Source organism: Ranitomeya variabilis, chromosome 3 (genome assembly GCF_051348905.1).
Source record: "Ranitomeya variabilis isolate aRanVar5 chromosome 3, aRanVar5.hap1, whole genome shotgun sequence".
Lineage (NCBI taxonomy): Eukaryota > Metazoa > Chordata > Amphibia > Anura > Dendrobatidae > Ranitomeya > Ranitomeya variabilis.
In genome coordinates, this window is record NC_135234.1 from 688,704,373 (window position 1) to 688,848,551 (window position 144,179).

The following is a 144,179-nucleotide window of genomic DNA, read 5'->3' on the forward strand; positions in this document are numbered from 1 at the left end:
TGTTGTCCCCGGGGACTAAATACAAGAGATTTTGTGGTAAAACAGTCTGGAAAAGCATTTACGTCTGTGAATTGTAGATAAAATGATGGGACCAGATGTGTCTCTTGGGCCACTGACTGGTTGTGAACCTTATTTGGAAAAACATGAAAGGAGCTTAAGGGAAATACATAACAAAACAGTCCAGGGGCTTATGTGCTTTGAAGATTTCTGTATAAATAATCTTACTGTTATTTTATTTTTATTGTTTGGGGACATTTCTTTGGATTTTATCATTTTTTTTTTCACTTCATTTAAGTCAGTTATGAATTATTTTTAAAGTGTGTCATTCAATTTATTGACTTGTATACTGTCAGTCGTTAAATCCGGCAGGGAGCGAGCATTGGGTATTTAAAGCAACCGCGGGCTGAAAATGGTTTAGTTTATAAGATTGTTGTGTTTTATATGCTAGCTAGCTCTGTACAAGACATGTAATTGCTTGTTAGTTAAAAACCACAAAACAATAATATAGTCAGATGGGAACTATGAAGGTGGAGTTTGGAGAAATCTATAAAAATTAGTGCACATGAAGTATTGGAATGTAATGCTCCACTCCAGAAAAAACGGGAAATATAGCCAACTTAATAGTATACACTTATTAGACGTTTTACAGTTTTATTACTCTGGAAAGCCATGGCTCTTTTTAGCACAGTCTTTTTTTGATTGACAGCGTGGCACTCCTGCCCAGAAAATACCCAGGGATGGAGGCTCTTACGATGCGACACATCCATCAACAACCTCCATTAAAATGCACTAAAAATGAGCTGCTTCAGTTACGTCCAGGACTTGTCTAAGCCGAGATTCATTTGTTTGGTCATCTTACCGTCATGTTTTCATCTGCGCTTTCTTAAGTGTCTTAACCGTGGACTTGGCACCACTCTTGGCGCCAAATATCAATGAAGGCCATTATAGTCTATAATGCCGAATTAGCAAAGATCTCCTTTATATCTTTATCAAAATAGAATTAATTTTTATACTAAAATGAGTTTTCATTTTTATATGTTTTTAGTCATTTTCTCTAAGGAACACCCCACTATTCATCCCTACCATATCAGAGGCAAACGGAGGTAAAATAGAGCCACAGAAACCTCTATAGTGTCTACAATCTGATCAGTACAATACCAAGCCCTTATTCTATAAATCTATAGATTATATAACTTGGTCATGGATGTAAAATCTTTGGTTCAATAAATTTGCCCCAAAACCTAAACAGTGACAATGGCACTTTGGCTGTACTCTGCGTTTTTTAGGTGGAGGCATGATCATCCTCTCAATGCAAATTGTCGCCTGTTTTTTTCGACCTAATCTGAGAGCAGCATGATGGGCAGAGACCCTGTTTCCAGCTATGTGTAATTTATTGGGCTGCTTACTGTAGATTTGATAAAATCAGTGTTTTATAAGCCGGCGATTATCACTAGAGCACTAGTAAACCAGCTGCCAAGTAGTCCTCAATATTTACGAGCTCAATATAACCCTAACTCCACCATTGTTTAGCTGCTTTCTGCCTATGCACAGTGTACATATTTTTCAGCATTCAAAGAACTGCTAGATCTGCAGCAGGGAAACGAGCAATTTTTTCAAAACTGCAGCAAGCAGCCCAAAAAGTGATCCATCACTGGATTCAGGGTTTCTGCCAAAAACATCAAAATATCTCAAATGGGGTAGCAAAAACCTGGAGAAAATTTCTGGCTAATTTTAATAGGTCTACCTTGTCTAATTTGGAGAAAGATAAGCTGAGCCAACAAGAATCACAGAGGAAGAGACCACTCAAAAATAGTGATGAGTGAATGTGTCCTATGTGCTAACCGGGTGTCTTCGACATGCTTGAAAAATATGTTCCAGTCCCTGCAGTTGCATGTCTTGTGGCTGTTCGACAGCTGCATCACATGTAGGGATTGCCTAACAAACAGGAAATCCTTGAATGTGTTGTGCCTGTCGAGCAGCAGCCACGGGGACTCGAACATATTATTCGATCACGCCGAAGACACTCGGTTAGCACACGAGCATGCTGAGATAACACCTTACCCGAGCACGCTCGCGCATCACTACTCATAAACTATTAACGGTTTCTTCATAACTTATAACAGAAGTAGTTTCTGGAATTTCTCTAGATAACGCCAAACTTGAAGTTTGTGAGTCCCAAAACAAAATCTCCAACTATGCCCTCAACTATAACAGGTTTTTAATAGTATTGGTCTGGGTGAAAGAAAACCTTTGGGACCCTAGGCCTCAGGGATAGGTTGGGACTATACCCCCTACACCCACTATGGTTATGCCACTCCATTTTGTCTTTTACTATCTAGGTATTTTTTTGTATAATATCAATATAAATATTAGGATAATTAATTATGATTTTATTTAATTTGATTTTATCTTTAAATAGTCACTGATGTATCAACAAACTTCTTAAAAAATATAACAAAGTGGCGGTGAGTCCAGCATTGAAGCTGCAGTTTGAGGAGTGCTCCTCTCTCCTCCTCGCTCTCAGCCCATTTTCATTTTGCATTTTTCGCTCCCCTTCTTCCCAGAGCCATCATTTTTGTTATTTTTCCGTCAATATGGCCATGTGAGGGCATGTTTTTTGTGGGATGAGTTGTACTTTTGAATGACACCATTGGTTTTACCATGTCGTGTACTAGAAAACAGGAAAAAAATTATTCCAAGTGCAGTGAAATTGCACAAAAAGTGCAATCCCACACTTGTTTTTTATTTGGCTTTTTTACTATGTTCACTAAATTTTAAAATTGACCTGCTATTATGATTCTCCAGGTCATTACGAGTTCATAGACACCAAACATGTCTAGTTAATTTTTTACCTAAGTGGTGAAAAAAATTCCAAACTTTGTTAAAAAAAAATATTGCGCCATTTTCCGATACCTGTAGCGTCTCCATTTTTCGTGATCATTTTTTGGGTGAGGGCTTATTTTTTGCGTGCCGATCTGATGTTTTTAATTACAACATTTTGGTGCAGATACGATCTTTTGATCACCCATTATGGCATTTTAATGCAATGTTGCAGTGACCCAAAAAACGTAATTCTGGCATTTTGACTTTTTTTCTCGCTACGCCATTTAAATTTAGCAATTGAGTTAATCCTTTTTTCATTGACAGATCGAACAATTATTACAAATATGTGTATGTTTGATTTTTTTTTATTGTTTTGTTTTTAATGGGGCGAAAGGGGGGTGATTTGAACCTTTGTATTTATTTCAATATTTTTAAAAACTTTTTTTAAACTTTTGGCATGCTTCAATAGTCTCCGTGGGAGACTAGAAGCTGCCATAGCTCGATCGGCTCTGCTATATAGAGGCGATGATCAGATCGCCTCTATGTAGCTAAATTACTGACTTGCTATGAGCGCCGACCACGAGGTGGTGCTCACAGCAAGCAGGCAGTGACAATGATAGATGTCTTCAAGAAACCTCTGATTGTTTATGCCAACCCACCAGTGACCCGTGATCATGTGACAGGGGTCAATGGTGGGTGGGTTTCCGACCCGATGACCGGGCGCGCGTTAAATCCTGCTGTCAGAGTTTGACAGCGACATTTAATGGGTTAATATCCGCGGGTGGATCGCGATTCCACCAGCGGCTATTGCGGGCACATGTCAGCTGTTCAAAACAGCTGACATCCCGGGAAACATGGGCTCAGAACCAGAGCCGACATCAAAGGGGGAGATGCGACATGCACCGTACTAGTACGGCGCATGTCACAAAGGGGTTAATAGGATATGTAACCAGATACCTCACTGTTGTGGCAGTCTGTCAGTCAAGTCAGATTTGAGAAGTTGTTTTTTTTTCAGAACTCACAGCTTGTTCTTATCCACCCCCCCAAACAAAACAAAACAAAACAAAACAAAACAAAAAAACAACAACCGTAAAATATGCTCAAATCCCACTTGGTCAAAGCAAGACAGACTGCCACACCGTGAGGTGTCAGGTTATAAATCCTATTAAACTCTAAAGAAAAGGAAGGAGGAATAAGGAGCATTCAGCACAGTGAGAGACCTGACAGGAGCAGCTGCAATGCTGGATTCACAGCCACACTGCTCAGAAATGCTGTATGATGTCCTCCATTCGGCTGCTGCATCTGTTTGTGACATGCTGATGAGAAAGAAGATCAGTAGTCTATCTCTTCATGTGTATTGTGTATAAAAGATAACCACAGCAGCTAGTCTCCATCTGTTAGCTTATAGAGAACTAAAAAGTCATATAATGGCCAGAAAAAGTGTTATTCCTTACTTACACACATCACAGCTTATTCTGTAAAATTACTGTACACTTTTAAATCAGTTATATTTTTTTCTAAACAAATCAGCTTTTATTACGTATTTTCCTTTTCAGTCAAAATAGTCCTAAAAGTTACAATATCTTAAAGTGAACTGCAACATATACTAAAAAGACTTCACAAGTAAGACTCAATCAGCTGAGCACATATCATAAGAAATTTAATGAAAGAGATACACACATTTTGCCTCTCACATAATCATGGGACATGTCTCAAGGGGACATTCTAACATGAGAAGGAAAATTCATCGCTCTGAGCCCGTGGTTTCAATTTGCTGCCACATGGTTTAAATTAGACATATATTTATTAAGGCTGTTAAATGTTCAGATTAACTAAGGGAAGAAGGTCATTCAAGTTAAGAGAAATTATGTTCAGGACTTTACAGAGCTACAAGTTAATTAGCCTATAACATGCAGAGTAAATAATCCGAACAAACAGCACTCTACAGGATGAAATCACATTCTAAAAATATTAGAGTGTACCATGAAAAACCCATCATACTCAGCATCTCGGTGAATTTAGCGAACCTAAGCGGTTTTCGGTTCAATTCAATTAATAAGACTTCTATATTAAAGACATTCCAACTTCAAAGTGAGAATTCAAGCTTGAAACAAATATGACTAATAACTGTTCCTCTTCAAAAGATAATGGAGGTCTTGGCTGATGCTTTGATAGTCCAGCATGCTTCTGTGGTCTGGTGCGTGGTCCATCATGACAGTTATCATGCATTCAGAATTTTTGATGTATTTGTGAAAAAAAGATTATATAGAAACAAAATGAATGAACCGGGACAGCCTCTTGGTCAGTATAATCTAACTTGTTTTTCTTATCTTTCAGGTTACATCGGGGGGGGGGGGGGGGGGGGGGGGGCACTTATCAAGAGCATTACAGAATGCTGTAGATAAGCCCCTAATGACGGTGACCGCAGCTTATATGCGAAAAATAAGGTGACAGATTCCCTTTAAGCACAGGCTTTATATACAGTACAGCTGTTTCTTAGAGGCACATTGACAGTCTCTTTTGATTGCACAGTTCAGCACAGATCAAGACTCTTTATAAAGGCACAGTAGTACACAGCATTCCTTCTAGCACAGTGTAATGGAGGAGGGGAGGAGGGTTTGTTGCGGGAGATTATCCCTGTGACACAATTTCTTAAGAGTACTTATCTTCCTTCTCCTGATAGACTTTCTTAACTAGCCATCCAGGAGTTAGCCCAACTCCACTCTGTAATGGAATCCTGTGTCCCTATGGTTCACTTGCCTGAACTTTTGTGAGAGAGAGATCACACACCACTTATCCCTTTGGCTGCTGCCAGAACAGTAAACAAGTTTCCCACAATCCCCATGGGGCTCTGCTAACCACTCCCTGTCTCTTGTGACTGTGTTAACAACTCTCGTTGCTGGATGCTTTTGAAGCACAGCATTTAGCATTACTTCTGCATGTCACACTACCTTGGATGATGGTATGCAATCCTGTAGTGGCCTGGCAGTCATGTAAGGTAGTGAGGTGGAGCAATTACTGTAAAAATAACTGCATGTGGACTCGTTTAGCCATGGTAACTACCAGGTCTCTACCGGAGTATTTGTCTGATTACGAGGATGCGAGGATGTGTTTTCAGAACAAAGGTGTCAAGAACCTCATCGCCTTATGATTGCTCAGTAAATTTGATTCCTGGGGCTAAGTTGCCTAAGCACAAGTTGTGTAATCTATCAGGTCCTGAGAGGCAGACCATGAAAGATTATATTACAGAAAGCCTCTCTAAGGGACATATCATACCCTCCTCATCTTCGGTGGTGGGCGGATTTTTCTTTGTTAAGAAAAAAAGATTGGGGCTGCTTGGTTATTTGAGAACCAAATTGAATCACAGTTTGGAATCCATCTCTATCTCATTCTGGATCTCTTTAATTAGATCGTCGGGGCTCAGTCGTTTTCCAAACTGGACCTTAGGGTTGTTTATAATCTCATCCGTGTTAAGGCAGGGGATGAGTGGAAGACTGCTTTTAATACACCATAGATACACTAAACAAACCTCGTCATGCCCTTTGGGTTGACCAATGCTCCCGCCGTGTTTCAGCACTTTGTAAACAACAATTTCCATCATCTGGCAGGTAGATTCATGGAAGTCTATCTGGATGACATATTGATTTATTTGCTGGACTGTAAGTCACATCAGGCACATGTCAGTCAGGTCCTACAAATAATCAGGGAAAATAAACTTTACGTCAAGTCAGAAAAATGTATGTTTACTGTTCTGGAGTATATATTTTCTTCCACCTACTTTTGTATGGATCTTGCAAAAGTCTTGGCGGTACTGGATTGGGATCGTCCTGAAAATGTAAAAGCTTTACAGAGGTTTCTGGGTTTTGCCAACTAATACCACAAGTTATACCTATACGAATACCTATCACTAACAACTGGTGTTTTCCCCTCAAGCTTTAAATATGCCTCAATTGAACTAATCCTCAAAAAGCCCTCTCTTGACTCATCCTCTGCATCTAGCTATCGCCCCATTTCACTTCTCCCCTATGCCAATCTACATCTCTGGACCAGATATCACCACCCTACTAATCAGAATCCCACAATATCTGTCTGCTATTTCATTCTTCTTCTCCGCTAGATTTCTAAAACTTAATATGGACAAAACAGAATTCATCATCTTTCCCCCATCTCACTCAACTCCCCCAACAGATCTATCCATTAAAGTAAATGGCTGCTCACTCTCCCCAGTCCCACAAGATCGCTGTCTTGGGGTAATCCTTGACACACATCTCTCCTTCAAACCACATATCCAAGCCCTTTCCATTTCCTGCCGACTTCAACTCAAAAATATTTCCCGGTTCCGTACATTCCTAAACCGAGAATCTGCAAAAACCAAGAATCTGCAAAAACCCTAGTGGAGCGGCCCCCAAGCGCAGGGCAGCGGGGTACTCGGTACCGGGTCTCCCTCGATTCTGGGGATGTCACGGTGGCCCGACCCCGTCCGTGGCCCTGCTAAGGGGCGTCCAATTAAAGGTGTAGGTGACGGTGTAGGTCGCAGTAAATAACGAGGACACAGGGTTGCAGTCTCTTTACCTCTTTACTGACGGCTTCGGCATCCGCAATCCAGAGCACTGTTAACAGGGCTGGCTGAGACCGGCCGGTCCGAAGGCACATCCAGAGTTCCTTTTTCAGGTGGAAATCAGTGGCCTTCCTACCAGCGCCTGTGTGTTGTAGTACTTCCCTGCTGAGCACCACGGGATAGTCCTCACAACTGTCATGTATGTTTCTGTTCTTTCTTTTTCCGTCCCCCAGATGATATGGATAGGACGCACCTATATGACGGGGTAGGCCTGGAGTTATTTCATAGGGACCCTAGAGATGCCCCTCTCCCACAATTGCCTCCGTTGTCTTCATTAGGTGAAAAAGGTGAGACAGCCAACCTAAAGTTAACTGCCCTGCCGTTTGTTCAAAGTAATGCGTAGAGTCTTTTACTTCCTCGGCTTTCCGGCCGCCGGCTACGCGCCTCAGAAGGATGTTGCTGATCTTGAGGCACGACTCCTTCTGGTTCTATCTCCTTTGTGCTGTGATCCCGTTTCTCACTTCTCCACAATATACTTCGCGTCCTTTCTTAGGAGTCTGCCACTATAAGGCACAGGCACGGCTCCGTAACGATCTGTGCTAGGCCGCTGTCAGGATCCCACCCCTGACAGGTCCTCTCTCGAACTCTCCCCAGCTACTTTCTTCCTAACTTCCTATCCAACCCCCCAGTTTTACCCATGTGTGAAGAGTGGCCTAATAGATAGGACCTTTTGCTCCCCCTGGCGGCCGGAGTGTGAAGTGTAATGTGTGTCTGTGATACCTGCAAGATGAACACTTTTAGTGCAATCAGATGTACCATCACTCCCCCTGGTGGAAGAGCGACGTTACTGCAACGACCAGACTCTGGGGCGCTGCACTCCCCCCCCGTTAAATCCAGTACTCCCGGACTGGGGAAAGAAGAACAACAATACATGTTAACAAAAGACATACAAAATTTTGAAATGCTATGAACAAGTAAATGCTATGAACAATTAAATATAACAGTGCTTCCCTCTATGGGAGGTGAGGACACTTGAACGTTGCGAAAGTTTGGTCATGCACAGTTCATGACTCCCAGTTCAGTGGGTGCAACCTTGAAACAGCAGGGACCCTGGGTAAACAAAGGGGTCCCTGTGAAAGTTTTGGAGCAATTCACTGTCCATTACTCCATTGTCCATTTTGTAAACCTGTAACAAAGATATTTACACAAACATTTTCAACTAAATAGCAACTATCGTTAATATCTCCAAGTTTTGTAGCGAAGTGGAGTTTGGTTCTTGGTGTTACGTGTAGACCTCCGCAGTGCAGGGGTTGCTATTGGCCTAACAGGGCCCGCTATGCTTGCTATCGCTGGTGTAGTGCACTGTCTTCTAGCTACTCTTCTAGTGAGTCTGGGTAGCACTGGCATGCTGGAGCTCTCAGGGCTGCTGCTACTAATGGTGGGTATGGCAGATTCGCCGATAGCAGAGGGAGGACTTGCCGATTCAACGGTTGGCATGGCACCCCATGGCGGGGTCCGCTGTGATTGCGGGTCCGGATGATCTGGCACCACATTTAGTTCTGGCGGTTTCAGTTGACGAAATGTTAAGACAGGTACCACGATGGCCTGATTTATTTGAGTCCAAGACTGGGGAAAATCGCCAAGAACAGTGTGTATCATATTCTCCTCTTCTACAGGTGGAGAGGTTCCGTGATCTGTTTCCCTCTCTCTCAACTTATCAGGGCATATTTTAAGGTGGTCTCTTGATATTGCCGTTGAGGTTTCCCATCCATCTTTGCTGATGAGACAGACCTTCGTATTGTCAAAATTGGATGGCAGGATGGTATACGGTTCCGCTTCCCATTGGTCGTCAAGCTTGTGTAATCACCTTTTCCGTTTGAGTACTTGCTCACCGGGTGACAAGGGAATTGCATGCTGGTTGTAGTCTCTTTCTTGTTTTTGTCTGGCTTGGGCGAGACTTCTTTCCATGCATTCCTGTATTTTGCGGTACCTTTGCTGCCTTTCTGCATCCCAATCTGCATCTGGCGAGGTATCTTTTGGGGTTAGGACCCCCATGTCTAGATCAACAGGTAACTTGCTAGATCTTCCTCGCATCAGGTACGCTGGATTGCAGTTAGTGGAATTTACTGGGATGTGGTTGTACATGTCTACCAAGTCAGGCAACTTTGTTGGCCACAAGTTCCGTTCCTCCACAGGCAAGATCTTCAGTAAGTCGATTACCACTTGGTTCATCTTCTCACACATCCCGTTGGTTTGTGGATGGTATGGGGTGGTTCTGATCTTCTTACATCCGTACAGATTGCAGAACTCCTGGAACACCTCCGCTTCAAATGCTGGTCCCTGGTCGGTCAGTACCTTCTCTGGGTACCCATGTGGTCTACAGAAGTACTGCTGGAAGGTTTTGGCGGCCGTCCTGGCCGTTAGATCTTTGACAGGCACAACTACCAGGAATCTGGAGTAGTGATCCACGATGGTAAGAGCGTAGACATAGCCTGACCGGCTAGGTGTTAGCTTCACATGATCTAGCGCGACCAGTTCGAGCGGCCGTTTGGTGATGATGGGCTGCAAGGGAGCCCATTGGCTGTCACAGTCCTTCCTGCATAGGCTACATGGGCCACATTCTCGACCCCACTTCTCGATGACTTTCTTCATGCCAATCCAGTAGAACCTCCCTCGGAGTAGCCTCTCCAACTTCCTCCATCCGAAGTGTCCGGCCCCATTGTGGTACGCTCCCAGAACCATTGGCGCATCTTGCCTTGGAACCACTATCTGCCATACCAATTCATGAGTGCATGGGTCGATGCTTCTCCGGCACAGCTTACCATCGTGAATAAACAGTTTGCCTCTCCCCTTCCACAGCTGTTGTGTCTCTTGTGGATCATCCGGGCCGGGATGCAAACCTGCCTGCGTCAGGAGCTCTTTCACCCGACAGACCATGAGGTCACCATCCTGGGTCTCTGCCCATCCGTGGTGGGGCAGGGGATTCAGCGTGGCGTCCTGCTTGTTCTTGTGCCTGTTCTTCACATGATGGGAACACTGAGTGGCTTTGGGGCGATGGAAAGCGGGCAGCTCTGCCTCTTCAAGTGCCTCCGGGTCTTCCCCAGTTTCTGGCAAGTTGGGCATCTGGGACAAGGCATCGGCGTTCGCATTCTTGTGCCCTGCCCGGTACTTGATGGTGAAGTCATAATTGGACAGCCGGGCCATCCACCGCTGTTCCAAGGCACCGAGTTTTGCTGTGTCCAAATGCGTTAGTGGATTATTTTCCGTGAAGACGGTGAATTTTGCTGAGGCCAGGTAGTGCTTGAACCTCTCTGTCACTGCCCAAACGATGGCGAGGAATTCCAGCTTAAAGGAACTGTAGTTGTCAGGGTTCCTTTCAGTGGGACGAAGTTTCCTGCTGGCGTAAGCGATTACCCTCTCCTTGCCTTTCTGGACCTGGGACAACATGGCTCCCAGTCCCACGTTGCTGGCATCCGTATACAGCACAAACGGTTGGTCATATTCAGGGTAGGCCAGTACCTCTTCTCCCGTCAGTGCCAACTTTAAACAAGTGAACGATCCTTCCAGTCCCTCGTTCCAATCAAATGGGGTATTCTTACCCTTGGTTTTCTTGGATTGTCCCACCAACAGGTCTTGCAATGGCGTGGCCTTCTTGGTGAAGTCCTTGATAAACCTCCTGTAATAGCCTACCAACCCAAGGAACTGCCGGACTTCATGGAGGTTGCCGGGCTTCGGCCAGTCTTTGATCACAGTGACTTTGTCAGGGTCTGGGGCCACCCCGTCAGCACTCACTACATGGCCCAGGTACAGCACCTTGGGTTTTAGCAGATGGCATTTGGACGGTTTTACCTTTAGGCCAAAGTTGGACAGGGCTTTGAACACCTCGGCCAGGTGCTTCAGATGGTCCTCATAAGTCTTGGAGAAGACGATGACGTCGTCCAGGTATAGTAACATGGTTTCGAAGTTCTTGTGCCCTAGACAGCACTCCATGATCCTCTGGAACGTTCCCGGGGCATTGCACAATCCAAAGGGCATGTAGTTGAATTCGCAGAGACCCATCGGCGTCATGAAGGCCGTCTTCTCCTTGTCCGCCTCTGCCACGGGAACCTGCCAGTACCCACTTGTGAGATCCAAGGTAGAGAAGTAGTTAGCAGATTTTAAAGCAGCCAGGGACTCCTCTATCCTGGGCAGTGGGTATGCATCCTTATGTGTAATGCGATTTAGCTGCCTATAATCAACACACATCCTCATTGTGCCATCTTTCTTCCTAACGAGGACTAATGGAGCTGCCCAGGGGCTACAACTGTCTCTCACTACCCCAGCCTCCTTCATCTCTCGCAACATGTCTTTAGCACACTGATAATGAGCTGGGGGTACAGGATGGTATCTCACCCTGTAGGCCCCCTGTTTCTGGTGAGATGGGGTAGAGTCAGTGCCCACGTGCAATTCCCGACACCAATCTTTCAGTTGCCCTGCAGAACCATTGTGTCACGATCCCTGATACCTACCTGTCCAGCCGGCGCGCTCCCGGCGTCCCCTCTTCCTCCTCTGGATCCGGCTTCTCGGCCTCCCGGCGCGTCACCGGTCAGCGCATGCGCCCTAGGGTCTTCCCCGCCGCTCTGCCTTCTGGGAGGTCGTGACCGGGTGGCCCCGCCTCCAATATGGCGGCGCCCACCGGGTATTTCTGTTCGGCGCTTCCTCAGGTAAGCGCCTGCGTATCTTCGTTACTTCTCCGTTTGTTCCAGCGTTATATTCAGGCCCGTCCTAGGGATAGCTTCTGTGTTCCGTGCTTGCTGTGCTCTCGGTTCCTCCGGCTCTCTCTTGCTTCCATCGTTCTCTTATTACCCCTGCTTCAGCCTTCTGTTTATATTTTCGTATTTTTCTTTTTCAGTACTCCGCCTGGTCATCCTCGTCATCCTCAGCGGTCCTGTTCCTCTGCTTCACCCAGTCGTCCCTTTTGCTCCTGCAGTTGCGGTTCCATCCTCCCTGGGCCTGCTCCTAACACTCCCTGTATAGGGGGTGTGTTGTGAATTCCGTTCTCGGGCTCCCTCCTGTGGTCATGAGTGGTACTTTGTGAGTTCTGTTCATGGCTCCCTCTGGTGGCTTTGAGTGTTACGGCTGGTCTGTAGCTGGACCCCAGCTGCCTCGTTTCCTGCTAGGCTTGCTGCCTATTTAACTCCATCTGGACCTTTACTTGTTGCCTGCTGTCGTTGTATTCAGTACTGGTTCAGATCTCTCTGGGACTTCCCTTGTGACCTGTCTCCTCGTGGAGAAGCTAAGTTCATGCTAGTCCATTTTTGTTCATTGCTTTCTGAAAATGTTTCTCAGTATATGATGAGTTCAGTCCAGCTTGCTTATATGCTATTTGATTGCTAGCTGGAAGCTCTGGGGTGCGGAGTTGCGCCCCTCACATCGTGAGTCGGTGTGGGGGTCTTTTTGTATTCTCTGCGTGGATAATTTTGGTAGTATTTTATACTGACCGCACAGATTCCTTGCTATCTTCTGACTATTTAGTTATTAGAGGGCCTCATTTGCTAAAACCTGTTTTCATTTCTATGTTTGTGTTTTCCCCTTATCTCACCGTTATTATTTGTGGGGGGCTGCTCTCACTTTGGGGAAAATTTCTCTGAGGCAAGTGAGGCTTTGTTTCTCTCTAGGGGTAGCTAGTTTCTCAGGCTGTGAAGAGGCGTCTAGGCCTAGTTAGGTACGCTCCACGGCTGCCTATAGTGTGTGTTGATAGGATTAGGATTGCGGTCAGTAAAGTTCCCACATTCCCAGAGCTTGTCCTTATTTTTGGTTTACTTATTTGGTCAGTTCATGTGTTCCTAACCACCAGAACCATAACAGGGGTGCACCCATGAGGTTTGCTCGCCCTAGGGGGCTCTGGGACCGTGACCCAGAGGGTCCACTTCCGGGTTCACCTCGTCTCTCTGCCTCACCCCCGTGTAGCGTGATAGTATACGCAGGCCGTGGATCCCGCTGGAGCCACTGCTGCTCAGAAAGAATTGCTCTTTCTTCGCGAAAATCAGTCCGGTATGATGGCCTTTATGAAGTCGATGGACTCTTGTTTGTCCTCACTTCAATCTTCCGATCCCGGGAATGCTTCTTTGTTGCTAAATTTGCAGCAGGAGTTGGCGCAGCAGCGTGACACCCAAACGCAAATTTTGGCTTATCTGGCCGCTATAGATTCTCGCCTTCTCTCTCTGCAGTCTCCTTCGCCTACTGTCGCTCAGGTTCCCGCTTCTCACGCACCTCCCCGTCTGGCCAAACCCCCACGTTAATGGAGATCCCAAAGTATGTCGGGGATTCCTAAATCAGTGTCATCTCCATTTTGAGCTCTTGCCCTTGCAGTACCCCACCGATCGAGATAAAATAGCCTTCATAATTTCTCATCTCGAGGGGAGTGCATTGGCATGGGTAAATCCTCTCTGGGAACATGACAATCCTCTAATGTCACACTTAGCTGATTTCCTTGAAACGTTCCGTCGAGTGTTCGACGAACCAGGTCATCTGGCCTCAACTACTGAGTCCCTGTTCAGTTTACAGCAGGGGGTCCTATCTGTCGGTCAGTACGCCATTCAGTTCCGCACTTTATCTTCTGATCTTGGGTGGAATAATGAGGCTTTGGTAGGGGCATTCTGGCGTGGACTATCCGGGTGCATAAAAGATGAGTTGGCAGGTCGGGATACTCCTACCAATTTGGAGGATCTGATATCCTTGGCTACCCGTATTGACCTCCGATTTCAAGAATGAGCACGTGAGAAAAGGACTCCTCGTCTCTCCCTGCCTATACGAACACCACCCAGTCCTAGACCCAGAGTATCTACCTCCGAACCGGCGCCTGAGCCGATGCAAGTAGATCGGCTCAAGATGTCTGAGCAACGGCACCAGGAAAGACTCACTCAGGGGCTATGTTTCTACTGTGGTAGTTCTTCCCATCTCCTCCGTGCTTGTCCTGTTCGTCCGGAAAACTCCTCCGCCTAGGTCAGGTAAGAGAGGCCTCCCTAGGTGCATGTGGTACCTCTCTACCCCTTACGCTTTCTGTCCTACTTCTTGTCTCTGGTAAACGCTATTCCCTGCAAGCTTACATTGACTCGGGTGCAGCTGGGAATTTTATCAGACTAGAGGAGGTTGTAAGATTTTCTGTTCCAGTTAAGACTCTAGAAAGCCCTCTTTTTCTTGCATCAGTGGACGGCAAGCCCTTGCAAGAAACTATAACCCAGGTCACACAAGTAGTAGAACTTCAAGTAGGGGTTTTACACAAGGAGAAAATTGCGTTTTACGTTTTAGCCAATATTTCCCATCCTGTACTTTTAGGCTTACCGTGGTTGCGGACCCATGAGCCCGCGTTAGATTGGCATAATGGCAATATTCTCTCATGGGGGGATTCCTGTCAGGCTCGGTGTCTGTTGTCGGTACGTCCTGTGGGTGACTCTTGTTCTTCCCTTGCCCTTCCTGGTCTGCCTCCTGCTTACTCTTCCTTTTCTGATGTTTTCAATAAAAGGGAAGCGGAGAATCTTCCTCCACATCGGTCCTACGACTGTCCTAAAGACCTGGTTCCTGGTACCATGCCTCCGCGAGGAAGAATCTACCCCCTCTCACCTGCGGAGACTCAAGCCATGTCGGAGTACGTTTGGGAGAACCTTGCTAGAGGTTTCATAAGGAAGTCCACTTCTCCAGCAGGAGCCGGTTTCTTTTTTGTCAAGAAAAAAGACGGCTCACTTCGTCCATGCATAGACTATAGAGGTTTGAACAACATAACGGTGAAGAATAAATATCCTTTACCTTTAATCTCTGAACTCTTTGACCGCTTAAGAGGAGCACGAGTCTTCACTAAGTTGGATCTTCGAGGTGCTTACAACCTGGTTCGAATTCGTGCAGGGGATGAATGGAAGGCCGCATTTAACACCCGTGACGGCCATTATGAGTACTTGGTGATGCCTTTTGGTCTCTGTAACGCTCCCGCTGTGTTCCAAGAATTCGTAAATGACGTCTTCAGAGATTGCCTTTATATCAGTGTCGTAGTCTATCTTGACGACATACTAATCTTCTCTCCGAATCTCTCCTCCCATCGACATGATGTCCGTCTTGTTTTACAACGCCTCCGAGAGAACCACCTTTTTGCCAAGATCGAAAAATGTGTTTTCGAACAATCAAGTGTACCTTTCCTGGGATATATTGTTTCTGATGCCGGTCTGAAGATGGATCCAGCTAAGGTGTCTGCAGTTCTGGATTGGCCACAGCCTGTTGGAGTTAAAGCCATTCAATGTTTCCTCAGCTTCGCCAATTACTATAGACAATTCATTCCACATTTTTCTTCGTTAACCAAACCCATCTCAGCTCTTACTCGCAAAGGACTTGCTTCCAACAACTGGACCTCGGAGGCACAAAATGCATTTCTAACTTTAAAACAAAGATTTGCTGTAGCCCCGGTGCTTCATCGTCCTGATGTCAATAGACCCTTCGTTCTTGAAGTGGATGCATCTTCCGTGGGAGTCGGAGCAGTCCTCTTACAGAAGTCAGCTTCTGGACGTGTCATCACATGTGGTTTCTTCTCCAAATCATTTTCCTCTTCGAAACATAATTACTCAATCGGAGACAAGGAACTATTAGCCATTAAGTTGGCCTTAGAAGAGTGGCGATATCTCCTCGAGGGGGCCGTTCACCCCTTCACTATATTTACGGACCATAAGAACCTAGCCTATGTACAATCTGCACAAAGACTTAACCCTCGACAGGCCAGATGGTCCCTGTTTTTTGGACGTTTTGATTTTGAACTCCATTTCCGTCCTGGAGACAAAAATGTCAGAGCTGATGCTCTCTCACGGTCCTCTCAACCTTTGGATGAGGTGGAGAGTCCTGCACATATTATTGAACCGGCTAGGATCATTTCCGTTGCTCCTCTGGAAGTACTTTCCCCTCCTCCTGGGAAGACCTTCGTGGCAAGCAAGGACAGAAGACGAGTTCTGCTCTGGGGTCACTCCTCCAAATTTGCCGGGCACGCGGGAGTCAAGAAGACACTCCGTCACTACTGGTGGCCATCCTTTCGTCAAGACATCCTGGATTTCATTGCCTCGTGTCCCTCTTGTGCTAAAAATAAGGTTCCTTGGCAATTGCCTACCGGACTCTTACATCCGCTTCCTGTACCTTCTAGTCCTCGGAGTGATATTGCCATGGACTTTATTACGGATCTCCCTCGCTCCTCTAATTGCTCCGTTATCCTGGTGGTAGTGGATCGATTTTCAAAAATGGCCCTCTTCATACCCTTGTCTGGATTGCCATCTGCTCCCGAATTGGCGAAGATCTTCATCCTTCATATCTTCCGACTTCATGGCTTTCCTCGTCATATCGTTTCTGATCGTGGAGTCCAGTTCACTGCTCGCTTTTGGAGAGCTCTGTGTGGCTTAATGAAGGTGACTTTAGATTTCTCCTCCGCTTATCATCCTCAGTCCAATGGCCAAGTGGAGCGCATCAATCAAGTTCTCACGTCCTATTTACGACATTTCTCCAATGCCCATCAGGATGATTGGGTCTCCTTGCTTCCATGGGTTGAATTTGCCTACAACAATCACCCTTGTGAGTCTTCTTCTAAATCTCCATTCTTTGTGGTTTTTGGGCAGCACCCTAGCATTCCTTTTCCCATTTCCTGCACTTCAGGCATACCGGCAGCTGATTCTTTGTCCCAGGAGTTCTCCAAAATTTGGCAAGAGACCAAGGAGTCGCTTCTTAAGGCCAGTGATCGTATGAAAAGGTTTGCAGATAAGAGACGTCTTGATGCTCCTCCATATCAAGCGGGGGATAAGGTGTGGCTCTCCTCTCGGTACATTAGGTTGAAAATCCCTTATCATAAACTTGGTCCTCGCTACATTGGCCCCTTTGAAATTTCCAACCGAATTAATGATGTGGCATATAAGTTAAAATTACCCGCTTCTTTGCGTGTTCCTAATGCCTTTCATGTCTCGCTTCTTAAACCTGCTGTATTTAATCGTTTTCACTCTTCTTCTCCTTTTGTCCCATCTTTTTCTTCTCCCGACGAACAGTTCGAGGTGAGGGATATTCTAGCCCAGAAAACGGTTAAGGGTCGGACGTTGTTTCTGATTGACTGGAAGGGTTTTGGTCCTGAGGAGAGATCTTGGGAACCTCGAGAAAACATCTATGCACCCCATATTTTGAAGAGGTTTCTTTCCAGTTCTAGGAGGAGGGGGAGTAAGAGAGGGGGTACTGTCACGATCCCTGATACCTACCTGTCCGGCCGGCGCGCTCCCGGCGTCCCCTCTTCCTCCTCTGGATCCGGCTTCTCGGCCTCCCGGCGCGTCGCCGGTCAGCGCATGCATCCTAGGGTCTTCCCCGCCGCTCTGCCTTCTGGGAGGTCGTGACCCGGTGGCCCCGCCTCCAATATGGCGGCGCCCACCGGGTATTTCTGTTCGGCACTTCCTCAGGTAAGCGCCTGCGTATCTTCGTTGTTACTTCTCCGTTTGTTCCAGCGTTATATTCAGGCCCGTCCTAGGGATAGCTTCTGTGTTCCGTGCTTGCTGTGCTCTCGGTTCCTCCGGCTCTCTCTTGCTTCCACCGTTCTCTTATTACCCCTGCTTCAGCCTTCTGTTTATATTTTCGTATTTTTCCTTTTCAGTACTCCGCCTGGTCATCCTCGTCATCCTCAGCGGTCCTGTTCCTCTGCTTCACCCAGTCGTCCCTTTGGCTCCGGCAGTTGCGGTTCCATCCTCCCTGGGCCTGCTCCTAACACTCCCTGTATAGGGGGTGCACCCATCAGGTTTGCTCGCCCTAGGGGGCTCCGGGACCGTGACCCAGAGGGTCCACTTCGGGGTTCACCTCGTCTCTCTGCCTCACCCCCGTGTAGCGTGATACATTGTTCTCCACCGGATTGGATGGGACCAAGGGTCCGGGTGCCTGTATCACACTATTATTAACAGTAAACAGTTTGGCAAGTGTGGCATATTTGGTTAGGTGGACTTCTTCCTCCCCACAATTAAGAACACGTACTGGCACCCTCCCCTTGCGGACGACAACTACCCCTCTGGCTGTTAGGAGGGTAGGCCTATTATCTGAATATACAGGTTCTACCAGGGCCTGATAGTCCTTACCCCTGAGGCCTATGGCTGCTGGACACCATATTAACATTTCACTCCTGGGGGGTATCGCAATGGGGTTTGAATCACTCACTGTGACACGACCAATTTCACCACCAGTCAGCTCCACCTGCTGTCTCTGCATCAGAGCCCTGATTTCTTTCTGCAGGGCACGTTGTTCACTGTAACCAGCTGTTTCTGCTACCTGCTGTAACAGGACAATAACTTCTGCAAGACAATTTTCTATAACACTAGTACCAATGGTCATCATGGGATTACATTCACATCAGTCATTGTCAACAATTACAATCCCTTGGGCCTCCAATTCTACCCGCCCCACTTTAATGGTGACCTCTTTGTACCCCACTTGTGGCAATGGCTGACCATTATTGGCTATTATGGTGAAATCATCATCGGGGCCACGAGTAATGTCGGTGTCCTCCCAATAACGTTTATAAAGGATGTAAGGCATTGTCATCACCTGAGAACCGGTGTCCAGCAAAGCGTTCATGGGGATACCGTCGATCACGATGGGAAGAACTGGTCGCCCTCCAATGTATTTGGCTCTCCAATTTTGCGGGCCTGATCGTCCTACTCCTGGGGGTTGGCCCTCTGCCCCAGGGGTTGCTCGTTTAAATGACAGTACCTTGCAAGGTGGCCCACCTGGTGGCAGCGGCGGCAGATAGGTCGTCCGTCCCGATGAAAGCGATCGTCGTCCCTGCCTCTGGTCGGCGGAATCCTCCTCTGTCGCTGCCAGGGGACATCTCTGGAAGCCAGCTGGATCTTCTCCTTGGGGGCCTCCTGTAGCTCCTGCATCTGGAGGCGTAGTCCTGCAGGGGAATCGTCCTCCAGGATCTGGGCATCGGCCTCGGCGGCAATTGGGGCATCTGGCGCCACCTCCTGGTGGTACGTGAGAGCTTGACACCTGGGAAGTACTGCACGGCTGGGCTGTCGCTCCTGTAGCGCCTGGATGGCTTTATCTTTGAATTGCGCGAAAGTCAGGTCTGGATCCTGCATGGCCAGGAAGTGCAGTTGGGCCCTTTGGTGACTGCACAGGAGCCCCTCGATCAACCGCTCTTTCAGGAGTTTATCCTCATCTTGCATGCTGTTTGGGTCATTCTGTTTGATGGCCCGCAGTGCCTCCTGGAGATTAAGGGCATAGTCCCATAAGCTATCCTGCGGCCTCTGCTTGCACCCATAGAACGTCAATTTAATTTCTGTAGTGGTACGGGTGTCAAAGGTGGTTGTAAGCTTTGCAAAGACCTGCTGCGCAGCTCTCTTATCCGCGGCGGGCCAGGACTTCACTTCCCTCAGAGCCGCTCCAAAGAGTTGGCCTGTTATCATATGAACTTTCTGAGGCTCTGTCATGGGATAAAACTCAAGCAGGCTGCAGATCCCTTCTTTAAAGTAAGTTAATGTATGTGATTCTCCAGAGTATCGCGGGAGCCAGGCTGCTCCAGGTAGGTACGGCATGGAGAAGGGCATTATGGCCTCTGTAGCCGCGGTAGTAGTCGGCTGGCTGCTGGGGGCGGCAAGCTCTGCGGAACCCGGCGGTGGTACAAGGCCTGCGGCTGCGCCTACTGCGGGGCCCGGAGGTGCCCCCGAGTCTGCGGCTGCGACCGCCGCCTCCGCTCCTCCTGGATCAGACATGGCCGCTCCTCCCCTCTGCTAACCTGGTGGAAGTCGGGGTTCCTCTTCCGGGATCGGCGCCTCTCCGCGTCTTCTTGTTCCGCGCTCTTTTCGGCCGGCTCCACCCATGAAGCTATGGCTCCTCCCCTCGTGCCCCACACGGCGCAGCGATGGCGGATTTTGGCGGCAAATAGCAATACACTCATTTGTTCAGATTGGCCTACCGCCTCAACGCATTAACCTAATTATCCCTGTGTGGCCTATTAATAAAAAACAACAACATAATCACGTTCCTCCATCATGTTCTCATACACTTTATGCAGTTAATAGCCTCTGTGTCTGTACTGTTACATACTTAGGCAGTTAACTGGTTCATGCAGCTTTACATGAACACCCGAGCCTTACACTATGGCTGGTCCAAATAACTAAAGCAATTGTTACCATCCACCTCTCGTGTCTCCCCTTTTCCTCATAGTTTGTAAGCTTGCGAGCAGGGCCCTCATTCCTCCTGGTATCTGTTTTGAACTGTGATTTCTGTTATGCTGTAATGTCTGTTGTCTGTATAAGTCCCCTCTATAAGTTGTAAAGCGCTGCGGAATATGTTGGCGCTATATAAATAAAATTATTATTATTATTATTATTAATACACAGTCTTTGCAATAAATCACGGTTCAAGCACAATTCAATCACAGTTCCAAGGCACACATGACCTGATTCCTCAGGCTTAAGTAGATCCTGTTCGTGACGCCAAGTTTGGAGCTGCCCCCAAGCGCAGGGCAGCGGGGTACTCGGTACCGGGTCTCTCTCGATTCTGGGGATGTCACGGTGGCCCGACCCGGTCCGTGGCCCTGCTAAGGGGCGTCCAATTAAAGGTGTAGGTGACGGTGTAGGTCGCAGTAAATAACGAGGACACAGGGTTGCAGTCTCTTTACCTCTTTACTGACGGCTTCGGCATCCGCAATCCAGAGCACTGTTAACAGGGCTGAAGGCACATCCAGAGTTCCTTTTTCAGGTGGAAATCAGTGGCCTTCCTACCAGCGCCTGTGTGTTGTAGTACTTCCCTGCTGAGCACCACGGGATAGTCCTCACAACTGTCGTGTATGTTTCTGTTCTTTCTCTCTCCGTCCCCCAGATGATATGGATAGGACGCACCCGTATGATGGGGTAGGCCTGGAGTTATTTTATAGGGACCCTAGAGACGCCCCTCTCCCACAATTGCCTCCGTTGTCTTCATTAGGTGAAAAAGGTGAGACAGCCAACCTAAAGTTAACTGCCCTGCCGTTGGTTCAAAGTAATGCGTAGAGTCTATTACTTCCTCGGCGTTCCAGCCACCGGCTACGCGCCTCAGAAGGATGTTGCTGATCTTGAGGCACGACTCCTTCTGGTTCTATCTCCTTTGTGCTGTGATCCCGTTTCTCACTTCTCCTGTTATGATCCGGTGACCTTGGAGCCGCATGGACTTTCTCAGGAGGAGGTGGAACCTGTACTGACCGCAAACCCTAAACTGTCACCGCAACTAGAAGTAGCCGTGGGGTGTACCTAACACATCCTAGACACCTCGACACAGCCGGAGGACTAAATACCCCTATAGATGGAAATGGGAATTCTATCTTGCCTCAGAGCAGAACCCCAAAGGATTGGCAGCCCCCCACAAATATTGACTGTGAGTATTAGAGGAAAGACACACGCAGGCAGAAATCAGGATTTAGCAAAAGAGGCCACACTAGCTAAATAGGAAAGGATAGGACAGAATACTAAGCGGTCAGTATTAAAACCCTAAAAATATCCACAGCAGATAATACAAAAATTCCACCAACTAACTAAAGACATGGAATGTATATCTGCATCTCCTGAGAATCCAACTAGACTGAAATATCCAAACACAGTCTAAAGGCCCCGTCACACATAGCGATTTACCAACGATCACGACCAGCGATACGACCTGGCCGTGATCGTTGGTAAGTCGCTGTGTGGTCGCTGGGGAGCTGTCACACAGACAGCTCTCTCCAGTGACCAACGATCAGGGGAACGACTTCGGCATCGTTGAAACTGTCTTCAATGATGCCGAAGTCCCCCTGCAGCACCCGGGTAACCAGGGTAAACATCGGGTTACTAAGCGCAGGGCCGCGCTTAGTAACCCGATGTTTACCCTGGTTACCAAAAAAAACAAACCGTACATACTCACCATCTGATGTCCGTCAGGTCCCTTGCCGTCTGCTTCCTGCTCTGACTGAGTGCCGCCGTACAGTGAGAGCAGAGCGCAGCGGTGACGTCACCGCTGTGCTGTACTTTCACTTTCACTTTGCGGCGCTCAGTCAGTGTGGGAAGCAGACGGCAAGGGACCTGACGGACATCAGATAGTGAGTATGTACTGTTTTTTTTTTTTTTACATTTACGCTGGTAACCAGGGTAAACATCGGGTTACTAAGCGCGGCCCTGTGCTTAGTAACCCGATGTTTACCCTGGTTACCAGTGAAGATATCGCTGGATCGGTGTCACACACACCGATTCAGCGATGTCAGCGGGACCTCAACGACCAAAAAAAGGTCCAGGCCATTCCGACACGACCAGCGATCTCGCAGCAGGGGCCGGGTTGCTGGTACGTGTCACACATAGCGAGATCGCTACTGAGGTCGCTGTTGCGTCACAAAACTTGTGACTCAGCAGCGATCTCGCTAGCGATCTCGCTATGTGTGACGGGGCCTTTAGCTGGACAAGAAAAAACATTGAATAGTACTGAATTGTAAAGCACACAGCATGTGTGCTGTAGAAACAAAACCAGACACTTATCTTTGCTGATTTGGCAGCAGGGCAGGAGGAACCAGACAGAGATGCAAAACCTCCAAGAACAATGGACAACTGGCAAGGGCTAATGAATCCTGCACACCTAAATATCCCAGTCAGAGCTGCAATCAGCAGGGACACCTGCCCAGGATTGCAACCCAAGGACAACTGCATTACTACCAACAACCACCGGAGGGAACCCAAGAGCAGAATTCACAACATTCTCCACAATATACTTCGCTTCGTGTCCTTTCTTAGGAGTCTGCCGCTATAAGGCACAGGCACGGCTCCGTAACGATCTGTCTGTGCTACGCCGCTGTCAGGATCCCACCCCTGACAGGTCCTCTCTCGAACTCTCCCCAGCTACTTTCTTCCTAACTTCCTATCCAACCCCCCAGTTTTACCCATGTGTGAGGAGTGGCCTAGTAGATAGGACCCTTTGCTCCCCCTGGTGGCCGGAGTGTGAAGTGTAATGTGTGTCTGTGATACCTGCAAGGTGAACTCTTTTAGTGCAATCAGACGTACCATCACTCCCTTTGGTGGAAGTGCGACGTTACTGCAACTACCAGATTCTGGGGCGCTGCACTAGTCCATGCCCTCATCATCTACCTCCTTGACTACTGCAACCTCCTGCTCTGTGGCCTCCCCTCTAACACTCTCACACCCCTCCAATCTATTCTAAACTCTGCTGCCTGACTAATCCACCTGTCCCTCCTCTATTTCCTGGCCTCTCCTCTGCCAGTCCCTGGACTGGCTCCCCATTATCCAAAAACTCCAGTTCAAAACCCTAGCCATGACATACAAATCCATCCACAAACTGTGTCCTCCATAAATCTGTGACCTCGTCTCCCGGTACTTACCTGCACGCAACCTCCAATCCTCACAAGACCTTCTTCTATGCTCCCTTCTTACCTCCTCTTCCCACAATCACATACAAGATTTCTCCTGCGCATCCCCCATAGGGCTTGTTTTCACTTGCGAGAAACACGTCCGTGTCTCGCATGTGGAAACCAAGCTCTGGCGCTGGAACTCCAGAGCGGAGCGTGCAGCCGCATAGGAACACATGGAGCTGCACGCTCCGCTTCAATGTGCCGGCGCCAGAGCTCGGTTTCCACATGCGAGACACGGACGTGTTTCTCACAAATGGAAACAAGCCCATACTCTGGAACTCTTTACCTCAAGACATAAGACTTTCGCCTACCATGGAAACCTTCAAAAAGAAACTGAAGACCTACCACTTCCGACAAGCCTACAACCTGCATTAACCACCAATCGACCAAACCTCTGCACGACCAGCTCTATCCTCGCCTACTGTATTCTCACCCATCCCTTGTAGGTTGTGAGCCCTCGAGGGCAGGGTCCTCGCTCCTCATGTACCAGTCGTGACTTGTATTGATTAAGATTATTGTACTTGTTTTTTATTATGTATAGCCCTCCTCACATGTAAAGCACCATGGAATAAATGGCACCATGATAATAAATAATAATAATAATAATAATAATAATAATAATAAAGTTCATCAAGGACTTTTTTGCAGTGGCCAAACCGCTTATGGATATGACCAGGAAAGGAGCAAACTTATCCAAATGGTCTAAAAGTACATGACAGGCGGTTTGCGTTAGTATTTTGCACCTGTGCTGCCCCCGCCTTTATCATAGGGGTCTGCTGAATCCTTCTATTGCAATGGTAATCTGACCTAGTGTTGCTAAGGCTTTGTCTTTTCTGTGATGTTTTTTGACATTTTCTCCTTTTCTGTGAGTCGTTTTAAATTTTAGTGTTTTGAAGCATCCTTAGAACCAGCATGAGCTGAATTATTTTTATTTTCACAACACGTTTGAATCTTGGACTACTGTATTTTTCAAGTGAAAAAAAAACAATTGCATAGCAAGTGCTCAAGGGCATTCACCTTTGGTCATCGGCTATAGCCTGGTTGGCTCCAGATGCCTCCCATTGTCTATTTTATCAATTTCCTTGTTCTATGCACTGACTACTTGCATTCCATGCTATTCTTCTCTACAACAATTATCACTGGACAGCTCTTCCCTTACTCCTGCCTCTGCTGCATGTCTTTTCACCTCTCTTCCCTGCTTTTTGCTTGTCCCTTCTTCCTCTTCCTCCTCTTCTTTTTTTTCCCTCATTATTTCTTTTTTATTTCCTTTGCAATCCCATTATGAGTCCACTCCTCAATTTCCTCTCCTTACCCTCACCTTGCCCTCCGCTTCTTTTTTTTGTTGAAATTTTCTTGTGGGTGCTTTGTTCAATTTCAATTACACTTTCAGCCTTTTTGCTATCAAATGTTTTTAAAAAAAAATCACATAGAAAAAAGCAGTGATGATTACCCGCTGAAGCCTCCAAACAAATGCACTAGCAGGGTGTGGCGGACACGATTAATGATGGCAAAAACACAGGTGCAAAAAATACCGATGAAACAACCACTTTCAATCCAGTGTTGGCTGTTTGGCATTAGTGCACAAAAAGATAAGCGATAATAGTCTGTATGTGGCATTGTTCACACAGGCAATGCAGAGCATCTGGTTTACAGCCTATTACTAACGCACATACAGGCAGGCCGCCCAGTGATACAAAATGCATGCTGTGTGAATAGAGGCCTACAGTTTACAGAGCCATCTTGGTCCGTCTGCACCCTGCTAGATAAAGTGCAAAAATAAACCACATATCAATGTATGTAAGGTATTAGTTTATATTGGGGCCTCAATACGTAAGCTGGCATCCCGGGTCAAGGGTCCTTACATTTTGCCAGTCCTAACGCTAAACATTGAGTAAAAATCCTCCAAAAAATTGAAAAAAATCACAGAGAAAAAAGCAGAGATGATTACCCGCTGAAGCCTCCAAACAAATGCACAGGGTGCAGCGGACCCGATACATGATGGCAAAAACACAGGTGCAAAAAATAACGATGAAAGTCTTAGTTACTCACCGGTTAACGGTGTTTTTCGGAGTCCATGACAGCACCACAGAGAGAGGGGATCCGCCCTTCAGGAACAGGAAACCTACAGATACATAAGGGTGGCACCTCTCCCACGCATCAGTTGGTTTACAGAGCACAAGAGGACCACCAAGGTTAATAGCATAGTTAATGAACAACGATACTACTACTAACTATTCACTACCCGTGAATTATATAAACTAAGGAAGAGGTGTACACCCAGAACTTAAGAAAACGGGAGGGTATGTACGGGTGCTGTCATGGACTCCGAAAAACACCGTTAATCGGTGAGTAACTAAGACTTTATCGGTCGTCCATGACAGCACCACAGAGAGAATTTCAGAGAGTAACTGTTTTAGGGAGAGACTACGGCTTGCAGCACCCTTAAACTGAAAGAGAGGTCAGAAGAGGCACCCCCAGGTTTAATCTATAGTGGTTATAAAAAGTGTTTGGAGAAGACCAAGTAGCAGCCTTACAAATTTGGTCGATCGACACCTCCAACCTTTCCGCCCACGAGGCCGCCATAGCTCTAGTGGAATGCGCTTTTAGACCTCCAGGTTTGCCTTTTGAGATGTATGCCAGCGAAATAGCCTCCCTGATCCATCTAGCTAATGTAGATTTTGATGCTCTATGACCTTTCCTGCTACCCTGATAGGACACGAATAGGGCGTTATCTATTTTCCAAGGATCAGTCACTGCTAGATACTCCAGGATACATCTTTTTACATCTAAAGTGGGTAGTTTCCTTTCCTTATCATTAGTAGGATTAGGGAGGAAAGATGGAAGAACTATCTCCTGTGTTCTGTGGAATCTGGACACTACCTTAGGAAGATATGCTGGATCAGGGGACAGTATTACTCTATCATCCCTAAGTTGCATGTAAGGGGGAACCCTGGATAACGCCTGGATGTCGCCTATCCTACGCGCTGACATTAGGGCCACCAGGAAGGCTACTTTAAGAGACAGATTTTTAATAGAGGCTGAAGAAATTGGCTCAAATGGGGCTTCTGTCATGGCCGAGAGGACTAGGTTTAGGTCCCACGGCATGACCCTATTCTTCACCATTGGCCTAGACCGTTTTGTCACCCTGATGAATCTGCTGACCCAGTAATTTTCAGAAATGTTGCAGCCAAAGAGAGCCCCTAAGGCTGACACCTGTACTTTAAGAGTATTTGGGGATAACCCCATATCCAACCCCTTTTGCAAAAATTCCAAAATCTGGTCTATTGGTGTTGACTGACTAGCTACTACCTCTGAGTTTTGAAGAAATCTCTTCCAGATCCTGACATAAATTTTTGTGGTGATTATTTTTCTGCTCTTCAGCAAAGTGTTAATGAGGCCCGGAGAGAACCCCCTATCTATTAACAGTGCCCGCTCAAAATCCACGCCGTCAGATGAAGGCCAACTGCCCGAGGATGGTAGACTGGGCCCTGGGATAGGAGATCCGGGATGTCTGGTAAGACCCATGGGTCGGATATTGACATAGTCCTGAGGCATGGAAACCACGCCCTTCTGGGCCAGAAGGGGGCAATTACTATAACTATGGCCTTGTCCTTCCTGATTTTCCTCACCACCAGAGGAAGTAGAGATAGGGGAGGAAAGGCGTAAGCTAGCCTGAAGTTCCAAGGTATCTTGGGAATCCAAGGTCAGGCCTAAAAATCGCTGCACTGTCATGGGTTGTAACCGTGATTTTTTGACATTTAGCAACCACCCCAGACGCTCCAGGGCAGACATTACTTTATGTAATTGTTCTAGACAGTGATCTGCCGTTTTACCCACGATAAGGAGATCGTTGAGGTAGGGGATTACCAGAATGTCAGACTCCTGTAGGTGGGCCATAACTTCAGCCATTACCTTAGTAAATACCCGAGGGGCGACCGATATACCAAAAGGGAGGGCCCTATACTGGAAATGTCTGACCACCCCATCCAACCGGACAGCCACCCTCAGGAATCGTTGATGTCCTGCATAAATGGGGATATGGTAATAGGCGTCCTTTAAATCCAACACCACCATAAAGCAGTTTTTAAACAGTAGTTTTATTGCGGTGTTAAAAGTCTCCATTTTAAATGATTGTACGGTCAGAAAATTGTTAAGAGCCCTAAGGTTGATAATAGTTCTGAAGGAGCTGACTGGTTTATGTATCAGGAATAAAGGAGCATTTCCTTGTGTGAACACGCCACATACAGTTTTTATCTTAGTGCATTGGTGTACCACACGGCCAATCCCTGATTGAAGGCTGGCTGTTTCATTAGGTATTGCACCTGTGCATTTGCTATTTTATTTGGGTCCGCTGCACCCTGCTTGTGCATTTGTATTGAGGCCTATTCAGACAGGTAAGCATCTCTGCCTGTTTTTGGTGTGTTTTCTTGAATTGTTCCTTTTTTGGTGTTTTTCATGTTAGTGTAGGACTGGCAAAAAGTAAGGACCCTTGACGTGGGTTGCCAGCTTCCATATTATGGCCAGGATATCAACCAATACCTTACATATATTTATATGTTTTGTTTTGCACGTATATTTTTTTGCAGGGTGCAGTTGGGCCCAAATGGTTCTGTATATTGTGGCCTCTGTTCACACAGGATGCATTTTAGCACTGGGCAGCCCGCCATAGGGCGTCATTAATAGGCTGGAGCCAGATGCTTGCATTCCTTGTGTGAACACGCCACATACAGTTTTTATCTTAGTGCATTGGTGTACCACACGGCCAATCCCTGATTGAAGGCTGGCTGTTTCATTAGGTATTGCACCTGTGCATTTGCTATTTTATTTGGGTCCGCTGCACCCTGCTTGTGCATTTGTATTGAGGCCTATTCAGACAGGTAAGCATCTCTGCCTGTTTTTGGTGTGTTTTCTTGAATTGTTCCTTTTTTGGTGTTTTTTAGGAATAAAGGAGAGTAGAACCCTCTACCCCATTCTCCTTCCGGAACCTCTGATAGGACGTTCTTATTGAGCAGGTCGTGAACGTCCGTTTCCAGGGCCACCTGTTCTGCTGGAGAGGACCTGAGTGGGGTAACTCTGAAGAAATTATGAGGAATAGAGGAGAACTGTAGCCGCCGACCCGTTGCTATTATTCCCAAAATCCAATTGCTACTGGAAATTTTGGACCAGGCCGGGTAGAAGGCAGATAGTCTACCTCCTACCGGGGCGACTAGTCATTGGGGTGGTTTTTTGATCTCACGGGATGGTTCCTGACGTCCCCCACCTCCAAACATAAATCCAGTACCTTTTTTCTTTTTATCGTCCCATCTGCTCTGGTCCCTAGCCGGTCTTCTGCGAAAGAACCTTTTCCCTGTGAACGGACGCCTATAAGAAGTGGTTGGTAGACTGGGAAATTTCTTTTTCTCGTCTCTGGCTTTCTCCAGCAGTTCGTCTAGGACTGGACCGAACAGGTATTCTCCTTCGCACGGAATAGAGCACAGACGGGATCTGGATTGAAGGTCACCTGGCCAACATTTCAGCCATAGGACCCTGCGTGCCGCATTTGATAATCCTGCCACCCTAGCCACCATCCTTGCAGAATCTGCAGATGCGTCCGCGAGAAAAGCAGTGGCATTCTGAATTGTTGGCAGGAATTTTAATATGGATTCCCTGGAGGCTCCATCTTCCAATTTAGACCCTAGTTGATCCAGCCAGACCATCATTGATCTGGCTGCACATGTCGCAGCTACTGCAGGTCTTAGAGCACCCGCCGACATCTCCCAGGTCCCTTTAAGAAACGAGTCTGCTTTCTTATCAAGAGGATCTTTTAAGGAAGCCATGTCATCAAAGGGAATAGAGGATTTTTTAGATGCCTTAGCCACCGCTGCGTCCAATTTTGGTGCCTTATCCCACGTGTTCACCAAGGGGTCATCAAAGGGATATCTCCGGTGGAAGAGAGCCCTTTTTTCCGGCTTTTTCCATTCCCTTTTGATAAGGTTTTGAACCTTGTCATTAAGCGGAAATGATTTACGCTTTTTCGGGTCTAGACCGCCAAACATTAGGTCTTGCGCTGAAAGCTCTGGCCTTTCGTCAGCCACCCCCATGGTGGATCTGACTGATTTAATCAGCTTGTCCATCTGGTCCAGCGGGAAGCAGAATCGATTAGAATCCTCTTGTGAAGAGGACGCCGAGGAGACGGAGGCTTCCGAATCATTTTCCTTTCTAGGGGTAGTAGACGAATCTGAATCTGAGATGCTAGGCTCCCTTCTTCTCTTGGAAGGCTCCCCCCCGGGACAAGGATTTTAGGGAATTTTTTACTTCTTTCCTGCTAATCTCTCTAAGGTTTGAAGTAAAATCGGGAGACTCTTCCGCCACCTATGGGAGCGGAAAAAAAACAAAACAAACCCCTATGTAATTTAACTGGTGCTACCGCTACACAATGTCCCATCGTTTTATTCCCTACCGTCTGTCGCACACACGACTGACATAGTCTCTTAGGGTAGGTGTCTGGCAAAGGGCAACCGCATAGTGCGCACTCCTTATTCTTTACTTTACCAACACATTTTCTCCCCTAAGGAAATAAACATAGGAAAAAACTGCATCAGGGTAAGTTCACGAAGATCTCTTACCCAGTCAGTAGCAGTAGGTACCGGATTACTGGGGGAGCAAAGCGGATCCTTCAGTCTAGATTTGCGACTGGGCTGGTTACTGCATCCGTGGGTCTTCGGCTGGGGGTTTGCATGGGACCTTTCTGAGGCTCTGTCCTGCTCCTGCTCCAGCAGAGCGACGGCAGCTTCTGGCTCATCCATAGCTGCAGATGGGCTCACAAGCAGCCCTGCAGCTTTCTGTTCAGCTATATATAGCCCTTCCGGATTGTGTGCAGGTGTGTGACCAGGGATCCATCCCTCCCCGTGCCGGTCACTGCCCCACTCCCTATGGCCTCTGACTGCTCCCCACGCTGCCATCGCTGCATGAGGCCACAGCACAGCGGCGTTCCTAGCAGAAGCCGGCCGGCGTTTGACTTCTGTCCCGGCCCCGCCCCCTGCGCGTCACTTCTGGTACCGGACAGTGCATACAGGGATGCGTCGGGAAGCCGGGGACACAGCGCTGTCGGCCGACCCCATGCCGCCACGCCATCGCTGCACGTGGCCACAGCATAGTGGCGTACGAAGCAGAAGCTGGCCCGCATCCGACCCCCGGTCCCCCTTCCGCGTCACTTCCGTCGGAAAGAGTGCACAGGGATGTGCTGGGAAGCCTGGGCACGGCGCCGCCGACTAACTCCACCGCACATCGCCCTGCCCCTCCGGAGGACGATGACCAGACGCAGGGGTATAGAGGCACCAGGAGACTGAATGGACCCCCGGGGGGAGAAAATACTCACCTTCGCTGGCATCTGGAGACGGACCTCCTCTGGACTCCGCTCCTCCCTGCACCGCTCACTGTTGTGGTGCCCTACACGGACTCACCGTGGTGCTTCCAGGGACCTGCACTGCCCGAGGTAGGAGACCCCCTCGCTACCTGAGTCGGACAGCCAGCCTGGGTATTAATAGATGAAACTGCAGATATCTGTAGGGCATCCTGTCCTCCAGGAACAGGAAACCAGCTGATGCGTGGGAGAGGTGCCGCCCTTATGTATCTGTAGGTTTCCTGTTCCTGAAGGGCAGATCCCCTCTTTCTGTGGTGCTGTCATGGACAACCGATAAACAACCACTTTCAATCCAGTGTTGGCTGTTTGGCATTAGTGCACAAAAAGATAAGCGATAATAGTCTGTATGTGGCATTATTCACACAGACGTGAATAATGCCACATACAGACTACTATCGCTTATCTTTTTGTGCACTAATGCCAAACAGCCAACACTGGATTGAAAGTGGTTGTTTCATCGGTATTTTTTGCACCTGTGTTTTTGCCATCATTTATCGGGTCCGATGCGCCCTGCTGGTGCATTTGTTTGGAGGATTCAGCGGGTAATCATCTCTGCTTTTTTCTCTGTGATTTTTTTTTAAATTTTTTGGAGAATTTTTAATTCCTCTTTTTGTGTCTGTGAGCTTTTACTCAAATGTTTTTTTACTTGAAAAAGAAGCTAGTCCAGTGTTGAAAAGTGGAAATAAAAAACGTTCAACTCATCTTTGTCCTACGGATTATTCATTACAGCAGCTTAGCCTAATATCGTGTTACTGTCCAAATTGGTCAAAAATAGATTTGGGCAGATTTGCTGAAATTTGGTTGGAAGATTAATTTCAGTCCAAACTGTAAATGATCCGATTGCAATGAGAAAAGTGAAAAAGTAAAAAAATGAAAAATAACTTTATACTCCCCTAGGCCATGTGCACACGTTCAGTATTTTTCGCGTTTTTTTTGCGTTTTTCCGCTATACAAACGTGATAAAAACGCGAAAAAAACGCTTACATATGCCTCCCATTATTTTAAGTGTATTCCGCATTTCTTGTGCAAATGTTGCATTTTTTTCCGAAAAAAAAGCAACATGTTCATTAAATTTGCGGAATTGCGGGGATTCCGCACACCTAGGAATGCATTGATCTGCTTACTTTCCGCATGTGGCTGTGCCCACCATGCGGGAAGTAAGCAGATCATGTGCGGTTGGTATCCAGGGTGGAGGAGAGGAGACTCTCCTCCACGGACTGGGCACCGTATAATTGGTAAAAAAAAAAGAATTAAAATAAAAAATAGTCATATACTCACCCTCTGATGGCCCCGGAGTCTTCCCGCCTCTCATCGGTGCATGCTGCCGCTTCCGTTCCTATAGATGGTGTGTGTGAAGGACCTGCGATGACATCGCGGTCACATGACCGCGATGACGTCGCGGTCACGTGACCGCGACGTCATCAAAGGTCCTGCACCACACCATCTATAGGAACGGATGCCGCTGAGGAGATCGGCTGTCTGCAGAGGGTGAGTATAACCATTTTTTTTTTTATTATTATTTTTAACATGATATCTTTTTACTATTGATGCTGCATAAGCAGCATCTATAGTAAAAAGTTGGTCACACTTGTCAAACAGTATGTTTGACAAGTGTGACCAACCTGTCAGTCAGTTTTCCAAGCGATGCTACAGATCGCTTGGAAAACTTTAGCATTCTGCAAGCTAATTTCGCTTGCAAAATGCTAAAAAAAAAAACGCGAAAAAAACGCGAAAAAAAACGCCAAAAAAAAAAAATGCGGATTTCTTGCAGAAAATTTCCGGTTTTCTTCAGGAAATTTCTGCAAGAAATCCTGACATGTGCACATACCCCCCCTATACTCCTCCGCTACAGCTCCCTTCATGTCTTGATATGAGTTGCCCTCCATGTGAATCAGGGAAACCAATCACAGGCATCATATTGACTTCAGATTGAATGGAGAGAAGGAAGAACAGAACACTGGAATAGGTGGAATAAGAAGGGGTGAGGAAAGGTGAAGGATTTTTAATCTTAAACCCAATGGAATCCAAAAAAATGGTGGCCCGCTGGATTAATGTGAATCAATTCCTGAAAAATTTGAATTAGGGAAAATCTGAATTTTGGGGAAAGTTTGTAATGAATTTGATTAATTGCGAATAATTTTTCTTTGTCTCTACATACTACCCTTGTTTGTGTAAAGGTACCTTCACACGAAACGACTTTGTAACAATATCGCTAGCAATCCGTGACGTTGCAGCGTCCTCGCTAGCGATATCGTTTAGTTTGACACGCAGCAGCGATCAGGATCCTGCTGTGATGTCGCTGGTCGCTGAATAAAGTCCAGAACTTTATTTGGTCGTCCGATCGCTGTGTATCGTTGTGTTTGAAAGCAAAAGCAACGATACCAGCGATGTTTTACACTGGTAACCAGGGTAAACATCGGGTTACCAAGCGCAGGGCCGCGCTTAGTAACCCGATTTTTACCCTGGTTACCAGCGTAAAAGTAAAAAAAACAAACAGTACATGCTCACCTGCGCGTCCCCCAGCGTCTGCTTCCTGACACTGACTGAGCGCCGGCCCTAAAGTGAAAGTGAAAGCACAGCGGTGACGTCACCGCTGTGCTGTTAGGGCCGGAGCTCAGTCAGTGTCAGGAAGCAGACGCTGGGGGACGCGCAGGTGAGTATGTACTGTTTGTTTTTTTTACTTTTACGCTGGTAACCAGGGTAAACATCGGGTTACTAAGCGCGGCCCTGCGCTTAGCAACCCGATGTTTACCCTGGTTACCCGGGGACCTCGGCATCGTTGGTCGCTGGAGAGCGGTCTGTGTGACAGCTCCCCAGCGATCAAACAGCGACGCTGCAGTGATCGGCATCGTTGTCGCTATCGCTGCAGCGTCGCTTCGTGTGAAGGTACCTTTAGTCTTTGTGTCTGAAATCAGAGATTAGAAGGTAAGCGAGTGTGAATGTTGGCATTACATAAGTGATAAATACAGTTGGGCAATTCTAGACTTTGTTTTACCATTGTCTTTAACACTCCATCCCCCATTCAAACTTCTCCCCCTTTATCTCATTGTGTTGATGAACAAGTAAGCACTACATTTCCTTTCTGGCTACGGGAATATGAAACAATGATGGCAATTAATGTGGACTTGAACAATCCAGAGAACTGTGCAGGAGCCACATGGCCACGCTGGTCCCTTGGTCTATCAATGTTTCTTTATTTTTAATGTTTGGAAATCTTAGAATTACTTTCATGGCTATAATCATATGCTTTGCTCTATAAGCCCAACTTACAATAATAATTCATTGGCGCCCACTATATCTACGTATGTAAGCAGATATTCTGGCGCCTGTACGATGTACCCATGGAGCCACTTAATATTCCATTGCTGTGGTTTATAAAATTCTACTTAGTGTAAACAAACTAAGATGTATTTTACCATTTACAAATGTTGGTCTCTAAATTATATCTCTGAGAGTGCTGGGAACTACATAATGAGTGTATAAAGTTTTCAGAATTGTCAATACCTCATTAAATGTACATTAAGCATCACTATATGCAGGCACCAAGCACAGCTGAACGTTATTCAAGCTTTTTAATCAACAGGATTGCCCATAGGATATAACTTATCTACAGTTCAACTAAGTTTAATATGTATATGAGGAAACCTAATTAAAAACATTTCAGAAAAGTGCTTCACATGATATCTTAGACATGAAAATAAAACCAAAATAAAACAAGAAAACAAAAAGAAACAAAACTTCACATAATGATGGGATTAATTCTGTACTAGTTCAGGGATATGACCCACTGTGTTATGACCCCAATGGCAGAGGGTCTCAGGAATAATGCTAAGTCAGTAAATACAGAAAACCAGCTCATAGGGCAGTGGTAACTGGGCTGACCATATAACTAATCCTAGCACCACAAATACCAGCAGCCGGGGAACGTTCCTACGTTGATCCTAGATGTCTCGCGCCAGCCGGAGAGCTAACTACCCCTAGAAGGGAAAAGAAAGACCTTTCTTGCCTCCAGAGGAAATACCCCAAAAAGTTGGATAGAAGCCCCCCACAAATAATAACGGTGAGGTAAGAGGAAAAGACAAACATAAGAATGAGCTAGGAAATTAGCAAAGAGAGGCCCACTAGCTAATAGCAGAATATAGAAAGATAACTTATATGGTCAGCAAAAAATCCTATCAAAAATATCCACACTGGAAATTCAAGAACCCCCGAACCGTCTAACGGCCCGGGGGGAGAACACCAGCCCCCTAGAGCTTCCAGCAAGGTCAGGAATCACATTTAGTACAAGCTGGACAAAAAAGATAGCAAACAAATAACCCAAAAAACAAAGAAGCAAGACTTAGCTTAATTTAGCACGAACCAGGACCAGCAAACAGGAGCAAACAGAATGTGTCTGATAACACCGATGCCAGGCACTGGACTAAGGTTCCAGGAGGTTTATATAGCAACACCCCTGAAGTAACGACCCAGCTGGGTGCAAACAGAGGGAAGGAAATCCCAGAGTAATATCACTAGTAACCACTAGAGGGAGCCAAAAAAGTCTAATTCACAACAGTACCCCCCCTTAAGGAGGGGTCACCGAACCCTCACCAAGACCACCAGGGCGATCAGGATGAGCAGCGTGAAAGGCACGAACCAAATCGGCCGCATGCACATCAGAGGCAACCACCCAGGAATTATCCTCCTGACCATAACCCTTCCACTTGACCAAATACTGAAGCCTCCGCCTGGAGAGACGAGAATCCAAGATCTTCTCCACCACGTACTCCAACTCGCCCTCAACCAACACCAGAGCAGGAGGCTCAGCAGAAGGAACCACAGGCACAACGTAGCGTCGTAACAAAGACCTATGGAACACGTTGTGAATGGCAAATGAAACCGGAAGATCCAAGCGAAAGGACACAGGATTAAGGATTTCCAATATCTTGTAAGGACCGATGAAGCGAGGCTTAAATTTAGGAGAGGAGACCTTCATAGGAACAAATCGAGAAGACAGCCACACCAAATCCCCAACACGAAGTCGGGGACCCACACCGCGGCGGCGGTTGGCAAAACGCTGAGCCTTCTCCTGTGACAACTTCAAGTTGTCCACCACATGATTCCAGATCTGCTGCAACCTATCCACCACAGAATCTACTCCAGGACAGTAAGAAGGCTCCATATGTCCCGAGGAAAAACGAGGATGGAAACCAGAGTTGCAGAAAAATGGCGAAACCAAAGTAGCGGAACTAGCCCGATTATTTAGGGCAAACTCAGCCAACGGCAAGAAGGTCACCCAATCATCCTGATCTGCCGAAACAAAACACCTCAAGTAAGCTTCCAGAGTCTGATTAGTTCGCTCAGTTTGTCCATTAGTCTGAGGATGAAAGGCAGACGAGAACGATAAATCAATGCCCATCCTAGCACAAAAGGATCGCCAGAACCTGGAAACAAACTGGGATCCTCTGTCAGACACAATATTCTCAGGAATGCCGTGTAAACGAACCACATTCTGAAGGAACACAGGAACCAGATCGGAAGAGGAAGGCAGCTTAGGCAAAGGCACCAAATGGACCATTTTTGAAAAGCGATCACATACCACCCAGATGACAGACATACCCCGAGACACCGGGAGATCAGAAATGAAATCCATGGAAATATGTGTCCAAGGCCTCTTCGGGACAGGCAAGGGCAAGAGCAACCCGCTGGCACGGGAACAGCAATGCTTAGCTCGAGCACAAGTCCCACAGGACTGCACAAATGACCGTACATCCCGTGACAAGGAAGGCCACCAAAATGACCTAGCCACCAGATCTCTGGTGCCAAAAATTCCCGGATGACCTGCCAACACCGAGGAATGAACCTCGGAAATGACTCTGCTGGTCCACTCATCAGGAACAAACAGTCTGTCAGGTGGACAAGAGTCAGGTCTACCAGCTTGAAATCTCTGCAACACACGTCGCAAATCAGGAGAAATGGCTGACAAAATAACTCCTTCTTTAAGAATACCAACAGGTTCTGTGACTCCAGGAGAGTCAGGCACAAAGCTCCTTGAAAGAGCATCAGCTTTCACATTCTTTGAACCTGGTAAATACGAGACCACAAAGTCAAAACGGGAGAAAAACAATGACCAGCAGGCCTGTCTAGGATTCAAGCGTTTAGCAGACTCGAGATACATCAAATTTTTGTGATCAGTCAAGACCACCACACGATGCTTAGCACCCTCGAGCCAATGACGCCACTCCTCAAATGCCCACTTCATGGCCAGTAATTCCCGATTGCCCACATCATAATTCCGCTCAGCAGGCGAAAACTTCCTAGAGAAGAAAGCACATGGTCTCATTACCGAGCAACCAGGGCCTCTCTGTGACAAAACGGCCCCTGCCCCAATCTCAGAAGCATCCACCTCGACCTGAAAGGGAAGTGAGACATCAGGCTGGCACAAAACAGGCGCCGAAGTAAACCGGCGCTTCAACTCCTGGAACGCCTCCACGGCTGCAGGAGCCCAGTTAGCAACAACAGAACCTTTCTTGGTCATATCCGTCAAAGGTTTAACAACGCTAGAAAAATTAGCGATAAAACGACGGTAGAAGTTAGCAAAACCCAAGAACTTCTGAAGACTCTTAACTGACGTGGGTTGAGTCCACTCATGAATAGCTCGGACCTTGACTGGGTCCATCTCCACAGCAGAAGGGGAAAAAATAAACCCCAAAAAGGGAACTTTCTGTACTCCAAAGAGACACTTTGAGCCTTTAACAAACAAGGCATTCTCACGCAAAACCTGAAACACCATCCTGACCTGCTCCACATGTGAGTCCCAATCTTCAGAGAAAACCAGAATATCGTCCAGATAAACAATCATAAATTTATCCAGATACTTCCGGAAAATATCATGCATAAAGGACTGAAATACTGAGGGAGCATTAGAAAGCCCAAAAGGCATCACCAAGTACTCAAAATGACCTTCGGGCGTATTAAATGCAGTCTTCCATTCATCACCTTGCTTAATGCGCACAAGGTTGTATGCACCACGAAGATCTATCTTGGTGAACCACTTGGCACCCTTAATCCGGGCAAACAAGTCCGACAAGAGAGGCAAAGGATACTGAAATTTTACAGTGATTTTATTCAGTAGCCGATAGTCAATACAAGGTCTCAAAGATCCGTCCTTCTTAGCCACAAAAAAGAATCCCGCACCAAGAGGGGAAGAGGATGGACGGATATGCCCCTTCTCCAGAGACTCCTTGATATATGAACGCATTGCGGCATGCTCAGGTACTGACAGATTAAATAATCTTCCCTTAGGAAATTTACTACCTGGAATCAAATCTATGGCGCAGTCACAGTCCCTATGAGGAGGCAGAGCACTGGATCTGGACTCACTGAATACGTCCTGATAATCAGACAAATACTCAGGAACTTCCGAAGGAGTAGAGGAAGCAATCGACACCGGCAGGGAATCAGCATGAATTCCCCGACAGCCCCAACTTGACACAGACATTGCCTTCCAATCCAGGACTGGATTTTGGGTCTGTAACCATGGCAGACCCAAAACGACCAAATCATGCATTTTATGCAGAACAAGAAAACGAATCACCTCCCGATGTTCAGGAGTCATGCACATGGTCACCTGCGTCCAAAACTACGGTTTATTTTCCGCCAATGGCGTAGCATCAATACCTCTAAGAGGAATAGGATTTACTAACGGTTCAAGAACAAAACCACAGCGCTTGGCAAATGACAGATCCATAAGACTCAGGGTGGCACCTGAATCCACAAACGCCATAACAGGGTAAGAAGACAAAGAGCAAATTAAAGTCACAGACAAAATAAATTTAGGTTGCAAATTACCAATGGCGACAGGACTAACAACCCTTGTTAGGCGTTTAGAGCATGCTGATATAACATGTGTAGAATCACCACAGTAAAAACACAACCCATTCTGACGTCTATGATTTTTCCGTTCATTTCTAGTCTGAATTCTATCACATTGCATTAAATCAGGTGTTTGTTCAGACAACACCACCAGAGGATTAGCGGTTTTGCGCTCCCACAAACGCCAGTCAATTTGAATAGCAAGCGCCATAGAATCATTCAGACTTGTAGGAATGGGGAAACCCACCATCACATTCTTAATGGCTTCAGAAAGGCCATTTCTGAAATTCGCGGCCAGAGCACACTCATTCCACTGAGTAAGCACGGACCATTTCCGAAATTTTTGGCAATACACTTCAGCTTCATCCTGACCCTGAGAAATAGCCAGCAAGGCTTTTTCTGCCTGAATTTCAAGATTGGGTTCCTCGTAAAGCAATCCGAGCGCCAGAAAAAACGCATCAATATTCGCCAATGCCGGATCTCCTGGCGCTAGCGAGAAAGCCCAATCCTGAGGGTCGCCCTGCAAAAAAGAAATAACAATTTTAACTTGCTGAGCAGAATCTCCAGATGAACGGGGTCTCAGAGAAAGAAACAATTTACAATTATTCTTGAAATTCCTAAACCTAAATCGATCTCCAGAAAACAATTCCGGAATAGGTATTTTAGGTTCAGACAAAGGACTACTGGTAACAAAATCTTGTATACCCTGCACACGAGCTGCCAGCTGGTCAACACTTGTAATCAAGGTCTGCACATTCATGTCTGCAGCAAGCACACGCCACTCAAAGGTAAAGGGGAGGAAGAGAAGGAAGGAAAAAAAAAAAACAACTCAGAATTTCCTTTCTTATTATCCCACTTCTGCAATGCTTTAAACATTCAATATTGGCCTGGCATACTGTTATGACCCCAATGGCAGAGGTTCTCAGGAATAATGCTAAGTCAGTAAATACAGAAAACCAGCTCATAGGGCAGTGGTAACTGGGCTGACCATATAACTAATCCTAGCACCACAAATACCAGCAGCCGGGGAACGTTCCTACGTTGATCCTAGACGTCTCGCGCCAGCCGGAGAGCTAACTACCCCTAGAAGGGAAAAGAAAGACCTTTCTTGCCTCCAGAGGAAATACCCCAAAAAGTTGGATAGAAGCCCCCCACAAATAATAACGGTGAGGTAAGAGGAAAAGACAAACATAAGAATGAGCTAGGAATTTAGCAAAGAGAGGCCCACTAGCTAATAGCAGAATATAGAAAGATAACTTATATGGTCAGCAAAAAATCCTATCAAAAATATCCACACTGGAAATTCAAGAACCCCCGAACCGTCTAACGGCCCGGGGGGAGAACACCAGCCCCCTAGAGCTTCCAGCAAGGTCAGGAATCACATTTAGTACAAGCTGGACAAAAAAGATAGCAAACAAATAACCCAAAAAACAAAGAAGCAAGACTTAGCTTAATTTAGCACGAACCAGGACCAGCAAACAGGAGCAAACAGAATGTGTCTGATAACACCGATGCCAGGCACTGGACTAAGGTTCCAGGAGGTTTATATAGCAACACCCCTGAAGTAACGACCCAGCTGGGTGCAAACAGAGGGAAGGAAATCCCAGAGTATTATCACTAGTAACCACTAGAGGGAGCCAAAAAAGTCTAATTCACAACACCACTGTACTTAGCTTGGATAGAAACATGTCTCGTGGTGTCGTGTCTAATGGTTCATACCATGCTGAAAAGAACCCCTAGGTTTGAAATGCTTGTAATTGAATAGACAAGAATAAAGCTTGCTGATGTTGGTCAATTGTTTGTTTGCCAGACAGCTATCTATCCGGATCCAAACTATAAAGTATCAGTTGAAATTCCTGCTGCTGAATCCTTCACTCCCACAACTTCATCTGTTGGGAGGTGTTTGCCACGATTCCGCCACTCAGTCGCCTTATAGAATCACGGTTGTGCTGGGCTGTCAGTATTGTGAGTGACAACCCAGTCGCCCAATCTTGCTGGGTTTCCTTCAGGTGTCTCCTGCTCTGGGTGATTACCTGGCTATTTAGCTGGCTGACAATGGTCAGACCATTGTCAGTCATAGCCTTGCTTGGTGGTGTGTGTGTGTCTTGTACTCTGTGTTCAGCTAGTCAGATTTTTGTTGTTTGACTATGGACTTTGCTTTTCGACCATTCTTTTGTATTGCCCCTTTGCTTTTGACATGGTCTGACCTTTGCTGCCTGACCTCAGACTTTGCCTTTTGACCATTCTTGTGCCTTACGCTTTAGCATTTAAAGTGCTTTCCTGGCATCTGACCATGGACTCTCTGATTTCCATGTGCTTTGACTGTTTGGTCTCTTTCCCGACCTGAGCGTGAGAGCTTAAAGTATTTTTATTCAGCTCTTGCACTCGGGTTTGGAGCTTGCCCTCCAATCCATGCACTACCTTCCGGTCTCTGTCTGATTTATATGACTCTCTGACTGGGCCCTTAGGATAAGTAATTAATGCACCTTCACTGATCACCTCTTCTCAAAGTTGGCAGTGGGCAGATGTGCTTAGTTCTGGAGGAGAACTACATGGTTTTGTCAACTGTATAATAGCCGCAGTGGGGTTCTGCAGATCCAGCCATATTCCAATTTCATTTGCAGAGCTTTGTAGCTCCACTCTGAAAGTGATTATTTCCAGCTGTCACTGGCACATACACCGACCTTATATTGATGACGTATTAAAGGATAGTCATCAATATAAAATACTGGTCAACCCCTTGAAAGATAAAGACGTAAAGGATAAGGAGAATTGTATGTGACATATGCTGCTGCCATGATCAAATTCACTGTTCTGTGCTGCAATTCTCCTTCTCTGCGGGCATTGCAATTACAGAAAGCAATGGGAGTGAGAAATTTTCATCAGCAACAATCTCACCATATAACTCTGAAAATTTTAACCTTCCCTGTTGGTGTCAGCATTTTTCCTCTCTTAATGACACTACCTTCTTATGATTGGGCAGCGGCATACAGGGGAAAAACTAAACGCCCAATGAGAAGAATCCCTTGGCTGAAGGGGAAATTTGCATATAAACTCCAAAAGCCCATATCTTCACAATGAAGTGGAGAAAAAACTTAAAACAAAATTTAAAAAAATAGTTTTACTCAGCCCCTCTGCTTCTTTTTACTGATTTATACATTTTAAAATGAAAAAATGCATTATGGAAAGTCCTCTATATTTTTGGAATCCAGAAAGCTGATATTCAAAATGTTAGTGTGGCTGAAAATGGTCTGTGAAGTTATAAATCAATTACAAAGTGTCTTCTGGAACAAGCAGTCTATTCTACTGTATTCATGCAGAACAATGTTGCCTTAGTTCTATGTGCAATCCAGAAAGCAGGGTGCTGTGAATAGCCCTTAGTGATAGTGTGTGGATGCCAAGGGACAGCTGACAGTAGATGCAGTGTCCCGGAGAAATGCACGCAGACTCAATCAATAAGATGAACTAAGCTGTCATTAACATGCTACATGTAGATATTTGTCCCATAATGAAACAAATGGAAACTCAGAAAAGCTGTAGTAAATATGTTAATTAAACTACAGATGAATTGTCTGGGCGTGTGCCTAACTAAATGGAGTGTTCTATAAAACAAGGCAAATATTAGTCGGGGTGAAAACAAAATACCAGATGCTAATGTTTACGTTCTAAACTATTTTAATTTTTCTTTTCACATTGATATTATTCAATTTTCAACATATAAAAAGTTGCGAAGATTTATAAATTTGAAGCATGATAATAAAAAAGGATATCCAGCCAAAAAGAAAAATGAAATAAATAGAGTACTGGTATTGCAATTTCAGATGGCGTTTACTATTCAGAGCAGGTGCCGAATGCACTGACATGCAGATGTAGTCAGGGGCTTTATTATGGGCTTAGTTATTAAAGGGAACCTGTCTCCAGGTTGCCCAATATAAATTACCTTTAAGGCCTCCTTTACGGCATTCTAGTAAGCTGTATGTAAGTCCCCAATCCCCTCTGCAAGGCACAAAAAAGACCTTCTATTATACTCACAGACGGCAAGGCATAGAGAAGTGCGCCTGTGCAGGAGTGCTATTGGGGTTCACTATGTGGATAACATTGGACGTGTGCTGCACATGTAGCAAAAAGCAGACTGAAGGAAGAGAGGAGGCGCCCATCGGAGACCAGAGACCCCCATCGGACCGGACTGCGCTGTCTGTGCCTATAATAAAAGGTATTTTTGTGCATTGCAGAGGGAATTAGGGACATACTGTGCCCCAATAATTTGAGACAGATGGCACACACAGTACCGGCACTCAAGCTGAAATGCCAATCTTAATCTCCCACTATTTTGTTTTTCCAGGGAGAATTTAAAAAAAAAATAAAAAAATACCAGTATGACACACTAGGTTTTCTGTGGCCCAATAATTTGAGACAGATGGCACACACAGTACCGGCACTCAAGCTGAAATGCCAAACAAAATCTCCCACTATTTTTTTTTTTTTTTAGGGAGAATTAAAAAAAAAAAAAAAAAAAAAGGGACTGTCCTACAATACTATCTCCCTGCAGTAATCTCTGCAAGGTATGGCAGGCAGCAATAACAAGGAGTGGACAGCTGCACAAAAAAAAAACAAAAGTGTGGACAAACAAACAAGATAGCTGTGCAGAAAGGAAGGAACAACAGGATTTGTGCTTTGAAAAAAGCAGTTGGTTTACACAGCGGCGTACACACAGCAATACAGCTATCAGGGAGCCTTCTAGGGCAGCCCAATGAGCTACAGCGCTGAGGAAAAAAAATGTAGCTTCCACTGTCCCTGCAAACAAAAGGTGGTGTTGGACAGTGGGAATCGCTACAGCACAAGCGGTTTGGGGTTTATTTACCCTGCCTAACGCTGTCCCTGCTTCTGAAGAAGCGGCAGCAACCTCTCCCTATGCTCAGATCAGCAGCAGTAAGATGGCGATCGGCGGGAACGCCCCTTTATAGCCCCTGTGACGCCGCAGAAAGCAAGCCAATCACTGCAATGCCCTTCTCTAAGATGGTGGGGACTGATATCTATGTCATCACGCTGCCCACACTCTGCGTCCACCTTCATTGGCTGAGAAATAGCGCTTTTAGCGTCATTGAAACGCGACTTTGGCGCGAAAGTCGCGTACCGCATGGCCGACCCCACACAGGGATCGGGTCGGGTTTCATGAGACGTCGACTTTGCCAAAAGTCGGCGACTTATGAAAATGACCGATCCATTTCGCTCAACCCTAATGAAAATTCAGCTAACGGCAACAACTCCAACCAATCAACCTGGAGTGTTGTGAATTTGCTTTTTGCTCCCTCTAGTGGTTACTAGTTTTTTGACTCTGGTTTTTCTGTCATTCCTTTTATCCGCACCTGGGTCGTTAGTTAGGGGTGTTGCTATATAAGCTCCCTGGACCTTCAGTTCAATGCCTGGCAACGTAGTTATCAGAGCTAGTCTGCTGTGCTCTTGTCTACTGATCCTGGTTCCAGTTATATCAGCTAAGTCTGCCTTTTGCTTTTTGCTATTTGTTTTGGTTTTGTATTTTTGTCCAGCTTGTTCCTAATCTATATCCTGACCTTTGCTGGAAGCTCTAGGGGGCTGGTGTTCTCCCCCCGGACCGTTAGACGGTTCGGGGGTTCTTGAATTTCCAGTGTGGATTTTGATAGGGTTTTTGTTGACCATATAAGTTACCTTTCTTTATTCTGCTATCAGTAAGCGGGCCTCTCTGTGCTAAACCTGGTTCATTTCTGTGTTTGTCATTTCCTCTTACCTCACCGTCATTATTTGTGGGGGGCTTCTATCCAGCTTTGGGGTCCCCTTCTCTGGAGGCAAGAAAGGTCTTTGTTTTCCTCTACTAGGGGTAGCTAGATTCTCCGGCTGGCGCGTGTCATCTAGAATCAACGTAGGAATGATCCCCGGCTACTTCTAGTGTTTGCGTTAGGAGTAGATATATGGTCAACCCAGTTACCACTGCCCTATGAGCTGGATTTTTGTATTCTGCAGACTTCCACGTTCCTCTGAGACCCTCGCCATTGGGGTCATAACAGTTTGCCAGGCCAGTATTAAATGTTTAATGCATTGCAGAAGAGGGATTACAAGAAAGAAGATTCTGAGTTTTTTTTTTCTCCTTCCCCTTTACCTCAGAGTGGCTATGCTTGCTGCAGACATGAATGTCCAGACCTTGATTACAAGTGTGGACCAGCTGGCTACTCGTGTGCAGGGCATACAAGACTATGTTATCAGAAATCCTAGGTCAGAACCTAAAATACCGATTCCTGAACTGTTTTCCGGAGACAGGTTTAAGTTTAGGAATTTCGTGAATAATTGTAAATTGTTTTTGTCCCTGAGACCCTGTTCATCTGGAGATTCTGCTCAGCAAGTAAAAATTGTTATTTCGTTCTTACGGGGCGACCCTCAGGATTGGGCTTTTTCGCTGGCGCCAGGAGATCCGGCATTGGCTGATCTTGATGCGTTTTTTCTGGCGCTCGGTTTACTTTATGAGGAACCCAATCTTGAGATTCAGGCAGAAAAGGCCTTGCTGGCTATGTCTCAGGGGCAGGACGAGGCTGAAGTGTATTGCCAAAAATTTCGGAAATGGTCCGTGCTGACACATTGGAACGAGTGTGCACTGGCCGCTAATTTTAGAAATGGCCTTTCTGAAGCCATTAAGAATGTTATGGTGGGTTTTCCCATTCCCACAGGTCTGAATGATACTATGGCACTGGCTATTCAAATTGACCGGCGGTTGCGGGAGAGCAAAACCGCAAATTCCCTCATGGTGTTGTCTGAACAGACTCCTAATTCGGTGCAATGTGATAGAAAAACCGCAAATTCCCTCATGGTGTTGTCTGAACAGACACCTGATTTAATGCAATGTGATAGAATCCTGACTAGAAATGAGCGGAAAATTCATAGACGCCGGAATGGCTTGTGCTACTACTGTGGTGATTCTACACATGTTATCTCAGCATGCTCTAAACGTATAGCTAAGGTTGTTAGTCCTGTCACCGTTGGTAATTTGCAACCTAAATTTATTCTGTCTGTAACTTTGATTTGCTCACTGTCATCTTATCCTGTCATGGCGTTTGTAGATTCAGGTGCTGCCCTGAGTCTCATGGATCTCTCATTTGCTAAGCGCTGTGGTTTTACTCTTGAACCATTAGAAAATCCTATTCCTCTTAGGGGTATTGATGCTACACCATTGGCAGCAAATAAACCGCAGTATTGGACACAGGTTACCATGTGCATGACTCCTGAACACCGCGAGGTGATACGTTTCCTGGTTTTACATAAAATGCATGATTTGGTTGTTTTAGGGCTGCCATGGTTACAGACCCATAATCCAGTCCTGGACTGGAAGGCTATGTCAGTCTCAAGTTGGGGCTGTCGTGGTATTCATGGGGATTCCCTGCCTGTGTCTATTGCTTCTTCTACGCCTTCGGAAGTTCCGGAGTATTTGTCTGATTATCAGGACGTCTTCAGTGAGTCTGAGTCCAGTGCACTGCCTCCTCATAGGGACTGTGACTGTGCTATAGATTTGATCCCAGGCAGTAAATTTCCTAAGGGAAGACTGTTTAATCTGTCGGTACCTGAACATACCGCTATGCGTTCATATATCAAGGAGTCTCTGGAGAAAGGACATATTCGTCCGTCTTCTTCCCCTCTTGGTGCGGGATTCTTTTTTGTGGCAAAAAAGCAAATTCACAACAGTACCCCCCCCTTAGTGAGGGGTCACCGAACCCTCACCACGACCACCAGGGCGATCAGGATGAGCGGCATGAAAGGCACGAACTAAATCGGCCGCATGAACATCAGAGGCGACCACCCAGGAATTATCCTCCTGACCATAGCCCTTCCACTTGACCAGGTACTGAAGCCTCCGCCTGCAGAGGCGAGAATCCAAGATCTTCTCCACCACGTACTCCAACTCGCCCTCAACCAACACCGGAGCAGGAGGCTCAGCAGAAGGAACTACTCTTGCCGTTGGCTGAGTTTGCCCTTAATAATCGGGCTAGTTCCGCCACCTTGGTTTCGCCTTTTTTCTGCAACTCTGGTTTCCATCCTCGCTTTTCTTCAGGTCATGTGGAGCCTTCTGACTGTCCTGGGGTGGATTCTGTGGTGGATAGGTTGCAGCAGATCTGGAATCATGTGGTGGACAACTTGAAGTTGTCACAGGAGAAGGCTCAGCGCTTTGCCAACCGCCGCCGCGGTGTGGGTCCCCGACTACGCGTTGGGGATTTGGTATGGCTTTCTTCCCGCTTTGTTCCTATGAAGGTCTCCTCTCCTAAATTTAAACCTCGTTTTATTGGTCCTTACAAGATATTGGAAATCCTTAATCCTGTATCTTTTCGTCTGGATCTTCCTGTGTCGTTTGCTATTCACAATGTATTTCATAGGTCCTTGTTGCGGCGGTACATTGTGCCTGTAGTTCCTTCTGCTGAGCCTCCTGCTCCGGTGTTGGTTGAGGGCGAGTTGGAGTACGTGGTGGAGAAGATCTTGGATTCTCGCCTCTCCAGGCGGAGGCTTCAGTACCTGGTCAAGTGGAAGGGCTATGGTCAGGAGGATAATTCCTGGGTGGTCGCCTCTGATGTTCATGCGGCCGATTTAGTTCGTGCCTTTCATGCCGCTCATCCTGATCGCCCTGGTGGTCGTGGTGAGGGTTCGGTGACCCCTCACTAAGGGGGGGGTACTGTTGTGAATTTGCTTTTTGCTCCCTCTAGTGGTTACTAGTTTTTTGACTCTGGTTTTTCTGTCATTCCTTTTATCCGCACCTGGGTCGTTAGTTAGGGGTGTTGCTATATAAGCTCCCTGGACCTTCAGTTCAATGCCTGGCAACGTAGTTATCAGAGCTAGTCTGCTGTGCTCTTGTCTACTGATCCTGGTTCCAGTTATATCAGCTAAGTCTGCCTTTTGCTTTTTGCTATTTGTTTTGGTTTTGTATTTTTGTCCAGCTTGTTCCTAATCTATATCCTGACCTTTGCTGGAAGCTCTAGGGGGCTGGTGTTCTCCCCCCGGACCGTTAGACGGTTCGGGGGTTCTTGAATTTCCAGTGTGGATTTTGATAGGGTTTTTGTTGACCATATAAGTTACCTTTCTTTATTCTGCTATCAGTAAGCGGGCCTCTCTGTGCTAAACCTGGTTCATTTCTGTGTTTGTCATTTCCTCTTACCTCACCGTCATTATTTGTGGGGGGCTTCTATCCAGCTTTGGGGTCCCCTTCTCTGGAGGCAAGAAAGGTCTTTGTTTTCCTCTACTAGGGGTAGCTAGATTCTCCGGCTGGCGCGTGTCATCTAGAATCAACGTAGGAATGATCCCCAGCTACTTCTAGTGTTTGCGTTAGGAGTAGATATATGGTCAACCCAGTTACCACTGCCCTATGAGCTGGATTTTTGTATTCTGCAGACTTCCACGTTCCTCTGAGACCCTCGCCATTGGGGTCATAACACTGGAGATGGCTGACATAGCATCTTAGATATTGTTCCAGCGTCTGGTTGGTACGCTCAGTCTGACCATTTGTCTGGGGATGGTAAGCAGATGAGAGACAGACATTAATATTGAGTGCAGAGCAAAACCCCTTCCAGAATCTTGAAGTGAACTGTACTCCACGGTCAGAGATGATCTCATCCGGCACCCCATGCAACCGAAAGACATTCTATATAACCAAGTTCACTGTATCTTTAGCAGAGGGGAGGCCGGTGCACAGAACAAAATGAGCAACTTTAGTCAGGCGATCAACTACCACCATGATTGTATTCATGCCCCCGATGTAGGCAGCTCCACAATAAAGTCCATTGATATAGACCCCCAAGGGCGGGATGGAACAGGTAATGGTTGTAGAAGACCCGTAGGTGCCACATGAGGAGTCTTGTAACGGGCACATACCTCGCAAGAGAGAACATAGTCCTTGGTATCCTTCAGGCAAGTTGGCCACCAGAAGAATCGGCTCAGGAACTCTTGTGTCTTCTGTACCCCCTGTGACCAGCCAACTTGGAGTCATGTACCAAATTGAGGATCTGCAGACGGACGACCTCCGGGACGTAGATACGTCGATCTCTGAACCACATGCCACCCTTAAAGACAAGATTAATATCCACAAGTGGGCTGGCCAGAAATACATCACCTTCATAGGCCTCCCTGCACTCCTTCCACATGTCCTGATCGTGGATAACTCCGATGAAATTGGCATCAGATAGAATGGTCTTGGACGGGGCTCCAGGTACAGAATCCGCAGCATGGATTCGGGATAAAGCATCAGCCTTCCCATTATGAGAACCTGGACGGTACGAGATAAAGTTAAATTGATTTAAGAATAAGTTCCAACGAGCCTGATGAGGAGAAAGACATCTAGCGGATCTAAGGAACTCTAGATTGCGATGGTCAGTTAGCACTATGATCTGTTGTGCAGCTCCTTGCAGATGATGCCTCCATTCTTTGAAAGCCGCAATAATAGCCAGCAATTCCTTGTCTCCCACGTCGTAATTCTTCTCTGCTGAGGTTAGTCTATGGGAAAAGAAAGCACAAGGATGTAGCAGACCCTTCTCTCCAGTTCTTTGGGAGAGAATAGCCCCCAAAGCATTATCAGAAGCATCCACCTCCACAATGAAAGGATGTGTTGGATCTGGGTGTATCAACAGCGGTGCTGATGTGAAACAGATCTTCAGCCGATCAAAAGCTTCTTGAGCCTGTGATGACCACTTAAAGGGCTTTTCCTTCTTTGTCAAGGAAGTAATGGGACGGACAATATCAGAAAAATTTCGAATGAAGCGTCTGTAGAAATTTGCAAAACCAATAAAACGTTGGACCTCCTTAACGTTCTTGGGTGCTGGCCAGTCAAGGATTGCCTGAATCTTACCAGATTCCATGTTCAGTCCCTGGGGAGAGATGATATAACCCAAGAACTGTATCTCAGAACGATGGAACTCGCATTTCTCCGGCTTGATATACAGTTGCTTTTCTTTCAGACGTCTTAAAATAATTTTGACATGTTCTTCATGTTCCTGTAGAGAGTCAGAAAAGATTAGTATATCATCCAAATAAATAGATCACCACAAACTGGTCCAACAAATCTCTGAAGATGTCATTAACAAGGTGTTGAAATGCTACAGGGGCGTTACAAAGCCCGAAGGGCATCACAAGAGATTCAAAGTGTCCATACCGGGATCTGAATGCTGTCTTCCACTCATCCCGTGGACGAATACGCACCAAATTATAAGCCCCACGAAGATCCAGCTTAGAGAACACCTTAGCATGGCAGACTCTTTCCAGTAATTCGGGAATCAGAGGCAAAGGGTAACAGTTTTGTACTGTTACCTTATTGAGTTCCCGATAGTCAACACAGGGTCTCGGGGTGCCATCCTTCTTCTTTACAAAAAAAATGGGTGCCCCTGCTGGTGAGGAAGAAGGACATATGAAGCCTTTGGCCAGATTTTCATCAATATACTCCTTTAAGGCTTGAAGCTCAGGTGCCGCCAAAGGGTATACGTGACCAAAAGGAATATCTGCCCCAGGAAGCAACTCAATGGAACAGTCATAATGCCTGTGTGGAGGAAGTTGATCTGCATTCTTCTTGTCACAGAGGTCAGAGAACTCTTTATATGCTGGAGGTAAAGAAGATACCTGTACATGTGGTTCCGTAGCCGTGGACTCAGGGACAGCTTCTGTTAACGCTGAGTTGCTCCTTGTTGGAAATATTATCTCCTTTGTCTCCCAGTTGATAATTGGGTTCTGAGAACGCAACCAAGGAATGCCTAAAATCACAGGAAAATGAGGAGAAGAAATTGGCAAGAAAGAAAGTTGCTCCTGATGGTTAGGCTCCAACAGAATTTCAAGGGGTACGGTCTCCTGATCCACAGGCCCAGAGATTAAAGGTGACCTATCCACTGTTTCCATGGTAATTGAATAGGCTCTTTGCTGAATTTTAATACCATGTTCCTTGGCAAATGCTATATCCATGAAATTGCCACCTGCACCAGAGTCAATCATAGCTGAACTGGAAATCCACTTTCCTGAACACAGGATCATAATAGGGAGAGAACAGTGAGAGTTCTTTTCCTTCAGCTCCTTGGGGGGTGAAGTCATAGAAAGTGAATGGAATACAGCGTTTAAAGGCAGGCTACATTCAGAGATGTCAGATTCATTATCACAGTTGTCATACTCCCCTATTGTTGCTAGCACCTTGTTAGGCCGTCTAGGACACTTAGGACAATTGATCAAGAAGTGGTCAGACTGGCCGGAGTAGAAACATAGACTTTCACAAAGGCGATGCTCCCGGCGCTCATTGATCTCGCGTCTCTGAACGGAATCAATTTGCATGGGCACCTCCTCCACTTCCCGAGATGTTTTACCTGCAGGCTCTTTGGAAGGAAGAGAAAAGTTAGAAATACGGTTATATGCAGAAAATTTCTCCTGCCTACGCTCAGTAAGGCGAATGTCTATGCGCACACAATGCTGTATAAATGTCTCTAGTTCTTGTGGTGACTCTGAGCGAGCAGGGTCATCTTTTATAATACTAGACAGACCCCTTTTAAAAATAGGCAATTGTGCATAACTGTCCCAATTGGTATCTACCGCCTATCTCCTGAATTCAGTGGCATACTCAATAACAGAACGTTTAGCCTGGCATAAAGACAACAAAGCAGATTCAGCGGTTGCACGGCGATTAGGGTCATCAAACATTAATGTCATAGCGGCCAAGAAATCATCCAAGTCATTTAACCGTGGGTCACGAGACTCAATCATCGGATTCACCCAGGCGAGCGCTTGTGAGGTCAGTAGCATTATTACACACAATACTTTGGATCTATCAGTAGGAAAACGGTCAGCATGCACATCAAAATATAGCACACATTGATTCACAAAGCCACGAAATTTGTCGCGATCACCATTAAATCTGAATGGGGGCAACTTAGGTGGGCTAGCTGGTGGCGGTTGCCCAGAGGGTAAAGTCACTTGTGCAGCTATTTGCGTGCTTATGTCCTGAAAAGCCCATCCATACTGGGACTCTATGCCAGCAAGTTTGTTTTCAGGGCTGCCATGCGATTGCTTAAGTCCTGCAAAGTTTGTCCAAACACTTGTTGATTGTGTTCAAAGCTTCCAAACTTCTTTTGCAGACCTTCCACATCTTTCTGCAGTGATCTAATTATGGAAAACACCTGCTCTAATCTGCTCTCTGCAGTCATTGTTCCAGCAATCTCTTTTTTTTTATGGCTAGATTATCCTGTAATAATTATAGGGGATAATTCAGGAGACTCTTTGCGTGGAACAAGACAACAGGACACAGTTTTATAAGTGGTAAAGTTTATATTATCACACGGTGATTCAAGCAGGTGCAGAGAGAAACTCAAGTCCACAACACTTGGTGCAAATAATAAACGCAGCTTAGCAGTCAATAGGAAACTTCAGAGGTAGATGCAAACAAACAGAAAGTCTATGAAACACAGTTATTCTTGAGAAAACTTGACACGAATAGATCCTTGACTTAGTCCAGACACAGATAGATATGCTATTAGGCAGTTCAAATCATATCTTAGCTCAACCCGGGAGGCCTGGTTAATAGTTTCAGGTTTTGCAGAGCAGAAACAACTTACATGTCCAGCAAATGCAGATGGTAGTAACACGAGCAGCAGATGAAGGAGGATTACTGAATACTGGTGTATGCAGCAGGAACTCAGAGCAGAGTGGCAGGATCTCCAACACAGGTTCACAGGAGCAGGTGCAGGTGCAGGTGCAAGGCCAGGGAGTAATCAGGAGCTCAATGCAAAGCAGAATAATCTAGCACACACTGAAGGCTGGGGTGGAGTTTTATAGCAGGAAGACAAGTGCACATGAGACCAAAGACGCCATGTTGGAAAAGGGCAGTAATGCACAAAAGGTAAAAATGTTCAGAGTCCTGACACACTGTGTGCGGGAGGTCCAGGGTCAATGGAGGTCATCACTGAGCCTACTGTGGAACCCATGCAGGTGTGGGTTGCACCTCATTTGGGTAAACTACCTTTTGTTCGGCGCAAGGGGCGTGTGTGTTTCAATTGCGGTAAAAGGGGCTATTTTGTGGGCACATGTCCCTCCCAATCATAGGGTAAACTGCTAGAAAAACTAGGTGGCACGTGTTGTGGGGAGGTTAGCAACCTGGCTGTCCTCATCACCTACGTGGGTAGGACACAATTTTTCCTACCAGCTGTAGCCCACCTGGATGGGTTTAAGGTGGATGTGCCTGGAGTTTAATTTGATCGACGCTAGGTTCATCCAGGTCCATGGCCTCATCCCACATACTCTGTCCAGACCTATACCCATAATCGCATCAACTCTGCCCCCTTGAGACAGGGGCATTTTAGTAAAGTTGTCCGAGACTTACAGCTTCAGGTGGGGGACATGCACATTGAGGTGTTAGCATGTTATGTGCTAGAGGGTCTTCACTTGCCTGTGGTACTGGGACATCCTTGGCTCATTCTGCACAATCCTGTAGTAGATTGGCAGACTCAGGAAGTAGTAAAGTGGAGTGGGTATTCTCAAGAACACTGCTTGTGTACCCGGTTTGCTAGGGTGGATAGCCAGTCTGTGCCTAGTTACCTGTTGGATTTTGGGAATGTGTTCTCGGTGCAGGGGTACCAAGAACTCCCTCCCCATCATTATTATGATTGCGCCATTAATCTCGTTCCTGGTGCCAAGCTGCCCAAGAGCAGACTCTATAATATCTCTGGTCCAGAGAGACAGGCCATGAAGGACTACATCGTGGAAAGCCTGACTAAGGGTCATATCAGACCATTCTCATCCCCCATTGCTGCGGGTTCTTTTTTGTAAAGAAAAAAGATAGGGGGTCACGCCCTTGCCTGGATTTCCATGAACTCAACACGATCACTGTCCGTGATCCTTATCTGCTCCCTCTCATTCCAGTCATCTTTAACCAATTTGTAGGGGCAAAATGGTTCTCTAAGGCTAGGTTCACATTTGCGGTTGAGTCCACAGCGTATCATCCGCAACCGTGAACGCATGCAAAAATGCATGCAAACGCAGCATTTTTTATCTGCATCAGCTTACGCATGATGGGAAAAAAACGCAACATTTGCATGCGTTTTCCATTCGTTTTTGCATGCGCTCGTGTTTTTGCATGTGTTTGATAGGAAAAAAATTTTCAAGGAGAATTTCCTTGAAACAAGCCATGCCCATTGCTCATGGGATTTCAGTATATATACCCTTGTACAGATGAAATCCTCACATTTTGCTCCTGTATCCTGCGTCAAGATGGATCTTCGCAATCGGAATCTGGATTTGGATGTCAACTTGTTTCTTCCCTTTGCATTTGCTTGTGAGCATGAACGGAAAAGAGGAAAACAGAGAAGACAGCGTCAGCGCTTTTTGCAGCACCCGATTCTTGAACTCCGACAGAGCCGTGGAGCCTACCACTCCTTATTCAATGAGCTCCGTGAAAACTCGGATAAATATTTCGAGTACACGAGGATGTCTCCAGACAGCTTCATGGAATTGCTGGTCTGTGTACAAGGAGCCATCAGCAGGCAGGACACCCACCTCCATAGAGCGATTCCTGCTGAGGAACGTCTGCTCGTGACCCTAAGGTACGTAATAATTAAACATCAACGCCTGTCATAATTCTTATTGTTCTGCAATGTACTCAATATTTTTCCCTTTTTTTGTTTTGCTAAAATACTGTCCTAAATATTATTGTTATAAAAGCCATGTCCTTTCCTTTTTTTTTTCTTTCTCTGTTTTGCAAAACCCAGTCATAAATATTATTGTTCTGATTTATTTTTTTCTTTCTCTGTTCAGCAGATTCCTGGCTACTGGAGAGAGCCTATCATTGCTCCATTTCCATTTCCGGATAGGAATTTCCACACTATATGGGATGTGGGATGTTATCCGGGAGGAATTTATCCCCCTACCCACTGCGTAAATCTGGCAGGAAAATGCCAATAAATACTGGCACATTTGTAATTTCCCCAACTGTTTGGGAGCAATGGATGGAAAACATATTAGAATTACCAAACCAGATGGAACTGCATCCGAGTACTTTAATTATAAAAAATATTTTCCCATAGTGCTCATGGTGATAGCAGCTGCGGACTGTAGGTTTGTCGCCGTGGACATTGGATCTTTTGGCCGTGGTAATGACTCCCAGACATTTAAAAACTCGGACATGGGCCAACGGTTGTATGGCAATAATTTAAATTTCCCCCTGTCACAACCTCTTCCCAACACTGAAGGTCTGCCAATGCCATTTGTTGTGGTTGGGGATTAAGCCTTTCAGATGTGTGGAAACCTCCGGAAACCATACTCCAGTCGGGACTTAACACACAAAAAAAGGATTTTTAATTACACACTGACCAGGGCAGGGAAGAACAGTTGAGTGTGCCTTTGGTATCCTTATCTCAAAATGGCACATTTTAGGGACAGCCATTAATCTCAAAATTCAGACAGTCGATGAGGTTGTCAAGGCGTGTGTGGTTCTGCACAACTACATAATGGCTAAAGAATGACTCAACGTTGAACTTGATGAACCTGTTTCTAACCCATTGCCAGATTACCATCATCACCCTCTCAGGACATCAGTTGAAGTTGCCCAAATGAGGGATACATTTGTGTCCTACTTTGTTTCTGAGAGTGGACGTATGTCCTGGCAAGATGAAATGGTTTAGTGTTCTTGTAATGTTGTGTGATGTTATGTACCTGTAATTATTAAAATGTACCTTTAATGTTTACTGCAGTTAAACACCTGTTCCAAGTGCCCTCTATAATAGAATAGTTTTTTTTTAAAGTTTAATAAGGTGATCACCGGTTCACAACTACAGTTTTTATAAAATCCACTCTGTGACGGGGTGTATGGCAGAGCAAGAAGGGACAACAGGCCAAGGGATGATTCAACAGATTTATTATCAAGAACGCTGGAACAACACATGCAGGTAGATCTACAGAGTCCACAATTAGTCCAACGGAACAGGTTCGGGGCACCTCCCGATAATCCTTGTGCCAGCTAACAAAGCAATAGTCCACACGAGTCCAACGGAACAGATTCGGGGCACCTCCCGATTATCCTTGTGCCAGCTAACAAAGCAATAGTCCACACGAGTCCAAGGGATCCCAAAACAATCCCACGAATGACGAGATATGTCCTCAGCTCAAGTCTCGCCCCGTTCACTTCCGCAGTCACAGATGGACGTGGGGTCTTGCCTCGGCTAAGAATCCCCACTCCTTCTCCTTCAAGGGTCAACTCACATCTGATCTCAAAAATAAGAATGGATTGTCTGAGCTCCTGGGATCAGTCCATGAAGGGGGTAGGGGTCACACCTTCTATTCAATGGTTGGGGGTCCACCAGAAGACTCTAGACTGGTCGGCTCTGCTTAGTCTATCCAGTATGTGCATTTGACTAGCCACTTGCTGTGAGGAAGAATGGCTATTCCTTCACTAGTGTTGACAAAGCTTAATTACATTATAGCTTAGGGCTGCAAGTATTGGGGGAAGGAGACAGGATAAGTTACATACATCCCATGACATTGCAAAGTTTACAGTAAATACAACCAAAGAGAAGTCGCACCACATCATGACATATTATACAAAATACAGGACAGGGAAAAAAGTACATATCATGACAATCCCTTCCCCTCCCAAATTGTGTACGTACTAGGGACCTCTACAGGTCGCTGGTTAAGTACACACAGGCATGGCTGACTGGACTCAGGGCTCCTCTTGCCTGGACAGTCCATCTGCGTTTGTGTCGACTGTTATGATCCCAGTGGTAGAGGATCTCTGGTATTCCGACAAGGAAAACAAAAACATAGGATCAGCTCTAGGGAGGTGGAAACTGGGCTAACCGCATAACTGATCCTAGCACAACAACTAGAAGTAGCCGGTGAACGTGCCTACGTTGATTCTAGACGTCTCGAGCCAGCCGGAGAACTGACTACCCCTAGAGGGAAAATAAGACCTCACTTGCCTCCAGAGAAATTGAACCCCAAAGATATAGAAAGCCCCCAACAAATAATAACGGTGAGGCAAGAAGAAAACACAAACGTAGAGATGAACTAGATTCAGCAAAGTGAGGCCCACTAGTCTAGATAGGCAGAAAATAGAAAGTGAACTATGCGGTCAGCAGAAAACCCTGCAAAAACATCCACGCTGAATATTTCAAGAACCCCCACACCGACTGACGGTGCGGAGGGAGAATATCAGCACCCTAGAGCTTCCAGCGAGCAGAAAATCACATATTAAGCAAGCTGGACAAAAACACTGAAAATGCAAATGATCCAAAGTATTCAAAACGGACTTAGCTTTTCTTGCATGAGACAAATGGAAAGGAATCAGGAGGAGACCATATAGGACTGGATACAACGATGCCAGGCAAGAGACTGAGTCCAGAGGAGACCTAAATAGGGAACACCCGCTGCTTAATGACCCAGCTGGAGCCCAGGCCTGCAACAAGACATGCCTAACACAGTACCGTTAATGACCACCAGAGGGAGCCCAGAAACACAGTTCACAACAGTACCCCCCCCTTGAGGAGGGGTCACCGAACCCTCACCAAGACCCCCAGGGCGATCAGGATGAGCAGCGTGAAAGGCACAAACCAAATCAGCCGCATGAACATCAGAGGCGACAACCCAGGAATTATCCTCCTGACCATAGCCTTTCCACTTAACTAAATACTGAAGTCTCCGTCTAGAGAATTTGAGAATCCAAAATCTTCTCCACCACGTACTCCAACTCGCCCTCAACCAAAACCGGGGCAGGAGGCTCAACAGCAGGAACCATAGGCACCACGTACCGCCGCAACAAGGACCTATGGAACACATTATGAATAGCAAATGACGCTGGAAGGTCCAAGCGAAAAGACACCGGGTTAAGGACTTCCAAAATCTTATAAGGACCGATAAAGCGAGGCTTGAACTTAGGAGAGGAGACCTTAAAAGGAACATGTCGAGAAGACAACCAAACCAAATCCCCAACACGAAGTCGGGGACCCACACCGCGGCGGTTGGCAAAACGCTGGGCCTTCTCCTGTGACAATTTCAAATTGTCCACCACATGGTTCCAAATCTGCTGCAACCTATCCACCACAGAATCAACCCCAGGACAGTCAGAAGGTTCAACCTGGCCCGAGGAGAAACGAGGATGAAAACCAGAGTTGCAGAAAAATGGTGAAACCAAAGTGGCAGAACTAGCCCGATTATTAAGGGCAAACTCGGCCAGTGGCAAAAAGGTAACCCAGTCGTCCTGATCAGCAGAAACAAAACATCTTAAATAAGTCTCCAACGTCTGATTAGTTCGCTCGGTCTGGCCATTAGTCTGAGGATGAAAAGCCGACGAAAACGACAAATCAATACCCATCTTAGCACAAAAGGATCGCCAGAACCTGGACACAAACTGGGATCCTCTGTCAGACACAATATTCTCAGGGATGCCGTGCAAACGAACCACATTCTGAAAGAACAAAGGAACCAAATCAGAGGAGGAAGGCAACTTAGGCAAGGGCACCAAATGGACCATTTTAGAAAAACGATCGCACACCACCCAGATAACAGACATCTTCCGAGATACTGGAAGATCCGAAATGAAATCCATGGAAATGTGCGTCCAAGGCCTCTTCGGGATAGGCAAGGGCAAAAGCAACCCGCTGGTGTTGTGAATTTGCTTTTTGCTCCCTCTAGTGGTTGCTAGTTTTTTGACTCTGGTTTTTCTGTCATTCCTTTTATCCGCACCTGGGTCGTTAGTTAGGGGTGTTGCTATATAAGCTCCCTGGACCTTCAGTTCAATGCCTGGCAACGTAGTTATCAGAGCTAGTCTGCTGTGCTCTTGTCTACTGATCCTGGTTCCAGTTATATCAGCTAAGTCTGCCTTTTGCTTTTTGCTATTTGTTTTGGTTTTGTATTTTTGTCCAGCTTGTTCCAAATCTATATCCTGACCTTTGCTGGAAGCTCTAGGGAGGCAAGAAAGGTCTTTGTTTTCCTCTACTAGGGGTAGCTAGATTCTCCGGCTGGCGCGTGTCATCTAGAATCAACGTAGGAATGATCCCCGGCTACTTCTAGTGTTGGCATTAGGAGTAGATATATGGTCAACCCAGTTACCACTGCCCTATGAGCTGGATTTTTGTACTCTGCAGACTACCACGTTCCTCTGAGACCCTCGCCATTGGGGTCATAACAGTTTGCCAGGCCAGTATTAAATGTTTAATGCATTGCAGAAGAGGGATTATAAGAAAGAAGATTCTGAGTTTTTTTTTTTTTCTTCTTCCCCTTTACCTCAGAGTGGCTATGCTTGCTGCAGACATGAATGTCCAGACCTTGATTACAAGTGTGGACCAGCTGGCTACTCGTGTGCAGGGCATACAAGACTATGTTATCAGAAATCCTAGGTCAGAACCTAAAATACCGATTCCTGAACTGTTTTCCGGAGACAGGTTTAAGTTTAGGAATTTCGTGAATAATTGTAAATTGTTTTTGTCCCTGAGACCCTGTTCATCTGGAGATTCTGCTCAGCAAGTAAAAATTGTTATTTCGTTCTTACGGGGCGACCCTCAGGATTGGGCTTTTTCGCTGGCGCCAGGAGATCCGGCATTGGCTGATCTTGATGCGTTTTTTCTGGCGCTCGGTTTACTTTATGAGGAACCCAATCTTGAGATTCAGGCAGAAAAAGCCTTGCTGGCTATGTCTCAGGGGCAGGACGAGGCTGAAGTGTATTGCCAAAAATTTCGGAAATGGTCCGTTCTGACACATTGGAACGAGTGTGCACTGGCCGCTAATTTTAGAAATGGCCTTTCTGAAGCCATTAAGAATGTTATGGTGGGTTTTCCCATTCCCACAGGTCTGAATGATACTATGGCACTGGCTATTCAAATTGACCGGCGGTTGCGGGAGCGCAAAACCGCAAATTCCCTCATGGTGTTGTCTGAACAGACACCTAATTCGGTGCAATGTGATAGAAAAACCGCAAATTCCCTCATGGTGTTGTCTGAACAGACACCTGATTTAATGCAATGTGATAGAATCCTGACTAGAAATGAGCGGAAAATTCATAGACGCCGGAATGGCTTGTGCTACTACTGTGGTGATTCTACACATGTTATCTCAGCATGCTCTAAACGTATAGCTAAGGTTGTTAGTCCTGTCACCGTTGGTAATTTGCAACCTAAATTTATTCTGTCTGTAACTTTGATTTGCTCACTGTCATCTTATCCTGTCATGGCGTTTGTAGATTCAGGTGCTGCCCTGAGTCTCATGGATCTCTCATTTGCTAAGCGCTGTGGTTTTACTCTTGAACCATTAGAAAATCCTATTCCTCTTAGGGGTATTGATGCTACACCATTGGCAGCAAATAAACCGCAGTATTGGACACAGGTTACCATGTGCATGACTCCTGAACACCGCGAGGTGATACGTTTCCTGGTTTTACATAAAATGCATGATTTGGTTGTTTTAGGGCTGCCATGGTTACAGACCCATAATCCAGTCCTGGACTGGAAGGCTATGTCAGTCTCAAGTTGGGGCTGTCGTGGTATTCATGGGGATTTCCTGCCTGTGTCTATTGCTTCTTCTACGCCTTCGGAAGTTCCGGAGTATTTGTCTGATTATCAGGATGTCTTCAGTGAGTCTGAGTCCAGTGCACTGCCTCCTCATAGGGACTGTGACTGTGCTATAGATTTGATCCCAGGCAGTAAATTTCCTAAGGGAAGACTGTTTAATCTGTCGGTACCTGAACATACCGCTATGCGTTCATATATCAAGGAGTCTCTGGAGAAAGGACATATTCGTCCGTCTTCTTCCCCTCTTGGTGCGGGATTCTTTTTTGTGGCAAAAAAGGACGGATCTTTGAGACCTTGTATTGATTATCGGCTTTTAAATAAGATCACTGTCAAATTTCAGTATCCTTTACCGCTGTTGTCTGACTTGTTTGCCCGGATTAAGGGTGCCAAGTGGTTCACCAAGATAGACCTTCGTGGTGCGTACAACCTTGTGCGCATTAAGCAAGGTGATGAATGGAAAACCGCATTCAATACGCCCGAAGGTCATTTTGAGTACTTGGTGATGCCTTTTGGGCTCTCCAATGCGCCTTCAGTTTTTCAGTCCTTTATGCATGACATTTTCCGGAAGTATCTGGATAAATTTTTGATTGTTTATCTGGATGATATTTTGTTTTTTTCTGATAATTGGGATTCGCATGTGGAGCAGGTCAGGTTGGTCTTTAAAATTTTGCGTGAAAATTCTTTGTTTGTCAAGGGCTCAAAGTGTCTCTTTGGTGTACAGAAGGTTCCCTTTTTGGGGTTCATTTTTTCCCCTTCTGCTGTGGAGATGGACCCAGTCAAGGTCCGAGCTATTCTTGATTGGACTCAGCCCTCGTCAGTTAAGAGTCTTCAGAAGTTCTTGGGCTTCGCTAACTTCTACCGTCGTTTTATCGCTAATTTTTCTAGCATTGTGAAACCTTTGACGGATATGACCAAGAAGGGCTCCGATGTAGCTAACTGGGCTCCTGCTGCCGTGGAGGCTTTCCAGGAGTTGAAACGCCGGTTTACTTCGGCGCCTGTTTTGTGCCAGCCTGACGTCTCACTTCCCTTTCAGGTTGAGGTGGATGCTTCGGAGATTGGGGCAGGGGCCGTTTTGTCGCAGAGAGGCCCTGGTTGCTCTGTTATGAAACCTTGTGCCTTTTTCTCTAGGAAGTTTTCGCCTGCCGAGCGAAATTATGATGTGGGTAATCGGGAGTTGTTGGCCATGAAATGGGCATTTGAGGAGTGGCGTCATTGGCTCGAGGGTGCTAAGCATCGTGTGGTGGTCTTGACTGATCACAAAAATCTGATGTATCTCGAGTCTGCTAAACGCCTTAATCCGAGACAGGCCCGCTGGTCATTGTTTTTCTCCCGCTTTGATTTTGTTGTCTCGTATTTACCAGGTTCAAAGAATGTGAAGGCCGATGCTCTTTCTAGGAGCTTTGTGCCTGATGCTCCTGGAGTCGCTGATCCTGTTGGTATTCTTAAAGATGGAGTTATCTTGTCAGCTATTTCTCCGGATCTGCGACGTGTGTTGCAGAGATTTCAGGCTGATAGGCCTGAGTCTTGTCCACCTGACAGACTGTTTGTCCCGGATAAGTGGACCAGCAGAGTCATTTCCGAGGTTCATTCCTCGGTGTTGGCAGGTCACCCGGGAATTTTTGGCACCAGAGATCTGGTGGCCAGGTCCTTTTGGTGGCCTTCCTTGTCAAGGGATGTGCGGTCATTTGTGCAGTCCTGTTGGACTTGTGCTCGAGCTAAGCCTTGCTGTTCTCGTGCCAGCGGTTTGCTCTTGCCCTTGCCTGTCCCGAAGAGACCTTGGACACATATCTCCATGGATTTCATTTCTGATCTTCCGCTATCTCAGGGCATGTCCGTTATCTGGGTGATATGTGATCGCTTCTCCAAGATGGTCCATTTGGTTCCTTTGCCTAAGCTGCCTTCCTCTTCCGATCTGGTTCCTGTGTTTTTCCAGAACGTGGTTCGTTTGCACGGCATCCCTGAGAATATTGTGTCAGACAGAGGATCCCAGTTCGTTTCCAGGTTCTGGCGATCCTTTTGTAGTAGGATGGGCATTGATTTGTCGTTTTCGTCTGCTTTCCATCCTCAGACTAATGGACAGACGGAGCGAACCAATCAGACTTTGGAGGCTTATTTGAGGTGTTTTGTCTCTGCTGATCAGGACGATTGGGTGACATTCTTGCCGTTGGCTGAGTTTGCCCTTAATAATCGGGCTAGTTCCGCCACCTTGGTTTCGCCTTTTTTCTGCAACTCTGGTTTCCATCCTCGCTTTTCTTCGGGTCATGTGGAGCCTTCTGACTGTCCTGGGGTGGATTCTGTGGTGGATAGGTTGCAGCAGATCTGGAATCATGTGGTGGACAACTTGAAGTTGTCACAGGAGAAGGCTCAGCGCTTTGCCAACCGCCGCCGCGGTGTGGGTCCCCGACTACGCGTTGGGGATTTGGTATGGCTTTCTTCCCGCTTTGTTCCTATGAAGGTCTCCTCTCCCAAATTTAAACCTCGTTTTATTGGGCCTTACAAGATATTGGAAATCCTTAATCCTGTATCTTTTCGTCTGGATCTTCCTGTGTCGTTTGCTATTCACAATGTATTTCATAGGTCCTTGTTGCGGCGGTACATTGTGCCTGTAGTTCCTTCTGTTGAGCCTCCTGCTCCGGTGTTGGTTGAGGGCGAGTTGGAGTACGTGGTGGAGAAGATCTTGGATTCTCGCCTCTCCAGGCGGAGGCTTCAGTACCTGGTCAAGTGGAAGGGCTATGGTCAGGAGGATAATTCCTGGGTGGTCGCCTCTGATGTTCATGCGGCCGATTTAGTTCGTGCCTTTCATGCCGCTCATCCTGATCGCCCTGGTGGTCGTGGTGAGGGTTCGGTGACCCCTCACTAAGGAGGGGGTACTGTTGTGAATTTGCTTTTTGCTCCCTCTAGTGGTTGCTAGTTTTTTGACTCTGGTTTTTCTGTCATTCCTTTTATCCGCACCTGGGTCGTTAGTTAGGGGTGTTGCTATATAAGCTCCCTGGACCTTCAGTTCAATGCCTGGCAACGTAGTTATCAGAGCTAGTCTGCTGTGCTCTTGTCTACTGATCCTGGTTCCAGTTATATCAGCTAAGTCTGCCTTTTGCTTTTTGCTATTTGTTTTGGTTTTGTATTTTTGTCCAGCTTGTTCCAAATCTATATCCTGACCTTTGCTGGAAGCTCTAGGGAGGCAAGAAAGGTCTTTGTTTTCCTCTACTAGGGGTAGCTAGATTCTCCGGCTGGCGCGTGTCATCTAGAATCAACGTAGGAATGATCCCCGGCTACTTCTAGTGTTGGCATTAGGAGTAGATATATGGTCAACCCAGTTACCACTGCCCTATGAGCTGGATTTTTGTACTCTGCAGACTACCACGTTCCTCTGAGACCCTCGCCATTGGGGTCATAACACGCTGGCACGAGAACAGCAAGGCTTAGCCCGAGCACAAATCCCACAGGACTGCACAAAAGAACGCACATCCCGCGACAAGGAAGGCCACCAAAAGGACCTAGCCACCAAATCTCTGGTACCGAAAATCCCAGGATGCCCCGCCAACACCGAAGAATGAACCTCAGAAATAACTCTGCTGGTCCATCTGTCAGGGACAAACAGTCTCTCTGGTGGGCAACGATCAGGCCTATCAGCCTGAAATTTCTGCAGTACTCGTCACAAATCTGGGGAAATGGCAGACAAAATCACTCCCTCTCTGAGAATACCAACCGGCTCCGTGACTCCAGGAGAGTCAGGCACAAAACTCCTAGAAAGTGCATCAGCCTTCACGTTCTTCGAGCCAGGCAGGTACGAGACCACAAAGTCAAAACGGGAGAAAAACAACGACCAACGAGCCTGTCTAGGATTCAGGCGCTTGGCAGACTCGAGATAAATCAGATTTTTATGATCAGTCAAGACCACCACACGATGTTTAGCTCCCTCAAGCCAATGTCGCCACTCCTCAAATGCCCACTTCATAGCCAACAACTCCCGATTACCAACATCATAGTTCCGCTCAGCAGGTGAAAATTTTCTTGAAAAGAAGGTGCATGGCTTCATCACGGAGCCATCAGAACTTTTTGGCGACAAAACGGCCCCTGCACCAATCTCAGAAGCATCAACTTCAACCTGGAAGGGAAGAGAGACATCCGGCTGGCACAAGACTGGCGCTGAAGAAAACCGGTGCTTCAGCTCCCGAAAGGCCTCCACGGCCGCAGGAGACCAATTAGCAACATCAGAACCCTTCTTGGTCATATCCGTCAAAGGTTTAACCACGCTAGAAAAATTAGCGATAAAACGACGGTAAAAATTAGCAAAGCCTAAGAACTTCTGCTGTCATGATTCCCAATGGCAGGGACATAGTCAAAATCAGGACTAGCTCTAGGAAGATGGAATCTAAGCTGACCGCGATGCTGAACCTAACGCACAACTAACAATAGCCGGGGAACATACCTGCGTTTTATCCCTAGATGTCTCGCACCAGCCGGAGATCTAGCTACCCCTAATAGAGGAAAACACAGACCTGGCTTGCCTCCAGGGAAACCCCAAAAGGATGATAGTAGCCCCCAAGATATAATGACGGTTAGTGGAGAGGAAAACACATACGTAGTATGAATACAGGTTCAGCAAAGAGAGGCCCACTAACTAAATAGCTGAAAATACAAAAGAGGACTTCGCGGTCAACTCAAAACCCTACAAAACACCATCCTGAAATGACTTTAAACTCCGATGTCAACTCATGACACTGGAGTGGTCATTTCAGTTCACTAGAGCTTCCAGCAACAAGATTCACATAAATGAACGCTAGACAAAAACATACAAAAATACAAATGATCCAACTTAGCTGAATCCGCAGACTTAGGAGAAGGTAGCAAGCAACAGAGGGACTCTGGTAACATTGATAGCCGGCACTAGAATGACTGAGAAGCCAGACTATATAGGAAACTCCCATTTCCTGATGGGAACAGGTGCACTGGAAATAGGAGACAGAAGTCAGCCCGTACCACCAGTAGCCACCAGAGGGAGCCCACAAACAGAATTCACAACAGTACCCCCCCCTTGAGGAGGGGGCACCGAACCCTCATGAGAACCACCAGGGCGATCTGGATGAGCCCTATGAAAGGCGTGGACCAAATCAGAGGTATGAACGTCAGAGGCAGTCACCCAAGAATTATCTTCCTGACCGTATCCCTTTCATTTAACCAAATATTGAAGTCTCCGTCTGGAAACGCGAGAGTCCAAAATCTTCTCCACAACATACTCCAATTCACCCTCCACCAGCACAGGAGCAGGAGGTTCAACAGAAGGAACAACCGGTACCTCGTACCTCCGCAACAACGACCGATGGAAAACATTATGAATAGTGAAAGATGCTGGTAGGTCCAAACGAAAAGATACAGGATTAAGAATCTCCAAAATCTTATAAGGACCTATGAACCGAGGTTTAAACTTAGGAGAAGAGACCTTCATAGGGACAAAACGAGAAGATAGCCACACCAAGTCCCCAACCCGAAGACGATAACCCACACAACGACGACGATTAGCAAACTGCTGAGTCTTCTCCTGGGACAACTTCAAATTGTCCACCACATGACTCCAGATCCGGTGCAATCTATCCACCATCGTGTCCACTCCAGGACAATCCGAAGATTCCACCTGGCCAGATGAAAAACGAGGGTGAAACCCCGAATTGCAAAAGAAAGGAGAAACCAGAGTGGCAGAACTAGCCCGATTATTAAGGGCAAACTCTGCCAACGGCAAAAAGGCGACCCAATCATCCTGATCAGCAGACACAAAACACCTCAAATAAGTCTCCAAGGTCTGATTAGTTCGCTCCGTCTGGCCATTCGTCTGAGGATGGAACGCAGACGAAAAAGACAAATCAATGCCCATCCTGGCACAGAACGCCCGCCAGAATCTAGACACAAATTGGGATCCCCTGTTAGAAACGATGCTTTCCGGGATACCATGTAAACGAACCACATTCTGAAAAAATAAAGGAACCAACTCCGATGAAGAAGGCAATTTGGGCAAGGGTACCAAATGAACCATTTTAGAAAAACGGTCACACACCACCCAAATGACGGACATTCTCTGAGAAACCGGGAGATCCAAAATAAAGTCCATAGAGATGTGCGTCCAAGGCCTCTTCGGAATAGGCAAGGACAACAACAATCCACTAGCCCGAGAACAGCAAGGCTTGGCCCGAGCACAAACATCACAAGACTGTACAAAAGTACGCACATCCCGAGACAGGGAAGACCACCAGAAGGACCTGGCCACCAAATCTCTGGTACCGAAGATTCCAGGGTGGCCTGCCAACACAGAAGAATGAACCTCCGAAATAACTCTACTGGTCCACTCATCTGGAACAAACAGTCTCCCAGGCGGGCAACGATCAGGCCTATCCGCCTGAAACTCCTGCAAAGCACGTCGCAAGTCTGGGGAGACAGCAGACAATATCACCCCATCCTTAAGAATACCCGTAGGCTCAGAATCACCAGGGGATTCAGGCTCAAAACTCATAGAAAGGGCATCTGCCTTCACATTTTTTGAACCTGGCAGGTATGAGACCACAAAATTAAACCGAGAGAAAAACAACGACCAGCGCGCCTGTCTAGGATTCAGACGCCTGGCAGACTCAAGGTAAATCAGGTTCTTGTGATCAGTCAAGACCACCACCTGATGTCTAGCACCCTCAAGCCAATGACGCCACTCCTCAAATGCCCACTTCATAGCCAAGAGCTCCCGATTACCAACATCGTAATTTCGCTCGGCGGGCGAAAATTTTCGAGAGAAGAACGCACATGGTCTCATCACTGAGCAATCGGAACTTCTCTGCGACAAAACCGCCCCAGCTCCAATCTCGGAAGCATCAACCTCGACCTGAAAAGGGAGCGAAACATCAGGCTGGCGCAACACAGGGGCAGAAGAAAAGCGGCGCTTAAGCTCCCGAAAGGCCTCCACAGCCGCAGAGGACCAATTGGCAACATCAGCACCCTTCTTAGTCAAATCAGTCAGAGGCTTAACAACACTTGAAAAACCAGTTATGAATCGACGATAGAAATTAGCAAAGCCCAAGAATTTCTGAAGACTCTTCAGGGAAGTAGGCTGCGTCCAATCACAAATAGCCCGAACCTTGACAGGATCCATCTCAATAGAAGAAGGGGAAAAAATGTACCCCAAAAAAGAGATCTTCTGAACCCCAAAAATACACTTTGAACCCTTTACAAACAAAGAATTGGCCTGCAAAACCTGAAAAACCTTCCTGACCTGTTGAACATGCGACTCCCAGTCATCCGAAAAAATCAAAATATCATCCAAATACACAATCATAAATTTATCCAGATATTCACGGAAAATATTGTGCATAAAGGACTGAAAGACTGAAGGGGCATTAGAAAGACCAAAAGGCATTACCAAATACTCAAAATGGCCCTCGGGCGTATTAAATGCAGTTTTCCACTCATCTCCCTGCTTAATCCGCACCAAATTATACGCACCCCGAAGATCAATCTTAGAGAACCACTTTGCCCCTTTAATACGAGCAAATAAATCAGTCAATAGAGGCAAAGGATACTGGTATTTGACTGTAATCTTATTCAGCCGATAATCAATACAAGGCCTCAGGGAGCCATCCTTTTTACCCACGAAAAAAACACCTGCTCCTAAAGGGGATGAGGAAGGACGGATATGTCCCTTTTCCAAGGACTCTTTAATATACTCTCGCATAGCAGCATGTTCAGGCACTGACAGATTGAACAAGCGACCTTTAGGAAATTTGCTGCCGGGAATCAAATCTATAGCACAATCGCAATCCCTGTGAGGAGGGAGAGAACTAAGTTTAGGCTCCTCAAAAACATCACAGTAGTCAGACAAAAATGCCGGAACCTCAGAGGGAGTAGATGAAGCAATGGAAACCAAAGGTACTTCCCCATGAGCCCCCTGACAACCCCATCTTACCACAGACACTGTTTTCCAGTCTAGGACTGGGTTATGAGTTTGTAACCATGGCAATCCAAGCACTAAAACATCATGCAAGTTATGCAACACAAGGAAGCGAATCACCTCCCGATGGTCAGGAGTCATACACATAGTCACTTGTGTCCAGTATTGTGGTTTATTCCTAGACAATGGTGTGGAGTCGATACCCTTCAAAGGGATGGGGACTTCCAGAGACTCTAGACTAAACCCACAGCGCCTGGCAAAGGACCAATCCATAAGACTCAGGGCGGCGCCAGAGTCCACATAGGCATTCACGGTAATAGATGATAATGAACAAATCAAAGTCAGACAAAATAAACTTAGACTGCAAAGTGCCAACTGCAAAAGACTTATCAACCTTTTTTGTGCGTTTAGAGCATGCTGATATAACATGAGCAGAATCACCACAGTAGAAGCACAACCCATTTTTACGCCTGTAATTCCGCCGTTCGCTTCTGGACAGAATTCTATCACATTGCATATTCTCCGGTGCCTGCTCAGAGGACACCGCCAAATGGTGCACCGGTTTGCGCTCCCGTAAACGCCGATCAATCTGAATAGCCATTGTCATGGACTCATTCAGACCTGTGGGCGTAGGAAACCCCACCATGACATCTTTAATGGCGTCAGAGAGACCCTCTCTGAAATTCGCCGCCAGGGCGCACTCATTCCACTGAGTAAGCACAGACCATTTTCGAAATTTTTGACAATATATTTCAGCTTCATCATGCCCTTGAGAGAGGGCTATCAAGGCTTTTTCAGCCTGAATTTCCAAATTAGGTTCCTCATAGAGCAACCCCAGGGCCAGAAAGAACGCATCCACATTGAGCAGCGCAGGATCCCCTGGTGCCAATGCAAATGCCCAATTCTGGGGCCACCCCGCAACAAGGAAATAACAATCTTAACCTGCTGAGCGGGGTTTCCAGCGGAACGAGATCTCAGAGAAAGATACAATTTACAATTGTGCTTAAAATTCAAAAAACGAGATCTATCTCCAGAAAAAAATTCTGGTATAGGAATTTTAGGTTCAGACATAGAGGCATGTACGACAAAGTCTTGTATATTTTGCACCTTAGAAGCAAGATTATTCAGATTTGAAGCTAAACTCTGGATATCCATTTCTCAACAGCTGAGACCTGAGCCATTCAGGGATTAAGAGGAGAGAAAAGCAGCAGACTGCAATTATGGCTAGACAGAACTTCAGAGCAAAAAAAAAAAAAAAAAGGTGTCAGGAACTTCTTTTCTCTCTTTCTTCAGCCAATACTTTTAACACATTGCGGCCGGCTATACTGTCTTGATTCCCAATGGCAGGGACATAGTCAAAATCAGGACTAGCTCTAAGAAGATGGAATCTAAGCTGACCGCGATGCTGAACCTAACGCACAACTAACAATAGCCGGGGAACATACCTGCGTTTTATCCCTAGATGTCTCGCACCAGCCAGAGATCTAGCTACCCCTAATAGAGGAAAACACAGACCTGGCTTGCCTCCAGGGAAACCCCAAAAGGATGATAGTAGCCCACAACATATAATGACGGTTAGTGGAGAGGAAAACACATACGTAGTATGAATACAGGTTCAGCAAAGAGAGGCCCACTAACTAAATAGCTGAAAATACAAAAGAGGACTTCGCGGTCAACTCAAAACCCTACAAAACACCATCCTGAAATGACTTTAAACTCCGATGTCAACTCATGACACTGGAGTGGTCATTTCAGTTCACTAGAGCTTCCAGCAACAAGATTCACATAAATGAACGCTGGACAAAAACATACAAAAATACAAATGATCCAACTTAGCTGAATCCGCAGACTTAGGAGCAGGTAGCAAGCAACAGAGGGACTCTGGTAACATTGATAGCCGGCACTAGAATGACTGAGAAGCCAGACTATATAGGAAACTCCCATTTCCTGATGGGAACAGGTGCACTGGAAATAGGAGACAGAAGTCAGCCCGTACCACCAGTAGCCACCAGAGGGAGCCCACAAACAGAATTCACAACATTCTGCAGGCTCTTAACAGACGTGGGCTGAGTCCAGTCATGAATGGCACGGACCTTAACTGGGTCCATCTCCACAGTAGAAGGGGAAAAAATAAAACCCAAAAAAGAAACCTTCTGTACCCCAAAGATACATTTTGAACGCTTCACAAATAAAGCATTCTCACGCAGAACCTGAAACACCATCCTGACCTGGTTTACATGGGACTCCCAATCATCAGAAAAAACCAAAATATCATCCAGATAAATAATCATAAATTTATCCAGATATTTCCGGAAGATGTCATGCATGAAGGACTGAAACACAGAAGGAGCATTAGAGAGTCCAAAAGGCATCAACAGGTACTCAAAATGACCCTCGGGCGTATTAAATGCTGTTTTCCATTCATCTCCCTGCTTTATGCGCACAAGGTTATACGCACCGCGAAGATCTATCTTGGTGAACCAACTGGCACCCTTAATCCGAGCAAACAAATCAGACAACAATGGCAAAGGATACTGAAATTTCACCGTGATTTTATTCAGAAGACGATAATCTATACAAGGTCTCAAAGACCCGTCTTTCTTGCCCACAAAAAAGAATCCTGCACCAAGAGGAGAAGAGGATGGGTGAATATGTCCCTTCTCCAAAGACTCCTTTATATAACTCCACATCGCGGCATGCTCTGGCACAGATAAATTAAAGAGTCGTCCCTTAGGAAATTTACTACCAGGAATCAAATCTATAGCACAATCACAGTCCCTATGAGCCTGAAATTTCTTTTGGCATGGCATTCTGTTATGCGGTCAGCAGAAAACCCTGCAAAAACATCCACGCTGAATATTTCAAGAACCCCCACACCGACTGACGGTGCGGAGGGAGAATATCAGCACCCTAGAGCTTCCAGCGAGCAGAAAATCACATATTAAGCAAGCTGGACAAAAACACTGAAAATGCAAATGATCCAAAGTATCCAAATGGACTTAGCTTTTCTTGCATGAGATAAATGGAAAGGAATCAGGAGGAGACCATATAGGACTGGATACAACGATGCCAGGCAAGAGACTGAGTCCAGAAGAGACCTAAATAGGGAACACCCGCTGCTTAATGACCCAGCTGGAGCCCAGGCCTGCAACAAGACATGCCTAACACAGTACCGTTAATGACCACCAGAGGGAGCCCAGAAACACAGTTCACAACAGTCGACTGCCTCATCTGTATTGTATGGTGCAGCTGTAGGCTTAAAGGCGGGCACCATTTTACATCCTCTTAGACTTAAACTCTGCTCCCGGCACCCACAAATTGACATTGTAGCTCTCCCACATCATTTCATAAGACAATATCTGCAGGCAGGCCCCTCATCACCCCAACCACGCATTGCTTGACCCCAAAGCCAAAGTCCAGTTTTACGCTTGCTTTTGGGATATTCTTCCATTGGCCTCCAGCTAATTCAATGGTAATCCCGTGTCCATGCTGTTTTGCCTCTGGCCGAACCACTCTGGGATCAGCTATGGTGAGAAATGCCCCAGAGTCACAAAAGCCAATAACTCTCCGACCGTCCAGCATGACCTCCTGTACGTGCTTTCTTTGAGGATTAAAGGAACTCATGGCTGTGGCCCTCACCCGATAAACCCCTAATGGTCGAACGTGGGTTTCTGAGCTATTAGGCAAATCAATTTGTAACGGAGGCACCTCTTCCTACATTGTATTTGGCTGTAAATAATTGATAGGCCGATTTGGTGCAGGGTCAATCCTCAATTGACCCTGAGTGCAGGTGTCTTGCAGATTCCCAGCCTGCCCACATTGGTAACATCTGCGCTGTATCGCATTCCTTCCCATGTGCACTCTGGAGACGGAGGTAAGAGAGCCTGGAGGCTGATATCTATGTGACGGTGCATGTGGTGGTTGTTTTGATTGAGACCGATTTCTGCACTGTATAGCTGGGCAGGTGGCCTGCAGATGCCCAGGATGCCCACATCCATAACACCTGCGCTCTACTACTTTCTCTCCTTGTAGCATTTCAGAGGAAGGGGTAGGACTAGCTGGAAGGTGAGTCACATGGGTATCAACATGAGGCGGTGGTCTAGTGGGACAGCCAACTTTGGGGACTGAAGGACAAGAGACCACTGGTGGTGGGGTGTTGGTAGTATTTACTCCATCCACCAGTAAATTTTTCCAATGAGGCTTGATAGTGAGAACCTCATCAGCTAAAGCAGCAGTTTCCTCCACAGTGGCTGGTCTCCTCTCACGCACCCATTCCTGGATCTCAGCAGGGCACTTGAAGTAAAACTACTCTTTTAGGATAACCCGGAGGAAGTTCTCCCAGGTTAAGGCCTCCTCTGCCTCCAGCCAGCGATGACATATTTGTTTGAGTCTGTGGGCATACATCTTGAAAGACACTTCCTCATCACAGGCTAAAGTACGGAACTGAGTCCTCTAAGTGTCTGGGGTAACAGCATAATGTTCTAGAATAGTCTGTTTAATCTCCGCATACTCACAGTTCCCCCGAGGGTCCATAGCTCTATAGGCTGCGGCAGCTCCACCCTCTAAGAGCCCCACCAGATGTCGGACTCGCTCCCTTTCCGGGACTTCCATTAATTGACACTGATGCTCAAAGTCCTGGAAGAAGCCCTCAATGTCGCCTGCAGCCTCATTAAATGGCTTGAAGTCTTTGCGGGACACTCTGTGGAGTTCCCTCATGGTGGGTGCTGGGGTTACAGTCTGTCTGGAGCTTCTAGCTGCTTCCAAAGTGATCTGCCTCTCCAGCAATGCCATCTCCTGAGCTCTGTGAATGGCCTCCCTCTTATCGTCTATGGTGGCCTCTTCTCCCAGCAATGCCAACTCCTCCTCGTACCACACAACCCACTGACTATTTTGGGTATTTACCTCCGGCTGCCGTCTTTCCTCCGTTTGCTGTGGGGATCCTTCCTCAGCGTAATCTTGCAGGCGAACTCCTTCCAAAGCCTCAATTAGCTGCTCCTTGGAGAGTCCCTTGTAGCTGACTCCCAGTTCACGGGCCTTTGTTTGTAGGTTCATCGCAGTCCAGTTCTTGTACTCTGCGGTGCTGGTTCCTGATGTTGATGGGCCTTTGTCCTCCATTCTTTCTGCTCTGATCCCACTGCTTGCCACCAGTTTTTGACGGGGTGTACGGCAGAGCAAGAAGGGACAACAGGCCAAGGGATGATTCAACAGATTTATTATGAAGAACGCTGGAACAACACATGCAGGTAGATCTACAGAGTCCACAATTAGTCCAACGGAACAGGTTTGGGGCACCTCCCGATAATCCTTGTGCCAGCTAACAAAGCAATAGTCCACACGAGTCCAACGGAACAGATTCGGGGGCACCTCCCGATAATCCTTGTGCCAGCTAACAAAGCAATAGTCCACACGAGTCCAAGGGATCCCAAAACAATCCCACGAACGACGAGATATGTCCTCAGCTCAAGTCTCGCCCCGTTCGCTTCTGCAGTCACAGATGGACGTGGGGTCTTGCCTCGGCTAAGAATCCCCACTCCTTCTCCTTCAAGGGTCAACTCACATCTGATCTCAAAAATAAGAATGGATTGTCTGAGCTCCTGGGATCAGCCCATGAAGGGGTTAGGGGTCACACCTTCTATTCAATGGTTGGGTCCACCAGAAGATTCTAGACAGGTCGGCTCCGCTTAGTCTATCCAGTATGTGCATTTGACTAGCCACCTGCTGTGAGGAAGAATGGCTATTCCTTCACTAGTGGTGTTGACAAAGCTTAATTACATTATAGCTTAGGGCTGCAAGTATTGGGGGAAGGAGACAGGTTAAGTTACATACATCCCATGACATTGCAAAGTGTACAGTAAATACAACCAAAGAGAAGTCGCACCACATCATGACATATTATACAAAATACAGGACAGGGAAAAACGTACATATCATGACACACTCGCTTTATCATGCAGATCGCATTAAACCTGGGATTAGATTATAACCAATTTGGGTTATGTAACCCATGCTTTACACTACACCTCTTCTCTTTAAGGTCAGTGCTATGGTAGGTGATGTTGGATTAGCTCCATCGTTTCTTCAGTCTGCTTTTCTGTAGTTCTATATATTAATGCAGACTGATGAGACGATAGAGCTAATCCACCTCATATCTTTACTCACCTGCCTGTGTGTCAGAACTAGTGCACCTAGGATGCAGAAAACACAGCATCCTGAGTGCACTAGTGCTGACACCTGGGCAGGTGAGCATTGATGACCCCTGACTTTTCTTGCTGTATTAATATATATTTTTGGAGGATTTTCAGTCCTCTTTGTGTTTTTGCCACCTCATAGCTCCATGACAGACACAAAAAGCAAAGCTGCAGTGTAAAGCAAATAAAGAAGAGGGGCAGTAGATTGTGTGTCATGGAGCTATGAGGTGGCAAAAACACAGTGTGTGTGTACACGGCGACATGTGTGTTGACGGCGCACGGTGTGTGTTGCCAGTGACAACAGAGACAAAGAACAAGCAGTGATTGGGGAAAAACAACACAAATTTATTTTACGAACCAGTGAGGGGGAAATGGTATGGACTTGGGGGGTGTGGAGCTGGGAGGATTGGCTACGGGTGGACGATGAAGGGGTTCAAGGGGAAGGGCTAACTAAACTTGTGGGGTCTGGGAGGTCAGAGATGGAAGTAGATACATTAGGAGTGGAAGCATGGGAAGGGAGAGACACAATGGAAGGGAGAGAAAAACTGGACAACACAGACACATTGGGAGGTTAGGGTGGAGGTAGTACGACACTTCTGCTGGCACAAATCTTTTTGGCTTTCTGTCCCGTTTTATGCAGCAGCTTCCTTTTTTTGTGTCTCCTTGGGAGAGTGGGAGTGGTGGGGTCAGCAGGTCATTCAGAATGTGAACCCAGCCTGGTGGTGGCTGTGGACTGCCATTTAGGATCTTGAGGCGGCCTAGTGGTGGACAACTCTGCAGGATCTTGAGGTGGCCTAGTGGAGGTGGTGGTGGAAAGCCGTGCAGGATTTTGAGGTGGCTTACTGCTGTGGCGGTGGACAGCCATGCAGGAGCAGGACTCGGCATGGTGGTGGTGGTGGAGTGGTTTTCAGCAGCACCCAGCATTTCCTGATCCTTGCTGTGGCACCACTGCAAACGTGGATCTCCTGTTTCAGGTCCTTGTTGAAGCAATCCTTCATCGAACGCCAATGAGTTTTGACTCCTCGCAGGAGTTTCTCGCATCACACACGGTTGGGTGATCCCGGCCTTCAGATTCACTGCCGCATCAGACCACACTGCAATACTTACAAAAAGCCTTTCTGACTCGTGACATGGAATTGTCCCAGTCATCCATCAACGCTTGTGAGTCACCCACCAGAGCCGTGGGGTACTCAGTACCAGGTCCGGTCACACTTAAAGGGGATGTCACGGTGGCTGCGACCCGGTCCGTGGCCCTGGGCGCTCAATTAAAAGGGGAAATGTCTTTTTAAGGGATTTGTATTAAAGTTTGTGTTTGTGACGCCACCTGTGGTTCTTGGTCAGAAGGGACCGACGCTGCTTAAAGGGGTTCTCTCGGGTGCTGTTACTGGAGCCAAGATGGTGATGCTTCCCACAGGTGAAGCGGAGTCCCCAGAGCTCCCGGTGTGCTGGGCAAGGATGGTGTATGCCGGCAAATAAATGGAGGACACAGAGTTGTAACTTCTTTACCTGGTTTACAGGTTGTAAGCAGCCGCAGTCCAGGGTACCAGGAACAGGTGGTGATATGGTCCAGCCGGCCTGGAGGCAATAGTGACCCTTCTTCCAGGTGAGGTCCGTAAGCCTTCCTACTCGCGCTAGTATGCGAGGTCCCTGCTGCCTGTAGCTTGCTGACAAAGTCCTCTCCTGTCCAGGGACAGTTACCGGTATGGTGGGCAGTGTGAGCCTCTTAATAGGGTCTTTATTACGACCCGGGTTCCTAGTGTACTGCTGCACCTTCAGGTGTGGGTGTGGGCAAATTACATAAAGTCCTCTGCCCTCCAGGTCTGCTGTGTGACCTGAAGTATAACACAGCCTTGGGCTCCCGGTGCCCAGGTCCTGTGCTTCGGCTCTGAGGGTGCCTGGTCACAGATCCTCTCTGCGCCCCTTTCCTTCTCCTGTTGCTTCTTTCCTCTGGTGCTCACTGACATGCAACCGTCCAGGTTCTCTTCCTTTTCCTGGAGCTGCAGTTCACATGTGGCTGCACAGCCCCACTGTCTGCTCTCCACTCCTCTCCCTTCACTGTCTGCTCCAGACTGATCTCTTTGGTCTCCCTGGACCAACTGACTAACTCCTCCTCTAGACCAGAAGACTTAAAGCTCGGGAAGCTCCCCTGAATCCGGGTTCTGAGCTCCCCCTTCTGGCCTTAATTCAGAATGTGTTGTATGTAGGTGCGTTACCTGGTAAAGAGAATCCTCCTTGCCTCCAAGCATGATATTACCCTCCCTGAAAGGAAGGCAACATCACTGTAACACCCGGTTACCTGGGGTGGTACACTTCCCCCGTTAACTCCAGTACTCCCGGACTGGGGAAAGAAAAAACAACAGTACAGGTTAAAGATGCAAAATTTTTAGACATGCATATCAACAGGTTTAACTGGTAAACCTTAGGCTTCCCTTTATGGGAGGTACTTTGCTTGAATGTTACATAACATATTTACATAAGTGCACGCAGGTGACAAGTGCAAACATTTTACACATTAAGTGCAACAGTTAAATAACAAGGTGTCCTTGTGCACCAATAATAACAATAATATGAGGGATCAGTCATCAGCCCCAATATTGTCCTTTGGTGGGTTGCCTGAAAATAGCAGCTATGTATGCACACGGCCAGCGAGTGGTAAAACCAATAAGGGGTACCTAAAGAGGTGCCAACTATGTACAAGGGAAAGTTCTCAGGTAATCACTGTCCATTACCCTACTGTCCTTTTTAAACTGGAAGAAACATCAAATAAACACAATCAAAACATAATCAAAACATTTTCAACATTTTCAAACAGGCGAATGTCTCATTACTTGTTCTTTTTCCAGGGCAGGTCCTGGTGTCCACAGCTTCCTGACTGAAAAAGTTCTATTGTATAGGTGTCAACAGGTAACTCCATAGGAAACTGTCCATCATCAGGGGTTTGTGTAGCCTGGGTATGCATTCCACTTTCAGTGGCTACACGGGTATTGGTATGCTGTCCTGGGCACCTTTTAACATGTAGGGCATAATATCCCCTTTCGTCATGGTGCCGGGTAAAGGTCACTTTATCTCCAGGGTACAGGCCACGGTCAGGGTGTCCTCTTAAGAGATGTGATTCAACGTCTCTACGGTTAACAAACAGTTCAGTTGTTCCACCATGTTCTTTAATGAAACCCCATCCTCTGTCCAAGTTAAAGGTGACAACAGTTCCTGATCTTAATGGTCCTCTATCCTCTGGTCTAGCTTTGCAGAACCTGATTTTAGCTAAGATGTTGCTTTCCTCCATTGCTTCCCACTTAGCTCTGCGTTCCTTTTCCTCTGCTGCAAGTTTTAATATCTGTTGTCTGCAATATCCTTCTTTTTCTATTCTCACATTGTTAGCTGCTGCTTGGGCCTCTACTGGGAATCCCATAAGGTCAGTTTTTGGGTGCTTCCAAAGTATGGCTCCTTTTGGCCTGCATGCCTTCAGGGGTGATGGTTCAGGTACTAGTGGCTCAGTTAGCTTATTCCTCAAGTCTGTCATGTGGTCCCAGGTTACTGTAATGTGACTACCTGGCCAGGCGTTAAGGTTGGCGGGGATTCTAGGGGTCCCACCAGGGTGTCTTCAGCTACTGGGGCAGTTTGCATACCTGTCTCGTCGGTGCCTGTGTCCTTTTCCGCCTCCGCTGGGGTCAGGATCAATGGTTGCAGGGCCTGGTGCTGCAGCATTGTCATCTCCTTTGGCAGCGCCTCACTTTCTGGCTCTGCTGGGGTTAAAGGTGCAGGCTCCGGGTCTTTCGTCGGCACCATCTCCTGCAGCAGCGTTGCTCCCTCCGGCTCCGCTGGGGCTATGAGCGCTGTTGGTGAGGTCGGAGGCTGTGCAGTCATCATCCTCCAGATCAAGGACTCTTTCCACGCCGCCACCGCCGTCATCTGGGTCCACAGGAGTCGTCGGGCCAGCGCCTCCATCTCTGTGTCGAGGAGCTCCGGATTCAAGATATTCATCAGGTCCGGTGTTTCTTGTTGTTGCTCTGGGACATTCTTTCTGGTGTCGGCAGGTCCCGACGGTTCTCCACTGCTGTCCTCCATCGCTTCTCCTGGGTAGTGTGCAGCCATGCTGCAGCCATGCTTTCCAGCGTCTTCCTCCTTATTGTTCCTCTCACTTTGTGGGCAATCTCTTCCACACTTTCCCGCCAGCCATCTCCGGGGGCGGATCCGTCCTGGTGATGGACATGTTTGGTTAGCATTCAAGTCTCTGTGTAACAACCCTGCTGGCATCACTGCATGGCCTCCCATCCCCCACCTGCATTACACTCAAACTCACTTCTCTGGGCCTTGTTGTGACTTCTCTCTGCTGCCAGCTCCATGCTGTGTGCCTCATGTCTGCTGCTTGCTCTGTGCATGCTCTGTCTGTGTGCATAGGGGGGCTGCACCGGCAACGCCTGTGTCTTATTGAGATTGTGTGCACCTTGCTAAGGTGTCCCTGGCCAATTGCCATGAGGCTTCCTGTATTTAAGACATCCCCACCCATTGGTGGGAGCCTGTGCAACTTACTCCCTCAGTCAGTTCTTAGCTGCTGAGGTGCCAGGCCCTGTCTCTGTTACTCTTATGTCCACCACCCAGGGGGGCGTTGTACCCTGGTCTGTGTCCTGTGTTTGCCATCCAGTGGGGCTTCGTACCCTGGCCTATGTCCACCACCCAGAGGGACGTTGTACCCTGGCTTGTGTCCATGTCTGTTCCATGTTCTGTTCCTGACTTTGTCTTAGCCTAGTCCTGTTCCTTTGTCCGTTTATATCCCTGCCTTGGTTTCCTTTCCCTGCTGTGCGTACTCTGTATCTTGCTTTGCTCTGCTTTTGGCTCTGCTCTCTGCGACCTTGCTTTGCTCCTGCTCTGCATTCTCTGACCTTGCTCTGCTCTCTGTGGTTTTGCTCTGGGCTCTGCACTCTGTGTCTTGCTCTGCACTCAGCTCTGCACTCTGACTTTGTTCTGGTCTGAGCTCTGCACTCTGTGGCTTTGTTCTCAGCTCTGCTGTCTGTAACTTTGCTCTGCACTCTGACCTTGCTCTGCACTCGGTAGCTTTGCTCTGCGGCTCCGCTCAGCTCTCGCTTTGCGGCTCCGCTCCTTGCGGTTATACCTGGCTCCGCTTCCTGCGTTTCTGCAGGTGACTCCTGCTCTTGGCTCTGCCTCCTGTGTTTCTGCACGTGGCCCCGCTTCCTGCTCTTGGCTCCACCTCCTGCATTTCTGCACTTGGCTCTGCGTCCTGTGTCTCTGCACTTGGCTCCTCCTCCTGGCTCCGCCTCCTGCATTTCTGTTCTTGGCTCTAGCTCCTGTGCTCCTGTGATTTCACTCTGCATCAGCTCTTGCTGTCTTTCTCTACCTATTCTTAAGTCCTCCTGTCTGAACAGGTTCTTACCTGTTTTACATACCTGCCTGCAGACCGGTCCCTACCGGTTTTTCCAGTGAACCAGCCTTGTCCGCCTGTCCTGCCAGAGAGCCAGCCGTACCTGCCTGCCAAAAAGGGAGCCAGCCGTGCCTTTGTAGTATCCGTACCTGCCAGCCCAAGAGTCAGCCGTGCCCGCCTACCAGTGTCTCTGTTGTACTCATCCGCCTATCTGTGTCCAAACCGTGCCGCCTGTCTGCCAGAGTGCCAGCCGTACCCGCTTGCCTGTCTATGTTCCCTTCTCCAGTGGGATCAGCAGCCATAGCCAGACACCACCCTGGAGTGGTACCTGGTAGCTTCCTGCTGCACAAGTCTGACCTCACCATCAGAGGCTCCAGCGAAGACCAAGGAACCTACTTAGTTATGCCCCTTCCAGGGTAGTCTGGTCTGTGGTCCAGTGGGGCCACACCCCTGCATGCCCGCGCCAACCAGTCTGGGCGCGAGCCTGACACTCTGTAGGGGGTGGATCCAGTTTCGCCCTGGTTCTTGAGCTCCACCCATGGCAACACATCTTCCTTTATCCACCTCGTGGTGCAACAATGGCAGCCATTAAACAATTTCATACAGTCCATTACAGTCCATGGCACACAGGACCCATTCCAATGGGTCGGTCCATCCTGTTTGTGATGCCAAAAATGAGTCGCCCGCCAGGGCCGTGGGGTACTCGGTACTGGGTCCAGTTGCACTTAAAAGGGATGTCACGGTGGCTGCAACCCGGTCCGTTTCCTTGGGCACCCAATTAAAAGGGGAAAGGTCTTTTTAAGGGATTTGTATTAAAGTTTGTGTTTGTGATGCCACCTGTGGTTCTCGGTCAGAAGGTACCGACGCTGCTTAAAGGAGTCCTCTGGGGTGGTGTTACTGCAGCCAAGATGGTGATGCTTCCCACAGGTGAAGTGGGGTCCCCACGGCTCCTGGTGTGCTGGGCAAGGATGGTGTATGCCAGCAAATAAATGGAGGTCTCAGAGTTGTAACGTTTTTACCTGGCTTACTGGTTGTAAGCAGCTGCAGTCCAGGGTACCAGGAACAGGTGGTGATATGGTCCGGCTGTCCTGGGTCTATCTATGGGTTTATAGGGTCTATCATGACCCGGGCTCCTAGTGTACTGCTGCACCTTCAGGTGTGGGTGCGGGCAAATTACATAAAGTCCTGTGCCCTCCGCTTCTGCCGTGTTACCTGGAGTACAACACAGCCTCGGGCCCCCCGTGCCCAGTTCCTGTGCTTCAGCTCTGAGGGTGCCCAGTCACAGTTCCCCTCTGAGCCCCTTTCCTTCTCCTGTTGCTTCTTTCCTCTGGTGCTCACTGACATGCAACCCTCAAGGTTCTCTTCCTTTTCCTGGAGCTGCAGCTCACACATGGCTGCATGGCCCCACTGTCTGCGCTCCACTCCTCTCCCTTCCCCAGACTGATCTCTTTGGTCTCCCTGGACCAACTAACTCCTCCTCCAGACCAGAACACTTAAAGCCCGGGAAGCTCCCCTGAATCCGGGTTCTGAGTTCCCCCTGCTGGCCTGGATTCATAATGTGTTGTATGCAGGTGCGTTACCTGGTAAAGAGAATCCCTCTTGCCTCCAAGCATGATATTACCCTCCCCAAAAGGAAGGCAACATCACTGTAACAACCGGTTACCCGGGGTGTTACACTTGGGCCACCTCATTCCACAGCCGCTGAATCACCACAGTGTCCGGGTGCTGCTGCTCCCGGGTGTCCCACAACGTAACTCGCTCTTGCACCAGGGTGATGAGAAGTTCGTTGTCAATTAATTCCTCCTCCCGGTTTGGAACCTAGAAATTAAACAAAGACATTAATGTTGGAAAGATGAAAACACTTTAAAAAAGCAAAAATAATAAAAAAAAGGCAAGAGTACCAAAAACAGTCAAGAATAAATAAAAACAGTCAAGGATACTTGCACGCCGTCTTGTCACCAGAACTTTGGCCTGAGCCTGCTTGCTCCTGCTCATCTGCACTGGAATGGTTCTGTAAAAAGAAAAATAAATATTTTGCCACATGTGTAATAGTGACAGTGGATACTTACCAATCACTAGCAAATGTACTCACTTCAGTCTCCTGTCCACTCTGTGAGGTCTGGTCTTCAATGGAGGAAATGATGAGGAATGCTGCAAGAGAGACAGAAATGATTACAGACTGCAGGGAGAAAAACAGACAGGCAAACATATAGCTTGTATACTCACATTATAGTCAGAGTCTTCCTATGCTTCCAAAAAAGATACTGCAATCCTAGTAGAGTCTTGAGAGTAACGGACGTCTGCTGCCCACACCTTCTTTTATAAGGTTTGTTTGGGAGGTGGCTTAAAACCAGTTCCTAGACATGTTTACTCATAAGAACGCATGTGTGTGCAAATGCAATCATACGCATGTACTTGCGTATGCATGTGTTCTCATAGACTGTAATGGGTTTATTTGACGCACTCCTTCCGCAAGTGTCCACATGCGTATGGCGGCAGAAATTTGCCACCATAAAAAATGCAACATGGTGCCTTAGACATGCCCAGCCGCACATCGCGAAAAGACGCATGCGTAAGCAAACGCGGGCGAACGCATGCAAACGCATGCACCTGTGTCTACAATGTTAAAGATAGGAAATCAAGATGCATGCGGAATTATGCATCAGAAACGCTGTGGACACAACCGCAAATGTGAAACCAGCCTAAGATGGACCTCAGGGGGCGTATAATCTCATCCGCATTAAAGAGGGGGATGAGTGGAAAACAATGTACAAAATGCCTGAGGGACAGTATGAGAAACTGTTTATAAATGACATCTTTAGTCACCTGGTAGGCAGATTCATGGTTATCTATCCAGATGACATATTAATTTATTCACCTGACCTTGAGTCACACCAGGTACATGTCAGGCAGATCTTACGTATTCTCTGAGACAATAAATTACATGTTAAACCCGAGAAGTGTATGTTATCGGTTGAGGAGATCTCTTTCCTTGGATATGTGTTGTCCTCCACCAATTTTCGCATGGATCCATTGAAAGTCCGGGCAGTATTGAACTGGTATCGTCCAGAGGATTTGAAGGCGTTACAAAGATTTTCAGGTTTCGCCAACTACTACTGTAAATTCATAATGAACTTTTCAGTAGTAGCCAGACCTCTTACAGATATGACCAGGAAGGGGGCGGACTTCTCCAAGTGGTCCAGTCCTGCCAGGGAGACATGTGTTATGTTCAAGAGGTGTTTTTCTTCTGCGCCGATCCTTATACAGCCTGATGTCTCTCAGTCTTCTATCGTTGAGGTTGATGTGTTTGAGGTAGGTGTGGGGGCTGTATGGTCGCAGGGTGCATCTCCTGGTAAATGGCAACCATATGCTTATTTTTCTGAAAAACTGTCACCTGCTAAGAAAAATTATGACATTGGTAACAGGGAACTCTTAGAAATCAAATGGGCTTTTGAAGAGTGGTGTCATTTTTTGGAAGTAGCGGTTTACCCAGTTATAGTAATACTATAAGTAATAGTCATGGATCATAGGAATCTGGTATATTTGGAATCGGCTAAACATCTAACACCTCGACAGACAAGATGCGCATTGTAATTTAACAGGTTTAACTTTTTTGTGACTTATAGGCCGGGGAACAAAAACATTAAGGCAGATGCCTTGTCCCGTTGCTTTACTGGGGGAGGAGATAAGTGTGAACCAGTACCTAATCTTCAAAAAGGGGTGGTTATGGCGTCTATATGCTTCGATCTGGAAAGAGAGGTGGTTGACGCTCAGGGGGACGCCCCTGCTGCCTGTCCACTCAGTAAACTGTTTATCCTGGTAAATCTCTGTTTTAGAGTCCTTAGCGAACATCACAATTCAGTGCTGGCCAGACACCCTGGTAATAAAGCCACCACTGATCTGCTTACTTGGCGTTTTTGGTGGCCAGGTGCTTATCAGGATGTCCAGGAGTATGTAGCCGCATGCAGTGTCTGTACACATTCTAAGACCTTTCATACTCATCCATCAGGGGCTCTCTAACCATTGGATATTCCCAGCAGACCTTGTCGATCGATTTTATCATGGATCTACCCGTGTCGGCAGGGAGTACTGTAATTCTGGTGGTAGATAGGTTTAGTAAAATGTCTAATTTTATCGCTTTTTCAGCTTTACCGAATGCCAAATCCTTGCCGCAAGTTTTCATCAGGGAAATATTTAGATTGCATGGGATCCTGACCGATATTGTTTCTGATCGGGGGGTGGAGTTTGTCTCCAAGTTTTGGAGGGCATTTTGCACCCGTGTGGGGATCCATTTGTCATTTTCTCCTGCTTTTCACCTGCAGTCTGATACACAGACTGAATGGGTTTACCAGAATCTAGAGACATATCCTAGGTGTTTTGTTTCTGAAAATCAGGAGGATTGGGTTACCTATTTACTGTTAGCCGAATTCGCTGTAAATAATCGTTGTCAGGAATCGACCAGTAAGTCCCCATTTTTCAGGGCATATGGGTTCCATCCTCAGTTTAGTTCTTTTAATGGTAATTGCCCTTCTGGATTACCAGAGGAAGAACAGTTTTCATCTTCCATTTCTACCATATGGCAGAAGGTTACTAATAATTTGAGGAAGATGGGTTCCAAATATAAGAGTGTGGCTGAGTGGAGACGATTGATGGGTCTGTACCTCTGTATTGGTGACTTTGTGTGGTTGTCCTCTAGGAACATTAAGTTGAAAGTTCAATCTTGGAAACTGGGTCCCAGGTTTATCAGTCCTTATAAGATCAAAGCCATCGTCAATCCCGTAGCATTTCGCCTTGCTTTACCGCCTACCTTTAGGATCCATAATGTATTTTATTGTTGTCTTCTCAAAAAATATGTCTTCTGTACCATCACGTATACCACCATCTCCTGTCATTGTTGATGGTAATTAAGAGTTTCAGATTGCGAAGATTTTGGACTCTCGTCTTGTTCGTCGCTTGCTTCAGTATCTGGTACATTGGAGGGGGTACGGTCATATTGAGATGTGGGTACCAACATCTGATGATCATTTGGCCAGACTGGTCCAGGCTTTTCACGTGGCTCACCCTGATAAGCCTAGTCCCGAGGTTCTGGAGGTCCCTCATAGAAGAGGGTACTGTCACAGGGTTACTGTGACAGAGTGAAGCCAGAAGACTGCAGCTTCTGATTGCTCCTACTCCGGCGCTCCTTCATTTTAAGGGTATGTGCACATGTAGAATGGTCCTCTGCGGATTTTTCCGCAGCGGATTTAATAAATCTGCAGGGCAAAAACGCTGCATTTTTGCTGCAGATTTATCGTGGATTTACCGCTGATTTACCGCGGTTTTTGTACGGATTCCACTGCGGTTTTCTATTGGAGCAGGTGTAAAACCGCTGCGGAATCCGCAGAAAGAATTGACATGCTGCAAAATGTAAACCGCTGCGTTTCCGCACATTTTTTTCTGCAGCATGGGCACAGCGTTTTCTGTTTCCCATAGGTTTACATTGTAATGTAAACTCATGGGAAACTACTGCGGACCCGCAGCTGCGGAAAGGCTGCGGATCCGCAGCAAAATCCGCATCGTGTGCACATAGCCTAAATGTGTTCATTTCTTCTGGCAGAACAAGGGTTAATTGGCCATGTTGGGAATCCTTGTGTTCACAGTTGATCTCAGCTAGCCACTCTTTCCCTTTATAATCTGGGCTCTGTTACTAATCCTTGTTAGAGCAAGCATTTGCTCCATGGCTAACGGAGAGAGAGGAGTACATATGAGAAGGAGAGTTGGACGAGTGATGTGTGACTGTTGTTTGGTTTGTATGTGTGGAAATTTCTTATCCTTCTCTGTTTTGGTTTGCATTCCTCTGTTATATGTGAGTGAATATTTTGTATGCCTGGAGTTTTCTACTAACCCTTGTCTGTGTTGCCTTGTTTATCAGGTTGGTACACTACGGTGCAGAGTAGCAGCCCCTCTTCCTTGGGTGGGGCAGGAGAACAGACGGAGGGCTAACTCAGGGGATAAGGCAAGGGCGGAGGTCCCGGCACCTTCTCCATCTGAAATATCCTAGGGAGAAGGGTGAGCTAGGGTGCCCCTAGTGTTAGGGACAGGGAAGGAGACCCTGGTCCCTCGACAGCTGTCATGACATATCCCCTTTGTATTAGATGTTATTTTGGGAATAACTCAAATGTCCAGCACCTCGATGGAGATGAGTGGCAGAGATTTCATTACATCTCCACATATAACTGCTGGGAGGTTGGCACATTTGGAAGGTATTGTGCACCTGTCCTAACCTAACAGATAGCCCCCATCCCATCAGGGACATGTACATATACAGTGCCTTGCAAAAGTAGTCAGCTCCCTGGAACTTTTCAACCTTTTCCCACATATCATGCTTCAAACATAAAGATACCAAATGTAAATTTTTGGTGAAGAATCAAGAACAAGTGGAACACAATTGTGAAGTTGAATGAAATTTATTGGTTATTTTAAATTTTTGTGGAAATTCAAAAACTGAAAAGTGGGGTGTGCAATATTATTTGGCCCCTTTAACGTAATACTTTCTTGCGCCACCTTTTGCTGCGATTACAGCTGCAAGTCGCTTAGGGTATGTCTCTATCAGTTTTGTACATCAAGAGACTGAAATTCTTGCCCATTCTTCCTTGGCAAACAGCTCGAGCTCAGTGAGGTTTGATGGAGATCGTTTGTGAACAGCCATTTTCAGCTCTTTCCATAGTTTCTCAATTGGATTGAGGTCTGGACTTTGACTTGGACATTCTAACACCTGGATATGTTTATTTGTGAACCATTCCATTGTAGATTTTGCTTTATGTTTGGATCATTGTCTTGCTGGAAGACAAATCTCCGTCCAAGTCTCAGGTCTCTTGCAGACTCCAATAGGTTTTCTTCAAGAATGGTCCTGTATTTGGCTCCATCCATCTTCCCATCAATTTTAACCATCTTCCCTGTCCCTGCTGAAGAAAAGCAGGCCCAAACCATGATGCTGCCACCACCATGTTTGACAGTGGGGATGGTGTGTTCAGGGTGATGAGCTGTGTTGCCTGAATGCCAAACATATCGTTTGGCATTGTTGCCAAAAAGTTAGATTTTGGTTTCATCTGACCAAAGCACCTTCTTCCACATGTTTGGTGTGTTTCCCAGGTGGCTTGTTGCAAACTTTAAATTACACTTTTTATGGAAAACTTTCAGAAATGGTTTTCTTCTTGTCACTCTTCCATAAAGGCCAGATTTGTGCAGTGTACGACTGACTGTTGTCCTATGGACAGACTGTCCCACCTCAGCTGTAGATCTCTGCAGTTCATCCAGAGTGATCATGGGCCTCTTGGCTGTATCTCTGATCAGTCTTTTCCTTGTTTGAGATGAAAGTTTAGAGGGACGGTCGGGTCTTCGTAGATTTGCAGTGGTATGATACTAGTTCCATTTCAATATGATCGCTTGCACAGTGCTCTTTGGGATGTTTAAAGTTTTGGAAATCATTTTGTATCCAAATCATCATCATCATTAGGCATTTAGGACAACATTGGATCAGTCAGAGATCCACAATGAACTTCTGGAGTGAGTTTGCTGCACTGAAAGTAAAGGGGCCGAATAATATTGCACGCTCCACTTTTCAGTTTTTGAATTTCCACAAAAATTTAAAATAACCAATAAATTCACAATTGTGTTCCACTTGTTGTTGATTCTTCACCAAAAATTTACATTTGGTATCTTTAAGTTTGAAGCATGATATGTGGGAAAAGGTTGAAAAGTTCCAGGGAGTCGAATACTTTTGCTAGGCACTGTGTAAGGCACAGTATTCAAAGTCATCAGAGCTTTTCTCCTCCAGTGAGCAGCTTCAGGTATACGCTTTAAGTTTTAACCCACTATGGTCCACTTACCCCCTAAATTTTCCTGGGTTTCAAGAACTTCAAGATATAACAAGGGATCTAGTATTTGTAGCATATTTTTTTCCTAAATTATAAACAAAAATAATCTTAAATTGTATAAATTGTTTGTGACAGCCAAACGCCCACAGTATCATGACGAAGGAAGCTAAATCCCCAAATAGCAGCTTGCCTTGCTTCCAGATATAGAACTGCACAGTAATATTGACGCACAGAACTCTTTACTGCACATCCAGGGATCTAAAATAGATGAGAGTAGGTGTTGATATAGAATATTAATGCCTTGATCCAAATAAAATAAGAATCTTCAAATCTGGGTTCAACTATTATTTATAGTTTTCATTTCTTGCTGAAATAAATATATGATCTAGTTATACTGCTTGTAAATACCCGTCACACGTACTATGATGTGCGACAGTATATGTGTGCATAAATATAACTATTTCTTCAATCAAAGATTTAAGATGCCTCATCTTTCTAAGATACTTTTCCAAGTAGTCAAAGCACAGTGTCTGCAAAGAGCTTTATTATCTGGGCATTTTATTGGCCATGATGTGATACTTCATTGCCACTGTGGAGGCACTGTAGATGAATTAACCCCTTTCTGCCCTGCACTGTATATTTGCATTGCTGGTAGTAGGTCATCAACGCGAAGCATCGTACATTACCAGTGTTCACATGGTGCAGGCTCAGGAACTTAAATAGCACTAATGGTACTGGGCGTAAGCTGCTACATACATCTGAATGATATCTGGCACAGCAAGGCAGAAATCGAGGTTTACCACTCAAAATCACTAATTAAATTAAGAAAATGTAGTGTAGTGACTTGACAAATATTGACAAAGCTTGGATAGTATTCATCCATGGATATTGAGGGAGTTTGGCTTGGTATTTGACAGACCGCTGTATTTTATCTTCTTAGACTCTCTTGCAACATGGTCTGTTCCACAAGATTGGAGGCAGGCTGAGGTGGTACTGATATTCATGAAGAGTAAGAAAGTGGACAAGTGCAACAACCACCCGGTAATATTGATATCAGTCGTGTGCACAATTCTTAAAGCCGTTTAAAGAGATGACCTGTAAAAATTAATTGCAGGGAAAGATATGATAAACGACAACCAGCATGGATTCAGGGAAGATAGGATATGTCTCACCAACATGTTGGGTTTCTATGAGGAGATAAGTAGAAATCTGGATTATAGTAATGCGGATGGTGTGATTTATCTGGACTTTGCAAAGGTTCTTCATAGTGTACCACATAACAGCCTTATACTGAAGCTCCAGAAGCAGGGACTAAGGGGTCTCTACTGTATATGCACATGGTAAAAAAACTGGTTAAGTGGCAGGAAACAAAAATGTTACATTCTCTAAATGGGATAAAGTCAGTAGTGAGGACCACAAGGATTTGAACTAGGAGCAGTGGGGGCCACAAGGATCTGTGTTAGGACTCATTCTTTTTAATCAATTTATTAATCACTTTATGGAGGGAATTAATAGTAAAGTGTTAGTCATTATTGATGACACAAAATTTATAAGATAACATAAACTGAGCTTGATAGTAAAATATTACAAAACAATCTGGATAAGATGTCTGCATGGGTAAACACATGGTAGATGAGGTTTAATGTAGATAAATGTAAAGTAATGCACCTAGGACGGAGTAATCCTACAGCTGCATATACAGTAAATGAGAGTATACGTGGGACTACAGAACAGGAGAAGTACTTGGGTATTCTTGTTACAAGTAATCTGAGCAGCAGTACTCAATGTCAACCAGCAGCTGCAAAAGTAAACAAGATTTTAGGATGTATAAAAAGAGAGAGAAAATCCCGCTATCCCAATGTAATGTTACTCCTTTATAAATCACATCTAGAATATGGGATCCAATTTAGGGTTCCACATTTTAAAAAGGATATTGAAAAGCTAAAGTAATTTCAAAAGTGGCAACTAGATTATAACAAGAGATAGAAGGCCTCTCGTTTGATAAGAATTTGGAAAAGTTGATCTTGTTTAGGTTAGAAAAAGATATCTCAGAGGAGATCTCAGTTATATGTATAAATACATATGTGCAGTCAGTACAAAGGACTGGCACACAACTTATTCCTTCAAGGAGGCAAGGGACATTCATTAGATGTGGAGGATCATCGCAAGGTCCCGATCATTGCCATGATGACCCGATGTCATCATGACGACATCCGGGTCGCCAGAGCCAACAAAGTTGCTTGATCATGCTCATACTGATGATCAACAAGTTTGCCTGTCAGTGCAGCGCTTACAGTTTGCATAGCACAGGGATGCTCCTGTATCTCTATACTATATAAGGGATCAGCTTGCAAAAATGAAAGTCCCATAGTGTAACAAAGTAAACAAATGAAAAAAAGCAAAAAAAAAGTTTTAAAAAATTGAAAAAAGATAAAAAATAAGACAAATAATAAAAAAATCTAAATATATTGCACCCATAAATAAATATTTTTTCTGGAAAAAAAAAACAATAAAAATACATATATTTGGTATCACCGCATCTGGAATGACGTGACCTATAAAACTGTCCCAGTAGTTAACCCCTTTGGAGAACACCATAAAAAACAAGGCAAAAAACAATGCTTTATCATCATACCACTGAATAATAGTGGAGTAAAACATGGTCAAAATGAGAAATGTATATAAACATGGTATCACTAAAAACATCATATTGTCCCCAAAACAAGCAATAATACAGCTCCATCAACAGAAAAATAAAAAAGTTCTAGTTCTCAGAATAAAGCGATGCAAAAATAATTATTTTTTCTATAAAATATTATTTATTGTGTAAAAGCGCCAAAACATAAAAAAAAAATAAAATGTGGTATCGCTGTAATCATACTGACCCATTGAATAAAACTGCTTTATCAATCTTACCAAATGTGGAAAGACATTGGAAAAAAGAACGTTCCAGAATTCCTGGTTTTTGTTCATTCTGCCTCCCAAAAATCAGAATAGAAAGTGATAAAAAAAAGTCATGTGTCTGAAAAAGGTGCCAATTAAAGCGTCAACTCGTTCTGCAAAAAAGCAAGCCCTCACATGACTCCGTGGACTGAAATATAGAAAACTTGTAGCTCTCAAAATATCGGGATGCATGTTTTTGCAATAAAAAGCATCTTTTAGTGTGTGACAGCAGCCAAACCTAGAAGAAAATATAAATCTGCTATCGCTGTAATCTCACCAACCCAAAGAATAAAGTCGTCTAAACATTTACAATCAGCTCACATTTATCCTACACTCTGCCCTTAATGCTTACACCGGGGTTTCCGTGTAATTCTCTGAAATACGTGATTCAGACAGAACCCCAAGCGAAAGATTCCCTATAATGATTAATTATACCGCTCGAGGAATGGCATAAAGAATAATAAAACCAATTCTTCACCTGTTGTTGATTTGTTTATTCTGCCTCCCACAGATTGCAGTAAGGCTCGGCACAAATTTATCTTGCGCTGAATGCTTACCTTGGGGTTTCTGTGTAAATCTCTGAAATACATGATCCAGACGGAACCCCCAGGGGAAGATTCCCTATAATGAGGCTGATGGTGGAACTGTGGACGCCATAGGATCTGTTTTCCGACGGTATCTGTCTTTTTAGGATTGCATAAAAGTGCTGTCGACCACAGTTTTATGCACTTCGGAAAAGAAGGACTCCGCTGAACAGAGGCCAGATAGAGTCCAGAGTAACTCTCCTACTTCATTATAGTGAAAGGATCTCTCAGGGGATTCATCTGAATCATGTCACTCAGAGATTTAGATGGAAGCCCCTATGTAAGTGCTCAGCATAGAGCGCCAGATAAATGTGATGCCAAACGTTATGTAAAATGTTTCTAACAAAAGCTTTAACTCAATCCACAAAAAAATAAATTCCCCCTAAAGGGGTTTCCAGGTTACTGGTAGCACAAAGGCTCTGAAAAAGCGAATTGGTTTCTCCAAATGCTCCCCTCCCTTCTGCTGGGCATAACGTATTGGTCACTATAAGGTACTGGTCATTACAATGTGCTGGTCACTACAACGGCAGTTTGCAATTTTCACTCAGCAACATACACTGCTGCTTGCTTTTGGAAAATGCCCATGGAGTCAAACTTGTCACTATATCTGTAGATAAATTCCCAAAGGGGTATTATTTCTAAAATGGGGTCACTTGAGGAGGGATTCTGCATTTCTAGCACTTATTATGGAATCCGCAAACTATTCTAGAAAAACTGCATTCCAGGAGGCAAATAGCGCTCCATCCTTCCCGAGTCTCTCCGTATGGCTAAAGGTACCGTTACACTAAACGACTTACCAACGATCACGACCAGCGATACGACCTGGCCGTGATCGTTGGTAAGTCGTTGTGTGGTCGCTGGGGAGCTGTCACACAGACAGCTCTCTCCAGCGACCAACGATCAGGGGAACGACTTCGGCATAGTTGAAACTGTCTTCAACGATGCTGAAGTCCCCCTGCAGCACTCGGGTAACCAGGGTAAACATCGGGTTACTAAGTGCAGGGCCGCGCTTAGTAACCCGATATTTACCCTGGTTAGCATTGTAAAAGTAAAAAAAAAAAACACTACATACTCACATTCTGATGTCTGTCACGTCCCCCGCCGGCGTCCACAGGGTTAAAACTGCTTTCGGCAAGAGCGCTGCTAATATGCACGCGCTGCTGCCGAGAGCTTCCCTGCACTGAATGTGTCAGCGCCGGCAGTAACAGCGGTGACATCACCGCTGTGCTCTGCTTTACGGCCGGCGCTGACACAGTCAGTGCAGGGAAGCTCTCGGCAGTAGCGCATGCATATTAGCAGCGCTCTTGCCGAAAGTAGTTTTAACCTGTGGACGCCGGGGGACGTGACAGACATCAGAATGTGAGTATGTACTGCTTTTTTTTTAACTTTTACAATGGTAACCAGGGTAAATATCGGGTTACTAAGCGCGGCCCTGCGCTTAGTAACCCGATATTTACCCTGGTTACAAATGAACACATCGCTGGATTGGCGTCACACACGCCGATCCAGCGATGACAGCGGGTGATCAGCGACCAAAAAAAGGTCCTGATCATTCCCCAACGACCAACGATCTCCCAGCAGGGGCCTGATCGTTGGTCGCTGTCACACATAACGAGATCATTAGCGGGATCGTTGCTACGTCACCAAAAGCGTGACGTTGCAACGATATCGTTAATGATATCGTTATGTGTGACTCAGCCTTTAGTAGTACTGTACAGCCACATATGGGGTATTACCACGTTCAGTAGAAATTGTGGGACAAATTTTAGTGCCATTTTTACCCATTTCCCAGTATGAAAATGTAAAACTTGGGGCTAACACACAATCTTGGTGGTAAAAATGTAAATTATTTTATCTTCACTGCTCAATGGTATAAAAGTCTGTGACACACCTGTGGTGTCAATATAATCAGTGCATCCCTAAATGAATTCACTGAGAGGTTTAGTTTGAAAAATAGGGTCACTTATGGGGGGTCCTGCTGTGTTGGCACCTCAGTGGTTCTGCCAATGTAGCATGGTACGCTCAAATAAGTGCAGCAAAATCTGCACTGTAATAGGCATTTCTTCCCTTCTGAGCTTTGCACTCTGCCTGAAAAGTAGTTTTTGATGACATATGGGCTATCGGTGAACTCACGAGAAATTGAACAACAATTTTTGGGGTCCATTTTCTCCTGTTACTCTTGTGAAAATGCTAAATTTGAAGCTAAAAAAACATTTTTGCAGGAAAAATAGGATTTGTTTTTTATTTTCACGACTTAACAATATAATCTTCTGTGAAGCACCTGGGGGTTCAGTGTGTCCACTACACATCTAGATAACTTACCAAAAGAGTCTAGTTTCCAAAATGGTGTCACTTGTGAGGGGTTTCCACTGTTTAGACACATCAGGGGCTCTCCAAACTTGACATGGCCTCCGCTTATTCCAGCAAATTTTACATTCAAAAAGTCAAATGGTGCCTCTTCCCTTCCAAGCCCTGCGCCAAAACTGTTGTTTTCCTCCACATATTGGGAATTTGCGCACTCAGGAGAAATTGCACAACAAACGTTATGGAACAATTTACCCTGATACCCTTATGAAAATGCAAAATTTGTAGCTAAAAAAGATTTATCGCAGAAAAATGTGTTGTTTTTTTTTCATTTTCACAGCTTAACGTTATAAACTTCTGTGAAGCACCTTTGTTGTAAAAGTGAGAAATCGCTAGTATAACGTCCTAACACAAAATATTATGTTTCCAAAATTGTGCTGATGTAAAATAGACATGGGGGAAATGTTATTTATTAACTATTTTGTGCAATATGACTCTCTGATTTAAGGGCATAAAAATTACAATTTCAACATTACAAAATTTTAAACATTTTCGCCAAATTTCCGTTTTTTTCACAAATAAACGCAAGTCATGTCAAAGAAATTTTACCACTATTATGAAGTACAATATGTCACGAAAAAAGAATGTCAGAATCAGTGGGATCCATTGAAGAGTTCCAGAGTTATGACCTTATAAAGTGAAAGTGGTCATAATTGTAAAAATTGGCCTGATTAGAAAGGTAAAAACAGGCTTCTGAGAGAAGGGGTTAATGGATACGATTATACAAAATATTGATTTTTTTAATTTCTTATTTTTTAACTAGGAAAGAGGGGATGATTAAAAATTTTATATTATATTTTCTTATGTTTTATTTTATTTGTTATAACGTATTTTTTAACTTTTGCTTTATTTTTTAATCCCCCTAGTGAGGCTGCCATCACACTAGCAGTATTTGGTCAGTATTTTACATCAGTATTTGTAAGCCAAAACCAGGAGTGGGTGATAAATACAGAAGTGGTGCATATATTTCTATTATACTTTTCCTCTAATTGTTCCACTCCTGGTTTTGGCTTACAAATACTGATGTAAAATACTGACCAAATACTGCTAGTGTGACGGCAGCCTGATTTTCTATACATTGAGATACAACAGTATTACTGATTTCTTTTGAAGCTCAGCTACATGCTTGGTGAGAATTGGTGCCTATAAAAGGTTCTCAGTCGGCATGGTAGCAAATTAACAAACTCATTGTTGGGGGCACTGGAATCTTTGTACCTTGCAATTGGGCCAGAGATGGATAAATTTAATAGTGAAACAGCAGTGACCAAAGCTTGCTCTTGTTCTAGCTGCTGTTAGCTGCAGATGCTGACTGTAAGGCCACGTTCACACTTTGCGGTTTTTACCGCGGATCCGCGGCGATTTTGATGCTGCGGGTCCGCAGCAGTTTCCATAGCGTTTACATTAACATGTAAACCCTATGGAAACTGCAAACCGCTGTGCACATGCTGCGGGAAAAACCGCGCAGAAACGCAGCGGTTTAAAACCCGCAGCATGTCACTTCTTTGTGCAGAATCGCAGCGATTCTGCACCCATAGAAATGCATTGAATCGCTTACTTCCCGCATGGGGCTGTGCCCACGTTGCGGGAAGTAAGCGGATAATGTGCGGTTGCTACCCGGGGTGGAGGAGAGGAGACTCTCCTCCAGGCCCTGGGAAGCATAAATAGTGTAAAAAAAAAAGAATTAAAATAAAAAATGATGTTATACTCACCTCTCAGCGCTGCCCGCGGCCGTCCGGTCTTCGGTTTGCTGTGCGAGCAGGACCTGCGGTGACGTCGCGGTCACATGACCGTGATGACGCCTCGGTCACATGACCGTGACGTCACGAAGGTCCTTCTCGGCACAGCATCTTTGGAACCGGACCGCCGGGTGCAGCGCCCAGGAGATCCGGACATCGGAGGGTGAGTATAACCAATTTTTATTATTTTTATCATTACTATTGATGCTGCATATTGCTGCATATGCCAGAAAGAAGCAGGGCGCGTCCGAGGGTGAGTATATACCTAATAGGAATATACTCACCCTCGGCTTCTTTCCGGCAGCCTTCCTTCTTAAGAATGAGCGCGTGAAGGACCTTTCGATGACGTCACGGCTTGTGATTGGTCGCGGCGGCCCACGTGACCGCTCAGCGACCAATCAAAAGCCGTGACGTAATTCTCATGTCCTAAATTCCTAGAATGAGGAATTTAGGACCTGAAAATTACGTCACGGCTTTGTGATTGGTCGCTGAGCGGTCACGTGGGCGGCCGCGACCAATCACAAGCCGTGACGTCATCGAAAGGTCTTCCAAGCGCCATTCTTAGGAACGGAAGATGCCGGTTACCAGCGGCGAAGTCCAGGCTGCGTTGGAGAGGTGAGTATATCAATATTTTTTATTTTAATTCTTTATTTTACACTTAAATATGGATCCCAGGGCCTGAAGGAGAGTTTCCTCTCCTTCATTCAGACCCTGGGAACCATAGTATCCCATTGCACTGCATTGGGTTTCGTGTTTCGGCCGACCCCGACCCCGACTTTTTTTATAGGATCGGCCGATTTCACTCGACCCGACTTTTGAGAAAGTCGGGTTTCGTGAAACCCGACCCGATCCTATAAAAATAAAAGTCGCTCAACCCTAATGGACATCTATCTATCTATCCAGTGGCAGACACTAACAGCTTGGGGCCCCTTTGCAAGAAATGTGTTTGGGCCCCCCCTCGTTTTATGGTGACCAAGCTGCAGATTATACAAATTATATATATTATGCATTATATAATATTTTTACCATGTTCATTAAATGCTAAAACTGACCTGCTATTATGATTCTCCAGGTCATTACGAGTTGACAGACACCGAACATGTCTAGGTCCTTTTTTATTTAAGTGGTGAAAAAAATTCCAAAATTTGAAAAAAAAAAAGAGAAAAAAATGGAAAAAATGGCGCCATTTTCTGAGACCTGTAGCGTTTCAATTTTTGTGATCTGGGCCGGGTGAGGGCTTATTTTTTGCACGGCGAGCTGACGTTTTTATTGATCCCATTTTGGTGCAGACACAATCTTTTGATCGCCCATTATTGTATTTTATTTTAATTCTGGCTTTTTGGATTTTTTCTCATTATGCCGTTTAGCGATCGGGTTAATCTTTTTTATGTTGTTAGATCTGGTGATTCTGAACGTGGCGATACCAAATATGTATATATTTTATTTTTTTATTGTTTTATTTTGAATGGGGCAAAAGGGGGGTGTTTTGAACTTTTATGTATTTTTAAAAAAAAAACTTTTTACATGCTTCAATAGTCTCCATGGGAGACTAGAAGCTGCAATACTTTGATTGCTTTTGCAACACACAGATGGAGATCAGATCGCCTGTGTGTAGTGTAGCAGAAATGCTCACTTGCTATGAGCGCCCACCACAGAGCGGCGCTCATTGAAATTTGGCAATGACAACCATAGAGGTCTGCTGCAGACCTCTGGTTGTCATGCCGACCCATCGGTGACCCGCGATCATGTGAGGGGGTCACAAATGGGTGGGATTAGGGTCAGTGTGAGTTAAATGCGGCTGTCAGAGATTGATAACTAGTTAATAGCAATGGGGTGGATCACGATTCCCCCATGGTTGTTGCGGGCACATGTCTGCTGTATAGATCAGTTGTCATTTGCCCGGAAAGGTGCGGGTTCAGCACCGAAGCCCGCACCAAACAGGGGGAGTCCGATGTGGGCGTACTATTATGCCCAACATCGGAAAGGGGTTAATAGACCCAGGAAACAAGTGCTTGACATAAAAATCATCTCCAAATGGATTTTTGAGGCCCAATATTATAATAATTATTAATCATTATTATTTCATAATCTGGCCCAACTGAGAGAACTCTGCTGGGCAAGTCTAAACCTGTTTTTACACATACATTAAGTGAAGGTTAATAAAAAATAATTCCTTCATCAACTTAAACTTTTACAGTTAGGATTTGTTGTCGCTAAGCCTCCAGTACCTTATCTATTTAGGAGAATTATCTGGCAATATGTATTATATTGATATGCAAATTTTACTGCATGTAATTAAGGAATTTATAAATAACCAAGCGACGATCACTATTCAGAGACTGCACCGTTAGTCACGCTCTAATGTCACCATTTACATATATCATTACATTGTGGGTTAGAAAATAGAAAAAATTCTTCTAGTTCAACTTGTCATGAATTTCATTTGTCATTTCTCATCTTCCGATCGTGTTCAAACCTTTTTATAATATAACACAGTCCTTTTCTGTCACTCCACTGGTCACTACAGAGTTATCAGGTCATCATAGCTTCTGTTCATGATGAAGTCATGACAATCTGTTTTTTATGTAACATGGCGCAGGGCGATAGCCGTGGGCGAGGTACTTGTCTCTTGTGCCCCTGCACGGTACATAAAGGCGGTGGTCCTGGCTGGGTGTGTGTGGACTTGTGCTGTGTGGACTTGTGTGTGGGGAGGGATTATATACCTCCTCACAGCTGTTCCTCCACATACAATCCTCTTTCTCCAGACACGCACGACCCCATCATGTCCCATCCTGCTCCCACCTTCTAACGCTCTGTCTGCTACTGGAGTGCCCCCAGATGCAGGGCCGCGGGTTACTCGGTACCGGGCCTCTCTGTCTCGGTCCTGGGGTTGTCACGGTGGCTAGACCCGGTCTGTGACCCTGCTAAGGGGCATCCAATGAAAGGTGTGATGGTGGTGTGTGGTGCAAAGCGCGATGAATAACGAGGACACAGGGTTGCAGTCTCTTTACCTTTTTACTGAAGGCTTCAGGATCCGTAATCCAGAGTACTGCTAACAGGGCTGGCTGAGACCGGCCGGTCCGAAGGCACATCCAGAGTTTCCTTTGCAGGTGGAAATCAGTGCCTACCTTCTAGCGCCTGTGTGTTGTAGAACCTCCCTGCTGAGCACCACGGGATAGTACTCACAACTGTTGTGTCTGTTTTTGATGTTCTTTCTCACAACTCGTATCTGTTCTGATGTTCTTTCTCCGTCCCCCAGATGATATGGCTAGGACGCACCCGTATGACGGGTAGGCCTGGAGTTCTTCCGGGACCCTAGCGTCGCCCCTCTCCCACAATTGCCCCCTATGTCTGCTTAGGTGATTTAGGTGAGACAGCCAACCTAAAATTAACTGTCCTGCCGCTGTTTGAAGTATTGCTTGGAGCCTAATACTTCCTCGGCATTCCGGCCACCGGCTACGCGCCTCAGTAGGATGTTGCCTCGATCTTACGGCACGACTCCCACTGGCTTTATCTCCTTTTTGCTGCGATCTCATTTCTCACTTCTCCACAATAAACCTCGCTTCTTTTCCTTTCTTAGGATGCCACCGCATTCAAGTGCAGGCGTGGCTCCGTAACGTTCTGTTCTGTTCGCTAGGCCACTGTCAGGATCCCACCCCTGACAGAGACCCCCCTGAATCTTCCCCCGCAACACCCTCTGCCACAGGATGTTGCCTGGATCCAACCCAGTCAGCTTCTCACTAACTTCCTATCCAGCCCCCAGTTTTACCAGATTGTGAGGAGTGGCCTAATACATAGAACTCTTTGCTCCCCCTGGTGGCCAGAATGTGAAATGTAAAGTGTGACTGTGATACCTGGTCAGGTGAACTCCTTAAGTGCCATCAGACGTACCATCACTCCCCTTAGCGGCGGAGCGTCAGTACTGCAACGACCAGGACTCTGGGGCGCTGCACTACTCCTCATCGCTGGTGACGTATCCCCAAATCCTGGCCCTCCTCAACACATCCCCACACTCATTTCTAACCCCCTGCCACGATCATCTACACGTTTTCTCAACCATGATAACCTCATATCCATTCTACCAGCCCCCACTCCCCCAGTCCCCCTACCTGGAGCACTATGGAACGCACGCTCCGTCTCCAACAAACTGCCATTTATCCATGACCTCTTCATCACTAACAAACTCTCCTTCCTCGGCATCACTGAAACCTGGCTCACCCCTTCTGACTCAGCCTCTCCAGCTGCACTTTCCTATGGCGGAATTCACCTTTCTCTCACCCCTCGCCCCAGCAACAAACATGGTGGAGGAGTTGGCTTGCTCCTGTCCACCATCTGCTCCTTTACTCCAATCCCACTACCACCCTCCACTACTCTTCCTTCGTTTGAGGTGCACTCTGTCCGCATCTATTCCCCCTTCAACCTCCAGCTGGCTGTCATCATGGGTGACTTCAATATCCCCACTGACACTTCCGTCTCAGCTGCCTCTTAACTTTTATCGCTTACTGCCTCCTTCGGCCTCACCGAATGGTCTTCTGGAGCCACTCACAAAGATGGTCACACACTAGACCTTATCTTTACCTGATTCTGTTCCCTTACTAATCTCACTAACTCATCCCTCCCCTGTCTGACCACAACCTACTGACATTCTCTTACCTCTCCTCTCCTAGTGCGCAACCCCCACTCCACAAACTCACTCACCCTCGCAGAAATCTCAAACACTTCAATTTACAATCACTCTCTGAGTCCCTTCTCCCTCTTACAGACATAGCTTCCCTTCATGACACAGATGCTGCTGCCACTTTTTATAACACCACAATAACAGCTACACTCGATTCGGCTGCCCCCCTCATGCATAGCAAAACTCGTACAATCAACAGACAGCCCTGGCTGACCAGCCTGACCAAAGAACTGAGAGAGATGGAAGAGATCCCACTCTGCCGAGCACTTCATCGCAGACCCACCTCTTCCGACAAGCCTACAACCTGCCGTAACCACCAATCGACCAAACTGCTGCACGACCAGCTTTACCCTCACCTACTGTATCCTCACCCATCCCTTGCAGATTGTGAGCCCTCACGGGCAGGGTCCTCTCTCCTTCTGTACCAGTTGTGACTTGTGTTGTTCAAGATTATTGTACTTGTTTTTATTCTGTATACCCCTCCTCACATGTAAAGCGCCATGGAATAAATGGCGCTATAATAATAAATACTAATAATAATAATACAAGCAGTCTCTCGCCAGCTTCAAGTTCATGCTCACTGCGGCAAAGCAAACTTATTTCTCATCTCTCATGTCCTCCCTGTCTCACAACCCTAAACAGCTTTTCAACAGTTTCAGTTCTCTACTTTTCCCCCAGCACCTCCTCCCCCCCCTTTATTTCTGCTGAAGACTTTGCCTCTTTCTTTAAACAGAAGATCGATACGATCAGATAAAGCTTTGGCCCGCAGCGCCAATGCCCCTCTTAGCTGCTCAACTCTGTTCCTCCAAAACCAGCTTTTCCACCATGACAGAAGATCAGCTCTCCACCCTCCTGTCTAGATTGCATCTCACCACTTGCATGCTTGATCCGCTCCCGTCCCATCTCATCCCTAACCTCACCACAGTCTTCATCCCAACCCTAACACACCTCTTCAACCTCTCACTCACAACTGGTGTCTTCCCCTTATCCTTCAAACATGCCAAGATCAAACCCATCTTCAAAAAGCCCTCCCTCGACCCATCCTCTGTGTCTAGCTATTGCCCGATATCTCTTCTCCCTTATGCCTCAAAACTACTGGAGCAGCATGTCCATCTTGAACTGTCCTCCCACCTCTCCTCCTGCTCCCTCTTTGACTGGTTACAATCTGGCTTCCGACCCCCTCACTCAACTCAAACTGCCCTAACTAAAGTCATCAATGACCTACTAACCGCCAAGAGGAAACAACACTACTCTGTCCTCCTTCTCCTGGACCTGTCTTCTGCCTTTGACACTGTGGACCATTCCCTCCTGCTACAGATTCTATAATCTCTTGGCATCACAGACTTGGCCCTATCCTGGATCTCGTCATATCTAACAGACCGAACTTGCAGTGTCTCCCTCTCCCACACCACCTCCTCACCTCACCCCTTGTCTGTCAGTGTCCCTCAAGGATCAGTTCTGTGATTCAGAAACACTTTAGGTACAGCTTGCATTTAATGTGGTCTTGCTTTTAATACATTTAGGAGGCCTTTATGGCACAGCGAATATAAAAAACATAGAGTAGGACTGCCCCATTATGAGAATGCCTTGACGTGGCGGGGTGGCTCAAAGAATTGATCAATTGTTTGCTAAATGTCTCATTTTGAAATACAGTTAGAAATATGTGCATGTGCACTTTATGTATTGCATTCTGACCATAAGCAGCACTGGCTTCTCACCTCTTTTGCTCAGTTCTGGGTCCCCTACTCTTCTCCATCTACACCTTCGGCCTGGGACAGCTCATAGAATCCCATGGTTTGCAGTATCATCTCTATGCCGATGACACGCAGATCTACCTATCCGGACCTGACCTCACCTCCTTACTCACCAAAATCCCACACTGTCTGTCTGCTATCTCGGCCTTCTTTTCTGCTTGCTTTCTAAAACTGAACATGGACAAAACAGAATTCATCATCTTTCCCCCATCTCAATCTACCCCTCCACCAGACCTATCCATCAATGTCAATGGCTGCTCACTTTCCCCAGTCCCGCATTCTCGTGGTGCCTCTGGGTGATCCTCGACTCTGCCCTCTCATTCAAGCCACATTTCCAAGCCTTTGCCTCCTCCTGCTGTCTCAAACTCAAAAATATTTCCCAGATCTGCGCATTCCTCAACAACGAAACCACAAAAACACTAGTGCACGCCCTTATCATCTCCCGCGTTGACTACTGCAACCTCCTACTATCTGGCCTCCCCTCTACCACTCTGGCACCACTCCAATCCATCCTACACTCTGCTGCCCGACTAATCTACCTGTCTCCCCACTATTCCCCAGCCTCTCCCCTATGCCAAGCCCTTCACTGGCTTCCTATCATCCAGAGGCTACAGTTCAAAACCCTTACTATGACATACAAAGCCATCCACAACCAGTCTCCTCCATACATCTGCGACATGGTCTCCCGGCACTTACCTACACGCAACCTTCGATCCCCACAAGATCTCCTTCTCTACTCCCCTCTTATCTCTTCTTCCCACAACCCCATCCAAGACTTTTCCCGTGCTTCCCCCATACTCTGTAACTCTCTACCCCAACACATCAGACACTCGCCTACCATAGAAACCATCAGAAAGAACCTGAAGACTCACCTCCTCCGACAAGCCTACAGCCTGCAGTGATCCTCAACCTTACTGAACCGCCACACGACCAGCTCTAGCTTCTCCTAGTGTATCCTCACCCATCCCCTGGAGGTTGTGACACCTCGTGGGCAGGGTCCTCCCTCCTGTACCTGTTAGTGCCTTGTTTGTTGCTCATGCTTATTGCATTTGTCTATATTTGCCCCCTTTTTACATGTAAAGCACCATGGAATAAATGGCACTATAAAAATGTATAATAATAATAATATACAGGAGATATTGGGCAGATATGTTAATGAATGTTTCCTTTACAATACAGAGTATTTTTCACACACAGTATCCATTTCTTCCTCTTTTGTCTCTCTTAAACCCTATCTTCAATGTTCCTTTACACTTCACGAGAGCCCAGCTAAGTGTAAACTTCTAGTAGGTACGTGGGATACAGTGACGAGCAGGAGGCAGAGCAAGAGTTAACAGGTTTTTTATATAAAGTTATCACTGCAGTAAATACTCTACGCAGAGAGTAAGGGAGTGAGAGTACATACAGTAGAAACACAAAGTGTTAACGGTAATAGAGTAATAATGAGGGTCAAATAATGAGTTAACTTATCAATCTCTGGTTCCTGGGTGGTGGAGGCTGGAAAATCCCATGATGGTGCCGTAGGTGACGCGAGAAGTCTCTGAGCTGGTCCTGGAGGAAAGTGAAGCGCTGTCTCTGAATGACGGTGAAGTATCCTAGCCTTCCTACACGTGGTATCCTAGCCTTCCTACATGTGGTCTCGGGGTCCTGGAACGAGGTGCTGACCAAAGGGAGGTCTTAAACACCGCAAATGGTGTACAAAGTCCCGGAGTGGAGGCCGCAGTCTCGCTACTACAATCAGCGTGCACCATGGGATCAGTACTGCATGCATGTCGGAAGTTGTCAGCGGTACAGACCGGTTAGTACTGTTGAGGTCAGAGGGTGGTGGGGAAATGGTCTCTGGAGGTACGTAGTCTGCATGCATGGGGAATGGAAGGTGTAACACGGGCCTGCAGGTTGGCGTCAGTCAGCGGAGAGGGAGTCAACCTTCACATGTTGTGTACCCGCCAAAAGCCCCGTTCTCGCTTGCTCACTCTCTTTTATATCAGACCCACCCCCAGCAGTCAGGTGCAAAAGCCTGCTCTGGTCAGAAAGTCCTTCCCCCGGCAACAATGGTGACAGCCCCAACAGTTCTGGCCCAGACACGCAAGAGTGACCACTAGCCCGATCCATCTTCCTACATCAGTAACACAGTCCAGTTAGTAACTGTAACAAATGGAAGTGGAGGCACAGGTGATGAAGTTCACATTCGTTTTTTATTTTTAGAGTGGAACCTCGGGACTTTGGTCCGGGGGGCTCTGAAGGGGGCATAACTAGTGAGTCCCAGGTATCCGTAGTAAGATCCCCTTGAACAGGACCAGAGTGGAATACCTGGGGGACACAGTTGCTACCTCCAGTTAGACTCCGGACACGTGGCAGCTGTCCCAGCAGGACAAACGAGTAAACAAATATAATAGAGATGTTGGAACAGACAGACGGACACGGGTATGAGATGTGCAGGTGGCTCTGATAATTGTAGTCAGATTCCGAGTGGATGGGAGGAAGCTGGCTTTGGCACCTTTAGCGTTGTCCAGGGTACGGATGGCGGGTGGCGGAAAGGGATGGCACTTGAGTATAAAGGTGTAGGAGCCGTCTGAGGATTGCCGAACAACTGGACACTGATATTCTATGGAAACAAATAGTATAAGCAGAGTGCAAAACAGAATGCTATTATAGTGCAGTCAGACTAGGAACAGAACTGGAAATAACATGAGTAGATACTCGTTTCTCCGGCACCCTCCCTATGACGGAGGGGCCAGAAGTAATCAGTATGCTGCCATTGGCTAATTAAAATTTTCAAAAAATGCGTGCTGTTCCTTTAAGAGGTACATGCATGCGTGTCCTAAGCATTCTCCCTGGAGGCCTGCTGGCAGCGTGCCAGGAAGTGGGGGAGGGAGAAGCAACAGGAGGACGCCGAGGAACAGACCGAGAGTGAGGATCCAGGCAGGGACCTCTCAGAGGCGCAGGGACTGCCTCGGGAGCAGGAGCAGGTGAGGGACAGAACTGGGGGCAGCACCAGAACCGGGTGTAACAGTAACATTCTACTCTCATCCTGTGGTTCCGCGTCGTCTCTCCCCTCTAGGGAACTATGTTACAGTATGGCCGATACTTATCTTCTGTGACTCTGATGTTCTGGAATTCCCATCCTGGGCACTCTCTTTGTCTCACGAACTCTGGCCTTTCCTGGCCCGTTACCTCTGGGAGTTATAAACTCTAGGCCTTACTGCGAGATGTCCTGACCCAGGACCCATATTTGATCAATCATTCTGTTCTTTCGGTCACTTATCTCTCTGCTAGGATCCTGCTACCCTCTTAGTCTGTCTTCTCTCTCATTAGGGACACCCACATAATGGGGCACTGCTCACACTAGACCTTAGCTATTCTTTCTGCGCCCTCTGGACCCTTTTTAACTTCCTGACAGGAAACTGGATCTCTCCCTTCAGCTTCCCACTCCCACTCTGGCCTAGTCCCAACCATTATCTTTTATTTTCCCTTCTGTGAAACAACATACAGTAGGGAAAATAAATATTTGATACACTCCCGATTTTGCAACTTTTCCCACTTACAAAGAATGGAGAAGTCTGTAATTTTTATTGTAGGTACACTTCAGCTATGAGAGACATAATCTAAAAATAAAAAAAAAAACAGAAAATCACATTGTATTCTTTTTAAATAATTAAATTGCATTTTATTGCATGAAATAAGTATATGATTCTATACAATACAATAACATAGCACTGGACTGCATGCTAATTACTGAGCCACCAAGCTGCCCTTGTTCATTAATCACAATGTCCACATAATAAGCTAAACGGCACATCCCAAAGATTAACTGAAAATAAGCTCAAGCTTATAGTATAAAGCCTGAATAATGAGGAGATCCATAATATAAAAACAAATAACTTTATTAGAAAATTGTTCTTAAAATCAACCATAAAAAAAGCTGAATGAAAGGTGACGCTGCAGAATCCTGACCAAAAAATAGGTAAATGGTATCTTAAGAGGAAAATATATAATCACATATGGATAACATACAGTACAGACCAAAAGTTTGGACACACCTTCTCATTTAAAGATTTTTCTGTATTTTCATGACTATGAAAATTGTACATTCACACTGAAGGCATCAAAGCTATGAATTAACACATGTGGAATTATATACTTAACAAAAAGTGTGAAACAACTGAAAATATGTCTTATATTCTAGGTTCTTCAAAGTAGCCACATTTTGCTTGGATGACTGCTTTGCACACTCTTGGCATTCTCTTGATGAGCTTCAAGAGGTAGTCACCGGGAATGGTCTTCCAAAAATCTTGAAGGAGTTCCCAGAGATGTTTAGCACTTGCTGGCCCTTTTGCCTTCACTCTGTGGTCCAGCTCACCCCAAACCATCTCGATTGGGTTCTGGTCTGGCCAGGTGACCTGGCGTAGCACCCCATCACTCTCCTTCTTGGTCAAATAGCCCTTACACAGCCTAGAGGTGTGATTAGGGTCATTGTGCTGTTGAAAAATAAATGAGGTCCAACTAAACGCAAACCGGATGGAATAGCATGCCGCTGCAAGATGCTGTGGTAGCCATGCTGGTTCAGTATGCCTTCAATTTTAAATAAATCACCAACAGCAAAGCACCCCCACACCATCACACCTCCTCCTCCATGTTTCACAGTGGGAACCAGGCATGTAGAGTCCATCCGTTCACCTTTTCTGTGTCGCACAAAGACACGGTGGTTGGAACCAAAGATCTCAAATTTGGACTCATCAGACCAAAGCACAGATTTCCCTGGTCTAATGTCCATTCCTTGTGTTCTTTAGCCCAAACAAGTCTCTACTGCTTGTTGCCTGTCCTTAGCAGTGGTTTCCTAGCAGTTATTTTACCATGAAGGCCTGCTGCACAAAGTCTCCTCTTAACAGTTGTTGTAGAGATGTCTCTGCTGCTAGAACTCTGTGTGGCATTGACCTGGTCTCTAATCTGAGCTGCTGTTAACCTGCAATTTCTGAGGCTGGTGACTCGGATAAACTTATCTTCAGAAGCAGAGGTGACTCTTGGTCTTCCTTTCCTGGGGCGGTCCTCATGTGAGCCAGTTTCTTTGTTGCGCTTGATGGTTTTTGCAACTGCACTTGGGGACACTTTCAAAGTTTTCCCAATTTTTCAGACTGACTGACCTTCATTTCATAAAATAACGATGGCCACTCATTTTTCTTAACTTAGCTGCTTTTTTCTTGCTATAATACAAATTCTAACAGTCTATTCAGTAGGACTATCAGCTGTGTATCCACCAGACTTCTGCTCAACACAACTGATGGTCCCAACACCATTTATAAGGCAAGAAATCCCACTTATTAAACCTGACAGGGCACACCTGTGAAGTGAAAACCATTCCCGGTGACTACCTCTTGAAGCTCAACAAGAGAAAGCCAAGAGTGTGCAAAGCAGTCATCAAAGCAAAAGGTGGCTACTTTGAAGAACCTAGACTATAAGACATAATTTCAGTTGTTTCACACTTTTTGTTAAGTATATAATTCCACATGTCATAGTCATGAAAATACAGAAAAATCTTAAATGAGAAGGTGTGTCCAAACTTTTGGTCTGTACTGTACATATATATATATATATATATATATATATATATATATATATACTGTACATACACACACATATATAATATATATAATATATATATCTTTGGTTCCACAAATATGCACATATATGGCATCATCCCTATCATAATGACCCATAAAATGAATAAAACATATTCTGAAAAAAACAATAGTGGCAATGAATCCCCTCAGAATCCTGAAACGATGGCATACTCTAGTGACATTTTGAAAAAATAAAAAGTTATAAAAATATTTTATTTCTTATAAGATTGTGTTTGGTCCTGTAAACTCTAGGTGGCACTGTTGCTTCTACAATTCGGACAATTTTACATTAATGAAGCAAAGCTACTGGCAATGTGACTTCTTCATAACAACGCAGAACAACGTAGGTTCCAACTTGAGTGGGAATGTCTATCTCTAACTCTTTTGCCCTTGTATTTTAACTTTTTATTCTGAGTCTAAAAACACAATTATCTATAGCTCTTTATGTATCCAGTACTCAAAAACAAATAACATGAAGCATAAGTAATAACTGATATAAGAGTTAGAATATAAACCATATAGAGCCATATAAAGTAAAAGCAATAGAACATAAAAGAATGACATACAAATTAGCAAGAAAGTGGCTGCTGCATATCTGTCAACACTTGAAGTTGTCCAGCCTATCCACAAATGGATTAGTAGGTTATGTTCACACGTTATGTTTTTATCTCAGCCAAAACCTGCACTCTTAGCAGTAAAAATGCTCGGTTGAAAACATCGCTGCATTTATGGGGCTTTTTTGCTGCATTTTTGGTGCTGATTACTTGAGTCATTTGTCTACAATTCATGTTTAAAGGGAACCTGTCATTTAAAATAACGTTATTAACCTGCAGATATGGGGTTAATAGCGTTCTGACACCGTGAAGTGCTGGCACTGAGAGCCCTGCTGCCTGGGGGTAATAAACTTCTGTCGTAGGGGAGATGCTGGCACAGTTTCAGTCACTGCCCCCTGCACTGACTGACAACCATCTCTAGTGCTGTCAGTCCGTGCCAGTGGTGTGGTTGTAGCAGCTGCTGTCTATACACAAAGCGGTGACTGAAACCATGCCAGCCCCGACCCTATGACTGGAAGGCAAATGCTGCCTGGGAAAATAAAGTTTATTTCCTCCAAGCAGCAGGGCTCTCAATGCCGGCATCGCACAATGTCAGAACGCTATTAACCCCTTCATCCCGAAGCCTGTTTTCACCTTCCTGACCAGGCCAATTTTTACAATTCTGACCACTGTTACTTTATAAGGTAATAACTTTGGAACGCTTCAATGAATTCCACTGATCTGAGAATGTTTTTTTTGCGACATATTGTACTTCATGATAGTGGTCATATTTATTTAATATGACTTATGTTTATTTGTGAAAAAATAGGAAATTTGGTGAACATTTTGCACTTTTCAAACTTTTTTTAATTTTTATGCCCTTAAATCAGAGTTATGTCACACAAATTAGTTCATAAATAACATTTCCCACATCTACTTTACATCAGCACAATTTTTGAAACATAATTTTGTTTTGTTAGGAAGTTAGAAGGGTTAAGTTGATCAGCGATTTTTAATTTTTTCAACAAAATTTACAAAACCATTTTTTTAGAGACAACCTCACATTTGAAGTGACTTTGAGGGGTGTATATGGCCGAAAATACTCAAAAGTGACACCATTCTAAAAGCTGCACCCCACAAGGTGCTCAAAACCACATTCATAATTTTTTTTTTAACCCTTCAGGTGTTTCACAGGAATTAATGTAATGCGTATAGAAAAGATGAATATTTAACTTTTCTATTAAACCCAATTTGTTTTATTTTCACAAGAGTAACAGGAGACAGTGGACCATAAAATTTATTGTGCAATTTCTCCTGAGCACCGATACCCCATATGTGGGGAAAATAACACTGTATGGTGGCATAGAAGGGCTCGGTAGGGAAGGAGCGATATTTGACTTTTTGAATGTAAAATTTGCTGACATAAATAGCAGATGCTATGTTGTGTTTGGAGAGCCCCTGATGTGCCTAAACAGTGGAAACCCCCAACAAGTGACACCATTTTGGAAACTATACCTCTCGGGGACCTTATCTAGATGTGTGGTGAGCACCGTTAACCCCCAGGTGCTTCACAGAAGTTTATAATGTTCAGCCGTGAAAATGAAAAAAAAAATCAAATTTTTACCACAAAAATGTTTTTTTAGCAATAAATTTTGCATTTTCATAAGGGTAACACGAGAAATTGCTCCATACAATTTGTTGTGCAATTTCTCTTGACTATGCCGATACTGAATATGTGGAGGAAAACTACTATTTGGATGCACGACAGGGCTCGGAAGGGAAGGAGCGCCATTTGACTTTTTCAATGCAAAATTTGCATGAATAATTAGCGGACGCCATGTCCAGGTTTGAAGAGCCCCAGATGTGCCTAAACAGTGAAAATCCCCCACAAGTGACACCATTTTAGAAACTAGACCCCTCAGGAGATGTTATCTAGATGCTTTCCCACAAAAATGTTTTTTAGACCCCAAATGTTACATTTTCACAAGGGTAACAGGAAAAAATGAACACCAAAAGTTGTTATGCAATTTCTCCTGAGTACACCGAAATGTAGTCTAAAACTCAGAAGGGAAGAAGCGCCACATTGGAGTTCAGATTTTGCTGGACTGATTTGACGGTGCCATGTCACATTGGTAGAGCTCCTGAGGTGTCAGACAAGCAGAACTCCCCATAAGTGACCCCGTTTAACCAACTACACCTCTCAATGAATTCATCTAGGGGTGCAGTGATCATATTGACACCACTGACGTGTCACAGAATTTTAAACCATTGGGCAGTGAAGAAAAATTAATAACATTTTTACCACCAAGATTATGTGTTAGCCCCAGATTTTATATTTTCCTAATGGGAAATGGGTAAAAAGGCACCAAAATTTGTCCCACAATTTCTGCTGAATATTGAAATTAGCAATATATGGTTGTACAGTACTGCATAGCCACACGGCGAGTCTCGGTAAGGACTGAGGGCTATTTGTCTCCTGGAGTGCAGATTTTCCTAGAATAGTTTGCAGACTCCATATATAGAACCATTAACTGCTAGAAAACAGAATCCCCCCTCAAGTGATCCCATTTTGGAAATTATACCCCTTTTAGGAATTTATCTACAGGTGTAGTGACGATTTTGATTCCATGGGTGCTTTCCAGAAACATGAAGCAATGGATGTTGCGGAGTGAAAATGTCTAATCTGCTATTGCAGTGCCTAGTATGTTGTGGTAACCAGTACATTATGCCTAGCTCATGTTTCTGGAGACATGCACCTGTAAATTAGGCAGGCTCTCATCACTACAGAAATGCCAAACATGTGGACGCTAAATTTGGTTTAACCCCTTTACCCCAAAGGGTGGTTTGCACGTTAATGACCGGGCCAATTTTTACAATTCTGACCACTGTCCCTTTATGAGACTCTGAGAACGCTTCAACGGATCCTGATGATTCTGACATTGTTTTCTCGTGACATATTGTACTTCATGATAGTGGTAAAATTTCTTTGATATTACCTGCGCTTATTTGTGAGAAAAATGGAAATTTGGTGAAAATTTTGCAATTTTCCAACTTTGAATTTTTATGACCTTAAATCACAGATATGTCACACAAAATAGTTAATAAGTAACATTTCCTACATGTCTACTTTACATCAGCACAATTTTGGAACCACATTTTTTTTTTTAGGGAGTTATAAGGGTTAAAAGTTGACCAGCAATTTCTCATTTTTACAACATAATTTTTTTTTAGTGACCACATCACATTTGAAGTCATTTTGAGGGGTCTATATGACAGAAAATAACCAAGCGTGACACCATTCTAAAAACTGCACCCCTGAAGGTGCTCAAAACCACATTCAAGAAGTTTATTAACCCTTCAGGTGTTTCACAGGAATTTTTCGAATGTTTAAAACATTTTTCAACTTTTTTTCACAAAAAATTTAGTTCAGCTCCAGTTTGTTTTATTTTACCAAGGATATCAGGAGAAATTGGACCCCAAAAGTTGTTGTACAATTTGTCCTGAGTACGCTGATACCCCATATGTGGGGGTAAACCACTGTTTGGACGCATGGAAGAGCTTGGAAAGGAAGGAGCGCCGTTTGACTTTTCAATGCAAAATTGACTAAAATTGAGATGGGACACCATGTTGCGTTTGGAGAGCCCCTGATGTGCCTAAACATTGAAACCCCCCACAAGTGACACCATTTTGGAAAGTAGACCCCCTAAGGAACTTATCTAGATGTGTTGTAAGAGCTTTTTTTCACACAAAAATGGTTGTTTAGCCCCCCAAATTTTTATTTTCCCAAGAGTAACAAGAGAAATTGGACCCCAACAGTTGTTGTCCAATTTGTCCTGAGTGCGCTGATACCCCATATGTGGGGGTAAACCCCTGTTTGGGTGCACGGGAGAGCTCGGAAGGGAAGGAGCACTGTTTTAAATTTTCAACGCAGAATTGACTGGAATTGAGATCGGATGCAATGTCACGTTTGGAGAGCCCTTGATGTGCCTAAACAGTGGAAACCTCCAATTCTAACTGAAACCCTAACCCAAACACACCCCTAACCTTAATCCCAACCACACCTCTAACCCCAACACACCCCTAATCCCAACCCTAACCACACCCCTAACCCTAATCCCAACCCTAACCACACCCCTAACTCCAACACACCCCTAATCCCAACCATAACCCTAACCACACCCCTAACCCTGACACAACCCTAAGCCTAATTCCAACCGTAAATGTAATCCAAACCCTAACCCTAACTTTAGTCCCAACCCTAACCCTAACTTTAGCCCCAACCCTAACCCTAACTTTAGCCCCAACCCTAACCCTAAATTTAGCCCCAACCCTAACCCTATCTTTAGCCCCAACCCTAACCCTAACTTTTGCCCAAACCCTAACTGTAGCCCTAACCCTAACCCTAGCCCCCACCCTAGCTCCAACCCTAACCCTAGCCTCAACCCTAACCCTAGCCCCAACCCTAACCCTAGCCCCAACCCTAGCCCTAACCGTAACCCTAGCCCCAACCCTAACACTAACCCTAATGGGAAAATGGAAATAAATAAAAAAAAATTAAATTTTATTATTTTTCCCTAACTAAGGGGGGTTTGATTTACTTTTATAGTGGGTTTTTTAGCGAATTTTTATGATTGACAGCCTTCACACACTAAAAGACGCTTTTTATTGCAAAAAATAGTTTTTGCGTCTCCACATTTTGACAGCTATAATTTTTCCATCTTTTGGTCCACAGAGTCATGTGAGGTCTTTTTTTTTTTGCGGGACGAGTTGACGTTTTTATTGGTACCATTTTCAGGCACGTGACTTTTTTGATCGCTTTTTATTCCGATATTTGTGAGGCATTATGACCAAAAACCAGCTATTCATGAATTTTTTTTTTTTCGGGGGGCGTTTATACCATTCCACGTTTGGTAAAAGTGATAAAGCAGTTTTATTCTTCAGGTCAGTGTGATTACAGCGTTACCGCATTTATATCATTTTTTTATATTTTGGCGCTTTTATACAATAAAAACTATTTTATAGAAAAAATAATAATTTTTGCATCGCTTTATTCTGAGGACTATAACTTTTTTAAATTTTTGATTGATGATGCTGTATTGTGGGACAAGATGACACTTCCAGCGGTACCATGGTTATTTATATCCGTATTTTTGTTCGTGTGTTATTCCACTTTTTGTTCGGCAAGATGATAATAAAGCGTTGTTTTTTGCCTCTTTTTTATGGTGATTACTGAAGGGGTTAACTAGTGGGACAGTTTTATAGGTGGGATCATTACGGACGCAGCGATACTAAATATGTGTACTTTTATTGTTTTTTTTTTAGATAAAGAAATGTATTTATGGGAACAATATTTTTTTTTTTCCTTATTTAGGATTTTTTTTTTTTTTTTTTTTACATGGGTGAATATTTTTTTTCTTCACTTTATAACATTGCCCCATGTGGGGGCATCATGTTTTAGGGTCAGATTGCTGATCTGACACTTTGCAGTGCACTGTGTCAGATCAGCGATCAGTGCACCGCTGGAGGCTTGCAGGCACCATGGAAACAACAAAAACCCTCACTGTTGCCCTGATCCACTCCTGCCTGGACTATTGTAATGTTCTATTAATTGGCATCCCCTCACTTTCCCTTCTCCAGTCCATTCTTAATGCAGCTGCCAGAGTCATCCATCTGGCTAATCGGTACTCAGACGCGGCCACTCTTCACCAATCATTGCACTGGCTACTCATTCATTATAGGATCCAATTCAAACTGCTTGTTCTCACCCACAAAGCTCTCCACAGTGCGGCACCCCCTACATGTTCTCCCTCATTTCTGTTTATCAGCCTACTGGCTCGTTACGACTAACAACTTTCTACTAACCTCTACACTAATCCGCTCCTCCCATTCCTATCTCCAAGGCTTCTCCCGCATTACAACAATCCTCTGGGATGCTCTACCCCAAGAAATTAGGACTATCCACAACTTGCACAATTTTAGGCGCTCGCTCAAAACACATCTGTCCAGAGCGGTCTATCATGTTCCCTAATAAAAAGTTCATGTGTGTAGCCCATTCACTATCTGAGAATAACACTCCATCAAACTCCACCGCACCCAACAGCACCACAAATAATGGCTGGTGACTAGGGTTGAGCGACTTTCATTTTTTTAAGATCGAGTAGGGTTTTGGGAAACCCGATTTTGTCCAGAGTCGAGTCGAGTGCAGTCGGCCGATTATCGCTAAAAGTCGGGGATCGACCGAAACACGAAACCCAATGCAAGTCAATGGGGAAGCATAGTCGGCAGTGAGTGGAGGCCAGGAAAACACCTACAGTGCCCATTTTAATGCCAAAAACATCCATTCTTGTTTCTGAAGCTTGCCAATCTTAATTAACTGTATAATAATAGTTGGGCATAGGGAATTGGGGGAAAGTTGTGGGGGGAGTAGGGCTGGCTCAAGTTTTTCGTGGGCCCAGGAAATGCGGACTACGTCACGGCGGTGTTGCAGGGAAAGGTAAGTATTTAAAAGTTGCAAGTGCTGTGATCCTGAGCAAGCAGGGGGGGGCCCACTCGTTCGCATTGCCACTGGCACAGGGCCCCTCAAAGTACGGCGGTGTGTTTGCATGGCGGGGGCGCCTCCCACCAGCAGCGACACTTTTGCGTACTCTGAGGGGCCCTGTGCCAGTGACGTCGCCAACGAGTATGCCCCCCCACCTGATGAAGGAACCTGCACTTTCATCTGCACCTTCCTCTTTGTCCCTGTGTAAGGTGGTATAACATGCGGGAAGGGGAACCTTACTTTCAGCAGGGACAGATTCTGGCTGTGTAGAGTACAAGGGGAATGTAGTGGTCTAGGTCAATGTACCAGCAGACTCATTTAGCAGTGGCTGGGCAATGGGCAGGATGAGGAGGAAACAGATATAGGGCCAAAGAATAAAGTAGGCTACATGCAGTTCAAAATTGGTAACAGGACTAAACAGGCGGCATTGCTTTGTTCAGTGGAGTAGCAAACCCAAGAGCAGCAGACACTGTTTCAAGGGCCTAACCACACTAGTAGGCCAAATGCAGTTTAATATCTGATAGTATAGGGCGAAAGCCAGAATGTGGAAGCTCAGCTTTGTTCAGTTGAGGACAACACCAGGGAGGGGCAGACACCTTTAGTAGGCCGGAAAAGCCTATTGCATTTTTTAAAATGGTAATTTGGAGCAGAAGGTTGAAGCTCAGCTTTATTTAGTTGAGGGCAACACCAGGCAGGGGCACACAGACAGACACCTTTAGTAGGCCGGAAAAGCCTATTGCATTTTTTAAAATGGTAATTTGGAGCAGAAGGTTGAAGCTCAGCTTTATTTAGTTGAGGACAACACCAGGCAGGGGCACACAGACAGACACCTTTAGTAGGCCGGAAAAGCCTATTGCATTTTTCAAAATGGTAATTTGGAGCAGAAGGTTGAAGCTCAGCTTTATTTAGTTGAGGGCAACACCAGGGAGGGGCAGAAGCCGTTAGTAGGCCCTAACCACCATTTTTTTTTTTTAAAACCACTTAATGAGAGCCGGAAGGTTGAAGCTCAGCTTTATTTAGTTGAGGACAACACCAGGGAGGGGCAGAAGCCGTTAGTAGGCCCTAACCACCATTTTTTTTTTTAAAACCACTTAATGAGAGCCGGAAGGTTGAAGCTCAGCTTTATTTAGTTGAGGACAACACCAGGGAGGGGCAGAAGCCGTTAGTAGGCCCTAACCACCATTTTTTTTTTAAAAACCACTTAATGAGAGCCGGAAGGTTGAAGCTCAGCTTTATTTAGTTGAGGACAACACCAGGCAGGGGCACACAGACAGACACCTTTAGTAGGCCGGAAAAGCCTATTGCATTTTTTAAAATGGTAATTTGGAGCAGAAGGTTGAAGCTCAGCTTTATTTAGTTGAGGACAACACCAGGGAGGGGCAGAAGCCGTTAGTAGGCCCTAACCAAAGTTGAAGGCCAAATGCAGTTTAATTTCTGATACTATAGGCCGAAAGCCAGAAGGTGGAAGCTCCGATTTAGACAGTGGAGGACAATTTGAATTAGGGACTGCAGACAGACTTAGTAGGCTGTCCCCTGTGGACCATGCATCCACCACATTAACCCATTGCGCCGTAATGGACACGTAATCTTCCGTGGCCATGCCTACAGGTCCATGCGTCTGTTGTCAGGTGCACCTTTGTACTCACAGATTGCCAGAGTGCATGGACAATGCGGTCTTCTACATGCTGGTGGAGGGTTGGGATGGCTTTTCTCGCAAAAGAAGTGTCGACTGGTTAGCTTGTAGCGTGGTACAGCGTAGTCCATCATGGCCTTATTAATAGTAAATAAAATATATAACTAGGCTCTATGAACTTTTAAATAGGTTCCAGGGGTACACGGGCAGCATTGGTGTGGTCAGTGGAGGAGTATTGCAAGTAGGGGCTGCAGACAGGCTTCAAAGGCCTAAAATAACAAACAATAGGCTCATTGCAGTTTTACAGCGGTTACATGGATAGACGGGCAGGCAGCTTGGTGGTGAGTGGAGGAGTATTTAAAGTAGGGACCGCAGACAGGCTTCAAAGGCCTAACATAAGAAAATGGGCTGGCTGTAGGCACTTTATAATTGGTTCCAGGGGTACACGGGCAGCAGTGGTCTGGTCAGTGGAGGAGTATTTAAAGTAGGGGCCGCAGACAGGCTATCAAAGGCCTAAAATAACAAACAATAGGCTCATTGCAGTTTTACAGCGGTTACATGGATAGACGGGCAGGCAGCTTGGTGGTGAGTGGAGGAGTATTTAAAGTAGGGACCGCAGACAGGCTTCAAAGGCCTAACATAAGAAAATGGGCTGGCTGTAGGCACTTTATAATTGGTTCCAGGGGTACACGGGCAGCAGTGGTCTGGTCAGTGGAGGAGTATTTAAAGTAGGGGCCGCAGACAGGCTATCAAAGGCCTAAAATAACAAACAATAGGCTCATTGCAGTTTTACAGCGGTTACATGGATAGACGGGCAGGCAGCTTGGTGGTGAGTGGAGGAGTATTTAAAGTAGGGACCGCAGACAGGCTTCAAAGGCCTAACATAAGAAAATGGGCTGGCTGTAGGCACTTTATAATTGGTTCCAGGGGTACACGGGCAGCAGTGGTCTGGTCAGTGGAGGAGTATTTAAAGTAGGGGCCGCAGACAGGCTATCAAAGGCCTAACATAACAAACAATAGGCTCATGGCAGTTTTACAGCGGTTACATGGATACACGGGCAGGCAACTTGGTGGTGGTGAGTGGAGGAGTATTTAAAGTAGGGACCGCAGACAGGCTATCAAAGGCCTAAAATAACAAACAATAGGCTCATGGCAGTTTTACAGCGGTTACATGGATACACGGGCAGGCAGCTTGGTGGTCAGTGGAGGAGTATTTAAAGTAGGGACCGCAGACAGGCTATCAAAGGCCTAACATAACAAACAATAGGCTCATGGCAGTTTTACAGCGGTTACATGGATACACGGGCAGGCAGCTTGGTGGTCAGTGGAGGAGTATTTAAAGTAGGGACCGCAGACAGGCTTCAAAGGCCTAACATAAGAAAATGGGCTGGCTGTAGGCACTTAATAATTGGTTCCAGGGGTACACGGGCAGCAGTGGTCTGGTCAGTGGAGGACTAGTGGAAGGAGGGACCGCAGACAGGCTTCAAAGGCCTAAAATAACAAACAATAGGCTCATGGCAGTTTTACAGCGGTTACATGGATACACGGGCAGGCAGCTTGGTGGTCAGTGGAGGAGTATTTAAAGTAGGGACCGCAGACAGGCTTCAAAGGCCTAACATAAGAAAATGGGCTGGCTGTAGGCACTTTATAATTGGTTCCAGGGGTACACGGGCAGCAGTGGTCTGGTCAGTGGAGGAGTATTTAAAGTAGGGACCGCAGACAGGCTATCAAAGGCCTAAAATAACAAACAATAGGCTTATGGCAGTTTTACAGCGGTTACATGGATACACGGGCAGGCAGCTTGGTGGTGAGTGGAGGAGTATTTAAAGTAGGGACCGCAGACAGGCTATCAAAGGCCTAACATAACAAACAATAGGCTCATGGCAGTTTTACAGCGGTTACATGGATACACGGGCAGGCAGCTTGGTGGTCAGTGGAGGAGTATTTAAAGTAGGGACCGCAGACAGGCTTCAAAGGCCTAACATAAGAAAATGGGCTGGCTGTAGGCACTTTATAATTGGTTCCAGGGGTACACGGGCAGCAGTGGTCTGGTCAGTGGAGGACTAGTGGAAGGAGGGACCGCAGACAGGCTTCAAAGGCCTAAAATAACAAACAATAGGCTCATGGCAGCTTTACAGCGGTTACATGGATACACAGGCAGCTTGGTGGTGAGTGGAGGAGTAGTGCAAGGAGTGTCTGTCCCAGTACTCCCAAAATATAAATAGATGTTAATGTCTCGCAAAACAACCACAACAAAAAAAAAGGTGGCATACTTAGGTACAGGGGTGGGCTCATCTACTGAGTTTCTGACATAGTAATTTGGCAGTAACTATTTAATGGTGCCAATATAGGACACAGACACAGACTACTTTAAGTTGCATCATAGATGTCTACAAATTTGTATTGTCAGTGCCAGACATTGAATGATGTCAGCGAATAGACTAAAGATTGGTGGAGCTGTGCGACATAATTTTGCATGTGGTAGAGCACATTTTGAGCTGGGGTAGGGGGGAACTCTCTAGAGGCCGGCGGGACCGCCCCAGGGCCCCTCATGTTACAACGGTGTGTCTGACGTTGGGTGTGCACCACCACCGCCAGAGACACTACATTGTACTATGAGGGACCCAGTAGCAATGCCGTCAACCAAAAGCGAGCACACCCACCTCTTCAGACAAACAGCAGTCTCACGGGTGCTTGCGCCAAGTCGCGATACCACGGCCCCGTGTGGGGAGTTTGGCCATTTAGGGAGGTGTAAACATGTCGTATGCTGTACAATCAGCTGCAGCAAATTAGACATTAGAAAAGTAATTCACAGGCAAGAGCCTTTCATAGGAAAGCTAGGTGTCGGCCGGGCAAGGTGGGGCAAAAGATTTCGAAATCCAGTTGTGGTTCATTTTAATGAATGTTAGATCGTCAACATTTTGGGTAGCCAGACGAGTCCTTTTTTCGGTTAATATTGAACCTGCAGCACTGAATACTCTTTCTGATAGGACACTTGCTGCCGGGCAAGCAAGCTCCTGCAATGCATATTCTGCCAATTCTGGCCAGGTGTCTAATTTGGAGGCCCAGTAATCAAATGGGAATGACGGTTGAGGGAGAACATCGATAAGGGATGAAAAATAGTTAGTAACCATACTGGACAAATGTTGTCTCCTGTCACTTTCAATTGATGCAGCAGTACCTGTCCTGTCTGCGGTCATAGCAAAATCACTCCACAACCTGGTCAGAAAACCCCTCTGTCCAACGCCACTTCTGATGTGTGCACCCCTAACACTCCTAGTCTGCTGCCCCCTGGAGCTCGTGTGAGAACGATCACGTGTGCTGTGTGCTGGGAATGCCTGAAGCAAACGGTCAACAAGAGTTGATTGTTTGGTTGCTAATATTAGTTCCAAGTTCTCATGTGGCATAATATTTTGCAATTTGCCTTTATAGCGTGGATCAAGGAGGCAGGCCAACCAGTAATCGTCATCGTTCATCATTTTCGTAATGCGTGTGTCCCTTTTTAGGATACGTAAGGCATAATCCGCCATGTGGGCCAAAGTTCCAGTTGTCAAATCTCCGGTTGTGATTGGTTGAGGGGCAGTTGCAGGCAAATCTACGTCACTTGTGTCCCTCAAAAAACCAGAACCCGGCCGTGACACGCAACCAATTTCCTGTGCCCCCGGGAAAGGTTCGGCATTAAAAATATACTCATCCCCATCATCCTCCTCGTCCTCCACCTCCTCTTCGCCCGCTACCTCGTCCTGTACACTGCCCTGACCAGACAATGGCTGACTGTCATCAAGGCTTTCCTCTTCCTCTGGTGCAGACGCCTGCTCCTTTATGTGCGTCAAACTTTGCATCAGCAGACGCATTAGGGGGATGCTCATGCTTATTACGGCGTTGTCTGCACTAACCAGCCGTGTGCATTCCTCAAAACACTGAAGGACTTGACACATGTCTTGTATCTTAGACCACTGCACACCTGACAACTCCATGTCTGCCATCCTACTGCCTGCCCGTGTATCCTCCCACAAATAAATAACAGCACGCCTCTGTTCGCACAGTCTCTGAAGCATGTGCAGTGTTGAGTTCCACCTTGTTGCAACGTCTATGATTAGGCGATGCTGGGGAAGGTTCAAAGACCGCTGATAGGTCTGCATACGGCTGGCGTGTACAGGCGAACGTCGGATATGTGAGCAAAGTGCACGCACTTTGAGGAGCAGGTCGGAGAACCCAGGATAAGTTTTCAATAAGCACTGCACCACCAGGTTTAAGGTGTGAGCCAGGCAAGGAATGTGTTTCAGTTGGGAAAGGGAGATGGCAGCCATGAAATTCCTTCCGTTATCACTCACTACCTTGCCTGCCTCAAGATCTACTGTGCCCAGCCACGACTGTGTTTCTTGTTGCAAGAACTCGGACAGAACTTCCGCGGTGTGTCTGTTGTCGCCCAAGCACTTCATAGCCAATACAGCCTGCTGACGCTTGGCAGTAGCTGGCCCATAATGGGACAACTGGTGTGCAACAGTGTCATCTGCCGATGGAGTGGTTGGCAGACTGCGCTCTGTGGAAGAGCTGTAGCTTCTGCAGGAGGACGAGGAGGAGGAGGAGGAGGGGGTGCGAACGCCTACAGCCAACTGTTTCCTAGACCGTGGGCTAGGCACAACTGTCCCTAAATTGATGTCGCCTGTGGACCCTGCATCCACCACATTCACCCAGTGTGCCGTGATGGACACATAACGTCCCTGGCCATGCCTACTGGTCCATGCATCTGTAGTCAGGTGCACCTTTGTACTCACAGATTGCCTGAGTGCATGGACGATGCGCTGTTTAACATGCTGGTGCAGGGCTGGGATGGCTTTTCTGGAAAAAAAGTGTCGACTGGGTAGCTCGTATCGTGGTTCAGCGTACTCCATCAGGGCTTTGAAAGCTTCGCTTTCAACTAACCGGTAGGGCATCATCTCTAACGAGATTAGTCTAGCTATGTGGGCGTTAAAACCCTGTGTACGCGGATGCGAGGATAAGTACTTCCTTTTTCTAACCAGAGTCTCATGTAGGGTGAGCTGGACTGGAGAGCTGGAGATCGTGGAACTTTCGGGTGTGCCGGTGTACATGGCAGACTGAGAGACGGTTGGAGACGGTATTGTTTCCGCCGGTGCCCTAGATGCAATATTTCCTCCTACAAAACTGGTGATTCCCTGACCCTGACTGCTTTTGGCTGGCAAAGAAACCTGCACAGATACTGCCGGTGGTGCGGAAAATGGTGGCCTTACAGTGACGGAAGGGATGTTGCGTTGCTGACTAGCTTCATTGGCCGAGGGTGCTACAACCTTGAGGGACGTTTGGTAGTTAGTCCAGGCTTGAAAATGCATGGTGGTTAAGTGTCTATGCATGCAACTAGTATTTAGACTTTTCAGATTCTGACCTCTGCTTAAGCTAGTTGAACATTTTTGACAGATGACTTTGCGCTGATCAGTTGGATGTTGTTTAAAAAAATGCCAGACTGCACTCTTCCTAGACTCGGATCCCTTTTCAGGGATTGCAGACTGAGCTTTAACCGGATGGCAACGCTGTGCTCCAACAGGTTTTGGCTTTGACACGCGTTTTGGGCCAGATACGGGCCCGGCAGATGGAACCTGTTGCGATGTTGATGCCTGCTGCGGCCCCTCCTCCACCTCCGCTTCTGAACTACTGCCGCCTGCACCCTGTTCCCCCAATGGCTGCCAATCAGGGTCAATAACTGGGTCATCTATTACCTCCTCTTCGAGCTCGTGTGCAACTTCGTCTGTGTCACTGTGTCGGTCGGTGGTATAGCGTTCGTGGCGGGGCAACATAGTCTCATCAGGGTCTGATTGTGGATCTGTACCCTGAGAGGGCAATGTGGTGGTCTGAGTCAAAGGAGCAGCATAGTACTCTGGCTGTGGCTGTGCATCAGTGCACTCCATGTCAGAATATACTTGTAATGGGCATGGCCTGTTAAATGTTTCACTTTCTAAGCCAGGAACGGTATGTGTAAAGAGCTCCATGGAGTGACCCGTTGTGTCGCCTGCTGCATCCTTCTCTCTTGTTGTAGTTTTTGCTGAGGAGGACAAGGAAGCGACTTGTCCCTGACCGTGAACATCCACAAGCGACGCGCTGCTTTTACATTTACCAGTTTCGGAAGAGGAGGCAAAAGAGCTAGAGGCTGAGTCTGCAATGTAAGCCAAAACTTGCTGTTGCTGCTCCGCCTTTAAAAGCGGTTTTCCTACTCCCAGAAAAGAGAGCGTTCGAGGCCTTGTGTAGCCTGACGACGAAACTGGCTCCACAGCTCCAGACTTAGGTGGAATATTTTTATCCCCACGACCACCTGATGCTCCACTACCACTACCATCATTACCAGCTGACAATGAACGCCCACGACGACCTCTTGCACCAGACTTCCTCATTGTTTTAAAATCTTAACCAAAGTAACTTTATTTGTTGCTGTCAAACAACTTACACGGTGAGCTATAACTTCAGTATGATTTCAATATCCCTTAACAGGTTGGTGAGACCACAAGGAAAATCAGGCACAATGTTACACACTCTGTTTTCTGTGGCACAAAATCACAGAGATGACACACACGCAGGACTGTCACTCAAGCACTAATGTCAATATTAATCTCCCACCTAATTTATGTATTTTTTTTTTTCAGGGAGACTTTAGAAACCAAATAATAAGAAAAAAAATAAATAAATAAATAGGCTTTCTATAGCCCACTGAATGAGAGATAGCACACACAGCAGTGGCACACAAGCCCTGACTGAGGCCAATATTTTTCTCCCACTGATTGATGTAGTGTTTTTGTGTTGAGGTAGAATTTAGAACACAAATCACGGAAAAAATAAATAGGCTTTCTATGGCCCACTGAATGAAAGGGAGAGAGGTGGCACACCCAGGAGTCAAGACTGGCACACAAGCTGAAAGGGCAATATTACTCTCCCACTGTTTTTTGTATGGTTTTTTTTTTTTTTCAGGGAGACTTTAGAAACCAAATAATATTAAAAAAACCAAAAAAAAAATAGCCTTTCTATGGCCCACTGAATGAGAGAGAGAGGTGGCACACCCAGGAGTCAAGACTGGCACACAAGCTGAAAGGGCAATATTACTCTCCCACTGTTTTTTTATGTATTTTTTGTTTTTTAAGGGAGACTTTAGAAACCCAATAATATTTTTAAAAAAAAATAAATAGCCTTTCTATGGCCCACTGAATGAGAGAGAGAGGTGGCACACCCAGGAGTCAAGACTGGCACACAAGCTGAAAGGGCAATATTACTCTCCCACTGTTTTTTTATGTATTTTTTGTTTTTTAAGGGAGACTTTAGAAACCCAATAATATTTAAAAAAAAAAATAAATAGGCTTTCTATGGCCCACTGAATGAAAGGGAGAGAGGTGGCACACCCAGGAGTCAAGACTGGCACACAAGCTGAAAGGGCAATATTACTCTCCCACTGTTTTTTTATGTATTTTTTGTTTTTTAAGGGAGACTTTAGAAACCCAATAATATTTAAAAAAATAAATAAATAGGCTTTCTATGGCCCACTGAATGAGAGGGAGAGAGGTGGCACACCCAGGAGTCAAGACTGGCACACAAGCTGAAAGGGCAATATTACTCTCCCACTGTTTTTTTAGGTTTTTTTTTTTTTTCAGGGAGACTTTAGAAACCAAATAATATTAAAAAAAAAAAAAAAAAAATAGGCTTGCTATAGCCCACTGAATGAGAGATAGCACACACAGCAGTGGCACACAAGCCCTGACTGAGGCCAATATTTTTCTCCCACTGATTGATGTAGTGTTTTTGTGTTGAGGTAGAATTTAGAACACAAATCACGGAAAAAATAAATAGGCTTTCTATGGCCCACTCAGTGAGAGATGGCACACACAGGGATGGCACTGTAGCAGAAATGCCAATCTTAATCTCCCACAAAAAAAAACAAAACAAAAAAAAAAACTGTCCTACAATTACTATCTCCCTGCAGTAATGTAAGCCAGGTATGGCAGGCAGCAATAGGAGTGGACTGATGCACAAATTAAATAAAAAGTGTGGACAAACAAAAAAGATAGCTGTGCAGAAAGGAAGGAACAAGAGGATATGTGGTTTGAAAAAAGCAGTTGGTTTCCACAGTGGCGTACACACAGCAATACAGCTATCACGGAGCCTTCTAGGGCAGCCCAATGAGCTACAGCGCTGAGGGGAAAAAAAAAAAAATAGCTTCCACAGTCCCTGCACACCGAAGGTGGTGTTGGACAGTGGAAATCGCTGCAGCACAAGCGGTTTGGTGGTTAGTGGACCCTGCCTAACGCTCTCCCTGCTTCTGACGAAGCGGCAACAACCTGTCCCTAAGCTCAGATCAGCAGCAGTAAGATGGCGGTCGGCGGGAACGCCCCTTTATAGCCCCTGTGACGCCGCAGACAGCAAGCCAATCACTGCAATGCCCTTCTCTAAGATGGTGGGGACCAGGATCTATGTCATCACGCTGCCCACACTCTGCGTTCACCTTCATTGGCTGAGAAATGGCGCTTTTCGCGTCATTGAAACGCGACTTTGGCGCGAAAGTCGCGTACCGCATGGCCGACAAGCACAGGGGTCGGATCGGGTTTCATGAGACGCCGACTTAGCCAAAAGTCGGCGACTTTTGAAAATGATCGACCCGTTTCGCTCAACCCTACTGGTGACCACCTCATGCAGCCTTACTTTTTCTCCCATTCTCTCAAGATGGCTGGTCCATGATTGTAAATGCGTAAATACTCACCTGTACTTTGTGCCTTGTAGAATGTAAGCTCTCACAAGCAGGGTCGTCTTATTTTGCTTTATATATTGCATTATCTTTAACGTTGTTACTTATGAGTGTTGTTTATGAACCGTTAAACTGTAAAGCTCTGCGGAATATGTTGGAGCTATATAAATAAAGATTATAATTATTATTACCAGATTTACAGTACAGACCAAAAGTTTGGACACACCTTCTCATTTAAAGATTTTTCTGTATTTTCATGACTATGAAAACTGTAAATTCACACTGAAGGCATCAAAACTATGAATTAACACATGTGGAATTATATACTTAACCCCTTAATCCCATATGACGTACTATACCGTCGAGGTGGGGTGGGCCTTAATTCCCGGTGACGGTATAGTACGTCATACGCGATCGGCCGCGCTCACGGGGGGAGCGCGGCCGATCGCGGCCGGGTGTCGGCTGCATATCGCAGCTGACATCCGGCACTATGTGCCAGGAGCGGTCACGGACCGCCCCCGGCATATTAACCCCCGGCACACCGCGATCAAACATGATCGCGGTGTACCGGCGGTACAGGGAAGCATCGCGCAGGGAGGGGGCTCCCTGCGGGCTTCCCTGAGACGATCGGTACAAGGTGATGTACTCACCTCGTACCGAACGTCTTCTCCCTGCAGGCCCCGGATCCAAAATGGCCGAGGGGCTGTATCCGGGTCCTGCAGGGAGCACTTCCGGGTCGGAGCAGGCTGCAGATGAAAGCTGCAGCCTGCTCCGATGAAAGTATGATCGCGGATCTGATAGAGTGCTGTGCACACTATCAGATCTGCGATCTGTGATGTCCCCCCCTGGGACAAAGTAAAAAAGTAAAAAAAAAAATTTCCACATGTGTAAAAAAAAAAAATAATAATTCCTAAATAAATAATAATAAAAAAAAAATATTATTCCCATAAATACATTTCTTTATCTAAAAAAAACAAACAAAAACAATAAAAGTACACATATTTAGTATCGCCGCGTCCGTAACGACCCAACCTATAAAACTGGCCCACTAGTTAACCCCTTCAGTAAACACCGTAAGAAAAAAAAAAAAAAAACGAGGCAAAAAACAACGCTTTATTACCATACCGCCGAACATAAAGTGGAATAACACGCGATCAAAAAGACGGATATAAATAACCATGTTACCGCTGAAAACGTCATCTTGTCCCGCAAAAAACGAGCCGCCATACAGCATCATCAGCAAAAAAATAAAAAAGTTATAGTCCTCAGAATAAAGCGATGCCAAAATAATTATTTTTTCTATAAAATAGTTTTTATCGTATAAAAGCGTCAAAACATAAAAAAATGATATAAATGAGGTATCGCTGTAATCGTACTGACCCGACGAATAAAACTGCTTTATCAATTTTACCAAGCGCAGAACGGTATAAACGCCTCTCCCAAAAGAAATTCATGAATAGCTGGTTTTTGGTTATTCTGCCTCACAAAAATCGGAATAAAAAGTGATAAAAAATGGTCACGTGTCCGAAAATGTTACCAATAAAAACGTCAACTCGTCCCGCAAAAAACAAGACCTCACATGACTCTGTGGACCAAAATGTGGAAAAATTATAGGTCTCAAAATGTGGAGACGCAAAAACTTTTTTGCTATAAAAAGCGTCTTTTAGTCTGGTTTCACACTTGCGTTTTTATCTGCATGCGTTTTTTAAAAAAACCGCATGTGTGAAAAAATGCATGTAAACGCGGTAAAACGCATGCGTTTTTATAGAAAAACACAAGAAAACAAGAAAAAAACAAAAAACCCTAACCCTACCCCTAACCCTACCCCTAACCTGAAATACGTGGCACTGAAATATACGTTTATATACGTATATACGTATATAAGTGCCACGATATTTCAGTGGCCACGTATATAAGTGCCACGTATTTAAGTGCCACGTATTTAAGTGCCACGTATTTAAGTGCCACGTATTTAAGTGCCACGTATTTACGTGCCACGTATTTACGTGCCACGTATTTTTCAGTGCCTGAAATACGTGGCACTGAAATACGTGGCACTGAAATATCGTGGCACTGAAATATCGTGGCACTGAAGTATTTACGTGCCACGTATTTTTCAGTGCCTGAAATACGTGGCACTGAAATACGTGGCACTTAAATACGTGGCACTTAAATACGTGGCACTTAAATACGTGGCACTTAAATACGTGGCACTTAAATACGTGGCACTTAAATACGTGGCACTTAAATACGTGGCACTTATATACGTGGCACTTATATACGTGGCACTTATATACGTGGCACTTATATACGTGGCACTTATGACTGTCAGAAAATGTTCAGTAAACGGTTAGGGGTAGGGTTTCAGGTAGAATTGGGGAGTTTCCACTGTTCAGGCACATCAGGGGCTCTCCAAACGCGACATGGCGTCCAATCTCAATTCCAGCCAATTCTGCGTTGAAAAAGTAAAACAGTGCTCCTTCCCTTCCGAGCTCTCCCGTGCGTCCAAAAAGGGGTTTACCCCAACATATGGGGTATCAGCGTACTAGGGACAAATTGAACAACAACTTCTGGGGTCCAAGTTCTCTTGTTATCCTTGGGAAAATAAAAATTTGGGGGGCTAAAAATCATTTTTGTGGGAAAAAAATATGTTTTATTTTCACGGCTCTGCGTTGTAAACTGTAGTGAAACACTTGGGGGTTCAAAGTTCTCACAACACATCTAGATAAGTTCCTTGGGAGGTCTAGTTTCCAATATGGGGTCACTTGTGGGGGGTTTGTACTATTTGGGTACATCAGGGGCTCTGCAAATGCAACGTGACGCCTGCAGACCAATCCATTTAAGTCTGAATTCCAAATGGCGCTCCTTCCCTTCCGAGCTCTGTCATGCGCCCAAACAGTGGTTCCCCCCCACATAGGGGGTATCAGCGTACTCAGGACAAATTGGACAACAACTTTTAGGGTCCAATTTATCCTGATACCCTTGTGAAAATACAAAACTGGGGGCTAAATTTCATTTTTGTGAAAAAAAAAAAAAAATTATTTTCATGGCTCTGCGTTATAAACTGTAGTGAAACACTTGGGGGTTCAAAGTTCTCACAACACATCTAGATAAGTTCCTTGGGGGGTCTAGTTTCCAATATGGAGTCACTTGTGGGGGGTTTGTACTGTTTGGGTACATCAGGGGCTCTGCAAATGCAACGTGACGCCTGCAGACCAATCCATTTAAGTCTGCATTCCAAATGGCGCTCCTTCCCTTCCGAGCTCTGTCATGCGCCCAAACAGTGGTTCCCCCCCACATAGGGGGTATCAGCGTACTCAGGACAAATTGGACAACAACTTTTAGGGTCCAATTTATCCTGATACCCTTGTGAAAATACAAAACTGGGGGCTAAATTTCATTTTTGTGAAAAAAAAAATAATTTTTATTTTCACGGCTCTGCGTTATAAACTGTAGTGAAACACTTGGGGGTTCAAAGCTCTCAAAACACATCTAGATAAGTTCCTTAGGGGGTCTACTTTCCAAAATGGTGTCACTTGTGGGGGGGTTTAATGTTTAGGCACATCAGGGGCTCTCCAAACGCAACATGGCATCCCATCTTAATTCCAGTCAATTTTGCATTGAAAAGTAAAATAGCGCTTCTTCCCTTCTGAGCTCTGCTATGCGCCCAAACAATGGTTTACACCCACATATGGGGTATCGTCGTACTCAGGACAAATTGCACAACAACTTTTGTGGTCTAATTTCTTCTCTTACCCTTGGGGAAATAAAAAAATGGGGGTGAAAAGATCATTTTTGTGAAAAAATATGATTTTTTATTTTTACGGCTCTGCATTATAAACTTCTGTGAAGCACTTGTTGGGTCAAAGTGCTCAACACACATCTAGATAAGTTCCTTAGGGGGTCTACTTTCCAAAATGGTGTCACTTGTGGGGGGTTTCAATGTTTAGGCACATCAGGGGCTCTCCAAATGCAACATGGCGTCCCATCTCAATTCCAGTCAATTTTGCATTGAAAAGTCAAATGGCGCTCCTTTGCTTCCAAGCTCTGCCATGCGCCCAAACTGTGGTTTACCCCCACATATGGGGTATCAGCGTACTCAGGACAAATTGTACAACAACTTTTGGGGTCTATTTTCTCCTGTTACCCTTGGTAAAATAAAACAAATTGGAGCTGAAATAAATTTTGTGTGAAAAAAAGTTAAATGTTCATTTTTATTTAAACATTCCAAAAATTCCTGTGAAACACCTGAAGGGTTAATAAACTTCTTGAAAGTGGTTTTGAGTACCTTGAGGGGTGCAGTTTTTAGAATGGTGTCACACTTGGGTATTTTCTATCATATAGACCCGTCAAAATGACTTCAAATGAGATGTGGTCCCTAAAAAAAAATGGTGTTGTAAAAATGAGAAATTGCTGGTCAACTTTTAACCCTTATAACTCCGTCACAAAAAAAAATGTTGGTTCCAAAATTGTGCTGATGTAAAGTAGACATGTGGGAAATGTTATTTATTAAGTATTTTGTGTGACATATGTCTGTGATTTAAGGGCATAAAAATTCAAAGTTGGAAAATTGCGAAATTTTCAAAATTTTCGCCAAATATTCGTTTTTTTCACAAATAAACGCAAGTTATATCGAAGAAATTTTACCACTATCATGAAGTACAATATGTCACGAGAAAACATTGTCAGAATCGCCAAGATCCGTTGAAGCGTTCCAGAGTTATAACCTCATAAAGGGACAGTGGTCAGAATTGTAAAAATTGGCCCGGTCATTAACGTGCAAACCACCCTCGGGGCTTAAGGGGTTAACAAAAAAGTGTGAAACAACTGAAAATGAAACTGAAAAATCTTATATTCTAGGTTCTTCAAAGTGGCCACCTTTTGCTTTGATGACTGCTTTGCACACTCTTGGCATTCTCTTGATGAGCTTCAAGAGGTAGTCACCAGAAATGGTCTTACAACAATCTTGAAGGCATTCCCAGAGATGCTTAGCACTTGTTGGCCCTTTTGCCTTCACTCTGCGGTCCAGCTCACCCCAAAGCATCTCGATTGGGTTCAGGTGTGGTGACTGTGGAGGCCAGGTCATCTGGCGTAGCACCCCATCACTCTCCTTCTTGGTCAAATAGCTCTTACACAACCTGGAGGTGTGTTTTTGTGATTGTCCTGTTGAAAAATAAATTATGGTCCAACTAAACGCAAGCCGGATGGAATAGCATGCCGCTGCAAGATGCTATGGTAGCCATGCTGGCTCAGTATGCCTTTAATTTTGAATAAATCCCCAACAGTGTCACCGGCAAAGCACCCCCACACCATCACACCTCCTCCTCCATGCTTCATGGTGGGAACCAGGCATGTAGAGTCCATCCGTTCACCTTTTCTGCGTCGCACAAAGACACGGTGGTTGGAACCAAAGATCTCAAATTTGGACTCATGAGACCAAAGCACAGATTTCCACTGGTCTAATGTCCATTCCTTGTGTTCTTTAGCCCAAACAGGTCTCTTCTGCTTGTTGCCTGTCCTTAGCAGTGGTTTCCTAGCAGCTATTTTACCATGAAGGCCTGCTGCACAAAGTCTCCTCCTAACAGTTGTTGTAGAGATGTGTCTGCTGTTAGAACTCTGTGTGGCATTGACCTGGTCTCTAATCTGAGCTGCTGTTAACCTGCGATTTCTGAGGCTGGTGACTCAAATAAACTTATCCTTAGAAGCGGAGGTGACTTTTGGTTTTCTTTCCTGGGGCGGTCCTCATGTGAGCCAGTTTCTTTGTAGCACTTGATGGTTTTTGCAACTGCACTTGGGGACACTTTCAAAGTTTTCCCAATTTTTCGGACTGACTGACATTCATTTCTTAAAGTAATGATGGCCACTCATTTTTCTTTACTTAGCTGCTTTTTTCTTGCCATAATACAAATTCTAACAGTCTATTCAGTAGGACTATCAGCTGTGTATCCACCAGACTTCTGCTCAACACAACTGATGGTCCCAACCCCATTTATAAGGCAAGAAATCCCACTTACTAAACCTGACAGGGCACACCTGTGACGTGAAAACCATTTCCGGTGACTACCTCTTGAAGATCATCAAGAGAATGCCAAGAGTGTGCAAAGCAGTCATCAAAGCAAAAGGTGGCTACTTTGAAGAACCTAGAATAGAAGACATATTTTCAGTTGTTTCACACTTTTTTGTTAAGTACAGTATATAATTCCACATGTGTTAATTCATAGTTTTGATGCCTTAAGTGTTAATTTACAATTTTCATAGTCATGAAAATACAGAAAAATCTTTAAATGAGAAGGTGTGTCCAAACTTTTGGTCTGTACTGTATATTGGGTTTTTATGTTTGGCTGCTGTCACACATTAGAAGACGCTTTTTATGGCAAAAAGTAGTTTTCACTTCCCGATATTTAGACAGCTATAATTTTTCCATATTTCGACTCTCAGAGTCATGTGACAGCTTCTATTTTGCAGGACTAGTTGACATTTTTATTGGTATAATTTTCGGCACATGACACTTTCTATACCAGTGAACAAAAAACAGCAATCCAGTGTTTTTTTTTATACCATTCCACGTGTGGTAAAATTGATAAGGCAGCTTTATTTTTCAGTTCAGTACGATTACCACATTTATATCATTTTTTTATGTTTTGGCGCTTTTACACAATAAAAACTAATTTATAGATAAAATAACTTTTTGCATCGCTTTATTCTGGGAGCTATAACTCTTAATTTTCTGCTGACAAAGCTGTATGGTGGCTTGTGTTTTGCGGGATAAGATGACGTTTTCAGTGGTACCATTTTTACTTACATTCGTCTTTTTGATCACGTTTTATTGCACTTTTTGTTCGGTATTATGATTATAAAGCATCTTTTTTGCCTTGTTTTTTGCGATGTCCACTGAACTGGGGTTAACTAGCGTAACAGTTTTATAGGTTGAGTCGTTCTGGACATGACAATATCAAATATGTGTACTTTTTTTGGCATAAATAAATGTATTTATTTGATTAATATTTTTCATTTTTTTGTTCTTTATTTGGGGATTTTTTTACAATTTTTAATAACTTTTTTTTTTAACTTTTTGACATTGTCTTACTATGGGACGTCATCCTTACACGCACAGATCTCCAATCTGATACTCTGCAATGCTTCTGTTCTTAGCAGGCACTCACAGGCCACCTTCCCTGTAGGACCCTGAAGGACCCCACCGCCATCTTGAGGCCAAGGGTCACTATAGAGACAATTGTCACAACGTGATCACATCGCATTGTGCCGACGGGAGCAGACAGGGAGTTCACTCCCTCTGTAATGCTCCTTGATGTCGCTATCACTATTGACAGCTGAATCTAAGGGGTCAAATGTCCACAATTGGTGCTAGCACCGATCATTGACATTGCTGTAGGGCAGTGATGGCAAACCTTTTAGAGACAGAGTGCCCAAACTGCAATACAAAACACACTTATTTATTGCAAAGTGCCAACACGGCAATTTAACCTGAACACTGAAGTTTTAGATTAGAAAAACAACTGCTTAATTTAAATATATAAAGGATTCTGTATAAAGGCCCCACATGCTCCAAACTGCATAATGTGCCCACATAGTGCTCCATACTTGCTTAATGGCCCCACATGGTGCTCCATACAGTATAATGGCCCCACATGATACTGCATACTGTATAATGGCCACACATGATGCCCCATTGTTAGGGTTGGCGGAACACACCAAATATAATATAATAATTAGGTGCATTCGCAACCTACGATCCTCCATGCAGAGATGGAAATTGCCGTTAAGCAAAGGCAGACACTATATGGTGGTAGAACACCAAATAGAAGTGGGTTAAATGTCACCTGGTGTGAACAGCAGTAAGCTCTGTTACTCCACAGAGTCGCAGCTAACAAAATACTATAATGCTGTTCCCTGTTAGCTGTCACATTGCACAGCAGATGTAGAGCGAGTGAAGTCACAAGACTCAGCCCCTAGGAAGCGGGGGTTGGAGTCACACTGGACCCACTCTGCGCATGGCGTCGCACTGGCAATGCTACTATTCGACGCAACCTCTACAGATTAGGCACGAGTGCGGTCTCTAAACTCAGCCCCTAGAATGCAGGGAATAGAGTCTGACTGGACCCACTGTGCGCACAGCGTCGCACTGGCGATGCCTCTACTCGGCGCTGTTTCTAACTCCAATCACCCTATACACATACACAACCAGAGGGTAGGGGATCATTAGGAGCTTGCACCAGAAACATTCACACATGCAAACACTTCACATGTTTGGACTATACTAGCGCACGGCCGTGCGGCCATGAGATCCTTTTATAGATGCTAGTCTGCAAGGACCTTGCTAGAGAGCCAATCCGGACTCGCTTGAGGACCCAGGCATGTGACCTTCGACCACCAATGAGTGGTCGTCTCACGGGCATGCTCAGAAGGGAAAATGCTGGACTTAGTCCCAGGAATGTCTGCCTGCCACTGTCTAATGCTGGGTGCTATAGCTGTACCTGTAGAGGCAGCAGCAACCAGACGCACAGCTCAAGTCTGAGCAAGACGCTGGGACTGGACCGACGTCTCTGCTGAGCAGGATCCTCTGTGGCCGAGATTAAATGGGAGACTGCAAAAGACAAGGCTTGGGATTCCTCCTGTGCAGCGGGAGAATCCCGATGCCTAACACCCATATTGTATAATGACCCCGCACCCATATGATGCTCCATACTGTATAATGGCGCCACATAATTCTCCATACTGTGTAATGTACCCACATAGTGCTCCGGGCTATATAGTGGCCCAACATGATGCTCCACACTGTATAATGGCCTCACATAGTGCTCCATATTGTATAATGGCACCACATAGTTCTCCATACTGTATAATGTGCTCAAATAGTGCTCCATACCGTATCGTGGCCCAACATGATGCTCCACACTGTATAGTGGCTCCATACTGTATTATTGTATAATGGCCTCACATGATGCTCCATACTGTATAATGGCCACACATGATGCTCCATACTGTATAATGGCCTCACATAATGCTCAATATTGCATAATGACCCCACATGATGCTCCACGCTGTATAATGTTCTCACAAAAAAATTGCTACTCACCTTTGCCTGTTCCAATGCTGATCTGGTCTCATCATATATCACAATCCTACCTGTGGGCACATGCACCATCTACTCAGCAATAGCGCCGCCACTCTCTTCATCCCACTCACCATCCCCCCTACTCAGCACACGCGCAGACTGATGAGTAGGGGGGATGGTGTGCAGCATGATGGGACGGCGCATGTGCAGAGGAGAGAGACCGCGGCGCTAGTGATGAGGGAGGTGGCAAGCTGGCTGAGGAGAGTGATGGCGATGCTAGTTTTGAGGAAATGGCATGCGTGACCACCGGGAGGGTTCTGTATGCCCCCTCTGGCATGCGTGCCATAGGTTCCCCACCGCTGCTGTAGGGTGTCAGCTCTCACATAGAGCTGACACCTGCACTCAGCAAGAGCCCGCACGATCGTGGTGCCATATATATACTTGCAGATTAACCTCATATCTTCAGGTTAATAACATTATTTTATATGACAGGTTCCTTTTAACAAAAATTATTTTTATTCAGGAAAAATGCTGCAAAAATACTTAATTGCAGTTTTGCAGTTTTTTTTTACTTTCTATGAGTGAAAAAAATGGCAAAAATGCTGAAAGAATTGACATACAGCAGATTTAAAAAACACTGCAGTATTCTAATTCAGGCAGGAAAAAAACAATTGTGTGCATGAGATTTCTGAAATTTCATAGCTTTTGCTGGTATTGTGAAAAGTAACAATGTAAATATAGCCTTATAGTGACCAGTTACTCTATTGTTCCAGGTTCTAGTTTTCCATTTGTATAGATGATTCCATTTTTAATTAGCATTTTTAATTATTTCTCATTACTACTGAATCTACCAGTGCATTCTGCTGTGGGTATAGTGTAGTAATTTGATCTTTCTTTGATGTAATACACTTGGCTCTACTTAGAATATACATTTTGAAATGGATTATGTCATCTGCTAACCCATTAGCGATATCATTACAACTTTTCAGAAAATAATAAAGTTTCTTAAGCAGCGAGGATAGTCTGACGGGTGCGGCCTTAAGAACTGCAGTATAATCTTTCGCACCATCCATCTTCCACTTCATCGTACACCCTTTGCATGACAAACAATATCTCTGCTAGACATCATATATCAATCATTTGGATGAACGGAATAGGGGTCAGCATTAAAAATAAAACATTATTATTGTATTACACGTGATGACTAGAGATGACCGAGCACTAAAATGCTCAGATGCTCGTTACTCAAACCAAGCAAATCCTAATGCTCAGGTGCTCGTTTTGAGTAATGAGTATATTGGGAGTCAATGGAAAATCTGGGCATTTTTCCAGTAGATTTTTCAAGTATATATTGGTCGGCGCAAAAAGCGGCAATATTAGGGGAGAAAAGATTCTTTGCAGCTGCAAAACAGGACAAAAACCACCAATATTGTCAACAGTAGAAAATATAAAACCTTAGGCTTGTTTTGCGCTATGCAAATAATCTCCACCTTCTGATGAAATAAAAACAAACAAAAAAAAAAACAACTTTCTGTTTTCTATAAAGCCAACAGCTTTTTTATATGTATACATCAGTATCATGCAACTGTTAGCAGCAAGTCCACCCACGTAAATTAAAATCAACACGAAAATATAAAAATGGTTGCTATAAAAACAAACCCCCAATCTTGCGTTGACTATATAACAATTATTTTAAGTACCGCAAATTCATTAGCAGTTTAATATAGTAAAATGTGTAACGCTAGTCAGTACCTCCTTAGACAATGGTGTCAGTCTCCGAAGTGGAGGTGCAGTCCCAGATGCTGTCCGGATAAAATCCGAAGTGGAAGAAATGTTTCTTCAGGAGTGTAGTCCCGGCCGGTGACTAACACCCCCTAAGCGTCCTCACTGATGGTGCGCACTAGAAGCTTGGAGCCTGAGGCCGATTGGCTTAAACAGCGAGGTTGAACTGTTTGCATTTACTTAATGAAGTTTTTTTTTTTTTTTACCTGGAGTAGACATAGAAATTGTAGTGTTAAGGTACCGTCACACTAAACGATATGGCTAGCGATCCGTGACGTTGCAGCGTCCTGGATAGCGATATCGTTGTGTTTGACACGCAGCAGCGATCAGGATCCTGCTGTGATATCGCTGGTCGTTGATTAAAGTTCAGAACTTTATTTGGTCGTCAGATCGCCGTGTATCGTTGTGTTTGACAGCAAAAGCAACGATACCAGCGATGTTTTACAATGGTAACCAGGGTAAATATCGGGTTACTAAGCGCAGGGCCGCGCTTAGTAACCCGATGTTTACCCTGGTTACCAGTGTAAAATGTAAAAAAATAAACAGTACATACTCACCTTCTGATGTCTGTCACACGTCCCTCGCCGTCCGCTTCCTGCACTGACTGAGCACCGGCCATAAAGTGAAAGCACAGCGGTGACGTCACCGCTCTGCTGTTAGGGCCGGCACTCAGTCAGTGCAGGAAGCGGACGCCGGGGGACGCGAAGGTGAGTATGTACCAAACAGTACATACTCACCTTCGCGTCCCCCGGCGTCCGCTTCCTGCACTGACTGAGTGCCGGCCCTAACAGCAGAGCGGTGACGTCACCGCTGTGCTTTCACTTTATGGCCGGTGCTCAGTCAGTGCAGGAAGCGGACGGCGAGGGACGTGTGACAGACATCAGAAGGTGAGTATGTACTGTTTATTTTTTTACATTTTACACTGGTAACCAGGGTAAACATCGGGTTACTAAGCACGGCCCTGCGATTAGCAACCCAATGTTTACCCTGGTTACCCAGGGACCTCGGCATCGTTGGTCGCTGGAGAGCGGTCTGTGTGACTGCTCTCCAGCGACCAAACAGCGACGCTGCAGCGATCGGCATCGTTGTCTGTATCGCTGCAGCGTCGCTTAGTGTCACGGTACCTTTAGGGTATGTGTCCACATTCAGGTTTGCTTCAGGCTTTGGTCAGGATTTTATGCAGGTAAAACCCTGACCAAAAATGCACCTGAGGTCACTGGCAGGTCACCTGCGGTGTTCCTGCGTGTTTTGCTCATTGTAGCAACATGCTGCATTCTGAAAAAACGCACCGAATGTGCGTTTTTGCGGGAAGAACGCATGCGTTTTTTACTGCACAGTGGAGACGGGATTTCATTAAATCCCCTCCACTATGCTGTAACATCTGGACGCTGCCTTTTTGACGCTGCGGCTCAACGTTGCGTCAAAAACGCAGCGTTTCCTGAACGTGGACACATACTCTTAGTCACCGGCTGTGCACCTCCACTTCGGAGACTGACACCATTGTCTAAGGAGGTACTGACTAGCGTTGCACATTTTACTATATTAAACTGCTAATGAACTTGTGGTACTTAAAATAATTGTTATATAGTCAAAGCAAGATTGGGGGTTTGTTTTTATAGCAACCATTTTTATATTTTCGAGTTGATTTTAATTTACGTGGGTGGACTTGCTGCTAACAGTTGCATGATACTGATTTATACATATAAAAAAGCTGTTGGCTTTATAGAAAACAGAAAGTTGTTTTTTTTCATCAGAAGGTGGAGATTATTTGCATAGCGCAAAACAAACCTAAGGTTTTATATTTTTCCAGTAGACCCTACAAACTGGTCTGAGGGACAGTGAAAATGTTGAAATGGATGGAAAAAGTTCTGAGTGGTAGGCGAACAGCATGGAGAAGACCCCTTGAAGTATCTCTGACTCCCAGATAGCAGCTGGTAACAATGATGTCACACTTTTACTCCATTTTAGGCCAGTCTCACACGTCCAGATAATTCCGGTACCAGAAAAATCGGTACCGGAGTTATCCGTGTCCGTTTGTCCGTGAGCTCACATAGGCCATCCGTGTGGCACACGTGCGGCACACGTGCAGCAGCCGTGTGCCGCCTGGGTACCACACGGACCGTGCAGGAGAGACAGCGCTACAGTAAGCGCTGTCCCCCCAGCATGGTGCTGATGCCGCCATTCATCCGTTCTCTCAAGCGCTCGCTGGGGAGAAGGGATGAAAAATATTTTTTTTTTGTGTTTAAAATAAACTCTAGGGCATCCTCCCCGCTCCCACCCCCTGTGCACCCGGCCGCAGGCATTAAAATACTCACCAGCCTCCCTCAACGCTTGCTCTCCGCCCCGCAGCTTCTCCTGTATGAGCGGTCACGTGGTGTCACTCATTACAGTTGATGAATATGCGGCTCCACCTCCTATAGGGGTGGAGCTGCATATTCATCACTGTAATGGGCGGCACCACGTGACCGCTCACACAGGAGAAGCTGCGGGGCGGAGAGCAAGCGTCAAGGGAGGCGGGTGAGTATTTTAATGCCGGCGGCCGGGCGCACAGGGGGTGGGAGCGGGGAGGATGCCCTAAAGTTTATTTTAAACACAAAAAAACAAAAAAAAGAAGATTTTTCATCCCTTCTCCCCTACGAGCGCTGGGGAGAATGGATGAATGGCGGCTTCAGCACCATGCTGGGGGGACAGCGCTTACTGTAAGCGCTGTCTCCAGCATGGCACACGGACTGCACACGGAAAACATCCGTGTGCGATACGTGTTTTACACGGACCCATTGACTTTAATGGGTCCGTGTAATCCGTGCGCTCCCACGAACACTGACATGTCTCCGTGTTTTCCAAATGGACACACGGTCCGCGAAAACACGCTGACATGTGCAGAGACACATTGATTTTAATGTGTCTACGTGTGTCAGTGTCTCCGGTACATGAGGAAACTGTCACCTCACATACCGGAGCCACTGACGTGTGAAACCGGCCTTAAGGACTTACAATAAAGCACTCAAAATCGCCAATAAATTGGAGACTACAAGAAAAAAAGTTAATAAATATTCTTTCCTGTATAATTACTTGTAAATACGGAACAATTTAAAAAGAATGTAAAAAAATAATAATTTAAGTAAACTAAAACTGACATTTTTATTAAATTTTATTAAAACAATGGAAATTTCAGTGTAATTTATGAAGGAAGGAAGAACTGACAAAAAGTAGATATTCAACCAAAGAGACAAAGAAAATGTGCCTTGAACAAAGTACAACAATATCTTGGTAAAACTTAAATTTTATTCAGTAGATTAAAAAATATATACGGTAACAATAACAATAAATAGTACAATGCAAGCAAATATAAGAGAGCAGGCACAAATGACAACAGAAATTGTTGGGTGAGCTAGTCAAAGAAGTATATCAATAGTATATCAATAGGATTTGTAGACACATAGGAATATATCAGATACAGAAGAAAATAAGGTAGTATTGCATATCAAGTAGCTAGTTTGCAATTACCTATAAGCACAAGATAAAAGAACGATAACACCAAATTGTTCTGATATAACAAAGTTGTCTATGAATCTCCTATCAAGAGACCACATCAGTAATATAATAGTATAATAATGTGTAGAAAGGTATGAATAGGGTATTGCATATAGTATATGGACAACAAAACCAATAATACATGGATACGATCAGCTCACTCACCAACAGACCCAACACGTGTTTTACCTCTGCTTCATCAGGAGTAGTTATTAAGGGGGTCAGAAGGGTATAAATATGATTGCTGGCCAATCAGAATGAAAAAGAAAAGGTATGCCACCTCTCTAGATGCGAAGGAGAGATCCAACTGAAAGACAATGCCGGCGTATGCACAGATGCAATGACCTACAAGGGTTACATGACCAAAGAAGAAGAGCTGGCTGTGAGACCGTCGCGTCTCAATGAAATGAGCATGTGCTGACTGCGCATTGCAGGACCTGACATCTCGCATGGGAAAAAACGAATAGGACCTGCCACAACATAACTATTTTGACTAGATGGCAGGTCATGAGTGATGTTTCATTAGCGTCAAGACAATGAGGTGTATGAAATTCAAGTGCTGGGAAGGATTAATATAGCCGAATACCGTGGCTCAGGTAAGACGCTTTGTTGTTTATTGGTCATAACACAAGGAATGTGACACTTGTAGCCCATGTCCTGGATACGTCTGTGTGTGGTGGCTCTTGAAGCAATGACTCCAGGAGCAGTCCACTCTTTGTGAATCTCCCCTAAATTTTTGAATGGCCTTTTCTTAACAATCCTTTCAAGGCTGCGATTATCCCGGTTCCTTGTGCACCTTTTTTTACCACACTTTTTCCTTCCACTCAACTTTCAATTAATTTGCTTGGATACAGCACTCTGTGAACAGCCAGCTTCTTTAAGGCCCCGTCTCACATAGCGAGATCGCTAGCGAGATCGCTGCTGAGTCACTAGTTTTGTGACGCAACAGCGACCTCAGTAGCGATCTCGCTATGTGTGACACGTACCAGCGATCAGGCCCCTGCTGCGAGATCGCTGGTCGTGTCGGAATGGCCTGGACCTTTTTTTGGTCGTTGAGGTCCCGCTGACATCGCTGAATCGGTGTGTGTGACACCGATCCAGCGATGTCTTCACTGGTAACCAGGGTAAACATCGGGTTACTAAGCGCAGGGCCGCGCTTAGTAACCCGATGTTTACCCTGGTTACCAGCGTAAATGTAAAAAAAAACAAACACTACATACTCACCATCTGATGTCCGTCAGGTCCCTTGCCGTCTGCTTCCTGCTCTGACTGAGATCCGGCCGTACAGTGAGAGCACAGCAGTGACGTCACCGCTGCGCTCTGCTCTCACTGTACGGCGGCTCAGTCAGAGCAGGAAGCAGACAGCAAGGGACCTGACGGACACCGAAAGGCGAGTATGTACTGTTTGTTTTTTTGGTAACCAGGGTAAACATCGGGTTACTAAGCGCGGCCCTGCGCTTAGTAACCCGATGTTTACCCTGGTTACCCGGGTGCTGCAGGGGGACTTCGGCATCGTTGAAGACAGTTTCAACGATGCCGAAGTCGTTCCCCTGATCGTTGGTCGCTGGAGAGAGCTGTCTGTGTGACAGCTCCCCAGCGACCACACAGCGACTTACCAACGATCACGGCCAGGTCGTATCGCTGGTCGTGATCGTTGGTAAATCGCTATGTGAGACGGGGCCTTTAGGAATGAGATTTTGTGACTTACCCTCCTTGTGGAGTGTGTCAATGTCTGCCTTCTGGACATCTGTCAAGTTATTTACTGAGATAATGACTTTTGGGTTTTCATTGGCTGTAAGTCATAATCATCAACATTAACAGAAATAAACACATGAAATAGATCACTCTGTTTTTAATGACTCTATATAATATATGAGTTTCACTTTTTATATTGAAGAACTGAAATAAATTAACTTTTTGATGATATTCTAATATTGTGAGAAGCACTTGTATATATGCTTATTGACGTAACCTGAAGCAGCAAAGTGCAGGAAAATGTGAAAGTATACTATACTGTAGGTATATTGATATACCACATACTGCCCTAAGAGAACATATATGTGTAAAGTGCACAAGTATCTGTACATGTTCCTGACACATGTCAATTTGAACTAAAAGTGCAAAGTGCTGAATATAATCAAAGTAGATAAAGTGACCAAATGCAAAAAAATATATATTTGTAATTTTATTAAGAAAAAGAGGCACCAAAGGTTAGTGTTGTTCATATATGCACAATAAATAATGATGCTTCAATAGATTGCAGAACAGTAATAGATTAGGGTAAAAAGTCCACAAATCTAAGTGTCCAAACAGGTGTAGAAATAAGAATTATCCAGAGCCCTCATGCGCAAACCTGTGTTTAGGATTGTGGGAAAGGGAAATTTTCTTTACTGAGCCTGCCCAAAAAATCCAACAGGTTCACTTCTGCGGTAGATATACTGATGATATATTGATGATATGGCAGGGCCCCAGAAGTGAACTTGAAACATTAATTTCTCATTTGAATAGGAATCAATGCAGCATCAAACTTACTCATGTGGAAAGCTGGACATCAGGGCCGGACTGGCCATAGGGCAGTTCTGGCAAATGCCAGAAGGGCCGATGGCAGTAGTGGGCCGCTCGAGTGTGCCGCTGTCGGCACACTCCCCACGCTGTCGCGGCACACTCCCGGCCCCGCATTTAACTATACCGGCTTCATAGACGCCGGTACAGTTGAATGCAATGATGGAGGAGAGCGCGTCTGCTGACGCCCCCTCTCCCATCATTCCCCGCTCTGCCTGCCGCTGACACTGCGGGTGCGCGATGACGTCATATCATCGCGCACCTGCTGTGTGACCGGGCGGGCAGACTGCGACTGCTGAGACCAGAGCCAGAGCAGCGCGGGACACGAGGAGAGAGGTGAGTAGAGTGTTTGTTTTTTTTTTTATCAATGAGTGATGACTGGATTGTGGAGCTATGGGGGGGGCTTCCTGCCTGCCTGCCTGCATTACATTCTATGGGGGGCTGCCTGCCTGCATTACTTTCTATGGGGGCTGCCTGCCTGCATTACATTCTATGGGGGCTGCCTGCCTGCATTACATTCTATGGGGGCTGCCTGCCTGCATTACATTCTATGGGGGCTGCCTGCCTGCATTACTTTCTATGGGGGCTGCCTGCCTGCATTACATTCTATGGGGGCTGCCTGCCTGCATTACATTCTATGGGGGCTGCCTGCCTGCATTACATTCTATGGGGGCTGCCTGCCTGCATTATATTGTATGGTGTCTGCCTGCATTACATTCTATGGGGGCTGGCTGCATTCCATTCCATGGGCCTGTGCTGCATTATATTCTATGGGGCTGGTTGCATTCCATTACATGGGCCTGTGCTGCATTATATTCTATGGGGCTGGCTGCATTCCATTCCATGGGCCTGTGCTGCATTATATTCTATGGGGCTGGCTGCATTCCATTCTATGGGCCTGTGCTGCATTATATTCTATGGGGCTGTGCTGCATTATATTCTATGGGGCTGTGCTGCATTACATTCTATGGGGCTGTGCTGCATTACATTCTATGGGGGCTGCCTGCATTACATTCTATGGGGCTGTTCTGTATTACATTCTATGGGGCTGGCTGCATTACATTCTATGGGGGCTGTGCTGTATTACATTCTATGGGGGCTGTGCTGTGTTACATTCTATGGGGGCTGTGCTGTATTACAGTCTATGGGGGCTGTGCTGTATTATAGTCTATGGGGGCTGTGCTGTATTATAGTCTATGGGGGCTGTGCTCTATTATAGTCTATGGGGGCTGTGCTCTATTATAGTCTATGGGGGCTGTGCTGTATTATAGTCTATGGGGGCTGTGCTGTATTACATTCTATGGGGACTGAGCTGTAATGCTGGATACAGCTGTAATTATATGTTATATAGTCGTGTTACACTCCCCTCACTTCTTGTAGCCTACAAGTGTACAAAGATATACAGTCACCATTCGACAAGTGGGCCTGTGTGACTTCAAATGCCAGGGCTGAATTTTAGTCCCAGTCCGGCCCTGCTGGACATCCGTCAACTTCATGGATATCTCTATCACAGTGCACTATCTTGGCTTTATACAAACAGTTATATGTAGGAAAAAGATAGTGGCCAGCACTAAATTTATCATCCTGTCATCCATTGCATCTTCTAAGAAACATACCCACTGGACAATTTCTACACGCTCAAAAAATTGATTCGGAAGAACTATCCTACCACCAACAAGAACAAGAATTGACGAAAAGATTTAAGGAATGTGGATATAGTAAAAGGTGCATCAAGAAAGCCAAAGCATGTGCTCAGCACACAGACAAATAGAATGGATCGGCCACATCAGTCATTCACTCTATCTGTCCATCATCTCCTGCCTTGACTACTGCAACCTCCTGCTCTGTGGCCTCCACTCTAACACTCTCACCCCCCACCAATCTATTCTAAACTCTGCTGACCGACTAATCCACCTGCCCCCCGCTATTCCCCGGCCTTTCTCCTTTGTCAATCCGTTCACTGGCTCCCCATTACCCAAAGACTCCAGTTGAAAACCCTAACCATGGCATACAAAGCCATTCACAACCTGTGTCCTCCATACATCCGTGACCTTGTCTCCCATTACTTGCCTGCACGCAACCTCCGATTTTCACAAGATCTTTTTCTCCACTCCCCTCTTATCTCCTCTTCCCACAATCGCATACAAGATTTCTCCCGTGCATCACCCCTACTCTGGAACTCTCTACCACAACATATTAGACTCTCGCCTACCATGG